Source organism: Musca autumnalis, unplaced genomic scaffold, assembly GCF_047663935.1.
Source record: "Musca autumnalis isolate F117 unplaced genomic scaffold, ASM4766393v1 scaffold_2, whole genome shotgun sequence".
Classification (NCBI taxonomy): Eukaryota; Metazoa; Arthropoda; class Insecta; order Diptera; family Muscidae; genus Musca; species Musca autumnalis.
The window spans coordinates 20932464-21076642 of NW_027411755.1; positions in this window are offsets into that span (position 1 = coordinate 20932464).

The window sequence follows — 144179 nt, forward strand, 5'->3', positions numbered from 1 at the left end:
TATATGGGGGCTATACCAAAACATGGACCTATGTTCACGATGTTTGGTGGAGATATTTCATGACCACTGAGAACCTCAAATGGCAAATTACAGCTAGTTCGGTTAAAAATTGTAGCTAAAATTCTCAAAATACCGAAAATCGGGAGGTACGGTTATAAGGGGGCCATACCAAAACATGGACCTATGTTGACGATGTTTCGTGGAGATGTTTCATGACCACTGAGAACCTCAAATGTCAAATTGCAGATAGTTCGGTTAAAAATTGTGGCTAAAATTATCAAAATACCGAAAATCGGGAGGTGCCGTTATATGGGGACTATACCAAAACATGGACCTATGCCCATATCCTTTGGGATATAAGTTTGTTGATCACTAGGAACCCTAAGTGCCAAATTATAGCTAATTCGGTCTGCAAATGTGGCGAAGAACGTCAAAATACCTCAAATCCGGAGGTACCGTTATATGGGAGCTACACCAAAGAGTGGACCGATATAGCCCATCTTTGAACTTGACCTGCCTATAAAAAAACAAGTGAGCAAAGGCTATAGTCGGGACGGAGCCGACCATGTGATACCCTACACCACTACCCCTGTGCATAAGCTTTTCACTGGTAAACATTTCTTTTAGGGAATATAATCCACCAAAAATAATATGCCTCTTTCTCTCTGGGACCCCCATAAGCAACCAAAATTACGTGACCATCCGATCAAAATTACGACCTGTAGCTTGATTGCAAAAAATGGAAGAATTGGATGCATTACCGACTATTGTGGTATCTCCCTTGTTTGACCACCTTCGCCAACCTGCTTTACACCAATGTGAAGGTAATATTTTCTTCTTCCATAGACAGGCTTTGCCGTTGGTATACCCCTACTAGAAGCCGATATATTCACAAAGAAAAAAACTTTGAATTTGTCTCCAAATGAGTTTTTCCCCCTTCCGACCCCTAAATATTATCCGACTATCACCAAAATCAATAGGCTTCTTCCTCTGTGGGGCCCCCATCTACCCCCAAAAATTTTGTCACTATCCGATCAAAATTCCAACTTGTAGCGTGATTACAAAAAATGGAAATATTGGGTATATTACTGAATTTTGCAATATCTCGGTTTGCTCACTTACGCCAACATACTTTGCATCAATATAAACGAGATCTTTTCTTCTGCCTTTTGGAATACTCCAACCAGAAGCGGAGATATTCGCATAAAAAACGTTGACATTTCTCCACATAAGCTTTTCGCTTATTCCGACTCCTGAATATTATCCGACCATCACCAAACTAAATAGGCTTCTTCCTCTGTGGGACCCGCATCAACTCCCAAAAAATTCGTGACGATCCGATGAAAATTGCGACCGATTACAAAAAAACCGTGATTACAAAAAAATTGGAAAATAGGACGCATTATCGACTATTGCCATATCTCTGCTATTTGACCACCTACGACAACCTGCTTTACATCCTTGTAAAGGTGATATTTTCTACTTTCCTTGCCAGGTTTTGCTTTAGATGTACCTCTTAAATAAACAGAGATATTGGCTTTGAAATAAAACGTTGACCTTTCTCCAAATAAGTGTTTGCCCATTCCACCCCTGAATATTATCCGACCATCATCAAAATCAATAGGCTTCTTTCTCTTTGGGACCCCCATTAACCCCCAAAATTTCGTGACGATCCGATCAAAATTGCGACCTGTAGCGTGATTACAAGAAAATCGGAAAATGGGATGCATTATCGACTATTGCCATATCGCTGCTATTTGACCACCTACGACAACCTATTTTACATCGTTGTAAAGGTGATATTTTCTACTTTCCTTGCCAGGTTTTGCTTTTGATATACCTCTTAAAGAAACAGAGATATTGGTTTTAAAATAAAATGTTGACTTTTCTCCAAATAAGTGTTTGCCCATTCCGACCCCTAATTATTATCCGACCAACACCAAAATCAATAGGCTTCTTCATCTGTGAGACCCCCATTAACCCTTAAGTTTTCGTGACGATCCGATTAAAATTGCGACCTGTAGCGTGATTTCCAAAAAAAAATAGAAAAATGGGATGTATTACCGACTATTGCGATATCTCCGTTATTTGGTTACCTACGCCGACCTAGTTTGCATCACTGTGAAGACGGGATCTTCTACTTTCATAGTTAGACTTTGCTTTTGGAAAGTTTTCAACCAAAGCTGTGATATTCGTCAATATAGTTAAAATCGCAAAAATGAAAATTGGGGTTTTATTTGCTACTATTGTTATATCTTCGTTGTTTGATTACCTACGAGCACCTGCTTTACATAATTAGAAAGGTGATATTTTCTTCTTTCATTGTCAGGTTTTGCTTTTGGTATACCCCGTATAGAAGCTGAGATATTCGCTTTGGAAAAAAACGTTGTCATTTTATCCACCTAAGTTTTTTGCCCTTTCCGACCCCTAAATATTATCCGACCATCACCAAAATCAATAGGCTTCTTCCCCTCCGGGACCCCTATCAACATGCAAAATTTCGTGACGATCCGATCAAAATTGCGACCTGTAGCGTGATTACAAGGTTTAGATGGACAGACGGACAGACGGACGGACACACATAGCCAGATCGACTCAGCTCGTCGAGACATTCATTTTGATATATATATGTATGGGTCTACGACCATTATTTCGATGCGTTACAAACTTTTTGGCCAAAACCAACTTATAATACCCTCCCCACATAGTGGTGTAGGGTATAAAGACCCTCGGGTGCAAAATTTCAGCACTCTATCTCAATTATTGCGGACGCTAGAGTGATTACAACAGACGGACAGACGGACGGACGGACAGACGGACATGGCTAGATCGTCTTAGAATTTTATCCTGATCAAGAATATATATACTTTATAGGGTTGCAAATGATTAGTTCGATGTGTTACAAACGGAGTGACAAACTTAATATACCCTCCATACTATGGTGGAGGGTATAAAAATTGACGTGTATTGGCCTGATGTTTTATCAAAAAATATCCTTTATAAAATGTCGAGGATGTTAAAACATATATCTAAAATCCTGATTTTAAGAAAAAATATTCTTTAAAACAGTAATAAAACATATTTTTTGAACAAAATATATTTATTATTAATTTTCTCGTTTAGAGTTAAGCTTGATGACCGGAAATTATTTGCAAGTGAAAAAGGAAAACCAAGGACTCGAACCCACATATTCACCAAATTACGTTACCTGGTTTCACTGGTGGTAAAGCAGATCTTCAGACGTATCGACTATGTAATGGTTTCTCTGTCCTAGAACTTTTTGATTTTCAAATGCAAATGTTTTTTTTACATTAACGCGGATATTTGGCCGCTGAAATGTATTTCCTTCACGACAAACGCTTTTTTTGCGCCGTGACAACATTTTTTTGATATGTTTTTTAGGATGTGGGTTCAAATCCCAGCCGGGCTCAGCCTGTTTTTTATTTTTTCAAATATACGTCATAACTTCAAAGGCATCGCAAAAAAGCGTTTGTCGTGAAGAAAATAAATTTCTGTGGCCAAGTATCCGCGTAAATGTATAAAAAACACATTTTCATTTGAAAAACGAAAAGTTCTAGGACAGAGAAGCCATACGTCTGAAGATCTGCTTTACCACCAGTGAAACCAGGTAACGTAATTTGTTGACTATGTGGGTTCGAGTCCTTGGCTTTCCATTTTCACTTGCAAATAATTTCCGATCATCAAGCTTAACTCTAAACGAGAAAATTATGTTTTGTAGGACAATTTTTAATAAACTCAGATGAAGTCCGACTTTAACCCTAAAACGTGTTTTTCATTTTTAGAGATTCCTGGTGATTAGACAAGAGCTACAGATTTGGTGTATTCTGAGACCTATAGTAAAATTTTATGACGAACAATTTTGTAGAATATTTGGATTTTATACGATCACATTTTTAAGGACAAAAACGACCCCTTTGATGAACCGCATGAGGGTTAAAATTTTTAACAAGGATAATTCCCACACCCTCCTAAGTAAAGTTGTCAAAGACACTATATACCTAAAATGCAAGGATTCCAAGATATTTTAACTCGCCGATACACGTGTCTCATATTTTTGGCTCTACTTTCATAGTATGCTCGGTTGCCCATCATTTTGAAAAAAATTGAAATTTCTGCACAGTATAATAAGTCGACTTTGCGAAATACCCTTATCCTAGGACAGAACAAAAACACAATTGTTGTTCTTTGAAAAATATTCATAAAAAAGTCAACATTTGTTGTCCTTGAAAAAAATTCATTAAGTAATCCACTTTTTCCATCGTTGCAAAAATATTTTTTAAAAAATCCACGTTTGTTGAGAAAATATTTTTTAAAAAATCCACGTTTGTTGAGAAAATATTTTTTAAAAAATCCACGTTTGTTGAGAAAATATTTTTTAAAAAATCCACGTTTGTTGAGAAAATATTTTTTAAAAAATCCACGTTTGTTGAGAAAATATTTTTTAAAAAATCCACGTTTGTTGAGAAAATATTTTTTAAAAAATCCACGTTTGTTGAGAAAATATTTTTTAAAAAATCCACGTTTGTTGAGAAAATATTTTTTAAAAAATCCACGTTTGTTGAGAAAATATTTTTTAAAAAATCCACGTTTGTTGAGAAAATATTTTTTAAAAAATCCACGTTTGTTGAGAAAATATTTTTTAAAAAATCCACGTTTGTTGAGAAAATATTTTTTAAAAAATCCACGTTTGTTGAGAAAATATTTTTTAAAAAATCCACGTTTGTTGAGAAAATATTTTTTAAAAAATCCACGTTTGTTGAGAAAATATTTTTTAAAAAATCCACGTTTGTTGAGAAAATATTTTTTAAAAAATCCACGTTTGTTGAGAAAATATTTTTTAAAAAATCCACGTTTGTTGAGAAAATATTTTTTAAAAAATCCACGTTTGTTGAGAAAATATTTTTTAAAAAATCCACGTTTGTTGAGAAAATATTTTTTAAAAAATCCACGTTTGTTGAGAAAATATTTTTTAAAAAATCCACGTTTGTTGAGAAAATATTTTTTAAAAAATCCACGTTTGTTGAGAAAATATTTTTTAAAAAATCCACGTTTGTTGAGAAAATATTTTTTAAAAAATCCACGTTTGTTGAGAAAATATTTTTTAAAAAATCCACGTTTGTTGAGAAAATATTTTTTAAAAAATCCACGTTTGTTGAGAAAATATTTTTTAAAAAATCCACGTTTGTTGAGAAAATATTTTTTAAAAAATCCACGTTTGTTGAGAAAATATTTTTTAAAAAATCCACGTTTGTTGAGAAAATATTTTTTAAAAAATCCACGTTTGTTGAGAAAATATTTTTTAAAAAATCCACGTTTGTTGAGAAAATATTTTTTAAAAAATCCACGTTTGTTGAGAAAATATTTTTTAAAAAATCCACGTTTGTTGAGAAAATATTTTTTAAAAAATCCACGTTTGTTGAGAAAATATTTTTTAAAAAATCCACGTTTGTTGAGAAAATATTTTTTAAAAAATCCACGTTTGTTGAGAAAATATTTTTTAAAAAATCCACGTTTGTTGAGAAAATATTTTTTAAAAAATCCACGTTTGTTGAGAAAATATTTTTTAAAAAATCCACGTTTGTTGAGAAAATATTTTTTAAAAAATCCACGTTTGTTGAGAAAATATTTTTTAAAAAATCCACGTTTGTTGAGAAAATATTTTTTAAAAAATCCACGTTTGTTGAGAAAATATTTTTTAAAAAATCCACGTTTGTTGAGAAAATATTTTTTAAAAAATCCACGTTTGTTGAGAAAATATTTTTTAAAAAATCCACGTTTGTTGAGAAAATATTTTTTAAAAAATCCACGTTTGTTGAGAAAATATTTTTTAAAAAATCCACGTTTGTTGAGAAAATATTTTTTAAAAAATCCACGTTTGTTGAGAAAATATTTTTTAAAAAATCCACGTTTGTTGAGAAAATATTTTTTAAAAAATCCACGTTTGTTGAGAAAATATTTTTTAAAAAATCCACGTTTGTTGAGAAAATATTTTTTAAAAAATCCACGTTTGTTGAGAAAATATTTTTTAAAAAATCCACGTTTGTTGAGAAAATATTTTTTAAAAAATCCACGTTTGTTGAGAAAATATTTTTTAAAAAATCCACGTTTGTTGAGAAAATATTTTTTAAAAAATCCACGTTTGTTAAGAAAATATTTTTTAAAAAATCCACGTTTGTTGAGAAAATATTTTTTAAAAAATCCACGTTTGTTAAGAAAATATTTTTTAAAAAATCCACGTTTGTTGAGAAAATATTTTATAAAAAATCCACGTTTGTTGAGAAAATATTTTTTAAAAAATCCACGTTTGTTGAGAAAATATTTTTTAAAAAATCCACGTTTGTTGAGAAAATATTTTTTAAAAAATCCACGTTTGTTGAGAAAATATTTTATAAAAAATCCACGTTTGTTGAGAAAATATTTTATAAAAAATCCACGTTTGTTGAGAAAATATTTTTTAAAAAATCCACGTTTGTTGAGAAAATATTTTTTACAAAAATCCACGTTTAGTGGAAAATATTTTTTAAAAAATCCACGTTTAGTGGAAAATATTTTTTAAAAAATCCACGTTTAGTGGAAAATATTTTTTAAAAAATCCATCTTTAGTGGAAAATATTTTTTTAAAAAAAAATCACGTTTATTGGAAAATATTTTTTAAAAAATCCACGTTTAGTGGAAAATATTTTTTAAAAAATCCATGTTTATTGAGAAAATATTTTGTAAAAAATCCATGTTTATTGAGAAAATATTTTGTAAAAAATCCACGTTTGTTGAGAAAATATTTTTTAAAAAATCCACGTTTGTTGAGAAAATATTTTTTAAAAAAATCCACGTTTATTGGAAAATATTTTTTACAAAAATTCACGTTTATTTGAAAATATTTTTTTAAAAAATCCACGTTTGTTGAGAAAATATTTTTTTAAAAATCCACGTTTGTTGAGAACATATTTAGAAAATATTTTTTTAAAAATCCACGTTTGTTGAGAACATATTTAGAAAATATTTTTTTTAAAAATCCACGTTTGTTGAGAACATATTTAGAAAATATTTTTTAAAAAATCCACGCTTACTGGAAATATTTTTTAAAAAATCCACGTTTATTGGAAAATATTTTTTAAAAAATCCACGCTTACTGGAAATATTTTTTAAAAAATCCACGTTTATTGGAAAATATTTTTTAAAAAATCCACGTTTATTGGAAAATATTTTTTAAAAAATCCACGTTTATTGGAAAATATTTTTTAAAAAATCGACGTTTATTGGAAAATATTTTTTAAAAAATCGACGTTTATTGGAAAATATTTTTTAAAAAATCCACGTTTATTGGAAAATATTTTTTAAAAAATCCACGTTAATTAGAAAATGTTTTTTTTTAAATCCACGTTAATTAGAAAATATTTTTTTTTAAAAATCCACGTTAATAAGAAAATATTTTTTTATAAATCCACGCTTATGAAAAATATCTTTTAAAAAAAATAGAAAATATTTTTTAAAAAAATCCACGTTTATTGGAAAATATTTTTTACAAAAATTCACGTTTATTTGAAAATATTTTTTAAAAAATCCACGTTTGTTGAGAAAATATTTTTTTAAAAATCCACGTTTGTTGAGAACATATTTAGAAAATATTTTTTTAAAAATCCACGTTTGTTGAGAACATATTTAGAAAATATTTTTTTAAAAATCCACGTTTGTTGAGAAAATATTTTTTTAAAAATCCACGTTTGTTGAGAAAATATTTTTTTAAAAATCCACGTTTGTTGAGAAAATATTTTTTAAAAAATCCACGCTTACTGGAAATATTTTTTAAAAAATCCACGTTTATTGGAAAATATTTTTCAAAAAATCCACGTTTATTGGAAAATATTTTTTAAAAAATCCACGTTTATTGGAAAATATTTTTTAAAAAATCGACGTTTATTGGAAAATATTTTTTAAAAAATCCACGTTAATTAGAAAATATTTTATAAAACAATCCACGTTAATAAGAAAACTATTTTTTAAAAAAATCCTCCATAATTATAAAATATTTATACAAAATCCACCTTTATTGAAAAAAATATTTTTTTTAAATCCACTTTTTTAAAGAAAAAAAATTTAATTTCACGTTTGCTGAAAAAATATTGTTTTAAATATCCACCTTTACTGGAAAAATATTTGTTTAAAAAATCCACTTTATTTGTATTTTTTTAAATCACATTTATTGATAAAAAATATTTTTAAAAAACCCTCGTTTATTGAAAAATATATTTTAAAAAATCCACTTTCATCGAAAAAAATGTTTTAAATATCTACTTTTATTAAAAAAAAAAATTAAAAATCAATGTTTATTGAAAAAACATTTTTCAAAACATCCAATTCGGTAATTTAATTTGACCACTGTGTCCAAAAGGTTAGCTTCTCCTTTCCAAAAGTTTTGTGTGGCCTTTCCTTAGAAGATTATATTGTTTTTTTTCACATGTTGCTTTTTCACATTTTTCGTTTTAGACAATGTTTTCCTCTACTACTTTTCATCAGCCATCCCAAAGCGCCACATCTACCCCCCTCTTGGGAAACTTACACAGAATCCTCTCAAGATTGTAAAACCTATATATTCACATCACGTTTCGACAAATTGTAATCGAATCTAAAGTATGCAAGATTTAATCTACGCTCAATAAGCGTAAAGATACATTCACTTTACTATTTTTAGTATTCAACTACAATCAGACGCACACACATACATAAACAGTGATGCAGACACATCTACAAATAAAAGTCTTACTGGGCTTCCGTTTTCGTTAGATTGTATTTTTCTTTCGTTGTTTTTTTTTTTAGAGGATTTGTTACTGCGTTTCCTCTTTATGCGTTCCTCCTGCCGTCTTGTGAAGTGCGTTCGCCTGTCTTGTGTTACCCAAAGTGCGTTTTTGCCACTTGTTCTTCTTCTTCTTTACATCCACAAGCATATTGTTGTCATTCCAGAGCACACACAAGTAGGTTAACTGAACGTTAGTTAAACTCAAGAGGGAAATCCATATGTTTGGTGACTTCGAAACCAGTCCCCCCACCAGGATGGAACATGAAGGCTAGGAGGAAGGCAAAGAAATATGCATAGTTTGCATTGGAAGAGATCTATGGCGTTGTGTATTTTTGCATTCCATATCGTTTTACAAATCTCCTATTGGTATTGGAGGATTTGAGATTGGGAATTTGAAATGGAAATTACACGGGGAGAATTTGCTAGAGAATTTTTTCTATGTACGATGCGGCCCATTCAGACTGGGCTATAAATAGAGATCCCACATCATTGAGGTTAAAATAGGCTGTCCGTTAACACTTAACGATGCTTCTCCGCTTCCCCTGAAGTTGATATCTTATATATTTACCGGTTTCTTTTTCCCCGTGTACTTCCTCAGTACCTCTTGAAAGTAATACCCATAAAAGCAATAACATTAGCATGTGAGTACTTAAGCGAATCATTGTTTCTCTTAATTTCATGAAAGCAAAAAGTAAATGAAAACTAAACGATTACAATATGCAATAAATTTGAAAATTGCTATGGTATAAATGAACTCAATACAGAAAAAGTAATGATCTCCAGCAATAACTGGGGAGCTTAGTAACCGACAGCCCAAGAACTTATACTTCAACGGAACACAAGACACAACAAAAACTGCACCAAAAAAATTGTATCATAGTAAGAATATTTTTAGCAAAGTACCCTTCTCGAATACCCACTCTGAATATTCTTAAACGACTTGTAACCTGACTCCACTACGAAGATAGTGTTACAACAAAACACAAGTGCAATGAAATTGCAATTGATTTGTCATTAATTGATTTGATTTCATGAAAAGAGGGAAAAAAATAAAGAAAAGAGGAAACACAGCAACGAAGCAAAATCCCATTTTTCCATTTCCATTTTCCTTTCAAAACCCCTTTTCTTCGATTCCTAATAGCTGCAAATACTGCATTCATTCAACGAATACAAATTAAGTGTCTCTAGATATTTGCAATTGGAAAGTTTTGAGTGAATTTCAGCGAACATTCTTCATATGAGTGTGTGTAAGAGTCAAGTGACACACACCCGCACCCACCTACACAATTCACAACCAGACCAGCGGATGTTCCGTGGAAATGAACTGTTAGTTGTAATTCATTTCCTCGAGAAAATCGCTACCAACGACAACTACCCGTCGATTGCCATTTGCCAAAGTATATGAAATGTTCGTTAGTTAGTTTGTTAGTTTGACAAACAACGATTTCTAATGTTGACGGGAGAAATACATGGAGGAGACTTTTTTAAAAGTGAGGAAATTAGGTCAAATTCACGTCCGTATCACTTTAGATCTAACATGAAATAGAGTGATATTTGCGAGAAAAAAATCACAAATCAATTGAAAGTGAATATGGAAAAAGAATATGGACATTTTCTTCAAGCATAAGCAGAGTTGTTAAAGCGGATTTTGTAAAAAAAATAATTTTTAACGAATATTTTTCGATAACCTTTTCACAAAATAATGATTATTGCGGATGTTCCGTCCTTAAACATTAAAAACACTGTGATACAAAAGTGGACAAAATTTTTTTGCAGGATTTCTGATGCACAAATTCGGTTTTGTGGGAGTCCATAGAAGACGAAAATACCTTTGGTTTCTTTGGGTCACTTCGGGTTTTGATTTTATAACGGTAAATGTAGTGAAAAATGGGCTTTCTTGGATTTTCAAATTTAAACGGACATTACTTCTTTTTTTCCACATCCGATTTGCACACACTGTTTTTCATTATAAAGGGGAGAGTAATGCCTTTCGAACAAGATATAGATTTTTAAAATCGGTTAACAAATGGCTAAGTAGTAGTGGTTTAAGTGTGACAAAAACGCATTAAAAACAGTAAAATGTTTTTCCTTGTGCTCTATGCTGCGTAAACGACACCTAACGGTACAATTATTTACTGTTAGCAAGTAGGAAATTTAGTTGGCTTTCCAAAATGGGAAAAACCAACGAAATCGGCTGAAAAATTAATGGTTTATGGCATTTTTTGTGTTTCAACTTTTTGGTTTTTTTCATATTTTCCTTTATAAAAGATGGGTATCTTAGAATGTATGATTCTAATTGTGATTATCCTGCTTAACAATTACGCACAAGATATCAATGTTTTATAAAGGAAAATATGAAAAAAAAACCAAAAAGTTGAAACACAAAAAATGTCATAACGCATTCTTTTTCCAACGGATTTTGTTGGTTTTTCCCATTTTGGAAAGCCAACTAAATTTCCTACTGCTAACTGTAAATAATTGTACTGTTAGGTGTCATTTACGCAGCCTGGAGCACAAGGAAAAACATTTTACTGTTTTTTAATGCGTTTTTGTCACACTTAAACCACTATTAATTAGCCATTTGTTAACCAATTTTAAAAATCGATGGCTTGTTCGAAAGGCATTACTCTTCCCTTTATAATGAAAAACAGTGTGTGCAAATCGGTTGTGGAAAAAAGAAGTAATGTCCGTTTAAAGTAGAAAATTCAAGAAAGCCCATTTTTCACTACATTTACCGTTATAAAATGAAAAACCGAAGTGACCCAAAGAAACTAAAGGTATTTTCGTCTTCTGTGGACTCCCACAAAACCGAATTTATGCATTAGAACCCCTGCAAATTTTCACTGTAGCACAGTGAAATTAACGTTTATTTTTTAAAAAAGTTACTTTTATTTTCTAAAATGTCTTTGAAAAATAATTTAAAAAAATTTAAAATGTCCTTGAAAAATATGCTTTAAAAATGTTTTTAAAAAAAAAACACTTTTATTTTTTTTAAAGGTCCTGGAAAAATATTCTTTTACAAAATTCACGTTAATTTTTTAAAGGTCATTGAAAAATATTTTTAAAAAAAATCCACGTCTATTTTTTTTTAAATGTCCTTGAAAAATATTTTGTAAAAAATCCACCTTTATTTTTTTAAAGGTCCTTGAAAAATATTTTTTAAACATGCCACTTTTATTTTTTAAAGGTCCCTGAAAAATATTCTTTAAAAAATCCACGTTTATATTTTAAGGTCCTTGAAAAATATTTTTTAAACATGCCACTTTTATTTTTTAAAGGTCCTTGAAAAATATTCTTTAAAAAAATCCACGTTAATTTTTTAAATGACCTTGAAATATATTTTGTAAAAAATACACGGTTATTTTTTAAAAGTTCCTTAAAAATATTCTTTAAAAAATCTTCGTACTTGAACAATATTTTTTAAAAAATCCGCGTTTACTTTTTAAAGGGTCCTTAAAAATATTTTTTAAAAAGTCCACGTTTATTTTTAAAAGGCCCCAAAACAATATTTTTTAAAAAGTCCACGTTTAGTTTTTTACAAGGCCCTCAAACAATATTTAAAAAAAAAAAAATCCACGTTTATTTTATAAAAGGTCCTTGAAAAATATTCTTTAAAAAGTCCACGTTTATTGGTCCTTGCAAAATATTCGTTACACAATCCTCGCTTATTTTTTATGTTCTTGAAAAATATTCTTTAAAAATTCCACGTTTATTTTTTTATGTCCTTGAAAAATATTCTTTAAAAATTCCACGTTTAGTTTTTTATGTCCTTGAAAAATATTCTTTAAAAAATCTACGTTTATTTTTATAAAAGGTCCTCGAAAAATATTCTTTAAAAAATCCACGTTTATTTTTATAAAAGGTCCTCGAAAAATATTCTTTAAAAAATCCACTTTTTTTTTAAAACGTCCTCGAAACATATTCTTTAAAAAATCCACGTTTATTTTTTTAAAAGGTCCTCGAAAAATATTCTTTAAAAAATCCACGTTTATTTTTTTAAAAGGTCCTCGAAAAATATTCTTTAAAAAATCCACGTTTATTTTTTTAAAAGGTCCTCGAAAAATATTCTTTATAAAATCCACGTTTATTTTTTTAAAAGGTCCTCGAAAAATATTCTTTAAAAAATCCACGTTTATTTTTTTAAAAGGTCCTCGAAAAATATTCTTTAAAAAATCCAAGTTTATTTTTGTAAAAGGTCCTCGAAAAATATTCTTTAAAAAATCCACGTTTATTTTTTTAAAAGGTCCTTAAAAATATTATTTAAAAAATCCACGTTTATTTTTTAAAGGTCCTTAAAAAATATTATTTAAAAAATCCACGTTTATTTGTTAAAAAGTACCTTGAAAAATATTCTTTAAAAACTCCACTTTTATTTTTTAAAGGTCCTTAAAAATATTATTTAAAAAATCCACGTTTATTTTTTAAATGTACCTTAAAAAATATTATTTAAAAAATCCACGTTTATTTTTTAAATGTACCTTAAAAAATATTATTTAAAAAATCCACGTTTATTTTTTTAAAGGTCCTTAAAAAAATATTATTTAAAAAATCCAAGTTTATTTTTTTAAAGGTCCTTAAAAAATATTATTTAAAAAATCCACGTTTATTTTTTAAAGGTCCTTAAAAATATTATTTAAAAAATCCACGTTTATTTTTTAAATGTACCTTAAAAAATATTATTTAAAAAATCCATGTTTATTTTTTTATAAGGTCCTCGAAAAATATTCTTTAAAAAATCCACGTTTATTTTTTAAAAGGTCCTCGAAAAATATTCTTCAAAAAATCCACGTTTATTTTTTTAAAAGGTCCTCGAAAAATATTCTTTAAAAAATCCACGTTTATTTTTTTAAAAGGTCCTCGAAAAATATTCTATAAAAAATCCACGTTTATTTTTTTAAAAGGTCCTCGAAAAATATTCTATAAAAAATCCACGTTTATTTTTTTAAAAGGTCCTCGAAAAATATTCTTTAAAAAATCCACGTTTATTTTTTTAAAAGGTCCTCGAAAAATATTCTATAAAAAATCCACGTTTATTTTTTTAAAAGGTCCTCGAAAAATATTCTATAAAAAATCCACGTTTATTTTTTTAAAAGGTCCTCGAAAAATATTCTTTAGAAAATCCACGTTTATTTTTTTAAAAGGTCCTCGAAAAATATTCTTTAAAAAATCCACGTTTATTTTTTTAAAAAGTCCTCGAAAAATATTCTTTAAGAAATCCACGTTTATTTTTTTAAAAGGTCCTCGAAAAATATTCTTTAAAAAATCCACGTTTATTTTTTTAAAAGGTCCTCGAAAAATATTCTTTAAAAAATCCACGTTTATTTTTTTAAAAGGTCCTCGAAAAATATTCTTTAAAAAATCCACGTTTATTTTTTTAAAAGGTCCTCGAAAAATATTCTTTAAAAAATCCACGTTTATTTTTTTAAAAGGTCCTCGAAAAATATTCTTTAAAAAATCCAAGTTTATTTTTTTAAAAGGTCCTCGAAAAATATTCTTTAAAAAATCCACGTTTATTTTTTAAAAAGTCCTCGAAAAATATTCTTTAAAAAATCCACGTTTATTTTTTTAAAAGGTCCTCGAAAAATATTCTTTAAAAAATCCAAGTTCATTTTTTTAAAGGTCCTTAAAAAATATTATTTAAAAAATCCACGTTTATTTTTTAAAGGTCCTTAAAAATATTATTTAAAAAATCCACGTTTATTTTTTAAATGTACCTTGAAAAATATTCTTTAAAAAATCCACTTTTATTTTTTAAAGGTCCTTAAAAAATATTATTTAAAAAATCCACGTTGATTTTTTAAAGGTCCTTCAAAAATATTATTTAAAAAATCCACGTTTATTTTTTAAAGGTCCTTAAAAAATATTATTTAAAAAATTCACGTTTATTTTTTAAAGGTCCTTAAAAAATATTATTTAAAAAATCCACGTTAATGTTTTTAAATGGACCTTGAAAAATATTCTTTAAAAAATCCACTTTTATTTTTTAAAGGTCCTTAAAAAATATTATTTTAAAAATCCACGTTGATTTTTTAAAGGTCCTTAAAAAATATTATTTTAAAAATCCACGTTGATTTTTTAAAGGTCCTTAAAAAATATTCTTTAAAAAATCCACGTTTATTTTTTTAAAAGGTCCTCGAAAAATATTCTTTAAAAAATCCACGTTTATTTTTTTAAAAGGTCCTCGAAAAATATTCTTTAAAAAATCCACGTTTATTTTTTTAAAAGGTCCTCGAAAAATATTCTTTAAAAAATCCACGTTTATTTTTTTAAAAGGTCCTCGAAAAATATTCTTTAAAAAATCCACGTTTATTTTTTTAAAAGGTCCTCGAAAAATATTCTTTAAAAAATCCACGTTTATTTTTTTAAAAGGTCCTCGAAAAATATTCTTTAAAAAATCCACGTTTATTTTTTTAAAAGGTCCTCGAAAAATATTCTTTAAAAAATCCACGTTTATTTTTTTAAAAGGTCCTCGAAAAATATTCTTTAAAAAATCCACGTTTATTTTTTTAAAAGGTCCTCGAAAAATATTCTTTAAAAAATCCACGTTTATTGTTTTAAAAGGTCCTCGAAAAATATTCTTTAAAAAATCCACGTTTATTTTTTTAAAAGGTCCTCGAAAAATATTCTTTAAAAAATCCACGTTTATTTTTTTAAAAGGTCCTCGAAAAATATTCTTTAAAAAATCCACGTTTATTTTTTTAAAAGGTCCTCGAAAAATATTCTTTAAAAAATCCACGTTTATTTTTTTAAAAGGTCCTCGAAAAATATTCTTTAAAAAATCCACGTTTATTTTTTTAAAAGGTCCTCGAAAAATATTCTTTAAAAAATCCACGTTTATTTTTTTAAAAGGTCCTCGAAAAATATTCTTTAAAAAATCCACGTTTATTTTTTTAAAAGGTCCTCGAAAAATATTCTTTAAAAAATCCACGTTTATTTTTTTAAAAGGTCCTCGAAAAATATTCTTTAAAAAATCCACGTTTATTTTTTTAAAAGGTCCTCGAAAAATATTCTTTAAAAAATCCACGTTTATTTTTTTAAAAGGTCCTCGAAAAATATTCTTTAAAAAATCCACGTTTATTTTTTTAAAAGGTCCTCGAAAAATATTCTTTAAAAAATCCACGTTTATTTTTTTAAAAGGTCCTCGAAAAATATTCTTTAAAAAATCCACGTTTATTTTTCTAAAAGGTCCTCGAAAAATATTCTTTAAAAAATCCACGTTTATTTTTTTAAAAGGTCCTCGAAAAATATTCTTTAAAAAATCCACGTTTATTTTTTTAAAAGGTCCTCGAAAAATATTCTTTAAAGAATCCACGTTTATTTTTTTAAAAGGTCCTCGAAAAATATTCTTTAAAAAATCCACGTTTATTTTTTTAAAAGGTCCTCGAAAAATATTCTTTAAAAAATCCACGTTTATTTTTTTAAAAGGTCCTCGAAAAATATTCTTTAAAAAATCCACGTTTATTTTTTTAAAAGGTCCTCGAAAAATACTCTTTAAAAAATCCACGTTAATTTTTTAAAAAGGTCCTCGAAAAATATTCTTTAAAAAATCCACGTTTATTTTTTTAAAAGGTCCTCGAAAAATATTCTTTAAAAAATCCACGTTTATTTTTTTAAAAAGTCCTCGAAAAATATTCTTTAAAAAATCCACGTTTATTTTTTTAAAAGGTCCTCGAAAAATATTCTTTGAAAAAACGACGTTTATTTTTTTAAAAAGTCCTCGAAAAATATTCTTTAAAAAAATCCACGTTTATTTTTTTAAAAGGTCCTCGAAAAATATTCTTTAAAAAATCCACGTTTATTTTTTTAAAAGGTCCTCGAAAAATATTCTTTAAAAAATCCACGTTTATTTTTTTAAAAGGTCCTCGAAAAATATTCTTTAAAAAATCCACGTTTATTTTTTTAAAAGGTCCTCGAAAAATATTCTTTAAAAAATCCACGTTTATTTTTTTAAAAGGTCCTCGAAAAATATTCTTTAAAAAATCCACGTTTATTTTTTTAAAAGGTCCTCGAAAAATATTCTTTAAAAAATCCACGTTTATTTTTTTAAAAGGTCCTCGAAAAATATTCTTTAAAAAATCCACGTTTATTTTTTTAAAAGGTCCTCGAAAAATATTCTTTAAAAAATCCACGTTTATTTTTTTAAAAGGTCCTCGAAAAATATTCTTTAAAAAATCCACGTTTATTTTTGTAAAAGGTCCTCGAAAAATATTCTTTAAAAAATCCACGTTTATTTTTTTAAAAGGTCCTTAAAAATATTATTTAAAAAATCCACGTTTATTTTTTAAAGGTCCTTAAAAAATATTATTTAAAAAATCCACGTTTATTTGTTAAAAAGTACCTTGAAAAATATTCTTTAAAAACTCCACTTTTATTTTTTAAAGGTCCTTAAAAATATTATTTAAAAAATCCACGTTTATTTTTTAAATGTACCTTAAAAAATATTATTTAAAAAATCCACGTTTATTTTTTTAAAGGTCCTTAAAAAAATATTATTTAAAAAATCCAAGTTTATTTTTTTAAAGGTCCTTAAAAAATATTATTTAAAAAATCCACGTTTATTTTTTAAAGGTCCTTAAAAATATTATTTAAAAAATCCACGTTTATTTTTTAAATGTACCTTAAAAAATATTATTTAAAAAATCCATGTTTATTTTTTTATAAGGTCCTCGAAAAATATTCTTTAAAAAATCCACGTTTATTTTTTAAAAGGTCCTCGAAAAATATTCTTCAAAAAATCCACGTTTATTTTTTTAAAAGGTCCTCGAAAAATATTCTTTAAAAAATCCACGTTTATTTTTTTAAAAGGTCCTCGAAAAATATTCTATAAAAAATCCACGTTTATTTTTTTAAAAGGTCCTCGAAAAATATTCTATAAAAAATCCACGTTTATTTTTTTAAAAGGTCCTCGAAAAATATTCTTTAAAAAATCCACGTTTATTTTTTTAAAAGGTCCTCGAAAAATATTCTATAAAAAATCCACGTTTATTTTTTTAAAAGGTCCTCGAAAAATATTCTATAAAAAATCCACGTTTATTTTTTTAAAAGGTCCTCGAAAAATATTCTTTAGAAAATCCACGTTTATTTTTTTAAAAGGTCCTCGAAAAATATTCTTTAAAAAATCCACGTTTATTTTTTTAAAAAGTCCTCGAAAAATATTCTTTAAGAAATCCACGTTTATTTTTTTAAAAGGTCCTCGAAAAATATTCTTTAAAAAATCCACGTTTATTTTTTTAAAAGGTCCTCGAAAAATATTCTTTAAAAAATCCACGTTTATTTTTTTAAAAGGTCCTCGAAAAATATTCTTTAAAAAATCCACGTTTATTTTTTTAAAAGGTCCTCGAAAAATATTCTTTAAAAAATCCACGTTTATTTTTTTAAAAGGTCCTCGAAAAATATTCTTTAAAAAATCCAAGTTTATTTTTTTAAAAGGTCCTCGAAAAATATTCTTTAAAAAATCCACGTTTATTTTTTAAAAAGTCCTCGAAAAATATTCTTTAAAAAATCCACGTTTATTTTTTTAAAAGGTCCTCGAAAAATATTCTTTAAAAAATCCAAGTTCATTTTTTTAAAGGTCCTTAAAAAATATTATTTAAAAAATCCACGTTTATTTTTTAAAGGTCCTTAAAAATATTATTTAAAAAATCCACGTTTATTTTTTAAATGTACCTTGAAAAATATTCTTTAAAAAATCCACTTTTATTTTTTAAAGGTCCTTAAAAAATATTATTTAAAAAATCCACGTTGATTTTTTAAAGGTCCTTCAAAAATATTATTTAAAAAATCCACGTTTATTTTTTAAAGGTCCTTAAAAAATATTATTTAAAAAATCCACGTTAATGTTTTTAAATGGACCTTGAAAAATATTCTTTAAAAAATCCACTTTTATTTTTTAAAGGTCCTTAAAAAATATTATTTTAAAAATCCACGTTGATTTTTTAAAGGTCCTTAAAAAATATTATTTTAAAAATCCACGTTGATTTTTTAATGGTCCTTAAAAAATATTCTTTAAAAAATCCACGTTTATTTTTTTAAAAGGTCCTCGAAAAATATTCTTTAAAAAATCCACGTTTATTTTTTTAAAAGGTCCTCGAAAAATATTCTTTAAAAAATCCACGTTTATTTTTTTAAAAGGTCCTCGAAAAATATTCTTTAAAAAATCCACGTTTATTTTTTTAAAAGGTCCTCGAAAAATATTCTTTAAAAAATCCACGTTTATTTTTTTAAAAGGTCCTCGAAAAATATTCTTTAAAAAATCCACGTTTATTTTTTTAAAAGGTCCTCGAAAAATATTCTTTAAAAAATCCACGTTTATTTTTTTAAAAGGTCCTCGAAAAATATTCTTTAAAAAATCCACGTTTATTTTTTTAAAAGGTCCTCGAAAAATATTCTTTAAAAAATCCACGTTTATTGTTTTAAAAGGTCCTCGAAAAATATTCTTTAAAAAATCCACGTTTATTGTTTTAAAAGGTCCTCGAAAAATATTCTTTAAAAAATCCACGTTTATTTTTTTAAAAGGTCCTCGAAAAATATTCTTTAAAAAATCCACGTTTATTTTTTTAAAAGGTCCTCGAAAAATATTCTTTAAAAAATCCACGTTTATTTTTTTAAAAGGTCCTCGAAAAATATTCTTTAAAAAATCCACGTTTATTTTTTTAAAAGGTCCTCGAAAAATATTCTTTAAAAAATCCACGTTTATTTTTTTAAAAGGTCCTCGAAAAATATTCTTTAAAAAATCCACGTTTATTTTTTTAAAAGGTCCTCGAAAAATATTCTTTAAAAAATCCACGTTTATTTTTTTAAAAGGTCCTCGAAAAATATTCTTTAAAAAATCCACGTTTATTTTTTTAAAAGGTCCTCGAAAAATATTCTTTAAAAAATCCACGTTTATTTTTTTAAAAGGTCCTCGAAAAATATTCTTTAAAAAATCCACGTTTATTTTTCTAAAAGGTCCTCGAAAAATATTCTTTAAAAAATCCACGTTTATTTTTTTAAAAGGTCCTCGAAAAATATTCTTTAAAAAATCCACGTTTATTTTTTTAAAAGGTCCTCGAAAAATATTCTTTAAAGAATCCACGTTTATTTTTTTAAAAGGTCCTCGAAAAATATTCTTTAAAAAATCCACGTTTATTTTTTTAAAAGGTCCTCGAAAAATATTCTTTAAAAAATCCACGTTTATTTTTTTAAAAGGTCCTCGAAAAATATTCTTTAAAAAATCCACGTTTATTTTTTTAAAAGGTCCTCGAAAAATACTCTTTAAAAAATCCACGTTTTTGTAAAGGTCCTCGAATAATATTCTTTAAAAAATCCACGTTTATTTTTTTAAAAGGACCTCGAAAAATATTCTTTGAAAAATCCACGTTTATTTTTTTTAAAAGGTCCTCGAAAAATATTCTTTAAAAAATCCACGTTTATTTTTTTAAAAAGTCCTCGAAAAATATTCTTTAAAAAATCCACGTTTATTTTTTTAAAAGGTCCTCGAAAAATTTTCTTTGAAAAATCCACGTTTATTTTTTTAAAAGGTCCTCGAAAAATATTCTTTAAAAAATCAAGGTTTATTTTTTTAAAAAATCCAGGTTTATTTTTTTAAATGTCCTTGAAAAATATTCTTTAAAAAATCCACGTTTATTTTTTTAAATATTCTTGAACAATATTTTTTTAAAAAAATCCACGTTTGGTTTTTAAAATGTCCTTGAAAAATTTTCCTTAGAAAAAGTCCACGTTTATTTTTTTAAAATGTCCTTAAACATTATTTAAAAAAAATATTTTTTTTTTTTTAACCATGTTTATTTTTTATAATGTCTCTAAAGAATATTTGTTTAAAAATACCACGTTTATTTTTTAAAATTTCCTCGACAATTTTTTTAAATCCACGTTTTATTTGTCCTTAAAAAATATTCTTTAGAAGAAATCCAGCTTTATTTTTTTTATTATTTTTTAAAAAATACTACATATTTAAAAAATCCAAGTTTTTTTAAATATCCTTTAAAAAATCCTCGTTTATATTTTTAGAGGTCTTTGAAAAATATTCTTAGAAATCCACGTTCATTATTTATAAGTTCTTTGAAAAATATTCTTAAAAATCCACGTTCATAATTTTACAGTTCTTTAAAAATATTTTTTTAAAAAATCCACGTTTATTTTTTTAAACGTCATTAAAAATATTTTTTTGGAAATCAACGTTTATTGAAAAAATATTCTTAAAAAATCATGTTTAATAAACATAATCGTTTAAATATATTTTGATGTGTTTTGTAACCAGTTAACTTTTTAAATATTGTCCTTCAATGCCTGACCTATTCTCTTAAATAAAATAATAATTTCACATAATTACTTTTTATCTTTCAATTGTTAATTGAGTTGTTTCTTGTGCAAATAAGCATCCATCCGCACACACAAAAAAAGTAAAAGTAGTTTTGTCCCTAGTTTTAATTCGATTTTTTTTTTTATTCAGTTATTCTATTACAATTTCAATTTATTATTTGTTGTATTTAGTTGGTTCGTTTGTTTTTTCTTGCCTCTGGTTTTTAATTAAAATTTAATATGCCATCATAGATAAATTTTAATAATATACTTTGCATGTGTTTTTATTGAATTTCGTTTGTTCTCTTTCTACTGTTTCTTTAGCTGGTTTGCCTGGGTCTGCATTGGGTCTAGTTACTATAGCTTTGGGAACAACGAGCATATGCTATGGCTACATGGCCATAGATGGATAATTTGCATATTAATTAAAAGCGTTTTTTTCGCCTTAGATAGCAACTTCAGCAGCCATACTCTACGAACCACCATCAGAAGAATACAAATGATTACAAACTAGGTTAGTGTAACTAAAGCGTATAACAAAATCGTGAACTACAGAGCGAGAGATGGAGAGAATGGCGAAACCAATTATAAAATCTCTAGTTTTTCAAGCTAAATGGGCAGGTATCAATCAACTTGAAGTTGTTAGATAGGATATTGAGAAAAAAACATTGAAAATGCATTTTCTTATCTTCGAAATCAGTGATTTGTTAGAGGATACTTTGTAAGCTTAACATATCCAACACATACATTAACGCTTGTAGTTACACAATTGAACCACAATTGACATTTTGTAAAACGAACAAAAAAACTGTAGCCTTGATAACATATAATTTACTTCCTTATTTAATAACTAATTGCATTATTTAATACCACTACCATCACAAACACATTCTTACCTCGAATATTAAACATATTTATCAATGTTCAGGTAATAAAATAAAAACAGTTGCTAAGCATTTACGTATCGGCATAATTGAATTTCCATGAAAAATAAACAAAGCTATGATGTTGAGTATTAAATATCATTTAATTTAAACATAAATAATAATTATAACAACTGGCCATGATGATGATGCTGCTGCTGATGGTCATGTTGTTGTTGATGATGATGAAGATGAAGTGTAATGATAAATAATACCATAATCCATATAAAATAAATACCTTCTTTATGAAATGTGATAAACTCATGTTTCGAAATAATCGCTAAAAAGGAAATTGAAAACACATCAGCACAACACAAACAACAACAATTTACAATAACATTAACAATAATAACAACAGCATCAATACGAGTATTACTATGCATATAATTAAATTATACATTTATATGCATCTACATACATATGCACTTTCACAGAAATGTATAATTGTCGAAACGATATCAAATGAAAGGAAAATTGAAAAATTATTTTCCAATATGTTCAATTCTATGGAAATTAATTTATATTCTTTTTTGTCACTGTCGTAGTATATTAGCGTGTGTGTGTGAGAGAGTTTTTTACATTGTTCGCTGCTTAGTCCCATATTGTATAGTGTGTTATTATATCATTATTATATTTCCATAAAACATCATTAAATATTGTAAAAATATTAAAGTATTAATATAATAAAAAAACAAACATATTTCTCTTATAACAATAAAATAGTACATGTATGTATCATAGTACATTACATAAGGGTTTTTGTTTATGTGGGATATACCACAATGATAGCTGCAATGTCCATTTATTTATTTTAAAGAATATTTATCAAGTATTCAGCCTAAGCCACAGTGTGCTATAGGCTATAAATAGATAAATAGACATGGATTTTAAAAGATTTTTTGTTTGTTTTGTTTTTGTTGAAGTTTCAATATCATTTGATTGTTTTTTAGTCTGGAGTGTTACCCCAAATGGCTTAAAGTTCATCATTACTCTCGATTACAGAGAGTAATGTTTTTCAAAACGAACTGACAGTGTTGCAAAATTTTACTGATCGCTACCAATATCATGATTTCATCCCGGCGAAGGGAATTATCAATTGGCTTCTCAGTTTTTGAAATGATGCCTTTTTAGGATGGGGGTATATTAAGTTTGTCACTACGTTTGTAACTACTCGAAATAATCATTGTAGACCCCACAAAGTATATATATTCTTGATCAGCGTGCAATTCTACATCGATATAGCCATGTCCGTCTGTCTGTCTGTCCGTCTGTCCGTCTGTGGAAATCACTCTAGCGTCCGAACGGATTGACGTAGGTTGATGAAATTTTGGGAAAATATGTTATACTAGCTGACCCGGTCCGCGTTGCTGGCCCGTTGTTTGGGTTCTCCGTGTAAACTTTAGTTATCTATCCAGTATTGATACACCCATAATTAGGCATCCCTCTAGAAACTTCAAAATATAAATCAATGTTTTGACATAAATTCCATATAATGGTATCCCCCAAATTTAAGATATAAAATCTCTTTTATTATACCCTTCACCATAAATCGACAGTTTAAAGCACTTTGTGACCCACATATAATGGTCGGTGCACGTCAATTAACATTGCTATATATTGGATTGTTGGTCTCGGTTGGGGTCGTAATTATTACTGCAAAGAATTGTTGGTATAGGTCCACGTTTTGATATAGCTCCCATAGAACGGTACCGGCTGATTTTCGCTATTTTTGAGGACTTAACATCATAATCACACCGAAATGGCTGAAATCTGGTTTTAATATATTTTAAAGAGGAGAGCATAAATATTCGTATCGACCGAAAGACACGCCTTTTTATTTGCGCTCGGTATGTAACAGTAATAGGTTCACGTTTTGATATAGCTCCCATAAAACAGTACCTCCCGATTTTCGATAGTTCAGAGATATACCCACTGTTCAGTATACGTCCTCGTTTTGATATAGCTCCCATAGAACGGTGGCGCCTGATTTTCGCTATTTTTGGTGGATTTAACCTCATTCAGGCCGATCGAACGTAACGTTTTTTTTCTTCGCGCTCTATATGCAATAGTGGTAAAATACCCCTCAGCGAAATGTATGTTCCTTCGGGATATGTGTGGCAACATTTATATAATTCATAAAAAAAAATTACTTCTATAAATTGTAGTTGTTATTATCGAGATTTTTCTGTATTTAAAAAATGTATCTTTACCTAGCTATTCCAAGGACTGAAATCAATGCTCATGAAGTTTCACTTCCCACATTTTGAGATTTTATCCGTAATTATAATATTTTCAAAAATCGAACACGATCGCGGTATTCTGATTCCAATGATGATATTGTATTGTATATCAATAACTTTGTCTGATTTCCAATGGATCTTTCTGGAATTTCGATCTTGTGACATCTCAAGTTATCCGTATTTTACTGTATTCCAAAATTAGTGTTCAGCGTTTATAGCGTTTTTAGGCACGCTTACAAAATTATGTATATTATCTGAAATAATAAATGTATGCAAATTTTGTGATGACCGCGATATTTCACTTTTCGCGATATTTCACTTCCGCGAAGACCATTCAGGGTCAAGACAGTAATTACAGTAGTATTGCAAACAATCTGTAAACAATACGTTCAAAAATATCTTGGACTTCAGATTTAAAAAAAAAAAAATTGAAGGAGAACCTCCGGTCACTACACTTAGCCGTATTAAAATAGCTCACGACCGCGCTATCCCACTTGTTCAAGCTAGTGTTTACATAATTTTTGTGTCACGCTTACTAAAATTATGTATATTAATTGAAATAATACATTTTTGAAAACTTTGTGGTGACCGCGATCATTCAGGGAAACAATCTGTAAACAATACGTTCAAAAATATCAAAGATTTCAGATTTTCTTAAAAACATTGTGAGGGAGGACCGCCGGTCACTACTCCTAGCCGTATAAAAACAGCTTACGACAGTTCTAATTAATTGAAATAATAAATTTTTGAAAATTTTGGGATGACCGCGATTTTCACTTCCGCGACGACCATTCAGGGTCAAGACTGTAATTACCATAGCATTGCAAACAATTTGTAAACAATATATTAAAACATATCTTGAATTTCGCGGTTTTCTTAAAAAAATTGTGGGGAGGACCACCGGTCACTACACTTAGCGGGATAAAAAAATAGATTACGCCCTATTCTCAGACCTAAAAAGTCCACATACAAAATTTCATAAGATTTCCCAATCGATTTTTCGGAATTTCTATATAGTGACATCTCAAGTCATCGGGATTTTACTGTATTCCAAAATATGGCGTTGACCGCGTTATCCCACATATTGAAGCCAGTGTTTTAGCGGTTTTGTAGACACGCATACTAAAATTAGGTATATTATCTGAAATAATACATTTTTGAATAATTTGGGATGACCGCGATATTTCACTTCCGCGACGACCATTCAAAAAAATATATAGCCTATTTTCACCACCGGTGTTCCCTGTACATTATCTGAAATTTTCAAGAAAATCTATTCAGCCGTTTTTGAGTCTATTCGGAACATACAAACATACTAACATACACACATTGCCTTTTATATATTAGATTTACGTAGGACTTTTGGTATTGAAAGCGGGCTATGTAGGTCCACGCTTTCGTATAGCCCCCATACAAAATGACGCGTGACGCGTCGTCGTTTTAAGGAATTTTTAAGATATTTGGCCCATTTTACCACCGAATTGGTTGTAATTTGGTACTTTGTGTCTCCAGAGGCCAAAAAATATTCCTACCAAAGTTGGGTTATATAGGTCCACGTTTTGGTATAGCCCCCATATAAGGCCCCATAAAAAGTACGCGTCATTTTAATATATTTTGAATGTATTAGACCCATTTGACCACAGAATTGGTTGTAATTTGGTATTTTGTGTCTTCAGAGGCCAGAAAACATTCCTACCAAAGTTGGGTTATATAGGTCCACGTTTTGGTATAGTCCCCACATAAAACCCCTTATAAAGTACGCGTCATTTTAATATATTTTGAATGTATTAGACCCATTTGACCAAAGAATCAGTTGTAACTTTGTATTTTGTGTTTCCAGAGGCTAAGAAACATTTCTGTCATAAAATGTTTATATAGGTCCACGTGTTGATATAGCCCCCATAATACAATATCTCCCGATTTTCGATATTTTGAACGTTTTAGCCTCATTATCACACCGATATGGCTGAATTTGAATTTGAATTTGGTATTTAGTCTTCTTTAGGCGTATAAAACTTTCCCCCAGAAATTTGTAGGTATAGGTCCACGCCACCATATAGCCCCCATAGAACGGTACCTTCCGAATTTCGGTATTTTGAAGGTTGTGGCCACATTAATCCAACGAAATGGCTGAAATTTGTGGTGGAGGGTATAAAAAGTTCGGCCCGACCGAACTTAACGCTTTTCTTACTTGTTTTTAATAAAAGTGGACCTACAAATTCTTTTAAAGTCTGTTGATTTTCAATTATTTGTTTAAAAACTTAAAAAAACAAATTTTTTATGATTTATTTTTTATCAAAAATTTATTAAAAAAAAATGTACAAAAATGTATATTTAAGAAATTTTTCAACAAAACTGCATTCTGATAGAAATAGAAGAATAGATAGAAACAAATATTATATATTTTTTAATATTTTCCCACAGATCATGAATTTTTTAAAGCATTTTTAAAGAAATTTGCAAACAATTTTTGAAAACAAAATTCCAAACCTGAATATTTTAAAAAAGAAAAAAACATGAATTTTTTATAAAAAAACCAGTAGGAAAAGACCAAAGTCGGGCGGGGCCGACTATTTAATACCCTACACCAGTCGAAATATGTAAAAATGGAATAATTAGTTTTTAATTAATATGGAAGCTATACCAAAATTCGGGGCTATATCAAAACGTGGACATATGCATGTCCATAATTCTTGGTGGAGAAGTTTTTAATAACCCAAAACAAACATTAAAGTAAACTTTTTGAACTCATTAAACTCCAAATGGCAAATTGGAGCCATATTTGGGGAAAATCGTTAAAATACCTAAAATCGGGAGGTACCGTTATATGGGGGCTACAAAAAAACATGGACCTATCTTAACAATTTCAAGTGGCGAAATTTCGTGGCCACTGGGAACCACATATGTAAAATTTCAGCTAGTTCAAGCAAAAAATGTGGCTAAGATCCCTAAAATACCTTAAATCGGGAGGTATCGTAATATGGGGACTATACCGAACCGTAGACCTATCTTGACAATTTTTAGTGGAGCAATTTCGCGGCCATTGGGAACCTCAAATGTAAAATTTATGCTTCATTCGGGAGGCCCTTTTTTATGGTGCCTATATCTAACTATGTATGTTGACAATTTTTGGTGGGCTAGAAATTGGGAGGTACTGTTATATAGGGGTTATAATAAAACATGGGCCTATGTTGACAGTTTTTGATGGGAGCCTTTAATGTCAAATAACTCCTAATTCGGTTAAAAAATTTAGCTAGAATCTTCAAAATATCGAAAATCGGTACATAACGTGGGAACTTCAAATGTCATTAACAGCTAGTTCGGAGGTATCTGGGCGATACGAAAATATGAACTTTAATGGGCCGTTATATGGGGGCTATACCAAAACCTGGACCTATGTCCACAAGTTTTGTCATATAAGTTTATTGACATTTAAGAACTTTAAATGTCAAATTATAGCTATATCGGTCTGAAAATGTAGCTACAAACGTCAAAACACCGCAAATCGGACGTACCGTTATATGGGGGCTATACCAAAACGTGGACCTATGTCCACAAGTTTTGTTATATAAGTTTATTGACACTTAAGAACCCTAAGTGTCAAAATATAGCTAAATCGGTCTGAAAATGTAGCTAAAACTGTCAAAATACCGTGAATCGGGGGTACCGTTATATGGGGGCTATACCGAAACGTGGACCTATGTCCACAACTTTTGTTATATAAGTTTATTGACATTTCAGAACCCTAAATGTCAAATTATAGCTACATCGGTCTGAAAATGTAGCTAAAATCGTCAAAATACCGCAAATCGGAGGGTACCGTTATATGGGGGCTATACCAAAATGTGGACCTATGTCCACAACTTTTGTTATATAAGTTTATTGACACTTAAGAACCCTAAATGTCAAATTATAGCTATATCGGTCTGAAAATGTAGCTAAAAACATCAAAACACCGTAAATAGGGGTGCACCGTTATATGGGGGCTATACCAAAACGGGGACCTATGTCCACAACTATTGTTATATAAGTTTATTGACACTTTAGAACCCTAAATGTTAAATTATAGGTACATCGGTCTGAAAATGTAGCTAAAAACGTCAAAATACCGCAAATCGGAGGGTACCGTTATATGGGGGCTATACCAAAACGTGGACCTATGTCCACAACTTTTGTTATATAAGTTTATTGATACTTACGAACCCTAAATGTCAAGTTATAGCTAAATCGGTCTGAAAATGTAGCTAAAAACGTCAAAATACCGCAAATCGGGGGGTGCCGTTATATGGGGGCTATACTAAAACGTGGACCTATGCCCACAAGTTTTGTTATATATGTTTATTGACACTTAAGAACCCTAAATGTCAAATTATAGCCAAATCGGTCTGAAAATGTAGCTGAAAACGTCAAAATACCGTAAATCGGGGGGTACCGTTATATGGGGGCTATACCAAAACGTGGACCGATATATCCCATCTTCGAACTTGATCTTCCGACGGCTAAAAAAATGGTATTCCCCAATTTTCAGCGAAATCGGTCAACAAATGCGACCTGTATGTTGCGAACGGACGGACGGACGGACGGACGGACGGACGGACATGCATAAATCGACTCAGAAAGTGATTCTATGTATATCCCTAGAAGGAACTATGGGTCTATCTCGCTTCCTTTTGTATGTTACATACAAATGCACTAACACATAATACCCCTTACCACATAGTGGTGTAGGGTATAATTAAAAGGTAGTTTAAAATAGAGGAAATGTTTTTTTCAAAGTTGGATTTTAAATATTTTTTAAATGGTAAATATAAAAATAAAAGCTCAATTAATTCAATCCAAAATAAATAATGTTTTTACACAGCTTTTTTCAAACGTAGTTTTTTTAAATGATTCGAACGGGGATTTTTTAAATGTTCAAACTTGAGGTTTTAGGTTTTACCAACAATAAGTTTTAACAAAAATAAATATAAACAAGTAAAAAGTCGTTAAGATCGGCCGGGCCGAATTTTTTATACCCTCCACCATAAAATAGTCTTAATTAAAATGGAATAATTAGGGTCCTTTCACAATTTTAGGTGGAACAACTTTTCGACAATGGATAGACTCCTACTGCCTCCAACTATTGCTTAAATTACACTGCGAACACAAATGTTGAGGCAGAGACAATTCCTTTTGAAGATGAAAGCCCTTATGGCGTGATGAAGTTTTTGCAAGAGACCCTGCAAATTACAGCTAGTTCGGTTAAATATTGTATCTAAAATGCTCATAATACCGAAAATCGGGAGGTACGGTTATAAGGGGGCCATACCAAAGCATGGACCTATGTTGACGATGTTTGGTGGAGATATTTCATGACCACTGAGAACCTCAAATGGCAAATTACAGCTAGTTCGGTTAAAAATTGTAGCTAAAATTCTCAAAATACCGAAAATCGGGAGGTACCGATATATGGGGGCTATACCAAAACATGGACCTATGTTGACGATGTTTGGTGGAGATATTTCATGACCACTGAGAACCTCAAATGGCAAATTACAGCTAGTTCGGTTAAAAATTGTAGCTAAAATTTTCAAAATACCGAAAATCGGGAGGTACCGATATATGGGGGCTATACCAAAACATGGACCTATATTGACGATGTGTCGTTGGAGATGTTTTATGACCACTGAGAACTTCAAATGTCAAATTACAGCTATTTCGGTTAAAAACTGTAGCTAAAATTCTCAAAATGCCGAAAATTGGGAGGTACCGTTATATGGGGCCTATACCAAAACATGGACCTATGTTGACGATGTTTGGTGGAGATGTTTCATGACCACTGAGAACCTCAAATGGCAAATTACAGCTAGTTCGGTTAAATATTGTAACTAAAATGCTCAAAATACCGAATATCGGGAGGTACGGTTATAAGGGGGCTATACTAAAAAACGTGGACCTACATTGACGATGTTTGGTGGAGATATTTCATGACCACTGAGAACCTCAAATGGCAAATTACAGCTAGTTCGGTTAAATATTGTAACTAAAATGCTCAAAATACCGAAAATCGGGAGATACCGTTATATGGGGGCTATACTAAAACATGGACCTATGTTGACGATGTTTCGTTGGAGATATTTTATGACCACTGAGAACTTCAAATGTCAAATTGCAGACAGTTCGGTTAAAAATTGCAGCTAAAATTCTCAAAATACCGAAAATCGGGAGATACCGTTATATGGGGGCTATACCAAAACATGGACCTATGTTGACGATGTTTCGTTGGAGATGTTTTATTACCACTGAGAACTTCAAATGTCAAATTACAACTATTTCGGTTAAAAACTGTAGCAAAAATTTCAAAATACCGAAAATTGGGAGGTACCGTTATATGGGACCTATACCAAAACATGGACCTATGTTGACGATGTTTGGTGGAGATGTTTCATGACCACTGAGAACCTCAAATGGCAAATTACAGCTAGTTCGGTTAAATATTGTAACTAAAATGCTCAAAATACCGAATATCGGGAGGTACGGTTATAAGGGGGCTATACCAAAACATGGAACTATATTGACGATGTTCGGTGGAGATGTTTCATGACCACTAATAACCTCAAATGTCAAATTACAGCTAGTTCGGTTAAAAATTGTAACTAAAATGCTCAAAATACCGAAAATCGGGAGGTACGGTTATAAGGGGGCCATACCAAAACATGGACCTATGTTGACGATGATTGGTGGAGATGTTTCATGACCACTGAGAACCTCAAATGTCAAATTGCAGATAGTTCGGTTACAAAGTGTGGCTAAAATTCTCAAAATACCGAAAATCGGGAGGTACCGTTATATGGGGGCTATACCAAAACATGGACCTATGTTGACGATGTTTGGTGGAGATATTTCATGACCACTGAGAACCTCAAATGGCAAATTACAGCTAGTTCGGTTAAAAATTGTAGCTAAAATTCTCAAAATACCGAAAATCGGGAGGTACCGATATATGGGGGCTATTCCAAAATATGGACCTATGTTGACGATGTTTCGTGGAGATGTTTCATGACCCCTGAGAACCTCAAATGTCAAATTGCAGGTAGTTCGGTTAAAAATTGTGGCTAAAATTCTCAAAATACCGAAAATCGGGAAGTACCGTTATATGGGGACTATACCAAAACATGGACCTATGCCCATATCCTTTGGGATATAGGTTTGTTGATCACTAGGAACCCTACGTGCCAAATTATAGCTAATTCGGTCTGCAAATGTGGCGAAGAACGTCAAAATACCTCAAATCCGGAGGTACCGTTATATGGGGGCTATACCAAAGAGTGCACCGATATAGTCCATCTTCGAACTTGACCTGCCTATGGAAAAAAGACCTTCGGTTGCAAAATTTCAGCCCACTATCTCAATTATTGCGGACGCTAGAGTGATTACAACAGACGGACGGACAGACGGACATGGCTAGATCGTCTTAGAATTTTATCCTGATCAAGAATATATATACTTTATAGGGTCGCAAATGATTAGTTCGATGTGTTACAAACGGAATGACAAACTTAATATACCCTCCATACTATGGTGGAGGGTATAAAAATGTTGAGATTCAATCTTGAATTTATTTAATAATATTTATTCCATATCGTTTTTCAAAAGTGGACTTTTTAAAATACCTCTTCAAAAATGTTGTTCAAACCTGTTTTTTTTTAACTATCCCTGCAAGATATTTTTTAATCCTGATTTTATAACAATAAGGAGAATGTATTCGAGCTTGAAGTCAAAGTTTGACCTCAAGCTCGAATACATTGTTTTTATTAACACTCAAAAAGGTCGAACAAAAAACTAAGATAAAACGAGGATTTTTATACCCTCAGCCTTTAGGCTAAAGAGGGTATTTACACTTTGATACGGCCAAAAATGTGCCTCATCGAAATAATGGTTTTAGACCCCAAGTATGTTTGTACGATATCCGTTTCAGGCAATGTTGAGTCGATCTAGCAATGTCCGTCCGTCTGTCTGTATGTCTGTCCGTCTGTCTGTCTGGCTGGCTGGTGCGCACGATAACTCTCGAACGGATCAATCGATTCGGTTAAAATTTTGGGTATCGAAATATTTTGTCCAGATTTGATTTAAGTTCGAAGATGGGCCATATCGATCCACTCCTTCAGGTACCTCCCCCACAAAAGTTCAAAAATGTTCGGAAAAATTGTCCGCACGATAACTCTTGAAGAGAGTAACCGAATTAGTCCATACTTTGCACATCGTGACATTTCTACCAGACATAGATGAGGTTCCAATATGGACCCTATTGGTCCACTCTTTCGGGTACCTCCCACACAAAATTTTGTTTAAGTGCAGTTTAAGGCCTGCTCTCGAATCGCTTTGATTTTTGTTGCAGCCACTTGTATTCACTACCCCCGACGATATAATTTTTTTCAGGAGCAAGTCTATACTTCCTCAGAAATCAGCACGAAAACTGCAAACAACCCATATAATACCATGTGTCGTAGTTGGAGCTCACGATAACTCTCGAACGGATCAACATATTTGGTTCAAATTTTGGGTCTTTCAATATTTTGTCCAAACTTAGTTTAAGTTCGAAGATAGACCATATCGGTCCACTGCATCCGGTACCTCCCCCACAAAGGTTAAAAATTTTTCGCCAAGATAGTGGGCATGACAACTCTATTAGGGAGTAACCGAATTGAGCCAAACTTTGCTATTGGTAATATTACTTTCAGGCATAGATCGGGTTCTAATATCGACACCTCCAAATAATAGTATGCTAAGTCTAAAAAGTGAGTTTTGCAAGAGAAGCTCTCAAAGATTGGAATTTTTTTTGAACTTCAGTACTATGCTAAGTAAATATTTGTTTATAACTTCTGTTCGGATTGTCCGATCATTACCAAAATTTGACAGAATTTAAGTTAAAGGACGTTCGAGACCTCCAAATAATAGTTTGCTAATTCTGAAAAGCGAGTTTTGCAGGACAAGCTCTAAAAGTTTGGAAATTTCTTTGACCTTCAGTACTATGCTAAGTAAATATTTGTTTATAACTTCTGTTCGGATTGTCCGATCATTACCAAAATTTGACAGAATTTAAGTTAAAGGACGTTAAATATAAAAATGTAAAGAACTTGAAAACATGCTAAGTCGACTTAGCGTACTATTGTTTGGAGGCGTCGATATGGACTATATCGTTCCACTCATTTGGGTACTTCCCACACAAAATTTGGAAAAAGTATAATTTAACAACTCCTCTCTGATCTTATTAATTTGTGATGCAGCAGGTTGCACTTGCGGCCCTTGTTACGACGTTGTAATTTTTTTCGTGGGCAAGTCCATACTTCCTGAGATAATGACTCAAAAAGGTCCAGAAAATCCTACCGGCACCACCTAAACGGGGCTAATGTGTAGAATAACCCATTAAGAGAGAAATCGATTTAGCTCAAACTTTGTAAATTGAAAAGTAAAATTGTGATATATTTAAATTCAGAAAATTTAGTACAACATTTTTAATTATATAGTCTGTAAGGAAAATATCCATAGACTAATAAAGAAAAAAATTATTTCCTACAGATTTGTATTAGGTCCGAATATGTACTACATCGGATCACTCCTACGGGTACACCCTACCCAAAGTTTGGAAAAAATGCACTCATCTTGGATCATTCTGAATTTTGTTGCAACATGTAGTTTTTTGCGGTCCTTTCCATTCTGGAAAATTTTCCCAACACCTAAAAAACCTACAGAAGTATTGTGTTAACTTTTTTTCTTCGGGTACGTGGCTGAGGGTATATCTTTGTCGGCTCAGCTAACTGATACTTTCTTACTTGTTAAGCTGGTTTTAAGATTCACACGCGGCGTTTTAACAAATATTATTTCAAGATTCATACACAATTTTTTAATATTTTTTCAAGATCCTTTTACTAACGTGGATTTTTATTTAAATATTTTAAATATAGCCTTACAAACGTAGTTTTTTCAACATTTTTTCAAGATTTAAACATAGTTTTTTTATTTTTTTCAAGATCTTTTTTAAACGTAGATTTTTTTAAATATTTTTTAATTTTTGATTTTCATCGTAGACATAAAGTCTAGTGGACTTTTTTTGCTCTGTACAATCCCAGGAATCAGAAAAACGATAATGTGTTTCTGCTTCCATATGATCTTGATCAGGGTAAAATTCTAAGTCAATATAACCATGTCCGTGGGTCCGTCCGTCTGTTGCAATCAAGTTACAGCCCGCAATTTTTAAGATAGAGCTTTGTAATTTGGTATAAAAGTTTCTATTAATCCTAGGATGTTTGGTATTGCAAATGGACTATATCGGTTCACGTTTTGATATAGCCCCAATAGAACGGCAACAACCGATTTTGGGTATTTGAAAGGTTTTCGCTACATCATCACACCGAAATGGCTGAAATTAGTCTTCCTTGGGGGTATAAAACTTTCCCCCAGAAATTTGTCGGTAAAGGTTCACGCCTTCATATAGCCCCCATAGAACGGTACCTCCTGATTTTCGGTATATTGAAGGTTGTGGCCTCAATATTCATCTGAAGTGGCTGAAATTTGGTATTTATTTCTACATTTGAGGTACTAAACGTTCCATATGAAATTTGTGGGTATAGGTCAACGGCTTCAGGTATCCCCCATAGAACGTACCTCCCAATTTTAGGTGTTTTGAAGGGTGTGGCCTCAATATTTTTCAGAAGTGGCTGGAATTTGGTATTTAGTCTTTGTAGGGGTATAAAATGTTTCCTCATAAACTTGTCGGTATAGGTCCCCGCCTTAGTATAGCCCCCATAGAACGGTACCTCCCTGTTTCCGGTATTTTGATGGCCTTAATAATCCACCGAAATGGCTGACATTTGGCATTTGGCCTTCATTTGGGGTACTAAACCTTCTATATGAAATTTGTCAGTATAGGTCCACGCCTTCAAATAGCCCCCATAGGACGAACCTCCCGATTTTCGGTATTTTCAAGGTTGTGAACTCAATACTTCTCAGAAATGGCTGAAATTTGGTATTTAGTCTTCGTGAGGGTATACAAATTTCCCCCAGAAACCTGTCGGTATAGGTCCGCGCCTTAGTATAGCTTCCATAGAACGGTACGTCCCTAGTTCCGGTATTTTGAAGGATGTGAACTCAATATTACACCTCAACCTTAAACGTTCCACATGAAATCTGTCGGTATAGGTCCACGCCGTAATATAGCCCCCATAGAACGGTACCTCCCTATTTCCGGTATTTTATAGGTTGTGGCCTCAATATTCCACCGAAACTGCTGAAATTTAGTATTTGGTCTTCATTTGGGATTCCAAACGTTCCATATGAAATTTGTCGGTATAAGTCCATGCCTTCATATAGCCCCATAGAACGGTACCACCCGATTTTCGGTATTTTAAAGGTTTTAGCCTCATTATGAAATTGGTACTTTCTCCATGTTTTGATATAGCCCCCATAGAACGGTACCTCCCGATTTTCCTAGATCTGATGGTTTTGACGTCAATATCCCACCGAAAGACTTAAATTCGTTATTTAGTCTTCCATGGGGTTATCAAATATTCCAGAAGAGAATTATTGGTATAGGTCCGCGGGTTCCTATATCCATAGAAGCGTAACTCTTTATTTTCGGTATTTTGAAGGTTTTACCGGAATATCGGAGGTTTCGTGTTTAGTCATCTTTGAGTCTAAAAACTTCCCGCCAGAAATTTGTAGGTATAGACCGACATTTTGATATTGCCCCAAGGAACGGTACCTCCCGAATATCGGTATTTTGAAGGTTAGCCACATTGTTTTACCGAACTTGCTGAAAATTTGTATTTTGTCTTCTTCATAAACGAAAGGAAACTAATTGTTCCATTTTACTTCAATACTACTCAGGGTGCAGGGTATAACAACGCCGCACAGAGTTGCCGCGTGGACAAAAATTAAAAATATGATGTTAACTTTTACATATGTTTATGTTTTTTTTACAGTAAAAACATCCGATACAACGAATCTGAAAGAATTTTATCGATACGTGCATCCATAATGAAGTTATAGCTCTTTAAATATGAGAAATATTTCCCAGGTAATCTAAAGCGATAACACTGTGCAACACGAAAAATATTAACCATATTCTGACACCGCAGTGTGATAGAACACCAAAAATGAGAAGACACGTGTCTCGCCGTTTTCCCTATCTCATCAACTTTCGCGGTTATAGGCCTCCAAAGGTTTGAGGCTTTGATGTAGAAAGGGTGATTTAGTCAGGACTATATCTTCCAAACCGTTAGGAAATTTGAATTTATTTCGGAGGCAAAGTTGTAGCTCTTGTCTTATAGAACAAAAATTGTGAACACATATAATCCATAAAGCTTCACCTGCAAGGTCAAAATCGCCATGGTCAAATTTCTTTTAAAATTTTTTCTAAAGTTTTGTTATACAGCTTTCAAACCGATCAAATTTGAAGCAAACAACCAACTACAAAAATGTACCTCAGATCTCAATAAACATCTTTCTAGAATATACGAAATCTAGAAAGAATCTTAATGGAACGGATCTTAATGGTCAAAATAGCAAAATAATTGCGGTTTTTATCCTCTTTTCTAGGATTCTGCTCCATAGATATTAAACCGTTCAAAATTCAAGTAAACAATCAATAACAATAGCGTAGCAAAGGCATCAATAAACAACATTCTGGAATATGCGAAATGTCTATGAACGGTTCTTAATGGTAAAAATAGCTAAAATCTTTTGAAAATATCCAATTTTTATACTTTTTGCTCCGACTCTGGTCCAAAGATACGCAACCGCCCAAAAATTAAGGATACAGTCAACTACAAAAATGTACCTTAACAAGTTTCTAGAACAAATGAAAAATGTAGGAACGATTCTTCAAGCTCAAAATTCGATTATTTTAGATCATTCTTTCCTGTTCAGGTCCGTAAATAACAAACCTTTCAAATTTCCTTGAGTTTTTAACAGTTTGTTATTTCCAAACCTGAGCAGGGGCAATGTTGAAAAAAATTTAATTGTTCGTGAATTTCAGCCCTAAGAATCATTCCTATGTTCTAAAAAGTTGTTTATTGAAATCTTAGGTAAATTTTTGTGATTGACGGTATCGTTAATTTTTGGGCGGTAGCGTATCTTTGGACCAGAGTCGGAGAAAAAAGTATAAAAATTGGATATTTTCAAAATATTTTTGCTATTTTTACCATTAAGAACAGTTCATAGACATTTCGCATATTCCACAAAGTTGTTTATTGAAGCCTTTGCTACGCTATTGTGGGTGATTGTTTTATTGAATTTTGAACGGTTTAATATCTATGGAGCAGAAGCCGAGAAAAGAGGATAAAAATCGCAATTGTTTTGCTATTTTGACCATTAAGACCTGTTCCTTTAGGGTTCGTATATTCTAGAAAGATGTTTATTGAGATCTGAGGTACATTTTTGTAGTTGGTTGTTTGCTTCAAATTTGATTGGTTTGAAAGCTCTATAACAAAACTTGAGAAAAATGTTAAAAGAAAATTTGACGATGGCGATTTTGACCTTGCAGATGAAGTTTGACGGGTTATATGTGTTCACAATTTTTGTTCTTTAAGGCAAGGGCTACAACTTTGCCTCTGAGATATATTCAAATTTCCTAACAGTTTGGAAGATATAGTCCTGACTATATGACCCTTTTTACATCAAAGCCTCAAACTTTTGGAGGCCTATAACCGCTAAAGTTGATGAGATAGGGAGAAACGACGAGACACGTGTCTTCTCATTTTTGGTGTTCTATCACACTGTGGAGTCAGAATATGGTTAATAAAACATGACTCAAAAAATTACACACAGTGTAATCATATGAAATAACATTTTCTGAAAATTTTGTTGATAATATTAAAAGTTTTGGATGGGGATTTGATGGGTGGGCTATAAATATAAAATTTTAGTACAAAAAGTTGACATCAACTGCACATGGGCAAAGTACCGTTATCAAGAATTAAAAATTTAAATTTGATTAAAAAATATAAATTCTTAATATTTCGTAGAGTATATCTTTTGATTGCCACCTATTGCCGTCTTGGCTCTTCATTTCCGTTAATTGGACATCTCTTCCGAAGCAAAATGTGTAAAAACATTCTGCACATCCCTGCAACCTTCTAAGATATATCGGTTCAAATTGTATATAGCCCCCATATATATATTTTCCCGATTTTGCTACAACTTGTTCAATTTTGATCGAATAGCCTTCAAATTTAATATGTGTTATTTTCTTAGGTCCCCGAATAGCAACACCGATTTTCACAGAAATCGGTTCAGATTTGGATATAGCCCGCATATATATCTATCCCCGATTTTGCTATAACTGTGTTAATTTTAATCGAATAGCCTTTCAATTTTATATGTGATATTTTCTTAGGCCCATGAATAGATTCACCCATCTTCGTAAAAATCGGTTCAGATTTGGATATAGCCCCCATATATATCTTCCCCCGATTTTGAGCGAATTATAGCTCAATTTTTGATGAATAGCCTGCAAATTTACCGTTGACCTAGGTTGATGAATGTTTGCACAAGTACTTTTGAGGGCACAGGAGTGAAAAAATATCAACTTTGTTCCACATCTGTTCAGGTTTGAATATGGCTTACATATATAATTTCGCCCGATGTCACACAATTACGGATAACTACTTCATATTTTCCTAATTTAATCAATATCTCACATACATTGCTTGTTTAGTGCATCGAGTACATAAAATCGGGCGAAAATATGAGAGCTATATCCAAGTCTAAGTTGAATAAAGGCTTAAGAAAACATCCCATGTTAAATTTAAAGGCTATTTTCAAAAAAAAAAAAAAAAAAAAAAATACCGATTTATAGCAAAATCGGTGAATGATATTTATGAAGGCTATATACAAATCTGTATGGATTTTTGCGAAATCAAATCAAAATCGGTAAAACTGAAGAGGGAGCTGAGGAAACATCCCATGTTAAATTTGAAGGCTATTCATCAAAAATTGAGCGATTTATAGCAAAATCGGGGAAAGGTATTTATGGGAGCTATATCCAAATCTGAACCGATTTTTACGAAAATCGACGAAACCACTTCAGGGGCCTAAGAAAATACCACATATAAAATTTGAAGGCTATTCGATTAAAATTGACCGAGTTATAGCAAAATCGGGGAAAGATATATATGGGGGCTATATCCAAATCTGAACCGATATGGACCAAAGTTGAAGTTTTTCATTCCTATGCCCCTATAAGAACTTGTGCAAAAATTAATTAACCTAGGACTACACCTTCTATTTTTGTCCACTTTTGTATGGATGCGGCAACACTGTGCGCCGTTCTTATTTGTTTATAATGATTTTTTTCGTTATTAATTTTTTAACTCGGATTTTTCACATTTTTTAAATATCAATTTCCAAACGTGGATTTTTAACGTATAGTTTCTAATGTTTTTGTCACGTGGATTTGTTAACATTTATTTTTCAATATCAATTTTCAAACGTGGATTTTTAACATTTATTTTTTCAATATGTATATTTAAAGATGGATTTTTAACTATGTTGGTCAACAAAAAACAAAAATTACATCAAATATTAAAACACGGAAGGCTCGCCGAGGAAACACAACAAATCAACACGTGGATTTTTAACATATATTTTTTCAATATCATTTTTTAAACGTGGATTTTTATACCATCCACCATAATAAGGAGGGTATAATTATATTTGTCATCCCGTTGCGTAAAGTTCTAAGTCGATATAATTATGTCCGTCGTCCGTCCGTCTGTCTGTTGAAATCAAGATACAGCTCGCAATATTTAAGATAGAGATTTATAATTTGGTACAGAAATGTATATTACTTCTAGGATATTTGGTATTAAGAATTGCCTATATCGGCCCACGTTTTTATATAGCCCATCCGTGAGATGGTATCTCCCGATTTTCGGTATTTTGAAGGTTGTGGCCTCAACAAATGGCTGTAATTTGGTATATAGTCTTCGTTAGAGGTATACATCATTCCAACTAAAATTTCTCGGTATAAGCTCACGTCTTCATATAGCCCCATAAGAACGTCTTTATGTATTTTGAAGCTTGTGGTCTCAGTATCCATTCGAAATGGCTGAAATTTGGTAATTTATCTTCAGTGGAGGTGTAAAACTTTCCAACTGAAATTTGTCTACATTGGTCAATGTGTTTATATAGACCCCATAGAACGGCATTTCCCGACTTTCGGTTTTTAAAAGGTTGTGTCCTTCGTAACAATCGATTATTTGCAAGATGTAAAAATCTGAGAATCAATTGGCTCAGTTACACAAATGACGTTGAATATATTAAATGAGCTTAGGAACGTTTGGTACAACTTCCTAGTACACCACATCCATTGAATATCTCACATGAACCGACACTTATGTGTACATATATTGTATTATTGAATGTATATTAAGCTGATTATTAATAATAATTTTTGTTTATATTTTCACAATTGTGCTGTCGACGATGACGATGTTTCAATGGCGTTTTTGTTTTCAAACAAACAAAAAACACTTTATAAATTATTCTTGTTGTTGAACGCATTTTTTCCCTCTGTCTGAATAGTTGGTATTGTAGCAGAAATTGAAGAGTTTATAAATGTGACGACGATGATGATGATGATCACTATCAGTATGTATGTAAATGATTTCACATTAAGCACTTTGAGAGTAATAACAACAGAAGCAACAACAACAAAAACAAATCACATTGATGAAATAAATGGATAATATTGGCAGTATTATTTTATTAACAAGGACGACAAAACTATTACCATTGTCCCTGGGTCATGCTGTCAAAGAATGAAAAGAGAGTGAGAGGGAAAGCGAAAAAGTATATGAAATATTAATGTTTGCGTAATTTGATAACTATTTATTTTGATGCCAATATTTTGGAGAATGGTGTGAAAATACATCGTAATATTATGTTGCCAGTATTAATAATTTGAATATTTATTTACAACAAAAAAGTGTTCATATCTCAGGTTGCAATTAAAGTTAAACATTTAATATTTGGAAGCGAAAAAAAAACTGAAATGGATGAGAAAATATTCTTTAAAAAATCCACGTTTATTGTTGGAATGGTGGGTGAAAAATTAATCTTTAAAAAATCCACGTTTATTGTTGTGATGGTGGGTGAAAAATTAATCTTTAAAAAATCCACGTTTATTGTTGTGATGGTGGGTAAAAAATTAATCTTTAAAAAATCCACGTTTATTGTTGTGATGGTGGGTGAAAAATTAATCTTTAAAAAATCCACGTTTATTGTTGTGATGGTGGGTGAAAAATTAATCTTTAAAAAATCCACGTTTATTGTTGTGATGGTGGGTGAAAAATTAATCTTTAAAAAAATCCACGTTTATTGTTGTGATGGTGGGTGAAAAATTAATCTTTAAAAAATCCACGTTTATTGTTGTGATGGTGGGTGAAAAATTAATCTTTAAAAAATCCACGTTTATTGTTGTGATGGTGGGTGAAAAATTAATCTTTAAAAAATCCACGTTTATTGTTGTGATGGTGGGTGAAAAATTAATCTTTAAAAAATCCACGTTTATTGTTGTGATGGTGGGTGAAAAATTAATCTTTAAAAAATCCACGTTTATTGTTGTGATGGTGGGTGAAAAATTAATCTTTAAAAAATCCACGTTTATTGTTGTGATGGTGGGTGAAAAATTAATCTTTAAAAAATCCACGTTTATTGTTGTGATGGTGGGTGAAAAATTAATCTTTAAAAAATCCACGTTTATTGTTGTGATGGTGGGTGAAAAATTAATCTTTAAAAAATCCACGTATATTGTTGTGATGGCGGGTGAAAAATTAATCTTTAAAAAATCCACGTATATTGTTGTGATGGTGGGTGAAAAATTAATCTTTAAAAAATCCACGTATATTGTTGTGATGGTTGGTGAAAAATGTATCTTTAAAAAATCCACGTTTATTGTTGTGATGGTGGGTGAGAAATTAATCTTTAAAAAATCCACGTTTATTGTTGTGATGGTGGGTGAAAAATTAATCTTTAAAAAATACACGTTTATTGTTGTGATGGTGGGTGAAAAATTAATCTTTAAAAAATACACGTTTATTGTTGTGATGGTGGGTGAAAAATTAATCTTTAAAAAATCCACGTTTATTGTTATGATGGTGGGTGAAAAATTAATCTTTAAAAAATACACGTTTATTGTTGTGATGGTGGGTGAAAAATTAATCTTTAAAAAATCCACGTTTATTGTTGTGATGGTGGGTGAAAAATTAATCTTTAAAAAAATCCACGTTTATTGTTGTGATGGTGGGTGAAAAATTAATCTTTAAAAAAATCCACGTTTATTGTTGTGATGGTGGGTGAAAAATTAATCTTTAAAAAATCCACGTTTATTGTTGTGATGGTGGGTGAAAAATTAATCTTTAAAAAATCCACGTTTATTGTTGTGATGGTGGGTGAAAAATTAATCTTTAAAAAATCCACGTATATTGTTGTGATGGCGGGTGAAAAATTAATCTTTAAAAAATCCACGTATATTGTTGTGATGGTGGGTGAAAAATTAATCTTTAAAAAATCCACGTATATTGTTGTGATGGTTGGTGAAAAATTTATCTTTAAAAAATCCACGTTTATTGTTGTGATGGTGGGTGAAAAATTAATCTTTAAAAAATCCACGTATATTGTTGTGATGGTTGGTGAAAAATTTATCTTTAAAAAATCCACGTTTATTGTTGTGATGGTGGGTGAAAAATTAATCTTTAAAAAATCCACGTATATTGTTGTGATGGTTGGTGAAAAATTTATCTTTAAAAAATCCACGTTTATTGTTGTGATGGTGGGTGAAAAATTAATCTTTAAAAAATCCACGTATATTGTTGTGATGGTGGGCGAAAAATTAATCTTAAAAAATCCACGTTTATTGTTGTGATGGTGGGTGAAAAATTAATCTTTAAAAAATCCACGTTTATTGTTGTGATGGTGGGTGAAAAAAATATTCTTTAAAAAATCCACGTTTATTGTAGCGATGGTGGGTAAAAAAATATTCTTTAAAAAATCCACGTTTATTGTAGCGATGGTGGGTAAAAAAATATTCTTTAAAAAATCCACGTTTATTGTTGTGATGGTGGGTAAAAAAATATTCTTTAAAAAATCCACGTTTATTGTTGTGATGGCGGGTGAAAAATTAATCTTTAAAAAATCCACGTATATTGTTGTGATGGTGGGTGAAAAATTAATCTTTAAAAAATCCACGTATATTGTTGTGATGGTTGGTGAAAAATTTATCTTTAAAAAATCCACGTTTATTGTTGTGATGGTGGGTGAAAAAAATATTCTTTAAAAAATCCACGTTTATTGTAGCGATGGTGGGTAAAAAAATATTCTTTAAAAAATCCACGTTTATTGTTGTGATGGTGGGTAAAAAAATATTCTTTAAAAAATCCACGTTTATTGTAGCGATGGTGGGTAAAAAAATATTCTTTAAAAAATCCACGTTTATTGTTGTGATGGTGGGTAAAAAAATATTCTTTAAAAAATCCACGTTTATTGTTGTGATGGTGGGTAAAAAAATATTCTTTAAAAAATCCACGTTTATTGTAGCGATGGTGGGTAAAAAAATATTCTTTAAAAAATCCACGTTTATTGTTGTGATGGTGGGTAAAAAAATATTCTTTAAAAAATCCACGTTTATTGTTGTGATGGTGGGTGAAAAATTAATCTTTAAAAAATCCACGTATATTGTTGTGATGGTGTGTGAAAAATTAATCTTTAAAAAAATCCACGTTTATTGTTGTGATGGTGGGTGAAAAATTAATCTTTAAAAAATCCACGTTTATTGTTGTGATGGTGGGTGAAAAATTAATCTTTAAAAAATCCACGTTTGTTGTTGTGATGGTGGGTGAAAAATTAATCTTTAAAAAATCCACGTTTATTGTTGTGATGGTGGGTGAAAAATAAATCTTTAAAAAATCCACGTTTATTGTTGTGATGGTGGGTGAAAAATTAATCTTTAAAAAATCCACGTTTATTGTTGTGATGGTGGGTGAAAAATTAATCTTTAAAAAATCCACGTTTATATTTGTGATGGTGGGTGAAAAATTAATCTTTAAAAAATACACGTTTTTTGTTGTGATAATGGGTGAAAAAATATTCTTTAAAAAATGGGATGGTGGGTGACAAAATATTCTTTAAATGATTCAATGCCTTGCAATTTTTTTCCTTAAACATCTTTGACTGATATCTGATATTTAGTCCTTCCATTTAAATACAAAGAAGGAAGTAATTCGTTTTCTTTTTTATTCTGTTAACATCCATGTTTGTTTTAATTAAAATGAGAAAATTGAATTAGAATATGTTGTAATATTAGACTGGTATTTGTTATTACATGCAATACTAAAGGGAACAATACAAAATACAAGGACAAAGGATAATATTTTCAAATGATAATTGAATTAAAAAAGTATGTAAGTAAAACAATTTCAATTAGGAAAAAATAATTGATTGAGTTTTTTTTGCATTTGAAATGTAAAGATAGCAGCATCTTGTCTTTGATAGACATAAATTACAACACTAAAAATCCTTAAATAAAGTGAGCATTAGACTCGGTTATGTGACCATTATGAGAATCTAATCTGGCAGGTTTCAAATGTTTTGCTAAATAAAAAAACCTATAAAAAAGCATGCGGAACTAACACTTCTTCCAAAAACGGCAACTCTAAGTAAATCATCAAAAAGGACATAAAGGACACTGCACCAACAATACTCCCCACATTATTTAAAACACACAACCATACACACGTGACATTATTAAAGAGAAGAAAAAAACACAGGCGTTAAATTGATTCGTTACTAAACAGATGTTCCGATATTTTAAATCTCCACTTCTATCACAGGGACGATAGCCGAAACCTGCATTACAATCAGAAATAAAAATTTGTCATGCAGTATTGCAAGTTTTGATTGCAAAGAGAAAAACAACAACAATTTTTTCATATTTATGGAATATTCAATCAACGATTTCTTTCTTTGTTTTGCGGAACGGAAATCGCACATTGATACATGGCTAATTAATGCGATTTTAACACAATCTTCTTTGTCATGGCCCCATAAATTTATGGATATTTCCTCAAAACAAAAACAAAATTCTAATTTTGTTCGCAGCATTATTACCAGCAACCGACCAACTAACAATTCATTATTGTACATTAAACAAATCATCCCTCTGACTGGCCCATCAATAACTCACTCAACAAAATCAGCTGTTTGTAGCTGGTACACACATACATGCATAACAGCGCCCCAATGACCTGATCCCTAAATGTGCATTTGGTGCTGATTCAATTAATTCGGAAATTGTCACATTTCAGCAACAACAAAAAATGTAGGGATGCAGTAGGGCAAAAATATGGATTTTTTGAAAAATACTTTTTCTAGGAGGCGGATTAATTATTTAAAGAATAGTTTTCCCATAAATGTAAATATTTTAAAGAATGTTTTTAAGGACGAGGATTTTATAAAAATATTTTTTCAAGGACGTGGATAAAAAAGGATGTGTATTTTTTAAAAAAAATAAAGTTGTGGTTTTATAATAGTTTTTTCAAGGGTTTTTTAAAAATATTTTTTCAAGGACGTGGATTTTTAAGCAAGACATAAGGATGTGGATTTAAAAAAAAATAAGTGTGTGGATGTTTTTTAAATATGCCTTTTCAAGGACTTGGATTTTTTAAAAATATTTTTTTAAGAATGTGTTTTTTTAAAAAAATTCTTTTCAAGGACTTAGATTTTTTAAAGATTTTTTTTTTTTCAAGGTTTGAAGAACATGTTTTCAAAGACTTGGTTTTTTGAACAAGTTTTCAAAACCGCTTTTAAATCATTTTTTCAAGGTCGTGGATTTTTTAAAAACATTTTTAAGGTCGTGGATTTAAAAAAAAATATTTTTTAATGTCGTGGATTTTTGAAAAATATTTTATAAGGTCGTGGATTTTTGAAAAATATTTTTTAAGGTCGTGGATTTTTTTCAAAAAAAATATTTTTTTTTAATGTCGTGAATTTTTTTTTTTAAAAAATATTTTTTTAATGTCGTGAATTTTTTTAAAAAAATATTTTTTTAATGTCGTGGAATTTTTGCAAATATTTTTTTCAAGGTCGTGGATTTTTTGCAAATATTTTTTCAAGGTCGTGGATTTTTTGCAAATATTTTTTCAAGGTCGTGGATTTTTTGCAAATATTTTTTCAAGGTCGTGGATTTTTTGCAAATATTTTTTCAAGGAGTAACATGGACGATAAATTTTTAAATTTTTTTCAAGGATGGTTGGTTTACTTGGTGGCTATATCATTCATAGCCTCACTTAGCATGTTACATATACAGTTTTGAAAACCACACCACTCGGGTAGAGATTGTTATTCCGTTTTAGTATGTTGGTAAATTTTATCCAGCCTGATGAATTCAAAAACCTCAGAAGGTCTCCCAGACCTAGTTCAGTAGTCTCAGCAAGATCGTGTAGGAACGTTCGTCCTAAAGTTTTCAATCTTCTTTGCAATTGTGCTGGGCAGGAGCAGAGGATATATGTATATAACAAAAATATATTTTCATGGAATAAACGGGAAAAGTTTTTTTTTTTTTTAATTTTTCAAAGAATAACAGGGAAGTGGATTTTTTAAAAGTATTTTTCAAAGAAAAAATGGAGCGTGGATTTTTTAAAAATATTTTTTCGAGGAATAAAGAGGATTTGGATTTTTTAAAAATAATTTCTTCAAGGAATAAAAGGGGCGTGCATTTTTTAAAAATATTTTTTCCAAGGAATAAAAGGAACGTGCATTTTTTAAAAATATATATTTTTTTTTTCAATGAATAAAAGGGAACGTTGATTTTTTTAAAAATAGTTTTTCAAGGATTTTTTCGTGGACTTTTTAAAAATATATTTTCAAGAAATATCGGGGACGTGGATTTTTTAGAAATGGTTTCACAAGGGCGAGAATTTTTTAAAAATATTTTTTCAAGGGCGTGGATTTTTTAAAAATACTTTTTTCAATGTCGTGGCTTTTCAAAAATATTGTTTCAAGGAATAATAATTTACGTCACTGTAAATTTTTTAAAAATATTTTTTAAGGAATAATAGTGAAACGGATTTTCTTAAAATATTTTTTAAGGATATATAACAAAAACATTTTTCAAGGATAACAAGGAGGAGGATATTTTTTTAATATTTTTTCATGGAATAACATGGTCGTGGATTTTTTATTACTCAAGGAATAAGAGGGACGTGGATTTTTTAAAAATATTTTTCAAGGCAAATATGGTACGTGGATTTTTTAAAAATATTTTTTTCAAGGAATAAATTGTACGTGGAGATTTGAATTTTTTTTAAGGAATAAACGGTGGATTTTATAAAAATATTTTTTCAAGGAGGTGGATTTTTTTTAAACAAATATTCAAGTACCTGGATTTTTTGTTAAAAAAAATTTCAAGTACTTTGATTTTTTTTTTTAAATTTCAAGTACTTGGATTTTTTAAAGAATATCTTTTCAAGGACGTACATTTTTGAAGATTATTTTTCCAAGGACTTGGATTTTTTAAAGAAAATGTTTTCAAGGACTTGGATTAAAAAAAATATATATATTTTAAAGGACGTAGATTCTTTAAATAATATTTTTTCTAGGACATGGATTTTTTAAGAATATGTTGCTACGGGTGGATTTTTTTAAAGAATATTTTTTAAGTTCGTGGATTTTTTAAATAAAATTTTTTTAAGGTAATGGATTTTTTAAAGAATATTTTTTAAGGTCGTTGATTTTTTAAAGAATATTTTTTATAGGTAGTTGGTTTTTTAAGAACATTTTTTAAGGTTGGGATGTTTTAAAGAATATTTTTTCAAGATAGTGGATATTTTAAAGAATATTTGTTTAAGGTCGTGGATTTTTAAATTTTTAAGGCAGTGTATTTTTAAAAGAATATTTTTTAAGTTCGTGGATTTTTTTAAAGAATATTTTTTCGAGGTAGTGGATTTTTAAGAATATTTTTTAAGGTCGTGGATTATTTAAATAATATTTTTTAAAGGGCATGGCTTTTTTAAAGAATATTTTTTCAAGGACCTGGATTTTTTAAATAATATTTTTTCAAGTACTTAGATTTTGCAAATAAAATATTTTTAAGGTCGTGGATTCTTTAAATAATATTTTTTTAAGGGCATGGCTTTTTTAAAGAATATTTTTTCAAGGACCTGGATTTTTTAAAAGAATATTTTTTGAAGGTCGTGAATGTTTTAAAGAATATTTATTCAAAGCCGTGGTCCTTTTAAAGAATTATTTTCAAGGTCGTGCATTTTTTAAAGAATATTTTTCAATATTTTTTATATAATCCCAGCAAAATTTGAAGGAAGGGGTTCCATGCGATGACGTGATTTCATGGCATCTTTTGCATTGGTTCAAACAAAGTCGTGAAAGATCCGATCTTTTCATCTGCATTTGAACCCATGCAATGGAAGTCGTGAAAGATCCGATCTTTTCATCAGCATTTGAACCCATTCCATCGATCCAATAGAGATGAATTTTGTGTTTTTATTTATACAAATTTTTCTAAATATATAAGATTAATTATTTACAATAGGCTTGATGTGTCGCAGACTAGAAATCACAACCAATGTTGTTAAAACTCTCGTCGTAATAATAATGTCATTGCAAAGGGTTGGTGAAAATGACATGCAAAGGCATTGGTGGAAATGACATGCCAAAGCATTGGTGACAATGACATGTCAAAGCATTGGTGTAAATGACATGCTTTGGTTCCAAAAACGAATAGCATCTTTTGATGATGCTAGACATGCCAGATCACTTGCACCCATGATTGCATGGCATCTTTGGCATCGAACATTTTGCTGGGATATTATTTCAAGGTAGTGTAATTAAAAACAAATTTTTAAGTTCTAGGATTTTTTAAAAGACATTTTTTCAAGGTAGTGGATTTTTTAAAGAATATTCTTAAGAGTCGTGTTTTATTATTATTATTATTTTTTTTTTTTGAAAAAATTATCAATGTCGTGGATTTAAAAAAAAAAAATTTGAAGGTCGTAAATTTTTTAAAAATATTTTTTAAGGGCGTAGATTTTCTAAAGACAATTTTTCAAGGTCGTGAATTTTTAAAAATATTTTTTTAAGGTCTTGAATTTTAAAAAAAATTTTCCAAGATCTTGAATTTTAAAAAAGATTTTTCCAAGGTCTTGAATTTAAAAATATTTTTCCAAGGTCGTAAATTTTTAGAAGAACATATTTTCAAGGAATAGAAGGGACGAGGATTATTTGTTAACAATTTTTTTTGCAAAGAATGGACTATTTAAAATAAATTTTTTCAAGAAATAACTGGTTCTTGTTTTTTTATACCCTCCACCATAGTATGGAGGGTATATTAAGTTTGTCATTCCGTTTGTAACACATCGAACTAATCATTTGCGACCCTATAAAGTATATATATTCTTGATCAGGATAAAATTCTAAGACGATCTAGCCATGTCCGTCTGTCCGTCTGTCTGTCCGTCTGTCCGTCTGTTGTAATCACTCTAGCGTCCGCAATAATTGAGATAGAGTGCTGAAATTTTGCACCCGAGGGTCTTTTTTCCATAGGCAGGTCAAGTTCGAAGATGGGCTATATCGGTCCACTCTTTGGTATAGCCCCCATATAACGGTACCTCCGGATTTGAGGTATTTTGACGTTCTTCGCCACATTTGCAGACCGAATTAGCTATAATTTGGCACTTAGGGTTTCTAGTGATCAACAAACTTATATCCCAAAGGATATGGGCATAGGTCCATGTTTTGGTATAGTCCCCATATAACGGCACCTCCCGATTTTCGGTATTTTGAGAATTTTAGCTACAATTTTTAACCGAACTAGCTGTAATTTGCCATTTGAGGTTCTCAGTGGTCATGAAACATCTCCACGAAACATCGTCAACATAGGTCCATGTTTTGGTATAGCCCCCATATATCGGTACCTCCCGATTTTCGGCATTTTGAGAATTTTAGCTACAATTTTTAACCGAACTAGCTGTAATTTGCCATTTGAGGTTCTCAGTGGTCATGAAATATCTCCCCCAAACATAGGTCCATGTTTTGGTATAGCCCCCATATAACGGTACCTCTCGATTTTCGGTATTTCGAGAATTTTAGCCACAATTTGTAACCGAACTATCTGCAATTTGACATTTGAGGTTCTCAGTGGTCATGAAAAAATCTCCACCAAACATCGTCAACATAGGTCCATGTTTTGGTATGGCCCCCTTATAACCGTACCTCCCGATATTCGGTATTTTGAGCATTTTAGTTACAATATTTAACCGAACTAGCTGTAATTTGCCATTTGAGGTTCTCAGTGGTCATGAAACATCTCCACCAAACATCGTCAACATAGGTCCATGTTTTGGTATAGCCCCGATATAACGGTACCTCCCAATTTTCGGTATTTTGAGAATTTAAGCTACAGTTTTTAACGGAAATAGCTGTAATTTGACATTTGAAGTTCTCAGTGGTCATAAAACATCTCCAACGAATCATCGTCAATATAGGTCCATGTTTTGGTATATCCCCCCCCCTCGATTTTCGGTAATTTTCAGTGGTCACGAAATTTCTTCACTAAAATTCGTCAACATGGGTCCATTTTTGAGGGTCTACATTGTTTTGATGAAACTACCCTCAATTTGACTCTTTAAGTTCCCTGCAGCTATAAAACTTTTCCGCTTAAAAATTTAAAGACAAGTTGACTCTTTGATATAGCCCCGTAGGTGTTACCTTTCACCTAGCTGAACACATTTTTGTAGATTAGATTAGATTAGATAACACTGTGGAACAAAATGGAAGTGAAAGTCTGGGGCACGGAAAATTCCTCTTTGGGAAGAAAGGCCTTGGTGAGTATATTATGAACCCCGAAGGACAGATCCGCCGTGAGTCGAACTTGCGCGTTATGGCGTGATGAAATTTTTGTTAGAGACCCTGTGGGCCATCAGGAATTAGCGTTGTATCTTTGTTCACTGTTGCTTAAGTGCTCTACAAAAACAACAAACAAAGATATAATGCTAATTCATGAAGGCTTACAGGGTCTCTTGCAAAAACTTCATCACGCCATAACGCGGAAGTTCGACTCACGGCGCATCTGTCTTTCGGGGTTTTTTATATACACACACCAAGGGCTTTCATCTCCAAAAGGAATTATCTCTGCCCCAACATTTGTGTTCACAGGGGAATTTAAGCAATAGTGGGAGGCAGTAGGAGTCTATCCATTGTCGAAAAGTTGTTCCACTTAAAATTGTGAAAGGACCCTAATTATTCCATTTTAATTAAGACTATTTTATGGTGGAGGGTATAAAAAGTTCGGCCCGGCCGAACTTAACGACTTTTTACTTGTTTAAAAATTAATTGGATTTTATAAAGATATTTTTTTCAAGGAAAACGAGAGCCGTGATTTTTTTTTAAATATTTGATTTAAAGAATAACAGGGACGTGGATTTTTTAAGGAATATATGTTCAATGAATAACAGTTGCATGCATTTTTTAGAAAAAAATTTTTTAAGGCATATCGGGGACGTAGGTTTTTAAAGAATATTTGTTTCAAGGAATAACAGAGACATGGATTTTTTAAAGGACATTTTTGCTATGGATATCAGGGACGAGGATTTTTCAAAGTATACATTTTCAAAGAATAACAGTAGATTAATAAATAATAATTTTGTTTTTTCAAAATAGTCTGGCTTAATCCCATTGTTGTTGTTTTAATATTTTAAAACAACTATTTTATTAGTGGAAAAGATTTGGCATTGTTCGCCAAGGGGTAAGGCAGGGAATACTATAGTTGCGATCCACGCCACTGGATCTCATCAGTTCCCTTGTTTCTTGTTTGTGGATATTCTCCACCGAAGTTATTTTTCAATAACTTCTTCAACAAGAAACTTTTTATAACCAAACATCAATCGTCAGCTCGAAGTATAAAGGTAAGCAAAGAAAAAAGTTCAATGAGAAGTTTTTCCTTGGCAACCTCACACAACTCCGACGAAAGGGTCTGCGAAAACAATTCAAACCTTTTCCACTAGTATGTGTCGTCGAATTTCAACGAATGCACACACCAAAATTTGGTTGGTCTGCTTTACAGCAAAAACAACACACGTCGTGCCAGTGTCTTCAATTAGAAGCATTTTGTTTTGAAAAAACAAAATTGCAAACGCTATCCCAATAAAAAAACGACACAATGCTTCTAATAAATAATAGATTAAAAAAAGTCTCATGGAATATCAGGGACGTGAAGTTTTTACAGAACAGATTTTCAAAGAATATCAGGGACGAGGATTTTTAAAGGAATATTTTTTTTTAAGGAAGTCGCTTTTTTAAAGAGTACCTTTAATGGAAATCAGGGAAATAATTTTTTTAAAGAATGTTTTTCATATTCCTTGAATATATGTGAATTGTTTAACGAAAATTTTTTCCAGGAATGTGAATTTTGTTTTAAATATTTTTTCAAGGAATATAAGAGATGTAAATTTTTTTTAAAATATTTTGTTGAGATACCTGGATTATTTTGGGAATATATTTTCAAGGGCCAACTGAGAAGTTGATTTTTAAGAAAAACTTTTCCACCATCATCTGGTTTATAGGCGAGTTTTTGTATAAACCATTTATAAAATTACACCTTTTTCACAAAACCTAACAATCCATTCATAAAATTTCCAACCCCAACACTTTTTCACAATGAATTGTTATCCCTAGAAATGTAGCTGATTCATCAGATCACCCATCAATATTGCTGTGTGCCGAAAAACTATTTATTGTCATTTAAACAATTAATTTCATGTGATTTTTTCCTAAATGTAGGAGTGTGTGTCAGCAATGTTTCAGGTTTTTGTTGTCATTTTTGGCTGACTGGTTGACAATTTACGCATGTTTTCATACATTCCAATCAGTCGTCTGTCGGCCTGCTTGCCTGCCTGCCGCCTGTCTGCACATCAAGGCAAAGTGTTTTTCAACGCTTCAACGGAAAAACATCACAAAATGATTTTTGTCGATGCCGAAAAAATGTTTTCAATAGTTTTTGTTGTTGTTGACAAATCGATGTTCTTCAAAATGATTAACGACATTTGAAACAATTACCACCGCAGACTAAAAATGGTCAATACACTCAAACAGAGACACATGCAAACATATGTTTGTTGCAAAAATTGCATTATTTGTGTAAATTGGTAAACGCTACAGCGCAATTTTATTGGGACATAATTGCTGGGAAATTAGTGGGACATTAACAGCACGTTTTTGTAATTTTTTTCAGATATAGCAATATATTTGTATAGTTTAAAGGCAGTCCGGCACATTACTCAAAATTGGGGAAAGATGGTAACTTTAATAAGTTAAGCATCGGAAACGAAGGATTGATGTTGATGACAAGACAATATTTTGGTAAACGCTTTGTTAGAAGTTGAATATCTTTACTACCATGGATAAGATAAATCGCAGAAGTCAAGGGCGTGGATTTAAAAAATTTATATACATATAATTTTTTCAGAAAATTAAATTTCAACGGCGCAGATTTTTTAAAAGTATTTTCACAATGGCGTGATTTTTTTAAAGTATTTTTTTTTTGTTAAAAAATTTCAAGGGCGTGAATTTGTTTAAAAATATTTTTTCAAGGGCGTAGATTTTTGAAAATATTTGTTCACGAACGTACATTTTTTAAATGTTTTTTTTATGGTCGTACAGTTTTTAAATATTTTCTTAGAGCTTGGATTTTTCTAAATATTTTGTTCAAACGCGTGGGTTTTTAAATATTTTTTAAGGGCTTGAGTTTTTAGAAAATTTTTTCAAGGGTGTGAGTTTTCAGAAAATTTTTTCAAGGGCGTGGATTTTTTAAAAATATTATTCGAAGGGCTCGACATTTTTAAAAATATTTTTTAAAAGATAGGATTTTTTAAAAATATTTTTCCATGGACGTGGGTTTTTTAAAAATATTTGTCCAAGGGATTTTTTAATTTTGTTTTTTTTTTCAAATGAGTGGATTTTTTAAAAATATTTTTCGAAGGGCATGGATTTTTTAACATATTTTTTCAAGGTCGGGAATTTTTTAAATATATTATTAAGGTCGTGGATTTTTTTTAAATATTTTTTCAAAACGTGGGTTTTAAATTAAATTTTTGATTTTTTTAAAAATATTTTTTCAAGGGGTGGAGTTTTTAAGGAATATATTTTCAAGTGGTGGATTTTTTAAAAATATTTTTCATATTTTCCTAAAGCGTAGATTTGTTTAAAAAAAAGCACAGGCTTGGGTTTTTGAAAAAAATTTTCCACACAAGTGTGTACATTTTTGTTAAACATTTCTTCAAGCGCGTGGATTTTTTAAAATAAGTTTTATGACGTGGATTTTTTAAAAACATTTTTTGAAAGGGTGTGGATTTTTTTAAATAAGTTTTCTAGGTCATGGATTTAAAATTTAAAAAATATTTTTGCAAGGTCGTGGATTTTTCAGGGGCTTGAATGTTTTTAAACCATTTGTTAAAGGGCGTGAATTTAAAAAAAATCTTCAAAGGCGTTGACTTTAAAAAAATTTTTTCAAGGGCGTGAATTTTTAATTTTTTTTTAAATATTTGTTCAAAGAAGTTGATTTTTAAGTATTTTCTCAACGGCGTGGATTTTTAAATAATTTTTCAATAGCGTGTATTTTTTAAAAACATTTATTCAAGGGCGTTGATTTTTTTAAAATATTTTTTCAGAGGCATGAATTTTTTGAAAATATTTTTTCAGAGGCGTGAATTTTTTGAAAATATTTTTTCAGAGGCGTGAATTTTTTGAAAATATTTTTTCAGAGTCGTGGATTTTTTAAAATATGTCGTCCGCCTTGCACTCAGAAGGTCTGCGGTTCGAATCCCAGGCCAAGCAACATCAAATTTTCAACGGTGGCAAAATTCCCCCTTAGTAATGCTGGCGACATTTCCTGAGTATTTAAGCCATGAAAAACTTCTCTACAAGTGGTATCGTAAGACACGCCGTTCGGACTCGACAATAAAAAGTAGGTCCCATATCATTGAGTCAATATGAATCGGCGTGCACTCATTGCTATGAGAGAAGTCTCCCTTGTCCCTTCGGGGATGTTGTGGGAACATATATATGTATGTATGTTGTTAAAGTTGTGGAATTTTTAAAAATATTTTTTCAAGTTAGTGGATTTTTTTTAAAATATTTTTTTAAGGGCTTGGATTTTTCAAATTTATTCAGTGGCGTGGATTTTTTTTAAACCATTGACTTTAAAAATATTTTTTCAAGGGCGTGAATTTTAAAATTTTTTTTTTTAAATATTTCTTCAAAGGCGAGGACTTTTAAAAAATTTTTTTCAAGATAGTGGATAGTGGATTGAATAAATTTGTTCAAGGTTGTGAATTTTTCTAATTATTTTTGAAGCGACCACATTTTTTAAACATTTTTTTAAGATCGTAAATTTTTTTAAATATTTTTCAAGGTCGTACATTTTTTTTAAAGGCTTGGATGTTTCTAAAAAAATTTTCAAGGGCGTGGGTTTTTAAAATATTTTTTTTTAAAGGCGTGTGTTTTCATAATATTTTTTTCAAGGGCGTGGATTTTTAAAAAAACATTTTTTCAGTGGTGGGATTTTTTAAAAATATTTTCCAAAAGCGTGGATTTGTTTAAAAAAAAAAACTGCAGTCATGGATTTAAAAAAAAATATATTTTTTCACACAATTGTGTGCATTTTTGATAAATATCTCTTCGAGCGCATGTATTTTTTTTAAATAAGTTTTCAATGGCGTAGAGTTTTTAAATTTTTTTTCAATGCGCGTGGATTTTTAAAATAAGTTTTATTGGGCGCGGATTATTTTAAAAATATTTGTGCAAGGTCGGGGATTTTTCTAAATTATTTTTCAATGGCGTAGATTTTTCTACAATATATTTTCGAGGGGCGTGGATTTTTTAAACGTATTTTTAAGAGAACCTTGATTTTTTCAAAATATTTGTTCAAGGGCGAGGATTTTTTGAAAATATTTTTTCAAAGGGCATGAATATTTTTTCAAAGAGCGTGGATTTTTTAAAAATATGTTTTCAAGGGCGTAGATTTTTTAAAAATATATTTTTGACTGCCAACATTTTCTAAAAATACGTTTCGAATACCAGGATTTTTTAAAAATATTTTTTTAAGAGCATCGCTTTAAATATTTTTCAAGGCCGTGGATTTTTTAAAAATATTTTATAAAGGGCGTCGATTAAAAAAAAATTCAAGAACGTAGTTTTTTTCAACAGTTTTTTTAAGGGCACGGATTTTTTAAAGTATTTTTTCAAGGGCGTGTATTTTGTTAATTTTTTTTAAATATTTTATATTTTTCCAATGGCGTGGTTTTTTAAAAAGTGGATTTTTTTAAGCGTCGATTTTTTAAAAAAGGTTTTAAATGGCGCCGATTTTTTAATTTTTAAAAAAATTTCAAGGGCGTGGATTTTTTAAAAATTATTTTTTAAAAAGCGTCGATTTTTTAAAAAAGGTTTTAAATGGCGCCGATTTTTTAATTTTTAAAAAAATTTCAAGGGCGTGGATTTTTTAAAAATAATTTTTCAAAAGGCGTCGATTTTTTTAAAAAAATTTCAAAATAATTTTTTAAAAAGCGTCGATTTTTTAAAAAAAATTCAAAATATTTTTCATGGTCTTGGATTTTTTTATTTTTTTATGGGAGTGAATTTTTTAAATTATTTTATCAGCTTAAGAGAGGGCGTGTATTTTGTTAAAATTTTTTTAAATATTTTATAATTTTATAATTTTTAAAAATAAATTTTCAAGGTCGTGGATTTTTACTATGTTTTATTTAACTTGCTTCGTTGTCTGTTTAGTTCAAATCTGGTAACTCATTTTTCACACAGTTGCGGTTGACCAATCCAACTAAAACTTTGTACACTTTTCAGATTTGGATGACAATACATGAATATGAAACCAAAACCAATATGGGTCAATTTTTTCCTATAGCCCCCTTTAGCAGCAACACACAATTTCAGGTATTTTGAGGATTTTATATCAATTTTTAGCCCGAATTGGCTGTAACATGGCATTTGGAGTCCCCAATGGCACAGAAACTTCCCCACCAAATATGTTGGTCATAGGTCAAGGTTTTGGTATAGCCCCCATATAGCGGTGACATTAGATTTCTAGCATTTTAATGTTTGTATTCACATTTTCGCCCTAAATTGGCTGTAATTTGGTTATGGGGTTCCGTTGAAAGTGAAAAGGCCATGTTGAGAGGGGGAAGTTCGGAGGAGGGATATTCGGAAGAGGTTGTTCGGGGGAGGTTGTTGGAAGTTTGGAGAAAGGACGTTTGGTGGAGGTTGTTCCCATACGCATTGTGGTATGGGATGGTCGTATTTTCTTCCAAAACTCGTACACCTCAAACAATCGTACTCCCAAGAACAAAATACACATAAACATGAAATATGTCTTATTTGTTTTGTTTGTCAAATTGAAACGTGTCGGTAATTGCAATAGTTTATTGAATTGATTTATTCGAATAAGTGAATTAAAACGCCATTGTTTGGAGGACAATAACTGAACATGAAACAAAAAGCAAACCAAACCAAAAAAAATGCAACTGCTACTCAACGGAAACGAAAACTACAAAAGGCAAGAGAAGTATATCAAGAGAAACGACTGAATGAAACTGAGGAAGACAAAGTTGTGAGATCTGTTAAAAGGAGTAAGTATTTAGAAAATGAAACAAGAGAGCAACGTAATGCAAGATTGGATAAATGTCGTGCAAATATGGAGCATTTGAGGAGGACCAAATCATACGAGCAACGTAACGCTACACTAAGGCAAGATTCATTACGCCATGCATCACAAAGGCAAATGGAAACATCCGAAGAGCACGCATATAGATTAATAGATAATCTATCTAGAACCTCAGCAAAGAGTGCATCAAAATTAGGCTTTGAAAACTCTATAAACGTTTTCAGTAATCAAGTTTGTGACGTATGTAAAAAATCTTGCTATCCGAATCAAGTTTCGACAATGCAGTGTACCAAGTCATATTTTCCAGCTGAATTGTCTCATAAGCAATCACTTACCCTATGCTGTCGATGTCGCAAACATTTATCTAATAAGAAGAAAACGACCCCTCCATCAAAAGCATACTGGAATAATTTGGAGCCTGGTGATATTCCTGAAGAAATACGAATTCTATCTCAAACAGAACAAAGGCTTCTTTCAAGAATAATACCGTTCATAAAGATCATTAAATTCAATGGCATGTTTGGACAATATGGTTTCCGTGGGCAAGCAGTTCTCTTTGCCCAGGATATATTTGAAGTTACCGATAAACTACCAAATATGTTACCAAGATCGACTGATGAAACAGGTATTGTAATTGTAACGGAACATCTCGAGAATATAAACATAACACGTGAGTTCACAATATCTCGTGAACGAGTTTTCAATGCTCTAAGGTGGTTAATTGCTAATAACCCTCTTTACAAAGATGTAACGGTTAATGAATGTGTAAATTTAAACGAACAAGATGTAATCCAATTAGTCAACCAAAATAGAATTGAGCCAATCGAAAATCAATCTGAAGTAGTTGATGCCTACATACCAATAAATGATAATGCAAGAATACTTCGAGCATCTTGGCATCAGGGGAACACTGACGTGTTTGTAGACTTTGCAGGTGTTCAATGTACAGCAATGACTGTAGCTAATATAGTGAGATCAACTATTATTCACCCAAACAGATGGTCTACTATGATACTGGATACAAATTTGTTAGAAGGTGATAAACTTTACAGAACTATACGTCAAATCACACCTACCGATCAAATACCGATTAATGGCTACTTGGAAATACAGAACTTTCATTGTGTCAAGAGTAATATCGTAATGTTCAATAGAACATTCCAAATAGATTATGATGCAAATACACTTCTATTTGGTAGTTTAAAAGACAGCGTGAATAGAGGCAATATTGGTAAAACGTTGCATGAATCCCTTGTAGAACTATTCAGATCATCGGCAGCAGGAATTTTAACAGCAGCATCAAGATCTGTAGGAGTAATACATTCTGAAAGTAAATATTACTTTGCAGATTCTCATTCTTGTGGTCCAAAAGGAGCTAGTGCAGCTAGCGGAAGAGCATGTATAATCGAATGTGATAGTATAGAAGAACTTCATCGTATATGTAAGCGGTCAACTGGGTCAAATAACACTCAGTATATTATCACCTACGTTGATGTCTATTCATTAAGTCAAGATAATCACAACGTATCTAATACAACTGAAATTCAACAATTAGCGCAGATAGGCAATGAACAACATACCCAAATTCAAACATCAGTAATAATTCCTATTGATGATCATACAAACGTATCTAATACAACTGAAATGCAACAATTAGCTCATATAGGCCAAGTACAACATACCCAAATTCAAACATCAGTAATGATCCCTATTGATTGTGTACAGCCAGATGTTGAAGATGAAATTGAGGTATCAGATAATGCGAATGAAATAAGACGCAAGACGAAGGATAATATTGTTAATCAAGCATACGAACTGAAAGCTGAAGAGTTTGCTTGGTATTATCTGTTCCCATATGGTATAAATGGATTGAAAGAAAGTAGACCTGTTAAAATTACACCATTGGATTATTATCAGTTCAGAATATTAGGTAATGATAAACAATTTCAGCGGAATGATTATCTTTTCTATGCTTTGTCTATGTTTGAGTATTATCGTGTAAAATCTAATATAGCTGCATGTGGAAGAAAGATTGAAGGTCAACATGGTACCAAAGTAGAAGATGTACACCTCTATATAAAGAACCTTAGAGGCTCATCTGCATATTGGCGCACCGCATTGAATGATCTCATAGCACAAATAAGGTGTCTTGGCCCACCAACCTACTTCCTGACTTTCAGTTGTAATGATCTTCATTGGCTTGATATGCGTAAAGCGCTACTAATAGCTGATGGAAGACCAAATGAAGATCCAATGAACATTGCTATCAATGAAATACAACGGCTCGTTGAACTCCATCCGGTAGTTGTAAGTCGCCACTTCATGGTACGAGTAAAAGCCCTAATGAAATTTTTGAAGAACAACAACGAAGTACTAGGAGGTAGACTTATCGACTACTGGTGGCGTATCGAATTTCAGAATCGTGGAAGTCCACATTTGCACATGGTAGTATGGATCGAAGGGCATCCAGCGATTGAAACACCTGCTGGAATTGATCTTATCGATAAAATATGTTCATGTGAAATGCCAACTGAAGGAACTGAATTGTATGAAATAGTAAAGAAGTGTTAGGTTCATCATCATACACATACGTGTAAAAAAAATCATACGACTTCTTCAGTATGTCGATTCAACATGCCAAGACCAGTTTGCTCACAAACGCACATAGTAGATGCTTCAACCGATGAATTCATACAAAACGGTGGTCGGATATGCCTGTTAAAACGAAGAGCTGATGATCGATGGATTAACAACTATAATCCAACTTTACTTGAGCTTTGGAAGGCTAATATGGATATTCAACCATGTGGATCGAACGAATCAATCGCATACTATGTTGCAAAATATATAACCAAATCAGAGCCAACAGATTTGGACGCTGGCATAAGAGAAGCAATACAACAAATTAGACGAGACGAAACCAGTGTTTCAACGAAAATGTTCAAAATTTGTATGAGATTAATGAAGGAGCGACAAGTATCAGCATGTGAATGTGTCTTTCGACTGTGTCATCTCAATTTACGAGAAAGCTCTAGAAAAACGGTGTTCCTGAATTCTCGTAAACCGGAGCAGCGATATAAAGTGATTAAATTCGATGAAACAGGTCAAGCTAATGGATACTTTGCAAATGTATTTGAGAGATATGAAAAGCGCCCTACTGAACATTTAGAATTCAACTTTACAGACATGAGCCTTATGGAGTTTGCAATTCGCTTCGAACCATACTATACGAAGCCAGTAGGCAACGATGATGAGAATATTGATGAAGATGCCTATGAACAAGATGAACCAATGAGAAAGATAATAATCAAGTTATCCGACAACACAAGAATTTTTGCAAGAAAAACACTAGCTGTAATCCGAGTGCCTTACTTCGTAGCAGCTACTGATCCAGAGAACTACTACTACAGCCTCCTACTACAATATTTACCATATCGTAATGAGGAAGAGCTGCTGCTAGGTTTCGACAGTGCCCAGGAAGCATTTTTAGCACGAGAACAAACATTGAAAGAGATAAATGAACATATGGAGTTATTGCGTCAACGAGATAGACAACTTGAAAACGCCTTTCATCAAGTGCATGCTTTCCAGATTTTGGAAGAAGCAGATCCTCTCGAAATTGACGAAGAAGAAGAAGGACCACTTCAGCCTATAAATGAGAACGAGTTTCAGGCAGCACAGCGTGCAATGAATTCTGGACAACGAGAAATATTCTCTCACATTACTCGAAGTATTCAATCACAGTCGACAGGCAATATAGAAAGACTGAAAATATTCTTTACAGGTGGAGCTGGTGTAGGCAAAACGTTTTTATTAAACTTGTTACGTTATCAAATTAATAGATGCTATGCAAAAAATGCAGTTAAAGTATGTGCATTAACAGGAGTTGCAGCTCGCTTAATCAGTGGCTCAACGATCCACACTACGCTAAAGCTGCCTGTTCAAAAAGATGGTAGAATTACGGGATTGTCACCACTAACTGGAAACTATCTAAGAATTATGCGACAGCAATGGAGAGATATAGAGTTTATCATAATAGATGAAATATCTATGGTATCTTACCAAATGCTTTGTATGATAGATTTTCGATTAAGGCAGTTGAAAAATAAGGATGACGAGTTTTTTGGTGGTGTAAATATTCTTCTCTTTGGAGATTTAATGCAGTTACCGCCTATCAAGAGGTCAGGTAATCCCGTGTATAAACAACCTCAACATCTAGAGCCAGCAACAAATCTGTGGCACCTCTTTACGCTCTGTGAACTCACAGAAAACATGAGGCAACAAGGGGATAATACATTTGCAGAGCTACTAAATGCACTACGCATTGGAGAAATGAAAGCAGAACATTTCGAAATATTGTCAGAAAAAATTTTAAAAGAAGCAACGGAAGAATTTGCAATTGAAAAGGCGTTAAGAGTATATCCAACAAATAAGCAAGTTGAAGATCACAACACAGCTGTACTGCAATACTTCAAAAACCAAAATGTTAAAATATATACAATCGAAGCACAAGATCGATTAGTAGACGCAACACGCCAATTGGAAAACAGAGATTTGAATGAAGTCATACCCACTGACATCAATAAGACCGCCGGATTACCAAAAACTTTGGAAATTTTTGTTGGAGCAAAAGTGATGCTCCGATCCAACATAGATCAAACAAAGGGATTAGTTAATGGAGCAATAGGATATATAACGGATATAATTTGGCCTCACTACCGCAGAGAACAAATGTACTTAACAGATATACCATCAGTAAGGGTTGACTTTGATAGAGTTGGTACTCATATAATACAACCAAAAACAATACAATTTTCGGCTAAGTTCAGTTACGGAACTGCTGAAAGAAGAATGCTTCCACTGATATTATCATGGGCCTCAACTGTCCATAAATTACAAGGGTCAACCGTAGACTACGCAATGGTGTATCTGGGATCAAAGCTTTTCGAAAAAGGGCAGGCATATGTGGCATTGAGTCGCGTAAGATCGCTGGATGGATTGAGAATAGAAGAATTAGATTGCTCAAAGCTAACTGGAAAGAAGCCATGCAATAACGAAGCGTTAACAGAAATTAATAGGATGAGAAACTACCAACCTAAATAAATGTTTATTAACATTATAAATATAAACTCTTCATTAAATATCTGTTATAATTTCATGTATGTACAATAAAAACTTAAGATCTCAAAAATTTGTTAACTAAAAACTTAAAAATAAAATATAATTTAAAAAAAATTAAGTTACAATGTTTTATTTATAAGTGCACCAAAAAATTATAAAATAATTGTTCGCGTAGCCTTAGTAAGTATATTCTTCTTCATGATGGAATCTCTCAAATAAAACACTTGCCTTCAAATTAAAAATGGGAACAAAATTAAACGGCAAGTGTTTTATTTGAGAGATTCCACCATGAAGAAGAATATACTTACTAAGGCTACGCGAACAATTATTTTATAATTTTTTGGTGCACTTATAAATAAAACATTGTAACTTAATTTTTTTTAAATTATATTTAATTTTTAAATGCTTTTCTAAGTGCTTGGATTTTATAAAAATACTTTTTCAAGACGTGGATTTTTTTAAAAAATATTTTTAAGGGCGTGGATTTTTTAAATATACTCTTTCAAGGGCTGGATTTTTAAAAATATTTTTTAAGGGTGGGGAATTTTAACAATATTTTTTAAGGGTGGGGAATTTTAAAAATATTTGTTAAGGGTGGGGAATTTTAAAAATATTTTTTCAAGGTCGTGGATTGTTGTAAATTTTTTTTCACTGTCGCGGTTTTTTTAAATATTTTTTCAAAATTGTGGATTTTTTTAAATATTTTTTCAAGGTCGTGGATTTTTATTAATATTTTTTCAAGGTCGTGGATTTTTGTTCAACGTTTTGGATGTTTTCAATAATTTTTCAAGGTCGTGGACTTTTTTAAATATTTTTCAAGGTCGTGGACTTTTTCACTATTTTTTCAAGGTCGTGGGCTTCTTTAATATTTGTTCAAGGTCGTGGATTTTGTTCAATATTTCTCAAGAGCGTACATTCTTCAAAACGTTTAAACAGTGGCGTGGAACAATCACATGTACGTGAAGGCCAATATTCTGAACCTACTAATATTTTGCTGTGATGTTAAATAGTCTTCCTATATTTAAGGTGACACCTATACCGCTCTCTTGATTTGAGTTAAAAAAATAAGTACTGTATTGAATGAACTTAATATTTCCAGGCAACACATATTGAAAGAAGCTTTGAAAAGGCTTTTAATTTTTGTCATGGCTTAAATTCCACTCTCCCCCTCCCAACACTTCATTGTAAAAACGAATCAATTATAACGATTTGTTGTACATTTTCACCTTGAATGCTTGCCGTTCTGTAACCAGGCATGACAAATACATGCCTTGCAACCAAGAAAAAAGGATGACGGCAAAAGCACAGAAACACATTCGTCACATTGCCTGACAGCCAATAAAGTCTACGTGTACGTCTAAGTGAAGAAAATTGGCCAGAAATTCAATACAGGCCAATAAATTTTCGTATCAAATTAGAAATGAGAAATAACGGCAGCAACAACAACAACAGCAACATCACCAACTAAACTATACAAGGACATAAATTGAATTTGCCACAGTAAAGACATATCACTATAACACTTTTTAACACAATAGGTGAAGGTGGAATACACGGAGAAAAATTGTGTAGTGAGGAGATATAAATATTAAAACGTTAAAACAGGGTAAGGTAGATGGGTCCATAAAAGAAAACCCCGGAGAGTAACACCTGAAAGTGCGTTTACTCCCATTGTGAAATGCATCTGATGCCGTGAATGAGTACAATTCAGGACATTTTCAGCCTTGAACTACATGAGGAAGTAATGGGGATTATATTGCATGGTGCTGCGACATCTTTATTTACACTGTCATTATGAGACTCTCCCACAATCTCCCCAACAACAGGACCTACAGTTTACCAATGATCGTAGTAGGATTTATAAGTCGGAGATGGATGAACATCACATTCAGACTTCAGAACTTTGATGGATGCAATGGACTGCGCTTGAATCGTAAGAGAAGTGGACGTGCTGCAAGCATATTGCAGAAGTCTTTCCGAAAGATAGAACTGCTGAATATGTATAATAATAGCTGTGTTCCGATTTATTCGCCTGACATTAGGCCTCTGGAGGTTGGCGATAACCGACTGGCCCTAGGAGATTTTAATTTGCATTTAAACCTAGGAAATGAGCTGAAAACATTGCGCTGGCTGAGCAAATAACTTATGAACGCCGTAATTTTCCTTACCATGGGAATTCCAATTGCCAAGATTTAAGAAAATTCATCATCCAATGTTCGGAAAACAGAAAAGAATTTCCAAGGTATCATCACTGCTGCAGCTACTCGCCGTATTCCGGTTGATCGAACACCTGAAATGAAACCTAATTTCCCAGTGGAGGCGAAGGGATTAGCGAATGGACGTGAGAGTCAAAGAGATGGCATTATAAATCAGTAAAATAGTCGGTGAGCTCAAACGTTCTGCCACATTGGAACAGGTGCTTCTGCTTCTTCACTGCAACATAACGATTAACGATTAAGATGTTATCGAACCCTGGGTAAAGGGGTGGTCAGACATTTGTCACGTTTAATGGCGTGATTGTGATAGATTCGAAAAGGTGCGCGGATTATTTTAGCTAACAATTTATTGAGCACCCGATAACGATCGGGCGAAGAGAACCGTTTTAAGTAGTTTGCGACATCTTCCTCTGGTGGGGAAAGTTGCAAATGTTATTCGAGATTCAAAATCATCCATGGCGCATGGTCCTGACAGAATTTCAATGGTGATGCTAAATCAGATGGATGAACCAGGAATCGATTATATGAGCAAAGTCCTCAACTTATCGTTAGTCACCCTAATTGTTCCTGAAGCATGGAAAAAGGGCTGTGTGGTTCCGCAGCCCGGCATGGATACTGACAAAGATGAATCATGCAGGACGATTTCATTATTGTCGCCAGCAGCAAAGATACTTGAGGCGTTATTCCTCTCCAGCATCAGAGAGTGCTATCCAGTGGTGGATAACCAACAAGGGTTCCGGCTGCAAAATAATAACACAATAGCATTGTATGCCATTTCCAAACACATTGGCCGGGTCTCAACAAGAACAGGCTGTGCCAAAGAACAGTGATGGTAGCATTGTACCAGACTAAATCACTTGATACGGTTCAGTCATGCTAAGCTGTTTGAGAATGCCGAAAATGCTAACCTCCAGTCTTGTTTGACGCGTTGGACAATATAAGCAGCAGGAAGAATGTCCTCAAGCATCTAGCCGGTATCCTATGGGGAGCAGTTAAGGCAAGCTTGTTAACCACATACAACGAGATATGTCGGTCTGTGGTAAACTGGGGCAACGTACGAGCTTATAAACATTTCAGAATACAGCTTTGAGAGCTGCGGGGTGTCTACTGATTAGGAGGCTAAGATCTTGCTCGTACTTCGTCACAACAAGATGTTGTAGATGTAATATCTGCTTGAGTGCTTGGGAAAGATCTTTATGATCTAAATCAACAGACATATAAAGCTGGTTTCAGGCATGCAATAATACTGATGCAGTCGCGAAGGCTATAAGAGCCTTCCACCATCCGTAACATCGTAAAAACAATTCCTTATGCCTCAATTCCTAATGGCCCAGGATTATTTCTGCTTAAGTGGAGACTAATCCATTCAGATGGTGTCCATTTCGAGCATGGATTTAAGGGATCTCCGAGGATATTGTCTAAGCTTTCACCGAAGTTACTCTTTGTGGTCCAATTTACAACTATATGGTGTATTTAGTCAGCAAGTCCATCTATGTATAATCTGAGAGTATGCGATAGGGAAATACGGCCACCTACCAAAAAAGGGTAAGCGAGGAGGTGGTAGACCTCACTCTTACAAATATAGGAGATACGTCTATATCGGGCTGGTGGGTTTCGAAGGAGTGCTCCTTTTCGGACCACAGGGCAATACACTTTTAAGTCCCTTATAGATGTAATAAGCAACCGGCTCATAGGAACCCGAAAAGGAACAACTGGGATGAGTTTAACTTTCTAGCTTCTTCTAGACTATGTGAAATTCCAGATCCAGATTCACTCAGGGAGCGAAGGTGACAGGCAAGTTTAACAAATCACGAGTGTTCTTCGCGATTGCTACGAGGGCTTTTCTTGAACCAATTCACAAGAGCTTTTTTTTTTGAGCGATTGTCGAATTTTGCTGGATCTAACGAGAAAAATCCATTTTTGCGGCCAGGTGTTTATGCAATATCAAATATTAGTTGGTGGAGGAAATGCACAAAGATGCCTCTATCTCACGGTATATAACTCGGCGATATCGCATTATCCGTTCACGCACTGCATATTTCTTTTCTGGCGCAACGGTCGATTTTGGGCGACCCTGGCGACCTTCGTTTTTTGGCGAGGGCCGGCCATCCTATATGATGGTCCTTTATCGACATACAAAGAATTAATTTGATCGATGCATTCTTGTCGTGATTATCCACGTCGAAAGTTGTGAAAAATTTTTGGACGAAAATGTTAAATTTTTTTGCAAAGTGATTTTTTCAAGTCATTGTAAACAACACATCACATGGTCGTACGACAGACTGTCCTGAGTAAGACTAGGCTAAAAACTGTCAAACTATCCAAAAAAAAATTTCAAATAGCGCCTGACAACAGGCGGTGTTGCCTAGGCCAGATATTTTTCGTGCAGCCCTCGTATGAGAAGTCATCTCCAGATAGGAGAACTCAATCACCACCATAGTATGGAGGGTATATTAAGTTTGTCATTCCGTTTGTAACACTTCGAACTAATCATTTGCGACCCTATAAAGTATATACATTCTTGATCAGGATAAAATTCTAAGACGATCTAACCATGTCCGTCTGTCCGTCTGTTGTAATCACTCTAGCGTCCGCAATAATTGAGATAGAGTGCTGAAAGTTTGCACCCGTGGGTCGTTTTTGCATAGGCAGGTCAAGTTCGAAGATGGGCTATATCGGTCCACTCTTTGGTATAGCCCCCATATAACGGTACCTCCGGATTTGAGGTTCCTAGTGATCAACAAACTTATACCCCAAAGGATATGGGCATAGGTCCATGTTTTAGTATAGCCCCCATATATCGGTACCTCCCGATTTTCGGTATTTTGAGAATTTTAGCTACAATTTTTAACCGAACTAGTTGTAATTTGTCCTTTGAGGTTCTCAGTGGTCATGAAATATCTCCACCAAACATCGTCATCATAGGTCCATGTTTTGGTGTAGCCCCCATATAAGGGTACCTCCCGATTTTCTGTATTTTGAGCATTTTAGTTACAGTATTTAACCGAACTAGCTGTAATTTGCCATTTGAGGTTCTCAGTGGTCATGAAATATCTCCACCAAACATCGTCAACATAGGGCCATGTTTTGGTATAGCCCCCATATAACGGTACCTCCCAATTTTCGGTATTTTGAGAATTTTAGCTACAGTTTTTAACCGAAATAGCTGTAATTTGACATTTGAAGTTCTCAGTGGTCATAAAACATCTCCAACGAAACATCGTCATCATAGGTCCATGTTTTGGTGTAGCCCCCATATAAGGGTACCTCCCGATTTTCGGTATTTTGAGCATTTTAGTTACAGTATTTAACCGAACTAGCTGTAATTTGCTATTTGAGGTTCTCAGTGGTCATGAAACATCTCCACCAAACATCGTCAACATAGGTCCATGTTTTGGTATGGCCTCCTTATAACCGTACCTCCCGATTTTCGGTATTTTGAGCATTTTAGTTACAATATTTAACCGAACTAGCTGTAATTTGCCATTTGAGGTTCTCAGTGGTCATGAAATATCTCCACCAAACATCGTCAACATAGGGCCATGTTTTGGTATAGCCCCCATATAACGGTACCTCCCGATTTTCGGGAATTTTCATAGGTCACGAAATTTCTTCACTAAAATTCGTCAACATGGGTCCATTTTTGAGGGTCTACATTGTTTTGATGAAACTACCCTCAATTTGACTCTTGAAGTTCCCTGCAGCTATAAAACTTTTCCGCTTAAAAATTTAAAGATAAGTTGACTCTTTGATATAGCCCCGTAGGTGGGACCTTTCACCTAGCTGAACACATTTTTTTAGATTAGATTAGTTAACACTGTGCAACAAAATTGAGGTGAAAGTCTGGGGCTCGGAAAATTCCTCTTGGGGAAAAAAGGCCTTGGTGAGTATTTTATGAACCCCGAAGGACAGATACGCCGTGAGTCAAACTTCCGCGTTATGGCGTGATGAAATTTTTGTTAGAGACCCTGTGGGCCATCAGGAATTAGCGTTGTATCTTTGTTCACTGTTGCTTAAGTGCTCTACAAAAACAACAAACAAAGATATAATGCTAATTCATGATGGCTTACAGGGTCTCTTGCAAAAACTTCATCACGCCATAACGCGGAAGTTTGACTCACGGCGCATCTGTCTTTCGGGGTTTTTTAACATACACACACCAAGGGCTTTCATCTCCGAAAGGAATTATCTCTGCCCCAACATTTGTGTTCACAGTGTAATTTAAGCAATAGTGGGAGGCAGTAGGAGTCTATCCATTGTCGAAAAGTGGTTCCACCTAAAATTGTGAAAGGACCCTAATTATTCCATTTTAATTATGTTTGGACGAAATCCGTTTAAGACAATTTGGAGTAGATTTAGCAATGTCCATCCGTCTGCCTGATAGGATGGCTGGAGACCAGGAAAACTTTCGAACATATTAGCCGATTCGGTCCAAAATTTGGCATACGTAATATTTTGTCCAAACTTAGTGTAAGTTGGACCATTTTGGTCCACTCCTTCCGGTACCTCGCCCATAAATTTCTATTTTTATACCTTCCATCATAATATGGAGGGTATAATTATATTAGCCATTCTGTTTGGAAATATATTTATTCTTGATCAGCATAAAATTGTATGCCGATATAACCATGTCCGTCTGTCCGTTGAAATCAAGATACATCTCGCAATTTTTAAGAAAAATTTGGTATATTACTCCTAGGATGTTTGGGCTAAATCGGTCCACGTTTTTACAAAACCCCGTATAAGGATACCTCCCGATTTTCGGTATTTTAAGGTTTTAACCTCATTATCAAACAGAAAAGACTGAAATTTTGTATTAAGTCTTCTCTAGGGGTTTAAACCCAGGAAAAATCCTCATTACAAACCTCCTTTCCCACCCATTATTTTAACAGGGGCATGTCGCGCGAAATGTCTGGTTATTTTGTAACCACTGAAATAAGTAGATACTGAGTAGATTCTGACTACTTATTTCAGTGGTTACAAAATAACCAGACATTTCGCGCTACATGCCCTTGTTAAAATAATGGGTGGGAAAGGAGGTTTGTAATGAGGATTTTTGCTGGGAAACTGTTCACCTGAAATTTGTCGGTATAAGTCAATAACCCACCGAAATGGATCAAATTTGTTATTTAGTCTTTAATAGGGGTATACATTTTTCCACCGGTCTTCCATAGAGGTATAAAATATGTGCGATGAGAATTATCAGTAAAGGTCTACGTCTTCATATAGCCCACAAAAACGGTACCTCCCTATTTTCCGTATTTTGAAGGTTGTGGCCTCAATATCCAAGTGAAATGGCTGAAATTTGGTACTTGATCTTCGTTTGGGGCATACAACTTTCCATATGAAATTTGTCGGTATAGGTCCACGGCTTCATATAGCCCCCATAGAACAATACCTCCCGATTTTCGGTATTTTAGAGGTTGTGGCCTCAATATTCCTCCGAAATGACTGAAATGAGGTACTTAGTCTTCGTTGTGAGTATAACACTTTCTCCTAAAATTTTGTCGGTAAAGGTCCACGCCTTCAAATAGCCCCCAGAGAACATGATCTCCCGATTTTCGGTATTTTGAAGTTTGTGTTCAAAATAATCCACCGAATTTCCTTATGAAATTTGTCGGTACAGGCCCACGCCTTCATATTTTCCCTTAAAGAATGGTACAATCCGATTTTCGGTATTTTGAAGGTTGGATTCCCCGGCCAGGCAACATCAAAAAATTTCAACGGTGGCAAAATACCCCTCAGTAATGTTGGCGAAATTTTCTGAGTATTTCAGCCATGTAAAGCTTCTCTGATTTTCGGTATTATTTCATCGAAATATCGAACCTTACCGAAATATCGGATGGTTGGTATTTAGTCTTCTTTGAGTCTAAAAACTTTCCGCCAGAAAGTTGTAGGTATAGATCGAAGTTTTGATATAGCCCCCATAGAACGGTACCACCCGAATTTCTGTATTTTGAAGGTTAGCCACATTGTTTTACGGGACTGAAATTTGGTATTTAGTCTTCTTCATAAACGAAAGGAAACTAATTGCCGAACTTAAAGCCGTTCTTACTTGTTAGCCACGGAAAAAGTTTTTCAGGAGTAATTCCACAATGGCCGGAAAACTGTAAAAAAACCCTACGGCCACCACTCTCGAGCTGATCAACTGTTTCGGTCCAAAATTTGCCATTCGTAATAAATTGCCTATACTTAGTTTATGTTCGAAGATGGGCAATATAGGTCCAAGCCTTCCGGTACCTCCACGCAAAAAAATCTACTTAAATGGTACGCGCTATATCTCTAGAAAGGATCAACGCATTTGTTTTAAACTTTGGATATTCTAATATTTTGTCCAATTGTAGTTTAACTTCAAAAATGGTCCATATCGGCTTCTCACATCAGTTCAACATTTTTGTTTAAGTGCAGTTTAGGGTGTGTTTGAAGATTCTTTGGAAATTTATATCGATGCTATTTTACAGCGATATTATGGTTTTCGTGGACAAGTCCATGCTTCGTAACATAGTAGTCCAAAAGCTCTAATTTATACGGTGTCCAACTGAAATGACTGGTGGGCGCGATATCTATCGAAAAGAAATGATACCCAAAATAAGATCCACTTCCAAAATGTACTATGTCGATCCATACCTTCAAGTACCTGCTGAGCAATACTTTTGAGCTTTACTGCTAATCCGCATGTTTGTCGACAAGTTTAAATATTCATGAAGGGCCACAATTTTTTGAAACCCCCTAAATACATAATTTTGGGGAATAGAATTTTGATTGTGTAGCCCGTATTCGATCTGTCCGTAGATGAAACATTCAATTCTCTGTAGACAAAGCTGGCTGTTACTTTTTTAATGTTTATTATTATTTTTTTCAGTGTATTTCTTTTCTTGCAAAAACACACATGCCATACCAAACTGGCAACAATGCCTAGAAAAATAGATCATGTGTAACTTTTGCAGGTATTATACAAACAATTTGACATTAAATAGATTTAATTAAAATTGATTTACTGTGTGCTGCTGTAGCTCACAACTGCTACACAGTGAGAGGGAAAGGGAATGAATGAATGGCTATTCATGTAGGGAGGTGAATGTGATATATTGTTGTGGCACAGGATGAAAGTAGGGTAGGTAGGATGATGCAAAATTGTACCTTTATTCATGTACATCGCCTAGGCAAGGTCATATAGAAAACATGTGTTATATGGACACGCATTTGCTAGACATCTCGTTAAATAGAACAACAATTTGACATACTTGATTTGTGACCCAATAGACAAACACAAACACATTGACACACATAATAAGGACATTAGCAGTTAGTAGACCGGCAATCAATGTCAATTTCAATGATACCAATGTATGTGACACCCCAACTAGTTTCTAGGGCTATAAATATTAAAGTCATCTCCAGGAAATTAAAGCAAAAGAATAGCGTAATGACCAATGGGTAGAATTTGTAACGAAATATTTGACAGTACCCAAAGTTTGATGTTAAAAAATATTCTTTAAAAAATCCACGTTTGGTGGTCTAGCGGTCCATGAAAAAATATTCTTTAAAAAATCCACGTCTGGTGGTCTAGTGGTCCATGAAAAAATATTCTTTAAAAAATCCACGTTTGGTGGTCTAGTGGTCCATGAAAACATATTCTTTAAAAAATCCACGTTTGGTGGTCTAGTGGTCCATGAAAAAATATTCTTTAAAAAATCCACGTTTGGCGGTCTAGTGGTCCATGAAAAAATATTCTTTAAAAAATCCACGTTTGGTGGTCTAGTGGTCCATGAAAAAATATTCTTTAAAAAATCCACGTTTGGTGGTCTAGTGGTCCATGAAAAAATATTCTTTAAAAAATCCAAGTTTGGTGGTCTAGTGGTCCATGAAAAAATATTCTTTAAAAAATCCAAGTTTGGTGGTCTAGTGGTCCATGAAAAAATATTCTTTGAAAAATCCACGTTTGTTTGTCTAGCGGTCGGTCAATGAAAAAATATTTTTTTAAAGTATCCAGGTTTGGAACTCCGCCAAAGACGGTCCCAAGCCCGGTTGCAAAAGGAGGAGGGAATTGTCACGAGCCCAGAGGGTGGACTGATTTATCCACAGTTCACCTTGGGACTAGCGACATATATACAAACACTTTTAAGATCAAGGTAGTGGGAGTTGTGCTGAGGATCTGAATGGCCGACAAGTGTCTAAAGAAGTCTGGTCGCTAGCAATTCCCCCTCGACGCCAGGGCACGGGTCGAGCTGTACTTATTAATAGCCTAGTCTGCGCACGCCGTCACTGCGTACGATGGTCCATCCCCTTACGGCACACTCGTGGGATCAATACATGGAGAAAAATACAAAAACAAACAAACACCAAAACAAAACTCCTCGGTTGCAGCCTGGCAACTCCTCCGAGGATGAACTCTTAGCATCCAGCCAGGAGCTGGTAGCTAGCCAACTAAGTGTAGTCAGCTCTGCAAACAGCTGTGACTCACTTCAACAACAAAATACCAACAAAACAGCGAATCTGTCCGTCAAGAAAGATGGACAAACTACTGAACCCAACCTAAAAAAGAAAAGTCCGTCCGACGTTCGGAAATCCCTGTACCAAAAGGCGAAGTTTATTCTCGGCAAGATAGCCAAGAATGCTGCTAACGGTACAGTGGATGAACGGGATGAGGCGGACAAGCTCAAATATACACAAATTGTTGAGGAGTATGAGAAAGCCAAAATCTCACATATCAACGATCGCCAATCTTCTTCCAAGCGAGAGCGTTCCCGGACGGAGGACACAAAGCCCGCAAAGCGAAAGAAGCTCAAACACAACACCACTACATCATCTACAACAAAACGCCCCTTCAATGAAGTTGTTAAGGACAACATGCTGGTTGCCATAGCTAACGAAAAGGAGGGTAAGCTGTCCCCTATCACCACGGCGGAATGGGGTACTGTAGAAACCAAATTGTCGGAACTGGTTATGGAACACGTTCTGGCAAACGAGGATTCTCCTGTACCCCATTTCGACTCCAGCGATGTACATCGTGGTTACAGGGTGATCAAATGTATGGATGAGTACTCAAAGGAGTTTCTGGAAAAAAGCATAGCTAAGCTTAGCAATGCTTGGGACGACATCAGCCTGAAGCTGATCCCGGCCCAAGAAATCCCGATGAGACCTCGTGCCAGAGTTTGGTTGCCCAAGATAGAGTGCGACGGGCCAAAGCTGCTGAAATGTCTGGCGAAAATGAACAAGGATGTTCCGATGGACGAGTGGTCCGTAATCGCCACTGAGCCACCTAATAATAACAGCATGAGCTTAGTTCTCTCAATTACTGAGGCCGGAGTAGAGGCTCTCGAAAGATTGGGGAACAAGTTGTTCTTTGGCATAAGGGAAGCCAAAGTCAAAATACTACGCCCACATGGCCCGACTGGAGAAGACGATGAAGCTGACATCGACGATGCCGGTATGCTGCTCGACAATATGCAGCTAGAGGGGCCACCCACATCTTCACCCAATAAAAATGATGTTTAAGGTCGTGCAGATCAATCTGAAGCACTCGAGAATTGCTTCAGATAACCTGCGGATCCTTCTAGTTGAGGAGGATCTTGACATAGGCATCATACAGGAGCCCTACGTTTACGAAAACGAAGTAAAAGGCTTGGATAACAGAGGTTACAAGACGATATACATGAAGGATAATGGTAAGCCTAGATCATGTCTAATTGTCAAAAACACCATAAACGCTTTCTTATGTCCCCAGTTTGGCACAGCAGACTTTACCGTTGCAAGAGTGGAACTGGAAAACGGTAAGCAGTTCCTTATTGCCTCTTGCTACATGGCCCATTCCAGAGAAGCTCCACCAAGCGAGGTCTCGAGCTTTATGGGGGCCACTCTACCACATGACACCATAATCATTGGCTGTGACGCTAACGCAAGACATTCCCTGTGGGGCAGCTCTGAAACAAACGACAGAGGTGAGTCAGTTTTAGATTTCATAAATACTAACAACCTCACTATATGCAACAAAGGTACTAACCCAACTTTTGTATTTCCAAGCTCGGAGAACTTTAGGGGATGGCAGGAGGTCATCGACCTCACGCTAGTATCAGATAGACGGCAAATTGAAATAGACAACTGGATAGTATCCGATAAGAGGTCCTTTTCAGATCACAATTGGATACTATTCAACATATCTGAAAAGGCAACGCCCACTAATTGTTTTCGCAATCCTAAGAGAACGAACTGGGAAAAGTTCAATAGGGTTCTGAAGGACAAACTTCCAAATATTCCACATACAGATGAAACTACAGCAGGCATAGAAAAGGCTGTATCCATTCTAGAGAAATCCATAGATACAGCCTTTAAAGTGTCATGCCCATTGACTCGCTCAAAGAAACGTTATCCACCATGGTGGACGTCCGAGCTCTCAAAGTTAAGAAAACAATCACGAAAAGCTTTCAACGTCAGCTACCAAAGCGGATCCTGGCAGCCATACAAGGATAAGCTTAGGGAATATAAAAAAGCAATATCCAAAGCAAAAAAGCAATCCTGGATTGAATTCTGCGGATCTCTCGACAGCACCAAAGATACTGCCAGACTAAGCAAAGTTATGGCAAAGGGTCACTCAAATCCCACCTACATAAAGAGAAATGACGGTACCTGGTCAGAAAACTCGGCCGAATCTCTTGAAATTCTTCTTGCAACGCACTTCCCCGGTTGCACGAATAGTACTAACGAAGAGCAAGCCAATACAGCTATAAATACAGACAACACTGAAGCCGGAAAGATTATAAGTCCGAGTAAAGTTACATGGGCTATCAATAGCTTCTCTCCCTACAAATCTCCGGGGCCAGATGGTATTATACCAAAAATGCTTCAAAGCGCGGAGAGCTTAATTAACCCTTGGTTAGTACACATCTACAGTAGATGTCTTTCCCTAAACTACGTTGCTACGAGTTGGAGACAGGTAAAAGTTGTTTTCATACCGAAAGCTGGAAAACGTAGTCACGAAAATGCTAAAGACTTTAGACCCATAAGTCTCTCATCATTTCTGCTTAAAACACTCGAAAGGCTCATTGACGTGTATATTCGAGAAAAGATGGAGAACTCAAACAACATATCTTCAAGTCAACACGCTTACCTTAAAGGACGCTCGACAGATACAGCCCTTCACGAAGTCGTTAGGACTATTGAGATGTCCTTGGAGCACAAACAATACACCTTAGCCGCCTTTTTAGACATAGAGGGCGCCTTCAACAACGTTAGCACCTCAGCAATAGAACAAGCTCTATATAACTTTGGCGTGGAACCATTCATCAGTGGTTGGATAACCACCATGCTGCAGAGTAGAGTCATTAATGCCACACTGGGAAACAGCACGCTGTCAAAGCACGTAAATCGAGGAACTCCACAGGGAGGGTTGATCTCGCCACTGCTTTGGCTCCTTGTGATTAATGAAATCCTAAGCAAACTTGACCAAATGGGGATTAAGGTGGTTGCTTATGCGGACGATGTGGTAATTCTCGTCTCCGGTTTATTTCCGTCCGTGATGAGTGACATCATGAGCGGAGCCCTGAAATCACTGGATACTTGGGCCACAAGAAGTGGTCTGGGAGTGAATCCAGGGAAAACTGAGATGGTGATATTTACTACAAAAACCAAATATGCTTTCACCAATCTTCCACGACTACGAGGTCAAGAAATAGCCTTATCAGATCACGCCAAATACCTAGGCGTTATCCTTGATTCAAAACTATCATGGAAACGTAATATGGAACATCGTGCTCATAAAGCAACCGTTGCATACTACACATGTCGCAAAATGTTTGGGAGCCGCTGGGGCCTCAAACCCAAAATGGTGTTATGGATGTACACCAGCATAATAAGACCAATACTCACATATGGAGCACTAGTTTGGTGGCCAACAGTGGGAAAGAAAACAATTCAGAGAAAACTATACAGTATTCAAAGATCCGCATGCATCGGGGTGACAGGGGCAATGAGAACTTGTCCGGCTGAAGCCCTCAATACAATGATGCATATACTGCCAATAGATCTACACATCAAAGCAACTGCGGCCTCCAATGCTGCAAGGCTACGTGCTCTAGGCATGTGTAGAGATAGAGCCTACGGACATGCCTGCGTGCTTCTCAAACTACCAAGAAAAATAGCAACCAACTCTGATTACTGTACTCCTGCAATAACCTTTGATCAGCCCTTTAAAGTTCAATTTCCAAGCAGGAAAGAATGGAACAATAGTACACCACTGAAGGGGTACGACATCAATGTATACACGGACGGCTCTAAGATGAACTGTGGAGTCGGCTCTGGTGTCTACTCGGAAGAAGCAAATATATCTACATCAATAAAGCTACCAGAAGATTGCAGTGTTTTTCAGGCAGAGATACTGGCTATTAAGGAAGCTTGCAAAATACTTCTACAGCATCACTCACCAAACTCAATAGGAATTTTTGTCGACAGTCAAGCGGCGCTCCTAGCATTGAGTTCAAATATCGTCACATCAAAGCTGGTGAAGGAATGTAAAGAAGAACTCGCTGAGCTAGGACGTCTGACCAGAGTAGTTCTCATTTGGATCCCAGGTCATAGGGGTCTTGAAGGTAACGAAAAAGCAGACGAACTAGCTAGAGCGGGATCTGCCTCTAACGAACTCTCAAGGGCGTCAGTCGCAACACCATAGGGAGTAGTTAAAGGGGATATCTTCAAATACTATCTTTCACAAGCTGAGATCAGATGGGACAAGACTGAAACTTGTAAAATATCAAAATCTACATGGCCACACTACAACATCAAACGTACAAAGTTCCTGATCAGCCAAAATCGACGGAACCTGGCAAGGCTAATTGCGGTACTAACAGGTCACTTGGCCATTGGTAATCACGCAAAGCGTCTACATATTCCATACAATGACTACTGTCGCAGCTGCGGAAACGAAGAAGAGGAAGAAACGGTTGAACACCTCCTCTGCTCCTGCCCTGCACAACTGCAAAAAAGACTGAAAACCCTGGGACGGCCGTTCCTGCACGATCTTACCGAGATAACCGAACTAGATCTGGGAGACCTTCTGAGGTTTCTCACTTCATCAGGCTGGATATAAATTATCAACACAACAAACATAATAACAGTCTCTACACGAGTGGTGTGGTTTTCAAAACGGTATATTTAAAATACTAATTGAGGCTATGAAGGCTATAGCCACCACGTAAACCAACCAACCAACCATCCAGGTTTGGTGGTCTAGTGTTCCATGAAAAAATATTCTTTAAAAAATCCACGTTTGGTGGTCTAGTGTTCCATGAAGAACTATTCTTTAAAAAATCCACGTTTGGTGGTCTAGTGGTCCATGAAAAAATATTCTTTAAAAAATCCACGTTTGGTGGACTAGTGGTCCATGAAAAAATATTCTTTAAAAAATCCACGTTTGGTGGTCTAGTGGTCCATGAAAAAATATTCTTTAAAAAATCCACGTATGGTGGTCTAGTGGTCCATGAAAAAATATTCTTGGTGGTCTAGTGGTCCATGAAAAAATATTCTTTAAAAAATCCACGTTTGGTGGTCTAGTGGTCCATGAAAAAATATTCTTTAAAAAATCCACGTTTGGTGGTCTAGTGGTCCATGAAAAAAATATTCTTTAAAAAATCCATATTTGGTGGTCTAGTGGTCCATGAAAAAAATATACTTTAAAAAATCAACGTTTGGTGGTGTAGTGGTCCATGAAAAAAATATTCTTTAAAAAATCCACGTTTGGTGGTCTAGTGGTCCATGAAAAAATATTCTTTAAAAAATCCACGTATGGTGGTCTAGTGGTCCATGAAAAAATATTCTTGGTGGTCTAGTGGTCCATGAAAAAATATTCTTTAAAAAATCCACGTTTGGTGGTCTAGTGGTCCATGAAAAAATATTCTTTAAAAAATCCACGTTTGGTGGTCTAGTGGTCCATGAAAAAAATATTCTTTAAAAAATCCATATTTGGTGGTCTAGTGGTCCATGAAAAAATATTCTTGGTGGTGTAGTGGTCCATGAAAAAAATATTCTTTAAAAAATCCACGTTTGGTGGTCTAGTGGTCCATGAAAAAATATTCTTTAAAAAATCTACGTTTGGTGGTCTAGTGGTCCATGAAAAAATATTCTTTAAGAAATTCATGTTGGTGGTGGTCTATGAAAAATATATATTGTTGCGAAAAGATCTGAACCGAAGTACCCAAATATCTTTAAAAAAACAACTATCTTTAGCCAATACCAAGATCCCATCATAAATATGTATATCGAATTTTTCATCTGCCCAGCTGCCAACCTCATAATTTTCGTTTTACAAATTTCCCTTATCACACTTCGCATTAATTCACCACCCATCGCAACATCTGTTCCAATGCGTTTTTTCATTAAATTCAATTAAATAACAATTAAAAAATATATTGAAAAAATCCTCCTTCTGGGGTTTTTTCCAAATGTAGGGAATACTTGATTCACATTCTTCACGCTACCGCCCTCCATAACCCTTCTTTCTGATCGAAACAAAAAACATTGAATTCAAATTACTATGATTGTAATGTATTGTTGTTGTTGTTGTTGCATGTACATTGTCCTCTCTCTCGTTCGATGACGACAACAGCAAATTGCCACTTTTTTATCCATCAACATCCTGAATTGAAATTCTGAAAACAAAAAACTGAAATAAAGTAGGAGGAAACAAAGACAACAAAATAGAAATTGGGAGAAAAAACTCAATTGGTTGCTGCCTTAATGCGTCTGTGCAACATGATGTAAAAATGATTGACAGTTGCTGTCAATAACACCAACAGCTAAAGCGGCAACGGCAGCAGCACCACCAAACGGCAGTGTTAGTAAACTATGAAATTGTTACAAATGTCAATGTGTGATGAAAGTAAATTGCATGGCAATGGGTGCAAAAAATAACAGTTGCGGAATTAAAGGGGAATGTGAGAAAGGGGTTTGGGAAATTATGAGTTAAAACAAATCGCCATATGCCAATAAAGTAGGCCAATGTGTATAAAAATTTCGTGCTGAGAAAAACGTCTATAGCTCATCAAACTGGGTTTATAAAAAGATGAGACGATGTAGCATGTAAGTGGCCGTATATATGTAGGTCGCAGTCAATGGTCTCCTTTAAGGCTGGCAGATCACTGCAATGACCTTCTTTAAATAAATGGACAATCCAAATGTCTTGTGTAGATGGAAGATCTCTCTTATGAGCTTTTATTAGCAGAATACCTTTCAAACATTCAAATTACCTTTTATAGATTTTCTAAAAATACGTCACACAAACTTTCAAACTTGGAATGTTTTTTTCTCAGAATATAAGACGTAAGCAGTCGGCTGGGTGACAATCAAGTGGTTGTTTGGCTCTGAAGTATTCGGGTGCTGTTGGTATAGAGTTCGATTAATGGCAACTGGCTACACAGAAAAAAATACGGCGATAACAAAAATTTGCATATTGACGAAATTCGATAAAATTATTTGATCACAAAGTAAAAATACAACTGATAAAATATTTCACATATTGACAAAAATGTGTATCAAAATATTCCAAATTTTGTATCAGCATTCACTGGTTGTTGGAATAGCTACCAATAAACATTAGGGTTACATTTTTTTTTGCAATTTTTACAAATACACAGAAAAAAAGCCACCCTTAAAATTTTGATTAAAAGCTTTATCACCATATTTTTGTCGAATGGTGATAAAATATTACGAATATATAGGGAAAATGTTTATCAAACATGAAAATGTTACTAGAAAGCGATCGATAACCGATTTCAAACAAAAAATTTATTGAAATTTGTTTATGGTTATTAATGAATTTCTGTTGTTAAAATGGGTTTCAACGTTTGTCGCATGTTCTCGCTCTCAAGAGCAAGAGAAAAAAACTTGTTTACGGCATAGAGAGAGCGCGCGCTACAACAATGTGCTGTGTTTTTTCATGAGATGTGAGTGTCGTTGCTATGTTTATGGGCATTTTTGCGGAATGGAGGAATGATGCGTTTGTTTGGCATTTGGTTTGTTTATCTACTTGTGCTCGGCTGAAGGCTTGTATGTATACAATAAGTTTCTTACTGTTTTTTATGAACCTAACAAACGAAGAGGGAAGGAAAAAATGGTACGAGTTCTCATGTTTTGTTCTGTTTGGTGGTTAAGTTAGGCAGATAATGTTTTTCAACCGTCAGTTTGGTTAATTTTGGCAGTCTCTTTAAAGCAGTAGTTGTGTGTGGATCGGTAGCGCAGAAATAAATCAGTGGTTCTGTGGTTTCTTTAAGTAAAGGTGCCTTTCAAGTAAATTAAATTCCCAATACATTTTATAATTGAATTCACGTATCTGAAAACGGAGAATAAGAATATTTTATTGGACAAATAAGCAACCGCATGTGATATTGGTAATAACGTCAATACATTTTATATATTTGTAATTACAGATATTCATTTTTCCGCTGATGATTTTCAATGTGGCAGAAGAATGTGTTTTATTTCACAACTAACGAGAAGCGTTCAACGATGTTCCCTGTATTTTATATTAAAAAGTGATTTTTGTTTGTTTTCTTTTATTAAAATTGAAGTGTGGCACCAAATAATTATTTACTTCTGTTATTTATTATTCCATTCCGTTTTTCTTTCTTCCATCTATTATTTCTTGTATGTATCTGTTATTTTTATGTAATTATGTGTGTGCTGTTGCTTTTTGTTTGGCATTTTTATGCGTTTTAATTAAATAAATAACCACCACCACCATTTATAAATGTGTGTATGTATCTTTTTTGTGGCTTTTGCGTTTGTATTTAACAAAAAAAAAAAAAAAACAACGAAATAATTGTAAATATGAAAATTTTTAATCGATTGAAAAAAATGCATTCAACAATTTTTTTAATCAAGAAAATATTTTGTTTTTATCAAGCAAAATGTGGAATATTTTGATAAATATTGTTGTCAATATGTGAACTATTTTATCAGTTCAAGATAAACAAATTCGATCATATTTTAGTCAATATTACAATTTTTTTTATCAAACTGTATTTTTACTTTGTGATCTAATAATTTTATCGAATTTTGTCAATATGAAAATTTTTTTTATTGCCGGAAAATCGATAAATTTTTGGTTGAATCTTTGAATTTCTTTATCAAATGGCTACAATTATTTTCTGTGTATCAAAAATACCACCGCATAGCCGCGTAGAGCACGAAAATCTTCTATGAAACACGGTGTAATTTTTTCTCTATCGCGAAAAAAGTTTCCACACAGAATGCATTGAAGTTCAGTAATGCATTATTTAATTTTATTTGTTAAAATGACATATACGCTTTCCGTAATAATAATTATTAATAGTTTTAATCTAATTTAAAATCAATATCGAACCATTCTCGACCAATTAGGATTTTGGGGTTGTATTTAATAAAAACAGGTAAGAAAAGCGTTATGTTCGGTCGGGCCGAACTTTTTATACCCTCCACCACAAATTTCAGCCATTTCGGTGGATTAATGTGGCCACAACCTTCAAAATACCCGAAATTCGGAAGGTACCGTTCTATGGGGGCTATATGATGGCTTGGACCTATACCTACAAATTTCTGGGGGAAAGTTTTATACGCCAAAAGAAGACTAAATACCAAATTTCAGCCATCTCGGTGTGATAATGAGGCTAAAACGTTCAAAATATCGAAAATCGGGAGATATTGTATTATGGGGGCTATATCAACACGTGGACCTATATAAACATTTTATGGTAGAAATGTTTCTTAGCCTCTGGAAACACAAAATACCAAATTACAACCAATTCTGTGGTCAAATGGGTATAATACATTCAAAATATATTAAAATGACGCGTACTTTATATGGGGCCTTATATGGGGGCTATACCAAAACGTGGACCTATATAACCCAACTTTGGTAGGAATATTTTTTGGCCTCTGGAGACACAAAGTACCAAATTAAAACCAATTCGGTGGTAAAATGGGCCAAATATCTTAAAAATTCCTTAAAACGACGACGCGTCATTTTGTATGGGGGCTATACGAAAGCGTGGACCTACATAGCCCGCTTTCAATACCAAAAGTCCTACGTAAATATAACATATTTTCCCAAAAGTCTACAATGATTATTTCGAGTAGTTACAAACGTAGTGACAAACTTAATATACCCCCATCCTATGGTGGAGGGTATAAAAAAAAACAAAGTAATAGTAAATATGAACATTTTTTTTTATCGATTGAAAAAAATGTATTCAACAATGTTTTTATCAAGAAAATATTTTTTATTTTTGCCTTATTAAGGCGAAGATCATTTATAGTGATATTTAATTAATTATCTTTCGAATTGAGCTTATTAGACCTATTATATACATTGAAAAATTAGGAGTCGACCGAAGTCCCACGCATTCAACCATTACGCTACGTTTCACGGGTGGTTAAGCCGATTAAGCCGAAACATAGCGTAATGGTTGAATGCGTGGGACTTCGGTAGACTCCTAATTTTTCAATGTATATAATAGGTCTAATAAGCTCAACTCGAAAGAGAATTAATTAAGAAAATATTTTGTTTTATCAAGTACAATATGGAATATTTTGATAAATATTTTTGTCAATATGTGAAATATTTTATCAGTTGTATTTTTACTTTGTCATCAAATAATTTTATCGAGTTTTGTCAATATGACAATTTTTTATCGCCGGAAAATCGATAACTTTTTGATTGAATCTTTGAATTTTTTTTTTATCAAATGGCTAAAATTTTTTTCTGTGTATGAGCGTCGAGCTGAAGCGTGCTAAGCGCCAGAAGCTTGCTAAGAGATTGGAGCATATTAGGTGAGGTGTGCTTCCTAGGAACCTGGGGCGTAACATGCGAGGCGATAGGATCTTGCCAAAACATGGAGCGCACAGAGCGCACGGAGCTTACTAGGATGTGGAAGTGCGCTAAGTGTAGGATTGTAGATTTGCCTAACTAGTATCAGTAACCAAGACTGCAGACGAGGCACTCATTTTTTACTCGTAATTTATTTCTTTATTTCATACATTACAGTCTATGGAACATTACTCCTTACAGACTGTGGTAAAAATTACATAAAATACCTTATATTTATTCTAAATATATTATTTGGGATATCTCCTTAAACATTCTTGCAGAGACTGTCTTGTTGCACTGAATTCAACCATTGTATAATTCATAAGGGATCTTTTAATAGGTCTATTACACTATGCAACACTCAAAATGCAAACAACATCTAGTGTGGATTTTTTGAAAGTACATATTTAGACTACAAAAACCCTAGTTGGGTTTTGTCCTGTCAGATTTTATGGCCTCATCTCAACCGGGCTAAAACTACACTTTTTTGCATTTATGGCCTTGCTGTCCTTAGCAATATTGTAGCCCTAATCTAGTAGAACTTATCTGTTGAACAGACTATATCGACGCCTCCAAAGAATAGTATGCTAAGCCGACTTAGCATGTTTTCAACTTCTTTACATTTTTATATTTAACGTCCTTTAACTTAAATTCTGTCAAATTTTGGTAATGATCGGACAATCCGAACAAAAGTTATAAACAAATATTTACTTAGCATAGTACTGAAGGTCAAAGAAATTTCCAAACTTTTAGAGCTTGTCCTGCAAAACCCGCTTTTCAGAATTAGCAAACTATTATTTGGAGGTGTCGAACGTCCTTCAACTTAAATTCTGTCTAATTTTGGTAATGATCGGTCAATCCGAACAGAAGTTATAAACAAATATTGACTTAGCATAGTACTGAAGTTCAAAAAAATGTCCAAACTTTGAGAGCTTCTCCTGCAAAACTCACTTTTTAGACTTAGCATACTATTTTTTGGAGGTGTCGATATAAGAAAAACTTCATCTAGGGCATCAAAATCGATAAAATATAGAACATTTTACACAATTTCTGGAATTCTGGTCGGTATCAGCTAAACTATTAAGAGTTGAACCAAGTAGCCTTTTGCAAAAATTTTCCAAATAAAGTTCTCAACAATTTTTCAGAACATTCTGAAACTCTAAAATGCTTATTTCATGTTGTTTCGGCGGTATTTGGTATCAGATATTTTACAACATCTATTTCAAACACAGTTGGTGTGAAACCAACAGATTATTCTCGCATCTCGGAATTCACTACATTAGTGACATATTTAGTAAATCGTCGTTGAAAAATATAGTGAAAACAACGTGATAGAGGCATTTTACAACAATAGCACCTTCTGAAGAGTTGTGTATTACATTTTATAAAAGAAACATTAAGAAAAAATTAACAGTTTTGGAGATATGGTGCGAAATGTATACAAATTATGGGATTTTTAGAGATATTTTGAAATTTGAGGCAATAAATGTAGTTTTTCCAGTTCATTATTTCTCCAAATATTTTATTCTTGTCCTTATCTACAAATTTGCTTCAGAGGTCAGAAGAAGATTCGCATTGGTTTCAAAGATATAGCCCCAAATTTCTTTAAAAACTCAATATTTAACCATATTTAGATGGGGCCATAAAATCCGAGCTGGGTCTGACACAAAAAAAACCCAACTAGGGTTTTTTGTCGTTTGGGTCTGTACTTTCAAAAGATCTTCAGTTCAAATTGTTTGCACAAGATTGTCTTAAAAATGTTGCACAGTGTTATTTAAATAATTACTCCTATAACAATCGAGATGTTTAACAGTTATCAGATGTCTACTTGGTACATTAAAAGAGATTTTTCCAAAAAGATATGGGCTTTCAATATTTCCATTGATCAAATCAAAGATAAACAACATTTTTCTTCTCCACTCTAAGGTTTCCAGACTAATTAATAGTTATCGAGATTCGTAGCTAGGTACTGGCTGAGAAAAATTTAAATACGATGATGTATACTTAATAAATTTCTTTTGAATACTTTCAATTCTACTAACATGGTCTCCATATAAATGAAATATATTCAAGTTTTGATCTCACATACGAGGTATAGAGCAGATTTAAAGCGTAAGGATCATCAAAATCAACACAGTTGCGTTTTATAAAAGCTAACATAGCGTAGGCTTTTGGAACGATTTTTTCAATGTGATGAACAAATGTAAGTTATTTAGCTTGAATGACAGTTGCAAGGGATTTTTTAGGCGGTTAAATTAAAGGTGGAAACATTTTTCTAAATTGAGTTTTAAATTATTTCTAATACACCATGATTCTAAATTATTTAAATCCAATCTTAATTTTACTGAATCCGATGTGGAATTTACTTTTAAAAAGATTTTCAAATCATCTGCATACATTAAAAACTGTGAATGTGATTGAAACAATGATATATGTCATTTATAAAAATGTTGAACAGCAAAGGCCCCAGATTACTTCCTTGGGGAACGCCAGATGTTTGATAGAAGGCATTCGATTCAAATTCACCAATTTTTACAACACATTTTGTATTATGCGAATATGATTTTACCCATTTTAGAAAACTGGAATGAATACCATAATAAGATATCTTATTTAATAATACATTATGTGAAATCGAATCAAATGAATTAGAAAACTCTGTCTGCGGTATTCGACAATGTCTGTAATATATTCTGGCAGTGACACGAAGTGAATGCGAATAATTTCCCAAACCTAAGGTATGCTCCAAGACGGTTGGACAATGATGAGTTTAGGAAAGATTGATTGAATTAATGGTATTCAATGAGGACCTTATATTAGTATGTGTACTACTGCGGCTCGAGGAGATGTATTTTATGCAACGGTCACGTTACATCCTTTTAAACGTCTATGTATAACTTTTATCGAAATAATGGGTCCATCTCTTCTATTGGTGGTCTAACTTTTTTGTGTGACATTGATAGATCTTAATACCTTTTGCTGGTGGTGAAATTTACCTCTTTTATTATACTGACAATGAGCTAAACGACAATGAACGTTAAACACACAACTCTCGGTTTTGTAGTCGGACACACACGCTCTGTGCCACCGTACTCATTACTAAGTAATGGGTATAGTAAAAAGGTTTGTAAATTTTGAAGAAATAACCCATTGGTTTTCAGCCTACTGAAAATGCAGAAAATAGCTTGTTTACGTTATTTTGTAATGGGTTCTTCGGCTCATGGGGCTCTCAAATTATTGCTGGTTATCGCCTTTGGAATTGACAATGTAAATCGTAACATTTTTTCCAAACTTACATGAAGTTTGTAGTCGGACACACACGCACTATGCCACCGTACTCATTACTTAGTAATGGGTATAGTAAATAGGTTTGTAAATTTTGAAATAACCCATTAGTTTTCAGCCTACTGATAATGCAGAAAATGGCTTGTTTACATTACTTTGTAATGGGTTATTCGGCTCATGGGACTCTCAAATTTTTGTTGGGTATAACCTTTTGATTAAACAGTGCAAATCGTAACATTTCTTCCAAACTTACATGAAGTTCCAAAAATGTTTAAGTCGGACGACTCCTTTAGACTCCTTCGAGTAAGTGCAGTTTAAGGGTTGTTCGGGGAAAATTTCACAGAAGGCAAAATCTTGTGGCCTCGTTTACAATGATATTTATCATAGGCAAGTCCATCTTGCCATAACGGCCTAAAGACTGAAAAATTAAACAAGTAAAAAGTCGTTAAGTTCGGCCGGGCCGAACTTTTTATACCCTCCACCATAAAATAGTCTTAATTAATATGGAATAATTAGGGTCCTTTCGACAATGGTTAGACTCCTACTGCCTCCCACTATTGCTTAAATTACACTGTGAACACAAATGTTGGGGCAGGGATAATTCCTTTTGGAGATGAAAGCCCTTGGTGTGTGTATATTAAAAACCCCGAAGGACAGATGCGCCGTGATTCGAACTTCCGCGTTATGGCGTGATGAAGTTTTTGCAAGAGACCCTGTAAGCCATCATGAATTAGCATTATATCGTTGTTTGTTGTTTTTGTAGAGCACTTAAGCAACAGTGAACAAAGATATAACGCTAATTCCTGATGGCCCACAGGGTCTCTAACAAAAATTTCATCACGCCATAACGCGGAAGTTCGACTCACGGCGGATCTGTCCTTCAGGGTTCATAATATACTCACCAAGGCCTTTCTTCCCCAAGAGGAATTTTCCGTGCCCCAGACTTTCACCTCCATTTTGCTGCACAGTGTTATCTAATCTAATCTAAAAAATGTGTTCAGCTAGGTGAAAGGTACCACCTACGGAGCTATATCAAAGAGTCAACCTATCTTTAAATTTTTTGGCGGAAAAGTTTTATAGCTGCAGGGAACTTCAAGAGTCAAATTGAGGGTAGTTTCATCAAAACAATGTAGACCCTCAAAAATGGACCCATGTTGACGAATTTTAGTGAAGAAATTTCGTGACCACTGAAAATTCCCGAAAATCGGGAGGTACAGTTATATGGGGGGATATACCAAAACATGGGCCTATATTGACGATTATTTTTGAATAGACAAAATTGTAGCTAAAATTCTCAAAATACCGATCATTACAGCTAGTTCGGTTAAAAATTGCAGCTAAAATTCTCAAAATACCGAAAATCGGGAGATACCGTTATATGGGGGCTATACCAAAACATGGACCTATGTTGACGATGTTTCGTTGGAGATGTTTTATGACCACTGAGAACCTCAAATGGCAAATTACAGCTAGTTCGCTTAAAATTTGTAGCTAAAATTCTCAAAATACCGAAAATCGGGAGGTACCGTTATATGGGGGCTATACCAAAACATGGACCTATGTTGACGATGTTTGGTGGAGATATTTCATGACCACTGAGAACCTCAAATGGCAAATTACAGATAGTTCGGTTAAAAATTGTAGCTAAAATTCTCAATATACCGAAAATCGGGAGGTACCGATATATGGGGGCTATACCAAAACATGGACCTATGTTGACGATGTTTCGTGGAGATGTTTCATGACCACTGAGAACCTCAAATGTCAAATTGCAGATAGTTCGGTTAAAAATTGTGGCTAAAATTCTTAAAATACCGAAAATCGGGAGGTACCGTTATATGGGGACTATACCAAAACATGGACCTATGACCATATCCTTTGGGATATAAGTTTGATGATCACTAGGAACCCTAAGTGCCAAATTATAGCTAATTCGGTCTGCAAATGTGGCGAAGAACGTCAAAATACCTCAAATCCGGAGGTACCGTTATATGGGGGCTATACCAAAGAGTGGAGCGATATAGCCCATCTTCGAACTTGACCTGCTTATGGAAAAAAGACCCTCGAGTGCAAAATTTCAGCACTCTATCTCAATTATTGCGGACGCTAGAGTGATTACAACAGACGGACGGACGGACAGACGGACATGGCTAGATCGTCTTAGAATTTTATCCTGATCAAAAATATATATACTTTATAGGGTCGCAAATGATTAGTTCGATGTGTTACAAACGGAATGAAAACTTAATATACCCTCCATACTATGGTGGAGGGTATAAAAACGGCGGAGCGTTTTTAAATAAATCGCGATTCAAGTTCACATTTTTAGGTTTTTTTTAGGTTTTGACGATTTTGCTTGGAAACCGCAAGTTCTATCGAAAGCTATGAAAATTCTCTACAAGATTGACTTTTATGATATTTTCGTAGGTTCTACCGTTATTGAGAAATTTAAATTCAAATTGGGACAATGCATTGACTGTACCTCCCGATTTTCGGTATTTTGATGGTTTGAGCCTCAATATCCACAAAAAAGACTATAAGTAACAAAAAAACTTTCCATCTGAAGTTGGTAGGTATGGGTACACGCCTTAATGTAGCCCCCACAGAACGGTACCTCCGAATTTTCGGTATTTTGAAGATTGTGGCCTCAATATCCCACCGAAATACCTAAAATTAGTTATTTAGGAAGTATCAAACTTTTCATCTAAAATTGTCGGTATAGGTCCACGGATTCCTATAGCCCCAAAAACGATATCTCCCGATTTCCGGTATTTTGAAGATTGTGGCCTCAATATTCCACCGAAATGGCTGAAATTTGGTATTTAGTCTTCGTTGGGGGTATACAACTTTCCACCTGAAATTTGTTAGTATAGGTCCACGCCTTCATATAGACCCCATAGACCCGATTACAGGTGTTTCGAAGGTTGTGGCCTCAATAATTCTCCGAAATGGCTGAAATTTGTTATTTAGTGGTCTACGGGTATAAAACTGTCCACCTGAAATTTGTCGATATAGCCCTCATAGCCACATTGTTCAACCGAAATGGCTGAAATTTGATATTTAGTCTTCGTTGGCGGAACAAAACTTTTCTCCAGAGATTTCTGTACTCCCGATTTTGTTATTTTGAAAGTTTTAATCACATTATTCAAGTCTTTGCTAAATATAGAAAACATTATTACAGGTACAAATGATTCCTTGCAAAAATCAGATAGTATAGGTCCACGTTTTGGTATATAGCCTCTATATAAGGGTAGACCCATTCAAGATTTTTTAAAGATATCCGTCACATTTTTCTATCGAATTGATTGTTAATTTAAATTTCGTGTTCCCAGAACTTACCCGCAAAAAAACTATCCATATGCATATATACGACGGCAGCTCGATAACTTTCTGGGCTAGACAACAGTGTGTGTTGCCAGGCGCCATTTCAAATTGTTTTTGAAAACTTTGACAGTTTTTAGCCTAAACGTAGTCAGGACAGTTTAACATACCACCATGTGTTGCGTTGTTTACAGTGAATTGAAAACAAATCACTTTAAAAAAAATGGACTTTGACAAATGAAAATGAACATTTTCGTCTTACCATTTTCCACAATTTTCGGCGTAGATTATCACGACAAGAGATCGATCAAATTAAATATTTGTATTTTGATAAAGGACCATCCTATAATAATTGTTGCACAAATAGCCCATAAGAGACAAGGGATACTTCTCTCATATCAATGAGTGCACCCCGATTCATTTTAGCTCAATGATATGGGACCTACAGTTTATCGCCGAGTCCGAACGGTGTGTCTAAGACACCACTTATGTAGAGAAATTTTACATGGCTCAAATACTCAGGAAATGTCGCCAACATTATTGAGGGGTATTTTGCCACCGTTGAAAAGTGTTTTGATGTTGCCTGGCCGAGGAATCGAACCCATGACCTTATGTGTGCAAGGCGGGCGTGCATACCATTACACCACGGTGGCACCCAATACCATCCTATAGCACTATGAAAAACTGGTTTAATGAATACAATCGTGGCCGACACTTGCTAAGAAGCGAAGGTCGTGAGGGTCCTTCAAAAACGGCCGTCGGCCAGAAGAAAATTAAGCCGTGTGTGAACGGATAATGCAAGATCGCCATGTTATATACCGTGAGACAGGGACGAATCATGGATCCATGCGTATAAGCCTAAAAGGAAACAGCACAGAACTTCGAAAAACCAACAAGAGAAGACTAATCGTTGTGTACGATGACAATGTGAGCTCTCATATATCGATTCAAACCAGCGCACACTGGTCGAAATCACTGATCTAGCGGTGCGAAATGAATAACTCGCAACCGAATTGAAATATGTTTCCTTACTTTATTACCATATTAGTTGTAATTCGGTACTCGTGGTTCCTAGTGGTGACTAAACTTTTCCACCAAAAATTATAAATATAGGTCCACGTTTGGGTGTAGCCCCCATATAACGATACCTCCAGATATTCGGTATTTTGAGGAATTTATCCATATTTTCAGACCATATAAGCTGAATTTTGACATTGGAGGTTCTAGGCCATACATCTTCTCCACCAAAAAATTAATCACGTAGGTCTAAGATTTTTGGTATTTTGAGGATTTAAGTTATATTTTCAGACCATTTATAAGCCAGTTTAAGTTGAAGATGATGCTGTAAAAGCGTTTTCTCACAAGAGTATGCAGTCGATACTGTTTTAGCTTATATGTCGCTTACTTACCCTTTGTACAACTGCTTAAAGCTCACATCCTTGACATACCAAATAACAACGAACAAATTAAACTCAACATCAATATAAAAACCAATATAAAACCATAGCAAAATTGGAAGCCTTAAAATAACCGGAAAATGTTCCCAAAAACTGACACATTTTCCGGTATTTTCTTCTGCTGTCATTGTACTTTAATGAAAACGAAAAAAAAAACTAAGCACAAAAAGTTGCCAATAATCGTAACAAAAAACCCTAAATTGAAATCCTTAACTGACATTGACAGCGGTTGTAATTTTGTGTTCATGTCCTACTTCACCTTGTGCTACCGTACATGGTGGCATATAGGACATTTATTTTAAGGATTTCCTAGAGATTATGAGATTACACAGCTAACCAAGGAGCAAAAAACGATGTCAATAAGGGTTCCAAAGCGTCACACAAACAAAAAATGCCAAATGTTCCAATGACCAACAATGAGATTTACTTTTGTTACCAATGACTTTTGTGTGTGCTCAAATACAAAAATGTGTGCAAAAAATTTCATAATTGACATTACTGTCAAAAATGTTGCTGTGAAAAAAAAAACAATACGAAATCTATGAGTGATCGAATGGAAATGTTATGGAGGGAGTTGGCAACAACAATAGCCGGAAATGTACATATGCATGACATTGACGTTTGCCAGTCAAGTTAATTACATGTGTGCCGAATTAGCCGATCAAGGGGATCAATAACAAATGACATTCGTATGGGATTAAGACGACAATATGGACATCAGGATTAGGAAGAGGGGTGGATGAAACTGGAATATTGATTTTTTGTTACTACACTTCAGTTTAAAAAAGGCGTGAAAGTAAAAAAGGTGTGAAGTTATAAAAATATGTTTAACAATTCCACGCCTATGAAGGTAATATGGAAAAATATTTTTAAAAAATCCACTCCACCGAAGTTAAAATGGAAAAAATATTTTTAAAAAATCCATCCCTATGAAGGTAAAACGGAAAAAAATATTTTTTTAAAAAATTAACGCCTATGAAGGTAAAATAATAAAAAAAAATCCACGCCTCTGAAGGTAAAATGGAAAAAATATGTTTTAAAAAATCCACGCCTCTGAAGGTAAAATGGAAAAAATATTTTTTTAAAAAATCCACGCCTCTGAAGGTAAAATGGAAAAAATATTTTTTAAAAAATCCACGCCTCTGAAGGTAAAATGAAGGTAAGTTGAAGGTAAAATGGAAAAAATATTTTTTAAAAAATCCACGCCTCTGAAGGTAAAATGGAAAAAATATTTTTTAAAAAATCCACGCCTCTGAAGGTAAAATGTAAAAAATATTTTTTAAAAAATCCACGCCTCTGAAGGTAAAATGTAAAAAATATTTTTTAAAAAATCCACGCCTCTGAAGGTAAAATGGAAAAAATATTTTTTAAAAAATCCACGCCTCTGAAGGTAAAATGGAAAAAATATTTTTTAAAAAATCCACGCCTATGAAGGTAAAATGGAAAAAATAGTTTTTAAAAAATCCACGCCTATGAACGTAAAATCGAAAAAATACTTTTTAAAAAATCCACACCTATGAAGGTAAAATGGAAAAAAACACTTTTTAAAAAATCCACGCCTATGAAAATAAAATGGAAAAAATACTTTTAAAAAAATCCACGCCTATGAAAATAAAATGGAAAAAATATTTTTTAAAAAATCCACGCCTCTGAAGGTAAAATGGAAAAAATATTTTTTAAAAAATCCACGCCTATGAACGTAAAATCGAAAAAAATATTTTTTAAAAAATCCACGCCCCTGAAGGTAAAATGGAAAAAAATATTTTTTAAAAAATCCACGCCTCTGAAGGTAAAATGGAAAAAATATTTTTTAAAAAATCCACGCCTCTGAAGGTAAAATGGAAAAAATATTTTTTAAAAAATCCACGCCTCTGAAGGTAAAATGGAAAAAATATTTTTTAAAAAATCCACGCCTCTGAAGGTAAAATGGAAAAAATATTTTTTAAAAAATCCACGCCTCTGAAGGTAAAATGGAAAAAATATTTTTTAAAAAATCCACGCCTCTGAAGGTAAAATGGAAAAAATATTTTTTAAAAAATCCACGCCTCTGAAGGTAAAATGGAAAAAATATTTTTTAAAAAATCCACGCCTCTGAAGGTAAAATGGAAAAAATATTTTTTAAAAAATCCACGCCTCTGAAGGTAAAATGGAAAAAAAAATTTTTTAAAAAATCCACGCCTCTGAAGGTAAAATGGAAAAAATATTTTTTAAAAAATCCACGCCTCTGAAGGTAAAATGGAAAAAATATTTTTTAAAAAATCCACGCCAATGAAGGTAAAATGGAAAAAATACTTTTTAAAAAATCCACGCCTATGAAGGTAAAATGGAAAAATACTTTTTAAAAAATCCACACCTATGAAGGTAAAATGGAAAAAATACTTTTTAAAAAATCCACGCCTATGAAAATAAAATGGAAAAAATACTTTTTAAAAAATCCACGCCTATGAAAATAAAATGGAAAAATACTTTTTAAAAAATCCACGCCTATGAAGGTAAAATGGACAAAATAGTTTTTAAAAAATCCACACCTATGAAGGTAAAATGGAAAAAACACTTTTTAAAAAATCCACACCTATGAAGGTAAAATGGAAAAAACACTTTTTAAAAAATCCACGCCTATGAAAATAAAATGGAAAAATACTTTTAAAAAAATCCACGCCTATGAAAATAAAATGGAAAAAATATTTTTTAAAAATCCACGCCAATGAAAATAAAATGGAAAAAATACTTTTAAAAAAATCCACGCCAATGAAAATAAAATGGAAAAAATACTTTTAAAAAAATCCACGCCAATGAAAATAAAATGGAAAAAATTTTTTTTTAAAAATCCACGCCTATGAAGGTAAAATGGAAAAATACTTTTTAAAAAATCCACACCTATGAAGGTAAAATGGAAAAAATACTTTTTAAAAAATCCACGCCTATGAAAATAAAATGGAAAAAATACTTTTTAAAAAATCCACGCCTATGAAAATAAAATGGAAAAAATACTTTTTAAAAAATCCACGCCTATGAAGGTAAAATGGAAAAATACTTTTTAAAAACTCCACACCTATGAAGGTAAAATGGAAAAAATACTTTTTAAAAAATCCACGCCTATGAAAATAAAATGGAAAAAATACTTTTTAAAAAATCCACGCCTATGAAGGTAAAATGGAAAAAATATTTTTTAAAAAATCCCGGCCTCTGAAGGTAAAATGGAAAAAATATTTTTTAAAAAATCCACGCCTATGAAGGTAAAATGGAAAAAATACTTTTTAAAAAATCCACACCTATGAAGGTAAAATGGAAAAAATACTTTTTAAAAATCCACGCCTATGAAAATAAAATGGAAAAAATACTTTTTAAAAAATCCACGCCTATGAAGGTAAAATGGAAAAAATAGTTTTTAAAAAGTCCACGCCTCTGAAGGTAAAATGGAAAAAATATTTTTTTAAAAATTCCACGCCTATGAACGTAAAATCAAAAAAATATTTTTTTAAAAATTCCACGCCTATGAACGTAAAATCAAAAAAATTTTTTAAAAATTCCACGCCTATGAACGTAAAATCGAAAAAATATTTTTTAAAAATTCCACGCCTATGAACGTAAAATCGAAAAAATATTTTTTATAAAATCCAAGCCTCTGAAGGAAGAATGGAAAATGGAAAAATTTTTTTTAAAAAATCCACGCCTCTGAAGGTAAAATGGAAAAAATATTTTTTAAAAAATTTACGCCTCAGAAAGTAAAATGGAAAAATATTTGTTAAACAAGTAAAAAAGTGTCAGTCGGATTTGCCGACAGAGATATACCCTCAGCCAAAGTGAAGTGAAACTTTCATCTACGGACAGATCGAATGTATTTAGGGTCACTTTAGAACTTTGTGGCCCCTTTTTAACATTTGAACTTGCCGACAAAAATGTGGATTAGGAATTAACTGCACTAAGACACAAATGTTGAACTTTTGTGGGGTGGTACCCTTAGGGACGACCGATATGTCCATTTGAGAAGTTAAACTAAATTTTGACGAAATATTAGGAGATCCAAAGTTTGGACCAAATTGGTTGCCCCATTCAAGTGATATCGTCCTAGCATTTTAGTGACATTTTTTAAAGATTTGGGAGAAGCACCGGAAGTTGTGTAGGTATTGCCCCATGAAACTAAGTTTGGATAAAATATGACGAAGACCAAATGTTGGACCAAATCGGTTGAACAGTTCGAGAGTTATCGTGGCCGCCACATGTGATGACATAGGGTTTTTTACACCTTTCGGGCTGTTTTCCGAAGAAAAAACTATTACCGTCGCAATGGAGGTAGCGAATGCAAATCGCTTCAACAAAAATCAAAGAGATTCGAGAGCAGGTCTTAAAGTGAACTTATCCGAAATTTTGTGTGGGAGGTACCAGAAGAAGTAGACAAATATAGTCTATATTCGAACCTGATCTATATCTGGTAGATATATTAGGATGTGCAGAGTATGGATTACATCGGTCACTCTCTTCAAGAGTTATCGTGCGCACAATTTATCCGAACATTTTTAAACTTTTGTGAGGGAGGTACTTCGAACTTAAACTATGTTTGGACAAAATATTGCGGAGGCTAAATGTTGGACCGAATTGGCAGATCCGTTCGAGATTTATCTTGCGCTCCAACCACTACACACGGTGTCATAGGGTTTTTTTGCAATTTTCAGCCTATTTCTCAGGAAGTGTGGACTTCCCCCTGATGAAACTTGTATGGGAGACAGTGAATACAAGTTGTTACAACAAAAATCAAAGCGATTCAAGAGCAGGTACTAAACTGAACTTTTCCGAAATTTTGGACTGATTGAAGGAGTGCACTGATCGAGTCCATATTGGAACCTCATTTAAATCTGGTAGAAATTTCAAGATGTGCAAACTTTGGACCAAATCGGTTACACCCTTCAAGAGTTATGTTGCGCACAAATTTTCCGAACATTTTCGAACTTTTGTGGGGGAGGTAACGGAAGGAGTGGACCGATATAACCCATCTTCGAACTTAAACTAAGTTTGGACAAAATATTGCGAATGTCAAATTTTGGACCAAATCGGTTCATCCGTTCGAGAGTTATCAGGCGCACCAGCCAGCCAGACGGACGGACATTGCTAAATCGACTCCAAATTGTCTGAAACACATTTCGTCCATACATACTTGGGGTCTAAAACCATTATTTCGATGAGGAACATTTTGCCCATATGAAAGTGTATATCGCATGAAAGTGTGTATCGTTAGCATAAATGCTGAGGGTATAAAAATCCACGTCTCTGAAAATAAAATGGAAAAAATATTTTTTAAAAAAAAACCACGCCTCTGAACGTGAAATGGAAAAATATTTTTTAAAAAATCCACATTTAATAAAAAATCCACGGCACTGAAGGTTAGTTGGAAAAATATTTTTGGAAAAAATCCACGCTCTGAACGTTAGTTGGAAAAGTATTTCTTAAAATATCCGAGTCACCTTTGGTTATACGAAAAATATTTAATAAAAACTCCACGACCCGAAGGCATAGGTAAACGCCCCCATAGAACCCCCCGATTTTTGGTGTTTTGAAGGTTGTGCCTAAATATCTCACCGAAATGGCTAAAATTTGTTATTTAGTCTTCGTTAGAGGTATTAAACTCTCTACCGGCAATTTGTCTGTATTGATCCACCTCTCTATCTCGATGGCTTCAGATAGCCCTCATGTAACGTTCCGTTCCAATTTTCCGTATTATGAAGATTTCCGCGTCATTATCAAGCCGAAATAAATTTGGTCTTCGTTGGGGGTATAAAATATTGCTGAATGTAATTTTTAGAACAGGTTCACTTTTTAATACAGTCCCCATACATATTTCGATATTTTGAATTTTTAAGCGACGTTGTTTAATGGAAATGAATGAATTTTGTTATTCAGTCTTCGTTGCATTTACAAAACGTTCTTACAGAAAATTTCTTATTTCGTGGGATTTGTGTCAAATTTTCGAACCGAGGTTGCTGTAACTTGGTATTTTGTGTTGTCAGAGGATACAAAATGTTGGTCCATTTTGTGGAAAGAACAGCGATAATGCCCCCTATGAGCTCTATTGAAGGTAGTATTATCAGTTAAAATATTCTTCTCCTGCAAGGAATAAGAGGAAGATGATAGCGCTTTCAGTTTAAGAAAAGGTGTGAAAATAAAAGCAGATTTAGAAATCTTTTAATCTCCATTCTCTTGGTTTTTGAGTTGCATAATGCAGGACCTGAGTAAATGTGCTTCATTTCCAATTCCCTTTGTAATTGTAACATTTGTCGCTTTAAATTCCATTGCCGCCACTTTAAATGAACTGTCAAAAATATATATGAATGAAATGTAAATCTGTCATCTGTGTAGGCCCAAACAACAACAAGAAAAAACAGAATCCGCCAAGTGACAATTCCCCATTCCATGGCTCAACATCATCCGTCATTCATTTACTTGACTTTGTCGTCATTGCACTTGTTAAAGAGAATTAACAACAAATTAAAGACATACCAGGAAAAAACATAAACGGGAATGGGGTGAGCATAACAACAACAAAACAAGAAAAAGGGAACTGCATCACTAAACCGCTATTATTGTTGTTGTTACTTTTTAATTACATGTAAAAAAATTTGAAGCAACATAAACAGCAAAATGTGTTGCATATTGACACTTTTCAGCTTGATTGACAAGTCCAGTACCGCTTACTTGTTGTTCTGCTATGCCTTGATGCAAGATATCTCAAGCATCGTATGGCACCCACCCAAAAACCATGCAGCCGCAACAAGCGAAACAAGTCAGCCTGGCGGTCATAAAACAATTCTCTTTTTTAGTGTGCCTGGCTGCAACAACCAGCAAGTCGGCTATGTGAAATGGAAACTGTGCAACTTTTGTCGCCTTCTTCTATATTTCATATCAGAGATCAGACAAAATGTCTACGGTTTTTGGACCCATGTCACATAAGAGCTTAAGATTTGTGGTCACCACAACCAACAAAAACTTAAACACACATACATACTCTAACAAACTGATGCTTAGATCTAAACAACAAAATCTATTTTGAAAATGTTAGATTTCTTTGTTTTTTGTGGTGGGATTAAAAATAACAACAACAGAAAACTACAAATTTCAAAGAGTTAAAGATGAAATTAAATGTAAAAGTATCAAATTTCTTTGTAACAAAAAATTACAAAAAAAAAAAAAAATATTTATATCTGTACCTTTTTTGTTATTTAAACACCCTTAATAGATATATCATATTACATAGTCGTAACATATTTTTTTTTCATAACGGACCTGGTGTTGTTCCTATGAAAATTATGTGGGTCACCGGGAGTAGAGTGGATTCTCCCATGTTACGTTTTTGACAAGGTAACCTAAAAAAATTTATGGAATTTATGTGAGCTTGTTATCATTAGTTTATGACTTACCAATTGCAGGCCACAATTTGAACGATATTAAACACATAAATTCTTCTTCTATATAATCTCTAGATCAGTCTTTTAGTGGAATTTAGAATTGTACTAATAATGATTATTTAATGTGTATGATGGTTAGACGTTAACTTTATTAGTTGTTTCAGCTGATGATTGAAAGGTCATAAGGGCCGGTTTTTTTTTCAATGATTGTCAGATCTATGAACATAGTTTGTTTTACAATCCCCCGGCGGAGGGTTATTCGATTCTGAAGCACCCGGAACCACACAACATCGGTGTTCCGGCCAGCGGCTGCCACCTCAGTGTACATTAGGGTTATGGCTTTTTCACATTTTTTCTCAAAATTGATTTCCTGTAGTGAGAATGAATGAACTTTTGCCTGTTAATGCCTAAAACAAGTAAGGAAGTATTAGTCAGCTGTGCTGACGGAGTTATGCCCTTGAAAAGTTTTAGAGTTATCTTGCACAATAGCCATTTTAGATGTGCCGGGAGGGTTTTGGTTCTTGGGCCATTATCTCAGAAAGTATTGACTTACTCCGGAAAAAGATTGTACCGTTGAAAATGAGGCCGCTAGAACAACCTACTGAAAAAAGAATCAAAACGATGCGAGAGGAGCTCTTAAACTTCACTTTTTTCGAAGTTTGTGTCGGAAGTACCCGAAGGAGTGGACCGATATGGCCCATATTCCAACCTGATACATGACTGGATGAAATAATATGATGTGCAAAGTCTGCACCAATCAGAAACTGCTGCAAGAATTATCTTTCGGATTTGCAATTTTGGTTGGTGCCGTCAGGGTTCTTTGAACACTAAGGCCAATATCTCAGGAAGTATGGACTTGGGCGTGTGGGAGGTACCCGAAGAAGTAGAACGATATAGTCCATATTCCAACCTGATACATGACTGGATGAAATAATATTATGTGCAAAGTCTGCACCAATCAGAAACTCCGTGGGAGAATTACTTGCAGAAAAAAATACTGTCGTAAAGGGAGCCGAAAGGACAAATAACTGAAACAAATGTCAAAACGATCCGAGAGGAGCTAAACTTTACTTTAACTGAATTTGTGTGGGAGGTACCCGAAGGAGTAGACCAATATACTCTGTATTAGAACCCCATCTATATCTAGAAGGAATAATACGATGTGCAAAGTTTGGACCAAATCAATTGATCCCTTCGAGATTTATCGTTCACAAAATTTTACAGACCAAGTTTGAACTTTTGTGGGGAAGGTACCCGAAGGAGTGGACCGATATGGCCCATCTTCAAACTTAAACTAAGTCTGGACAAAATATTACAATACCCAAAATTTGGTTCGAATTAGTTGATCCGTTCGAGAGTAATCGTGCGCACCAGCCAAACAGACGGACAGACAGACGGACGGACATGGCTAAATCGACTCCACACTGTCTGAAACGAATTTCGTCCAAACATACTTGTGGTCTAAAACCGTTATTTCGATGAGGCATATTTTTGGTCGTATTATAGTGTATACAGCCTTTATATCCTAAAGGCTGAGGGTATAATAACGTTGAATCAATTTTATTATAAAACAAGTAAAAAAGTGTCGGTCGGCTTTGCCGACAGATATATACCCTCAGCCAATGTGAAGTGAAACTTTCACCTACGGACATATCGAATGTATTTACGGTCTCTTCAGAATGTTGTGGCCCTTTTTGTACATTTGAACTTGCCGACAAAAATGTGGATTAGTATTCAAAAGTGTTGCGGAGGAGGTACTTAAAAGAATGGACCGACATAGTAAATTACGAGTATGGAAGTGGTTCTTATTTTAGAGTCATATATTTTTGATAGATATCGTGCTCACTAGTCATTTCAGTGGGTCATCGTATAATTTTTGGAAGCATGGATTTGTCCACGGAAAACATAATATTCCTGTAAACTGGACCACAACGAACAGCATCGGTATATATTTCCAAAGGACCCTAAACTGTACTTAGACACAAATGTTGAATTAGGTACCCTAATTAGAGGACCGATATGGGCCATTTTGGAAGTTAATCTAAATTTGGACAAAATATTAGGAGATCCAAAGTTTGGACCAAATTGCCCCGTTCAAGGGATATCGTGCAAACCATTTTAGTGACATTTTTTACATATTGGGGGGCGGAGGGAAGTGCCGCAAGTTGTGGACCGGTAATACCCATCATCGAAAGGAAACTAAGTTTGGTCAATATGACTAAGGCCAAATTTTGGGCCCAATCGGTTGATAAGTTCGAGAGTAATCGTGCTCTCCAGCCACTACATATGGTGCCATAGGGGGTTTTTACACCTTTCGGGCGGTTTTCATACGAAGTATGGACTTGCCCATAAAACAACTTTTACCGTCGAAATTGAGGCAGCGAATGCAAGTTGCTTCAAAAAATCTAAGTGATTCGAGATCAGGTCTTAAAGTGAACTTATCCGTAATTTTGTGTGATAGGTACCCAAAGGAGTGGAGAAACATAGTCCATATTCGAACCTAATTTATATCTGGTAGGTATATTCGGATATGTAAAGTATGGACCAAATCGGTAACTCCCTTCAAGAGTTATCGTGCGAACAATTTTTCCGAACATTTTTGAACTTTTGTGGGGGGCGGTACCTGAACGATAGAACCGATGTGGCTTATGTTCGAACTTAAACTATGTTTGGACAAAATATTACGAAGGCCAAATTTTGGACCAAATCGGTTAATCCGTTCGAGAGTTGTCTTGCGCTCCAACCACTACACACGGTGTCATAGGGGTTTTTGTTTGCATCTTTCAGGCTATTTTCTCAGGAAGTATGGACTTGTCTCTAATGAGACGTGTTCCGTCGTAAGCGGGGCTCTGTATACAAGTTTCTACAACAAAAATCAAAGAGATTCGAGAACAAGTCCTAAACTGAACTTTTCCGAAATTTTGTGTGGGAGGTACCCGAAGGGGTGGATGGATTGAGTCGACACTAGAACCTCTTCTAAGTCTGGTAGAAACTTCACGATTTGCAAAGTATGGACCAAATCGGTTACTCCCTTCAAGAGTTATCGTACGCACAAATTTTCCGAACATTTTCAAACTTTTGTGGGGGAGGTACCTGAAGGAGTGGACCGATATAGCCCATCTTCGAACTTAAACTAAGTTTGGACAAAATATTACGAACGCCAAATTTTGGACCAAATCGGCTTATCCCTTCGATAGTTATCGTGCGCACCAGCCAGACAGACGGACGGACATTGCTAAATCGACTCCAAATTGTCTGAAACACATTTCGTCCAAACATACTTGGGGTCTAAAACCGTTATTTCGATGAGGCACATTTTGCCCGTATGAAAGTGTATATATCCTCGTTAGCGTAAATGCTGAGGGTATAAAAATGTGTTCAGCTAGGTGAAATGTACAACCTACGCGGCTATATCAAAGAGTCATTCTATCTTTATAATTTTTGGTGGAAAAGATTTATAACTGCAGGGAACCTCATAAGTCGCAGGGTAGTTCCATCAAACAATGTGGACACTACCGAAAATCGGCAGGTACCGTATATACGATCTATACGAAAACATGGAGCTATGTTGACGAATTTTAGTGAAGAAATTTCGTGACCACTGAAAATTCAAATGTCAAATTACAGCTAGTTCGGTAAAATTCTTAGCTAAAACCCGCAAAATGACGAAAATCGGGAGCTACCGTTATATGGGGGCTATACCAAAACATGAACCTATGTTGACGATTTTTGTTGAGCAGATTTCGTGACTGCTGAGAACCTCAAATGTCAAACTGCAGCTAGTTCAATTCAAAATTGCAGCTGAAATTCTCAAAATATAGAAAATTGGTTGATATCATTATATGGGGGCTATACCAAAACATGAACCTATGTTGACGATTTTTGTTGAGTAGATTTCTTGACCGCTGAGAACCTCAAATGTCAAATTACAGCTAGTTCCGTTAAAAACTGTAGCCAAAATTCTCAAAATACCGAAAATAGGGAGATACCTTTATATGAGGGCTATACCAAAACATGGACCTATGTTGACGATTTTTGGTGCAGAAGTTGTATGACCATTGAGAACTTCTAATGTCACATTGCAGCTACTTCGATTCAAAATTGCAGCTAAAATTCTCAAAATACCGAAAATCGGGAGATACCCTTATATGGGGGCTATACCAAAACATGAACCTATGTTGACGATTTTCGTTGAGTAGATTTCGTGACCGCTGAGGACCTCAAATGTCAAATTGCTGCTAGTTCGGTTCAAAATTGCAGCTATAATTCTCAAAATACTGAAAATCGGGAGATAACGTTATATAGGGGCTATACCAAAACATGAACCTATTCCATATCCTTTGGAATATAAGTTTATTAATCACTTGGAACCCTATATGTCAAATTATAGCTGATTCGGTCTAAAAATGTGACTAAAAACGTCAAAATACCGGAAATCGGGGGGTACCGTTATATGGGGACTACACCAAAACGTGGACCGATATAGCCCATCATCGAATTTTTCCAAAATTTCAGTATCCTATCTCCATTTTTGTGGATACTAGAGTGATTACCGCAGACGGACGGAGAACGGACATGCATAGATCGACTCAGAATCTTACCCTGATCAAGAATATATATGAGGAAAAGTCAAAATTTTTTAGTTTCCATGAAGCCAAGGTTTGCACTATTATAATATGCGAACTATTGTAGTTTGCCAGTAACTATGACTATTGCTGGATTAATTTAGATGTTTTTGTACAAAGCTCAAAAATTTAGCAAAAAAAATTAATTTACGTGGTAGTTACGACCGCGTAAAGGAAAAACCATAGGTAAAAACACGTTGAATCTAAACAGGGTTTTTACATTGCTATTCGATTTCTGATTAAACCATTCAAATGACGGACATCTGTCCAAAGTAAAAGTAGGAGAATACAAAATGAAGATTACACTTCTAATGTGTCACTTTCCAAAATTTCCACTGCATCCACCTTTTATGGATGCTGACATTTTGAAGCCGGATTTCAGGTGTTTTTTGTATTTTTTATGTAACTGGGACGCGGATTTTTCGAAAAACCAATTATAGGGCTAAAGAACTCGCGATTTCGCATAATCTGATATGTATATTAAGTATGTAGCCCACACAGCAGCAGAGTAATCTACGGCTAAAGGCCAAAATTTAGTGCGATATTTTTTCTAAAAAACCTATTTTTTGGGTACAGTATTTACAATATCGTTTTGAGTGTGCTGGTACCCCGCGATATTTTAGTTTTTCGACGATCCGGATCATATGAATCACAGATCGTAAAAATCCATTTACTAGAACGGCGGAAGTGGCTACTGCAAAAATTGAAAAATTTGCAAAAAATGTTTTTCAAAATATCGCTGACTAATTCGCGTTTTATGTGGATCGTTTCCATTTCAATGAAGAAAGTGAATCATCACTCGCGTTTGTGCGAAAACAGCGGTTTGAAAAATTTAGTGGCATGGGAGCTGTATCCGATTTATCCAAAAAATACTGTGTGATGCTACATCCACGGTTCTTGATGGATTTTATTGAAATATGTTTAGATCGATGTATTTTTTCACGGTTGATAGTGAAATCGGATGCGCATAAAAAGTGTATGCACTTTGTGCAAAATATAAGCGTAATATAGTTTGTTGCACACTAAACTGCAGACGATGCTACATCTTAGCGGCCAAAGTAAATCCTGGCAAATGTGTACAAATTAAAAGAGAAGAATTCGCTGTATTGGTAAACCGCATGCGCATCAAGTGATTTTGAGGATTTCGCGATTTACACGCATTTTAAAATGAACATTACCCGATACAGTTTTATTTCAAGATTATAGCCCATTCAAAGAAACCCAACATTTATTTGAAAGATATCCATATCTTCTGCTAGATGTTAGCGTGTTTTCGAGAAGTGATTAGAATAAAAAATGTTATTTATTGCGTGGAATTTAATTAAAATAGAAGAAAAACTCCGTCCTATTTTTCTTACATTTTGTTCAACTAACTCACAAAATAAATTTTAATAAATATTTTCTCTTACAAAAATTTTATAAATTTTCTCAATATATTTTTTGTTTTTTGCTATAATATGCAAACCGCTAAACGGATTTTTATAGTTTTGGTTTCATTTGAATATTCGCGATGTTTAGATTACGTACATATTTTTTATATATTTTTCAGATGCATAAACAGCTTAAATTTTATTAGAACAAGTTGTAAACTACCAATTGTTTTGAATGCTTTCCTAATTTCCGCGAAAATTTACAACTTTTTCACTAAAGTTATGGGACCTCAGTAACCATATAGTATGTAGGGAGCCCCTAATTAAGAGAGTTTCTCAATATAATAATTAGAGTCTTTTAAAGATTTTTTTCTTTTTATCAGAATTGAAACCGCCATAACTTTTGCGCGCAACAACCAAAATTAGTATCTCGAACAGATTTAAGAATGGGATTTTTTTTCCCAATGCATGTACCAAAAATCATTCATGTAGCTTAAAAAAAAATTTTAATTTTTTTTTTTTTTGTGGAAAACTAAAAAAATTTGTCTTTTCTTCATATACTTTATATGGTCGCAAATGAATATTTCAATGCCTTTCCAACCGAAAGACAAACTGTATATGAGTGAATATCAAAAAAATTTAGTTTCCACGAAGCCAAGGTTTGCACTATTATAATACGCGAACTATTGCAATTTACCAGTAACTATGACCATGGCTAGATCAATTCAATTGTTTTTGAACAAAGCTCAAAAATTTGGCAAAATAATTTAATTTGCGTGGAAGTTATGACCGCGTAAATGAATAAAAATAGGAAAAAAAACGTTGAAGCTAACGAGGTTTTTTACGTTACTCTCTGATTGCTGATTAAGCCGTTCAAATGACGGAAAGTGTCCAAAGTAAAAGTAGAAAAATGCAAAATGAAGATTACACTTCTAATGTATCACTTTTCGAAATTTCCACTGCTTCCACCTTTTATGGATGCTGACATTTTGAAGCCGGATTTTAGGTGTTTTTCGTATTTTTAGTTTAACTAGGATGCGCATTCGAGTATTTCAAAAAACAATTAATAGGATTAAAGTACTCGCAATTACGCATAATTTTATATGTATATTGGCTATGTAGCCCACACAGTAGCAGAGTAAACTACTGCCAAATGCCAAAATGTAGTGCGATATTTTTTCTAAAAAACATATTTTTTGGGTACAGTATTTACAATATCCTTTTGAGTGTGCTGGTACCCGCGATATTTTAGTTTTTCGGCGGTCCGGATCATATAAATCATAGATCGTGAAAATCCATCCCCTAGAACGGCGAAAACAGCAACTGCAAAAACCGAAAAATGTGCGAAAAATGTGTTTGAAAATATCGCGGATTTAGTCGCATTTTCTGTGGATCGTTTTCTTGTCAATGAAAAAACTGACAGATTACCCACGGTTTTGCGAAAACAGCGGCTTAAAAAATTTAGTGGCATGGGAGCTTTATCCGATTTATCCCAAAAATAGTGTGTGATGCTACATCCACGGTTCTTGATGGATTTGATCGAAATAGGATTAGATCGATGTATTTTTCCACGGTTGGTAGTGAAATCGGATGCGCATAAAAAGTGTATGCATTTTGTGCAAATTATAAGCGTTATACAGATTATTACACACAAAACTGCAGACGACGCTACATCTTAGCGGCCAAAGTAAATCCTGGCAAATGTGTACAAATTAAAAGAGAATAATTCGCCGTATTGCTAAACCGCATGCGCATCAAGCGATTTTGAGGATTTCGCGATTTACACGCATATCAAATGATACAGTTTTATTTGAAGTTTATACCGCATTCAAAGGAACCCCACATTTATTTGAACGTTACCCATATCTTCCGCTAGTTGTTAGCGTGTACTCGAGAAGTGATTAGAATAAAAAACATGATTTTTTGCGTGAAATTTAACTTAAATAGAAGAATAACGCCGACCTTATTTTCTTAAATTTTCTTCAACTAACTCACAAAAAAATTTGAAAAATATTTTCTCTTACAAGAATTTTATAACTTCCCTCAATATATTTTTTTTTTTTTTTGTTTTTGCTAAAATGTGCAAACCGCTAAACAGATTTCTATATTTTTGGTTCAATTTGAATCGTCGCGATGTTTAGATTACGTACATATTTTTAAAATATTTTTCCGATGCATAAACAGCTTAAATTTTAATAAAACAAGTTACAAGTAAGCAATTTTTTTAATTCTTTCTTAATTTCCGCGAAAATTTACAACTTTTTCACTAATGTTATGGGACCTCAGTAATCATATAGTACGTAGGAAACCCTTAATTGACAATGTTTCGCAATATAATGAGTAGCGTTGTTTTAAGATTTATTTCTTATTATAAGAATTAAAACCGCCATAACTTTTGCGCGCAACAACCAAAATTAGTATCTCGAACAGATTTGAGCATCGGAATTTTTTCCCAAAACTAAAAAATTTTGATATTTCCTCATATACCCTCCATACTATGGTGGAGGGTATAAAAATGGAGTTTACTTCTGAACATTTTCATCCTATAATTTTTCACAATTTTCGACATGGATAATCACGGCAAGAGTGCATCGATCAAATTAAATCTTTGTATAGGGCCATCCTATATCACTATGAAAAACTTGTTTGACGAATTCAATCGTGGCCGACACTAGGAAAAAACGAAGGTAGTGAGGGTCGCCCAAAATCGGCCGTTGTGCCAGAAAAAATTAGGCCGTGCGTGAACGGATAATGCAAGATCACCATGTTATATACCGTGAGATAGAGGCATCCTTGGGCATTTCTTTCATCAACTTGCATTTGATATTACATGAACACCTAGCCGGAAAAATGGATTTTTATCTTCAACTGTGAAACGACATTTATAAGATCGTCACAGATGACAAATTTTTGATATATGCTTAGTAGCCCAAAACAAAACAGGAATCGAACGTTTGGGTTGTTCATGGAAGAAGGCCTTCGAAGCAAATGGTCCCCTGTTTTTTCGGCAAAACTGACCGTGTGGCGACTATACAGCTTCATAAATGTAGGACGGTTAATTCTGAGTGTTACACTACAACTTGTACTGCATCATGACAATGCGAGCTCTCACACATCGATTCAAACCAGCACCTGTTTGACCAGACAAAACGTGGAATTGATGGGTCATGCACCGTACTGCCCTGCCTGGGGATCCAATGACTTCATTTAATTGCAGCACATCAAGAAAAAAAGGAAGATGTTGTAAAAGCGTTCAAACACCATGTTTTGGAGTTGTCTTAATCAAGCCACTGAAAACAACCCAACACATGGCCGCATGTCAAACTGTCAAACTTAAAAAAAAAATCGGTGCCCCTCGTATGCCTTCTGGTCAAATACACTAAATAAGACCAAATTTCCCAACAGAGACGACAGGACCAGCAAATGAGAGTGATGGCTTCTTAGGGAAAGGGAAATCAGTTTAGAAGTTAACAGGCTGGTAGGCGAACATAGGAGGACAAAGTGACTAAAGCACCTAAAACAATGCAACATTGGTACAGGATTAAGTAAATTGTGAGCAACGGTTAAATCACTTTCGAACCCGGGATAGAAAGGCTGTCACAGCGAGACAGTGATAGATCCCAAGAGGTGTGCGTGTTATTTTAACCGACAGTTTATATATCACCCCGACAGTAATAGGGTGAAGAGGAGTGTGCTACGCCGAATAACAAGAATTCTCCCAGCCGGGGAGGTACCCCCACAATATACGAGAAGCCATGTTGCGAAATCATTCGAAGCGTTGGGTCCCCCCGGAATCTCAACGGTAAGACTTAAGCAACTGTATGAACCCGGGGTTGAGTATTTAATATATGTCCTCAATCTATCATTAGCCAGCTATATTGTATCAGAAGCTTGGAAAGTTGGCAGGTTGGTCCCACTACTGAAGCCAGCCAAGGAAACGTTGAAGCCGATCTCCCTCTTGTCGCCTATAGCGATGATTCTAGAGGCACTACCCCTCTCCATGACTAGAAGCAGTTTCACAGTTGCCCAACATCAGCATGAATTCCGGAAAATACACTGCACAGACTTAAGCAACTGTAGGAACCCGGGGTTGAGTATTTAATATATGCCCTCAATCTATCGTTAGCCAACTATATTGTATCAGAAACTTGGAAAGTTGGCAGGTTGGTCCCACTACAGAAGCCAGCCAGCTAAAATTCTGAAAATACCGAAAATCGGGAGATATCGTTATATTGGGGCTATATCAAAACTTCAACCTATGTTCACGATTTCTGTTGAGTAGATTTCGTGACCGCTGTGAACCTCAAATGTCAAATTGCAGCTAGTTCGGTTAAAAATTTTAGCTAAAATTCCCAATATACCCAAAATGGGGAGGTACCGTTTTATGGCGGCTATACCAAAACATGGACCTATCTTGACGATGTTTGATGGAGAAGTTTCATGACCATTGAGATCCTCAAATGTTAAATTACACCTCGGTTAAAAATTGTAACTAAAATGCTCAAAATACCGAAAATCGGGAGGTACGGTTATAAGGGGGCCAGACCAAAACACTACCCCTCTCCATGACTAGAAGCAGTTTCACAGTTGCCCAACATCAGCATGAATTCCGGAAAATACACTGCACAGACTTAAGCAACTGTAGGAACCCGGGGTTGAGTATTTAATATATGCCCTCAATCTATCGTTAGCCAACTATATTGTATCAGAAACTTGGAAAGTTGGCAGGTTGGTCCCACTACAGAAGCCAGCCAATGAAACGTTCAAGCCGATCTCCCTTTTGTCGCCTATAGCGAAGATTCTAGAGGCACTACCCCTCTCCATGATTAGAAGCAGTTTCACAGTTGCCCAACATCAGCATGACTTCCGAAAAATACACTGCACCACAAGAGCATTACACGACATACCCACACATATTAGTCGAGAACTGGACCAGAAAAGGCCGATCGAAGAAACTGTTATGATGGATCTTGACCTATCGAAGGCATTCTATACAGTCGACCATGCCAACCTCTTCAAGGATATAGAGAAGACTTCCCTCCAGCCGAGTTTGAAACGTTCACTATATGCTTGGACGTCAGACGTTTGTAGACTTCAGAAATAAGAAGATCAAGACACGTAGTATGTAACAGGGAGTTCACTAAGATGATATATCCGGAACGGTTTAACCTCTACCTTTCTGAAAATCCACACCCTCCAGGAGGCAGATCGTAATGTATGCGGATGATTGCACGATCTTGGCGTCGAGTCCTATCGTCGATGACATACGTGGTAGGTTAAATATCTACATAGCTTATTTAATGCAATTCTTCCATCTAACGAATATGAAAATATCCGCCTTTAAATCAACTGCCACACTATTCACCACCTGGACTGCTGAAATGAGGCTCACTTGTACATATTGGGTTTTAAGAATGAACTCAGAGTTCTGAAAACCACCTTATACATGAATGTGATATCGGTCTACTTTTGACCACAGCCTCCTTATAGGGCTACCATCCATTTGTCGGTACTTTATAAGATTTAATCACCCTTTATTGCACAAATACCTGCGATAACGTATTTTAGGTTCTCAGTGCTGGGAAAATGTCCATGTTTTGGCGTGTTGCAACATAGGGGTGTCCCAAACAAAAAAAATGTTTATCAAAGTGTATACCCGCAAAACCTTTTAGTTTTCTTTTACGAGTTTTCAATGCGGCTCCAAGTTGCCATAATCAAAGAAATGACTAAAAGCACAAAAAACATTATATTGAACATAAATGTAAGAAAGGATATAAAATTGCTTAAAAATATTCCAAAAAATATAAATTCAGCATATAAACACTTTTTCGACACAGTCGCATTTTTGGGGACATTTGTAAGCTTTTTTCTCCTTTAAAACCGCGAAAATGAAATTGAGTTTCGAAATCTTTGAAATGTTTAGAATCGATTTGCATCTTTAAATTTTTAAAATGGTCACATGAATTTTTTGATTTTTGTCGTTGGGCGCATCGACTGTGAGTTGCCCCCGACAGAAAGGCATATGAATACAAGCCATTTGACGGTATACGTGCCAAGGGAAGGCCAAAACTCCAATGGAAAGACCAAAGTTGAAGCTGATATCACAATATTCCTGTGAGAGCATCGTCTTGTACAAATAAAAAAATGAACAAATCAACAACAACCGTCGCTCTGCATCTACACTCTACGGACTCCGCAGAGGGAACTTGCAGAGATTAGCTGTCGAGCTGTCAATCAACATCGGTGACCGACTGGGATCGGGAAGTTGAAGGCCAACGTATCTAACTTATAAGTCAGGTTTTTATTTCCCGTTGTCTTTGCGGTCTCTACTGCAACCCTATAAACTAATTCTCCATACTTCTCGCGATAATGGAAGTTCCAAAAATCCTGCCCAAGTGGTGTTGATGCAGTATATGAAGATAGTCTATAAAAGATTTCCTTGATTTCCAGCAACTACGATTTGAAAATAAAATTTAAATCAAATGCATATTCGGTAATCAGAAGTAATCTAAACCTCTGTAACCTTTAAAATTCGAAACTATTCAATTTTATGACTTTTCCAAACAATATAATTTGTTGTTGTTGGCTGTTTGTGGTGGTCTTAAATGAAGTTTCTTCTTTTTATTGCAGTTGTAGTTGTTGTTCTCGTCGTTTGTTTAAACGTTTTATTATCCCTTTAAATTTCCTGTAACATACGTTATTTACTTTTAAATGTAGTTTTCGTTGTTGTTGTAAAAGTTTGGGATTTAGTTTTTTGGTAAGGTTCTGTGGTATAATTAAATTAAACGCTGATATTGTATTATTTGATGTTGTGGATGTTGTTGCTGCTATTCTGTTTACAACAAAACCATTTTATTTGTTCATTTAAGGTCTCATAAATGTTTTTTGTTGTTGATTTTTATTTGCCGTTTTCTGAACTTTTGTCTGTTGATTCGTAGATGATGTTGGCCGTGTGATCCGCATGGGTGAGTGTGTGTGCGTGTGTCCGTGGGTCTGTGAGTGCGTGTGATTTTTCTGTCGACCAACCATTATTTAATGGTTTTCCCAACTTAAATAATGTGATTTGGTTGAGAGATAAGGAACAGACTGACGAACTAACTGACAATAATGACCACCACAAAGGAGAAAGGGGTAACATCAGCACATCAGCAGAAGAAAGAAGTGGTAACCAAATAAACAAGTAGTTTATGGCTTTTGTTAATCGTCTCATGAAATCATTTGAAATAGTCAATTTGCTGAGCTATAAAATGTGAAAACTAGAAGGATTTGTCGATTTAAAGTCAATTGATGCTGTTGATTGACATCAAATGTTGATTCTAAAATGTTAAATGTTTATGACATGGATGGAGGGGCCTACCTAATCTTACTAAACAAATTTATTGCTATATTGTGTGTCAATAGTTGTGTTGATTTTCCCGGAAGAGTGCACTTAACTAATTAAAATCACCTTTATCAGGTGGAATTTAGATTTCAAAGACTACGCGTGTTATCTAAGAACATTTTGTGGATTCTTAAAGATATTGTAATCGACGACTTTTTTCACCCACCATCACAGCAATAAACGTGGATTTTTTAAACAATATTTTTTCACCAACCATCACAGCAATAAACCTGGATTTCTAAAAGAATATTTTTTTACCCACCATCACAGCAATACACGTGAATTTTTTAAACACTATTTTTTTAACCACAGTCACAGCAATAACGTGGATTTCTTAAACAACATTTTTTCACCCAACATCACAGCAACAAACGTGGATTTTTTAAAGAATATTTTTTCACCCACCGTCACTACAAAAACGTGGTCTTTTTAAAGAATATTTTTTCACCCACCGTCACTGCAAAAACGTGGTCTTTTTAACGAATATTTTTTTAATCACAGCCATAAACGTGGATTTTTCAAAGAATATTTTTTTAATCACAGCAATAAACGTGGATTTTTCAAAGAATATTTTTTAATCACAGCAATAAACGTGGATTTTTCAAAGAATATTTTTTTAATCACAGCAATAAACGTGGATTTTTCAAAGAATATTTTTTTAATCACAGCAATAAACGTGGATTTTTCAAAGAATATTTTTTAATCACAGCAATAAACGTGGATTTTTCAAAGAATATTTTTTTAATCACAGCAATAAACGTGGATTTTTCAAAGAATATTTTTTTAATCACAGCAATAAACGTGGATTTTTCAAAGAATATTTTTTTAATCACAGCAATAAACGTGGATTTTTCAAAGAATATTTTTTTAATCACAGCAATAAACGTGGATTTTTCAAAGAATATTTTTTTAATCACAGCAATAAACGTGGATTTTTCAAAGAATATTTTTTAATCACAGCAATAAACGTGGATTTTTCAAAGAATATTTTTTTAATCACAGCAATAAACGTGGATTTTTCAAAGAATATTTTTTAATCACAGCAATAAACGTGGATTTTTCAAAGAATATTTTTTCAATCACAGCAATAAACGTGGATTTTTTAAAGAAAATGTTTCACCCACCATCACACCAATAAACGTGGATTTTTTAAAGAATATTTTTCACCCACCATCGCAGCAATAAACGTGTATTTTTTAAAGAATATTTTTTACCCACCATCTCAGCAATAAACGTGGATTTTTTAAACAATATTTTTCACCCACCATCGCAGCAATAAACGTGGATTTTTTAAACAATATTTTTTACCCACCATCGCAGCAATAAACGTGGATTTTTTAAACAATATTTTTTACCCACCATCGCAGCAATAAACGTGGATTTTTTAAACAATATTTTTTACCCACCATCGCAGCAATAAACGTGGATTTTTTAAACAATATTTTTTACCCACCATCGCAGCAATAAACGTGGATTTTGCAAAGAATATTTTTTGATCACAGCAATAAACGTGGATTTTTCAAAGAATATTTTTTTAATCACAGCAATAAACGTGGATTTTTCAAAGAATATTTTTTCAATCACAGCAATAAACGTGGATTTTTTAAGAATATTTTTTCACGCACCTCACAGTAATAAACGTGGATTTTTTAAAGAATATTTTTCACCCACCATCACAGCAATAAACTTGGATTTTTTAAAGAATATTTTTCACCCACCATCACAGCAATAAACGTGGATTTTTTTAAAGAATATTTTTCACCCACCATCACAGCAATAAACGTGGATTTTTTAAAGAAAAATTTTCACCCACCATCACACCAATAAACGTGGATTTTTTAAAGAAAATTTTTCACCCATCATCGCAGCAATAAACGTGGATTTTTTAAAGAATATTTTTTACCCACCATCCCAGCAATAAACGTGGATTTTTTAAAGAATATTTTTTCACCCACCATCACAGCAATAAACTTGGATTTTTTAAACAATATTTTTTCACCCACCATCACAGCAATAAACGTGGATTTTTTAAACAATATTTTTTCACCCACCATCACAGCAATAAACGTGGATTTTTTAAACAATATTTTTTCACCCACCATCACAGCAATAAACGTGGATTTTTTAAACAATATTTTTTCACCCACCATCACAGCAATAAACGTGGATTTTTTAAACAATATTTTTTCACCCACCATCACAGCAATAAACGTGGATTTTTTAAACAATATTTTTTCACCCACCATCACAGCAATAAACGTGGATTTTTTAAACAATATTTTTTCACCCACCATCACAGCAATAAACGTGGATTTTTTAAAGAATATTTTTTCACCCACCATCACAGCAATAAACGTGGATTTTTTAAACAATATTTTTTCACCCACCATCACAGCAATAAACGTGGATTTTTTAAACAATATTTTTTCACCCACCATCACAGCAATAAACGTGGATTTTTTAAACAATATTTTTTCACCCACCATCACAGCAATAAACGTGGATTTTTTAAACAATATTTTTTCACCCACCATCACAGCAATAAACGTGGATTTTTTAAACAATATTTTTTCACCCACCATCACAGCAATAAACGTGGATTTTTTAAACAATATTTTTCCACCCATCATCACAGCAATAAACGTGGATTTTTTAAACAATATTTTTTCACCCACCATCACAGCAATAAACGTGGATTTTTTAAACAATATTTTTTCACCCACCATCACAGCAATAAACGTGGATTTTTTAAACAATATTTTTTCACCCACCATCACAGCAATAAACGTGGATTTTTTAAACAATATTTTTTCATCCACCATCACAGCAATAAACGTGGATTTTTTAAACAATATTTTTTCACCCACCATCACAGCAATAAACGTGGATTTTTTAAACAATATTTTTTCACCCACCATCACAGCAATAAACGTGGATTTTTTAAACAATATTTTTTCACCCACCATCACAGCAATAAACGTGGATTTTTTAAACAATATTTTTTCACCCACCATCACAGCAATAAACGTGGATTTTTTAAAGAATATTTTTTCACCCACCATCACAGCAAATAAACGTTGATTTTTTAAAGAATATTTTTTCACCCACCATCACAGCAAATAAACGTTGATTTTTTAAAGAATATTTTTTCACCCACCATCACAGCAATAAACGTGGATTTTTTAAAAAATATTTTTCACCTACCATCACAGCAATAAACGTGGATTTTTTAAAGAATATTTTTTCACCCACCATCACAGAAATAAACGTGGATTTTTTAAACAATATTTTTTCACCCACCATCACAGCAATAAACGTGGATTTTTTAAACAATATTTTTTCACCCACCATCACAGCAATAAACGTGGATTTTTTAAACAATATTTTTTCATCCACCATCACAGCAATAAACGTGGATTTTTTAAACAATATTTTTTCATCCACCATCACAGCAATAAACGTGGATTTTTTACACAATATTTTTTCACCCACCATAACAGCAATAAACGTGGATTTTTTAAAGAATATTTCTTCACCCACCATCACAGCAATAAACGTGGATTTTTTTAACAATATTTTCTCACGCACCATCACAGCAATAAACGTGGATCTTTTTAACAATATTTTTTCACCGACCATCACTGCAATAAACGTGGATCTTTTTAAGAATATTTTTTCACCCACCATCACAACAACTAACGTGGATTTTTTCAAGAATATTTTTTCACCCACCATCACAACAACTAACGTGGATTTTTTAAAGAATATTTTTTCACCCACCATCACAGCAATAAACGTGGATTTTTTAAAGAATATTTTTTCACCCACCATCACAGCAGTAAACGTGGATTTTTTAAAGAATATTTTTTCACCCACCATCACAGCAATAAACGTGGATTTTTTAAAGAATATTTTTTCACCCACCATCACAGCAATAAACGTGGATTTTTTAAAGAATATTTTTTCACCCAACATCACAGCAATAAACGTGGATTTTTCAAAGAATATTTTTTCACCCACCATCACAGCAATAAACGTGGATTTTTTATAGAATATTTTTTCACCCACCATCACAGCAATAAACGTGGATTTTTTAAAGAATATTTTTTCACCCACCATCACAGCAATAAACATGGATTTTTTAAAGAATATTTTTCCACCCACCATCACAGCAATAAACGTGGATGTTTTAAAGAATATTTCTTCACCCACCATCACAGCAATAAACGTGGATTTTTTAAAGAATATTTTTTCACCCACCATCACAGCAATAAACGTGGATTTTTTAAAGAATATTTTTTCACCCACCATCACAGAAATAAACGTGGATTTTTTAAAGAATATTTTTTCAACCACCACCCCAGCAATAAACGTGGATTTTTTAAAGAATATTTTTTCACCCACCATCACAGCAATAAACGTGGATTTTTTAAAGAATATTTTTTCACCCACCATCACAGCAATAAACGTGGATTTTTTAAAGAATATTTTTTCACCCACCATCACAGCAATAAACGTGGATTTTTTATAGAATATTTTTTCACCCACCATCACAGCAATAAACGTGGATTTTTTAAAGAATATTTTTTCACCCACCATCACAGCAATAAACGTGGATTTTTTAAAGAATATTTTTTCACCCACCATCACAGCAATAAACGTGGATGTTTTAAAGAATATTTCTTCACCCACCATCACAGCAATAAACGTGGATTTTTTAAAGAATATTTTTTCACCCACCATCACAGCAATAAACGTGGATTTTTTAAAGAATATTTTTTCACCCACCATCACAGAAATAAACGTGGATTTTTTAAAGAATATTTTTTCAACCACCACCCCAGCAATAAACGTGGATTTTTTAAAGAATATTTTTTCACCCACCATCACAGCAATAAACGTGGATTTTTTAAAGAATATTTTTTCACCCACCATCACAGCAATAAACGTGGATTTTTTAAAGAATATTTTTTCACCCACCATCACAGCAATAAACGTGGATTTTTTAAAGAATATTTTTTCACCCACCATCACAGCAATAAACGTGGATTTTTTAAAGAATATTTTTTCACCCACCATCACAGCAATAAACGTGGATTTTTTAAAGAATATTTTTTCACCCACCATCACAGCAATAAACGTGGATTTTTTATAGAATATTTTTTCACCCACCATCACAGCAATAAACGTGGATTTTTTAAAGAATATTTTTTCACCCACCATCACAGCAATAAACGTGGATTTTTTAAAGAATATTTTTTCACCCACCATCACAGCAATAAACGTGGATGTTTTAAAGAATATTTCTTCACCCACCATCACAGCAATAAACGTGGATTTTTTAAAGAATATTTTTTCACCCACCATCACAGCAATAAACGTGGATTTTTTAAAGAATATTTTTTCACCCACCATCACAGAAATAAACGTGGATTTTTTAAAGAATATTTTTTCAACCACCACCCCAGCAATAAACGTGGATTTTTTAAAGAATATTTTTTCACCCACCATCACAGCAATAAACGTGGATTTTTTAAAGAATATTTTTTCACCCACCATCACAGCAATAAACGTGGATTTTTTAAAGAATATTTTTTCACCCACCATCACAGCAATAAACGTGGATTTTTTATAGAATATTTTTTCACCCACCATCACAGCAATAAACGTGGATTTTTTAAAGAATATTTTTTCACCCACCATCACAGCAATAAACGTGGATTTTTTAAAGAATATTTTTTCACCCACCATCACAGCAATAAACGTGGATGTTTTAAAGAATATTTCTTCACCCACCATCACAGCAATAAACGTGGATTTTTTAAAGAATATTTTTTCACCCACCATCACAGCAATAAACGTGGATTTTTTAAAGAATATTTTTTCACCCACCATCACAGAAATAAACGTGGATTTTTTAAAGAATATTTTTTCAACCACCACCCCAGCAATAAACGTGGATTTTTTAAAGAATATTTTTTCACCCACCATCACAGCAATAAACGTGGATTTTTTAAAGAATATTTTTTCACCCACCATCACAGCAATAAACGTGGATTTTTTAAAGAATATTTTTTCACCCACCATCACAGCAATAAACGTGGATTTTTTATAGAATATTTTTTCACCCACCATCACAGCAATAAACGTGGATTTTTTAAAGAATATTTTTTCACCCACCATCACAGCAATAAACGTGGATTTTTTAAAGAATATTTTTTCACCCACCATCACAGCAATAAACGTGGATGTTTTAAAGAATATTTCTTCACCCACCATCACAGCAATAAACGTGGATTTTTTAAAGAATATTTTTTCACCCACCATCACAGCAATAAACGTGGATTTTTTAAAGAATATTTTTTCACCCACCATCACAGAAATAAACGTGGATTTTTTAAAGAATATTTTTTCAACCACCACCCCAGCAATAAACGTGGATTTTTTAAAGAATATTTTTTCACCCACCATCACAGCAATAAACGTGGATTTTTTAAAGAATATTTTTTCACCCACCATCACAGCAATAAACGTGGATTTTTTAAAGAATATTTTTTCACCCACCATCACAGCAATAAACGTGGATTTTTTAAAGAATATTTCTTCACCCACCATCACAGCAATAAACGTGGATTTTTTAAAGAATATTTCTTCACCCACCATCACAGCAATAAACGTGGATTTTTTAAAGAATATTTTTTCATTCACCATCACAGCAATTAACGTGGATTTTTTAAAGAATATTTTTTCATTCACCATCACAGCAATTAACGTGGATTTTTTAAAGAATATTTTTTCATTCACCATCACAGCAATTAACGTGGATTTTTTAAAGAATATTTTTTCATTCACCATCACAGCAATTAACGTGGATTTTTTAAAGAATATTTTTTCATTCACCATCACAGCAATTAACGCGGATTTTTTAAAGAACATTTTTCATTCACCATCACAGCAATTAACGTGGATTTTTTAAAGAATATTTTTTCATTCACCATCACAGCAATTAACGTGGATTTTTTAAAGAATATTTTTTCATTCACCATCACAGCAATTAACGTGGATTTTTTAAGGAATATTTTTTCATTCACCATCACAGCAATTAACGTGGATTTTTTAAAGAATATTTTTTCATTCACCATCACAGCAATTAACGCGGATTTTTTAAAGAATATTTTTTCATTCACCATCACAGCAATTAACGTGGATTTTTTAAAGAATATTTTTTCATTCACCATCACAGCAATTAACGTGGATTTCAACCACCATCACAGCAAATAACGTGGATTTTTTAAAGACGTTTTTTTGTAGTGAAGCCGTTGCTGAATATTCAAATGAGGGAATTGGTACATCTTCAATTCCCGATCTTTCTCATATAACAATGACCTCCACCCAGGAAATCAAAACTATTTAATTTAAATATTGTTGAATTTTCCATAATTAAATGAACTGCTGACATAAATTGTGCGGCAGTTCACTTTCATTGTGGCCCTGCGTGGTAACAATTTACGATGCAATTAAGAATTTAAATGACCTCTTTGAGAAAACAAACGGTTCCGTAAACCAAATTGCTTGCATTTCCCTTTCAAAGAAATTTCAAAATGTTTTTCAAAAAACAATTTAGGCTATTAATTAAAAACAAAATAAATATTTAATTTAATGAAAAACATATCTATATGAAAATCAACAAATACAATTTGACAAGACTTCATTGACCTACAGACTTCAACTAACCCCCCGTTGTGGCATTTAATTTTTGAATTTAGATTACAATATTATTTTCACAAAATACTCATCGAATATACAAAATCGAAAAATCAAATGACATAATGTGACATGCAACCGACAAGAAGAAAAGAACGTAACATAAACTGCATGTTTTTGTTTAGTTTTCATGTTTCTGATTTAGTTAGCATATCCCCCACCCTGCCCTTGAGGCATGAGAAATCGAAAGAAAAGAAACTTGCTACACTTTGACACACAGAAGAAACCAACCTACCAACCATCATTTATGTTAATTAAGGGCCTCAATGATGTTGTTGATTCAATCAACTATAAAAGTGAAATAAAAAGGGTGCATTTCAAAATTTGATATTCACAGAAAATTTGAAATTCAAATTTTCTTCAACTGTAGAAAACTTAACACAAATAAATATAGGCGGTCGGTCTAACCTTTTCCCTTGTCATGTCATTTTACCTTGAAAACAGTTTGAATTGCAATATAAATTTAATCGTTTTATTGTAGGTAGATGCAGAGAGAGACAATCATCATAATGTATTGAATATTCTGGGGGCTTCTTTTGTTATGACCTGTCTCATTTAGTACAATATTCACATAATTGTCGTATTTATAATATTAAATCTAATATAATAGGGTATATCGAAAGTTGGAAAACTCTTGAAAAAAATCATGAATTGGTCTGAAAAAATTTTCGTTTATTTACCTGATGAGCCATGAAAAAATATTCTTTAAAAAATCCACCTGATGAGCCATGAAAAAAATATTCTTTAAAAAATCCACGTTCATTCACCTGATGAGCCATTAAAAAATATTCTTTAAAAAATCCACGTTCATTCACCTGATGAGCCATGAAAAAATATTCTTTAAAAAAATCCAGGTTCATTCACCTGATGAGCCATTAAAAAATATTCCTTAAAAAATCCACGTTCATTCACCTGATGAGCCATGACAAAATATTCGTTAAAAAATCCACGTTTATTCACCTGGTGAGCCATGAAAAATATTCTTTAAAAAATCCACGTTCATTCACCTGATAAGCCATTAAAAAATATTCTTTAAAAAATCAACGTTCATTCACCTGATAAGCCATTAAAAAATATTCTTTACAAAATCCACGTTCATTCACCTGATGAGCCATGAAAAAATATTCTTTAAAAAATCCACGTTCATTCACCTGATGAGCCATGAAAAAATATTCTTTAAAAAATCCACGTTCATTCACCTGATAAGCCATTAACAAATATTCTTTAAAAAATCAACGTTCATTCACCTGATAAGCCATTAAAAAATATTCTTTAAAAAATCCACGTTCATTCACCTGATGAGCCATGAAAAATTATTCTTTAAAAAATCCACGTTCATTCACCTGATGAGCCATGAAAAAATATTCTTTAAAAAATCCACGTTCATTCACCTGATAAGCCATTAAAAAATATTCTTTAAAAAATCAACGTTCATTCACCTGATAAGCCATTAAAAAATATTCTTTAAAAAATCCACGTTCATTCACCTGATGAGCCATGAAAAAATAATCTTTAAAAAATCCACGTTCATTAACCTGATGAGAAATGACAAAATATTCTTTAAAAAATCCACGTTCATTCACCTGATGAGCCATGAAAAAATATTCTTTAAGAAATCCACGTTCATTAACCTGATGAGAAATGACAAAATATTCTTTAAAAAATCCACGTTCATTCACCTGATGAGCCATGAATAAATATTCTTTAAGAAATCCACGTTCATTAACCTGATGAGAAATGACAAAATATTCTTTAAAAAATCCACGTTCATTCACCTGATGAGCCATTAAAAAATATTCTTTAAAAAATCCACGTTCATTCACCTGATGAGCCATTAAAAAATATTCTTTAAAAAATCCACGTTCATTCACCTGATGAGTCATCAAAAAATATTCATTAAAAAATCCACGTTCATTCACCTGATGAGCCATGAAAAAATATTCATTAAAAAATCAACGTTCATTCACCTGATGAGCCATGAAAAAATATTCATTAAAAAATCCACGTTCATTCACCTGATGAGCCATGAAAAAATATTCTTTAAAAAATCCACGTTCATTCACCTGATGAGCCATGAAAAAATATTCTTTAAAAAATCCACGTTCATTCACCTGATGAGCCATGAAAAAATATTCTTTAAAAAATCCACGTTCATTCACCTGATGAGCCATGAAAAAATATTCTTTAAAAAATCCACGTTCATTCACCTGATGAGCCATGAAAAAATATTCTTTAAAAAATCCACGTTCATTCACCTGATGAGCCATGAAAAAATATTCTTTAAAACATCCACGTTCATTCACCTGATGAGCCATGAAAAAATATTCTTTAAAAAATCCACGTTCATTCACCTGATGAGCCATGAAAAAATATTCTTTAAAACTTCCACGTTAATTCACCTGATGAGCCATGAAAAAATATTCTTTAAAAAATCAACGTTCATTCACCTGATGAGCCATGAAAAAATATTCATTAAAAAATCCACGTTCATTCACCTGATGAGCCATGAAAAAATATTCTTTAAAAAATCCACGTTCATTCACCTGATGAGCCATGAAAAAATATTCTTTAAAAAATCCACGTTCATTCACCTGATGAGCCATGAAAAAATATTCATTAAAAAATCCACGTTCATTCACCTGATGAGCCATGAAAAAATATTCTTTAAAAAATCCACGTTCATTCACCTGATGAGCCATGAAAAAATATTCTTTAAAAAATCCACGTTCATTCACCTGATGAGCCTTGAAAAAATATTCTTTAAAACATCCACGTTCATTCACCTGATGAGCCATGAAAAAATATTCATTAAAAAATCCACGTTCATTCACCTGATGAGCCATGAAAAAATATTCTTTAAAAAATCCACGTTCATTCAACTGATGAGCCATGAAAAAATATTCTTTAAAAAATCCACGTTCATTCAACTGATGAGCCATGAAAATATATTCTTTAAAAAATCCACGTTCATTCACCTGATGAGCCATGAAAAAATATTCTTTAAAAAATCCACGTTCATTCACCTGATGAGCCATGAAAAAATATTCTTTAAGAAATCCACGTTCATTAACCTGATGAGCCATGAAAAAATATTCATTAAAAAATCCACGTTCATTCACCTGATGAGCCATGAAAAAATCTGCATTAAAAAATCCACGTTCATTCACCTAATGGGCCATGAAAAAACATTCTTTAAAAAATCCACGTTCATTCAACTGATGAGCCATGAAAAAATATTCTTTAAAAAATCCACGTTCATTCAACTGATGAGCCATGAAAAAATATTCTTTAAAAAATCCACGTTCATTCACCTGATGAGCCATGAAAAAATATTCTTTAAAAAATCCACGTTCATTCACCTGATGAGCCATGAAAAAATATTCTTTAAAAAATCCACGTTCATTCACCTGATGAGCCATGAAAAAATATTCTTTAAAAAATCCACGTTCATTCACCTGATGATCCATGAAAAAATATTCTTTAAAAAATCCACGTTCATTCACCTGATGATCCATGAAAAAATATTCTTTATAAAATCCACGTTCATTCACCTGATGAGCCATGAAAAAATATTCTTTAAAAAATCCACGTTCATTCACCTGATGAGCCATGAAAAAATATTCTTTAAAAAATCCACGTTCATTCACCTGATGAGCCATGAAAAAATATTCTTTAAAAAATCCACATTCATTCACCTGATGAGCCATGAACAAATATTCTTTAAAAAATCCACGTTCATTCACCTGATGAGCCATGAAAAAATATTCTTTATAAAATCCACGTTCATTCACCTGATGAGCCATGAAAAAATATTCTTTAAAAAATCCACATTCATTCACCTGATGAGCCATGAAAAAATATTCTTTAAAAAATCCACGTTCATTCACCTGATGAGCCACGAAAAAATATTCTTTAAAAAATCCACGTTCATTCACCTGATGAGCCATGAAAAAATATTTTTTTAAAAAATCCACGTTCATTCACCTGATGAGCCATGAAAAAATATTCTTTAAAAAATCCACGTTCATTCACCTGATGAGCCACGAAAAAATATTCTTTAAAAGATCCACGTTCATTCAGCTGATGAGCCATGGCAAAATCTTCTTTAAAAATCCACGTTCATTAACCTGATGAGCCATGAAAAAATATTCTTTGAAAAATTCACGTTTATTGACCTGATGATCTATGAAAAAATACTCATTAAAAAATCCACGTTTATTCACCTGATGAGCCATGAAAAAATATTCTTTAAAAAATCCACATTCATTCACCTGATGAGCCATGAAAAAATATTCTTTAAAAAATCCACGTTCATTCACCTGATGAGCCATGAAAAAATATTCTTTAAAAAATCCACATTCATTCACCTGATGAGCCACGAAAAAATATTTTTTAAAAAATCCACGTTCATTCACCTGATGAGCCATGAAAAAATATTCTTTAAAAAATCCACGTTCATTCAGCTGATGAGCCATGAAAAAATATTCTTTAAAAAATCCACGTTCATTCAGCTGATGGGCCATGAAAAAATATTCTTTAAAAAATCCACGTTCATTCAGCTGATGGCCATGAAAAAATATTCTTTAAAAAATCCACGTTCATTCAGCTGATGAGCCATGAAAAAATATTCTTTAAGAAATCCACGTTCATTAACCTGATGAGCCATGAAAAAATATTCTTTAAAAAATCCACGTTCATTTACCTGATGAACCATGGAAAAATATTCGTTAAAAAAATCCGCGTTCATCCACCTGATGAGCCATGAAAAATATTCTTTAAAAAATCCACGTTCAGTCACCTGATGAGCCATGAAAAAATATTCTTTAAAAAATCCACGTTCATTCACCTGATGGGCCATGAAAAAATATTCTTTAAAAATTCCACGTTCATTCACCTGATGGGCCATGAAAAAATATTCTTTAAAAAATCCACGTTCATTCACCTGATGAGCCATGAAAAAATATTGTTTAAAAAATCCACGTTCATTCACCTGATGGGACATGAAAAAATATTCTTTAAAAAATCCACGTTCATGCACCTTATGAGCCATGAAAAAATAGTCTTTAAAAAATCCACGTTCATTCACCTGATGAGCCTTTAACAAATATTCATTAAAAAATCCACGTTTATTCACCTGATAAGCTATGAAAAATATTCGTTAAAAAGTCCACGTTTATTCACCCGATGAGCCATGAAAAAATATTCTTAAAAACCCCGCTTTCATTCACCTGATGAACCATGGAAAAATATTCGTTAAAAATCCACGCTTATAAACCTGATGAGCCATGAAAAAAATTTTCGTTAAACAAAAATTTTTTTAGCTCGATTAATCCAATTAATTAAAAAATTTTTTTCGTTCACCTGATTGAACTGACGTCCCTTCAAAAATTATTCCTTAAAAAATCCACGTTTTTTGGTCCATTAAAAATGTTCTTTAATAATCCACTTTCATTCATCTGATGGCCCATGAAATATTTCTTTAAAAGCCCACCTTCATTGGTCGGATGATGGATGGAAAAACCATTCTTTATTATTTGACCTATTAAATTTCTGCCGTTCGCAAACATATCACTTACCGTTCAATACTTTTAGCCCTTTGTGAAATTGAAACCTTCTCATTATGTTATACTTAATTAACCGTAAGTACAAAAAGCTTTTAACAAAAATAACCACAATAATAACATCGTACAGATATCTACATTATTTACATAAAATGTCCATTGGAATGTTGATGACTTCTTATCTGAGAAAAATTCACTTAACATGAATATCAAACGAATGCAAAAACAACACAAATGAAGAATTTAATTAGTGAATTCAGAGTAGCAACTCAAAAACAAAGACCAACAACAATATTATTAATAACAAGAACAAAGTGAATCAACTCCACTCAACAACAAAACCAACAACTGTTAAGTCACATTTTAAGCCTTTTTCCTTACAAATTTCCGTTTAAATGATTATTCATGTAATAAAAGCATTTCGAATGTTGCATGCATGTCTTCCCCTTTTTGAAGCTTTTTGTTGTTGTGGTTTCTCTTGTTGTTGTTGCCGTTGCACAAAACCATATTACAGCCGACAATCGCAGGCATGCAACAAACCAACAAAAAAAGTACATCCTTCATTAATAAATACACAAACGAACCGAAAGTTAAATCCTTTAGCTACCAAACTCCACCAACTCCACAACCACCAAACCACAACTCAAAACGATGAAGAAGCCATAAAAAACGAAAATCGATTCATAACAACAACAGTAAAAACTTTAACAACAAAATGCAACATAAACGCAACAAGTAGGGATGTCGATTTTAGGCACCCAAGAAAACAAGGAAACAAAGAAAACCCCAACAAAAGGAGGACTTAAAAAACATTTTTCAAGCACCCAAAAAACGTGGATTTTTTATAAAATATTTTTTCAAGCAGCCAAACAAAACATGGATTTTTTAAAAAATATTTTTTTCTGGAACGGTTTTAGGCAACCTAAAAAACAAGGAGTTTTTTAAAAATATTTTTTTTTTAAATATTTTTTTCGAGCACCCCAACAATACGAGGATTTAAAAAATATTTTTTCAAGCACCCAAACAAAACGTTGATTTTTTAAAAAATATTTTTTCAAGCACCCAAACGAAACGTGGATTTTTTAAAAAATATTTTCAAGCACCCAAACAAAACGTGAATTTTTTAAAAAATATTTTCAAGCACCCAGAACAAAACGTGGATTTTTTAAAAAATATATTTTCAAGCACCCAAACAAAACGTGGATTTTTTAAAAAATATTTTTTCAAGCACCCAAACAAAACGTGGATTTTTAAAAAAAAAAATTTCAAGCACCCAAACAAAACGTTGATTTTTTAAAAAATATTTTTTCATGCACCCAAACAAATCTTGGAGTTTTCAAACAAAATTTTTTCAAGCAACCAAAAAAAAATGTGGATTTTGTAAAAAATATTTTTCAAGCAACCAAACAAAACGTGGATTTTTTAAAAAATATTTTTCAAGCATCCAAACAAAACGTGGATTTTTTAAAAAATATTTTTCAAGCATCCAAACAAAACGTGGATTTTTTAAAAAATATTTTTCAATCATCCAAACAAAACGTGGATTTTTTAAAAAATATTTTTCAAGCATCCAAACAAAACGTGGATTTTTTTAAAAATATTTTTCAAGCATCCAAACAAAACGTGGATTTTTTAAAAAATATTTTTCAAGCATCCAAACAAAACGTGGATTTTTTAAAAAATATTTTTCAAGCATCCAAAAAAAACGTGGATTTTTTAAAAAATATTTTTCAAGCATCCAAACGAAACGTGGATTTTTTAAAAAATATTTTTCAAGCATCCAAACAAAACGTGGATTTTTTAAAAAATATTTTTTCAAGCACCCAAACAGAACGTGGATTTTTTAAAAAATATTTTTTCAAGCACCCAAACAAAACGTGGATTTTTTAAAAAATATTTTTTCAAGCACCGAAACAAAACGTGGATTTTTTAAAAAATATTTTTTCAAGCACCCAAACAAAACGTGGATTTTTTAAAAAATATTTTTTCAAGCACCCAAACAAAACGTGGATTGTTTAAAAAATATTTTTTCAAGCTCCCAAACAAAACGTGGAGTTTTTTAAAACATATTTTTAAGCACCCAAACAAAAGGATGATTTTTTTAAAAATATTTTTTCAAGCACCCAAACAAAACGTGGATTGTTTAAAAAATATTTTTTTCAAGCTCCCAAACAAAACGTGGAGTTTTTTAAAACATATTTTTAAGCACCCAAACAAAAGGATGATTTTTTTAAAAATATTTTTTCAAGCACCCAAACAAAAGGATGATTTTTTTAAAAATATTTTTTCAGGCACCCAAAAAAGGATGATTTTTTTAAAAATATTTTTTCAAGCACCCAAACAAAAGGATGATTTTTTTAAAAATATTTTTTCAGGCACCCAAAAAAGGATGATTTTTTAAAAAATATTTGTTCAAGCACCCAAAAAAAAATGATTTTTTAAAAGCACACAAGCAAAACATTGATTTTTTAAAATATAATTTTTTCAGCACCCAAGCAGAGCGTGAATTTTTTAAAAATACTTTATCCAGAACCCAAGCAAAACATGGATTTTTCAACAAATATTTTTCAAGCAACCAAACAAAACGTGGGTTTTTACGCAACATAGTGATTAGGGTGGCTCGCGCGGTAACACTCGAGAAAGTACTGCAACGAGAGGACTGGGGAAATGTGGTCAACAACGTTTTATGTGGTCAACAAGGTTTCTTTGTCTGCACCTCAAGTGCTGCCGGCTAGGGACTTGAGGACAGTGTTCCTATATCTCAGCTTGTCGTAGATAGCTGTGGCAATCGCGGACGACGTGTAGGTGTTGTCAAATTTTGGGTAGTTTCGTAGTTTAGTTTAGTCGAAATTCTGCTACCATTGACCATGACATTTAACTCGGTGTTGACCTCCGCAGTCCATGTGTTAAACAGAGTGACAGGAGATTTAGTGGCCGAGATTTGCATATTCCTCGCGTGGAAAAGGTGGTAAGATCCGTGAAATAGGAGTTCAGCCTTTCACAAATAACATCAGGAAAGGTACCTGCCGCCAGCATAGTACAATCATCCGCATATGTTACGATCTCAATGCCATCTGGAGGGGGTGGAATGCAGGAGAGGTAGAGGTCAAGCAGTTTCGGAGATATCTCCCAACCTTGAAGAACTCCCTATTTCACTCTTTGTTCCCGAACTCCACGTACGACTGGCGTTTACACATATAATTGATTATCCAACGTTCCTAACTTGGGAGGAGGTTAGTCTGCTCAATGTCCTCGAACAGGGTGGGGTGATTAAGAGTATCAAAAGCTTTTGATAAGACGAGCGCCACCATCACTGTTCTATATAACGGCTTGCTCTGGCTGAGTCCTTGACTAATATGTGTGGAGAAGGAATGCAGGCCTGTTGTCGTATTGGGGGCCCATGCTATTTCTGACGCTGGGGGATTTAAGCCTCAAGGGTCTTTGTTATGGGCGACAAAAGCGAAATTGGTCTGTACGATTCACCTTTGCTGGCATCATTGCCTGGCTTCTGTAGCAGGATCACCCTGTCCAGCAGGATCACCCTGACATGTTGAGAACTTTGATCAAATACTCGACACACGCCTCATCCAGCTGTTTCAGCATTACCATTTCATTAGGGCCCAACGTTTATAATGATTTAGCGTTCCTAATGGCGTTCGCAACATCATCCATTGCAAATTGTGGTAGTTCATGCCAGGCAGGAAAAGGTCTAAAGTGACGTAATATTCTTCTCTTCTCCCTGTCAATCCCAGGGTGCTCGACAAACTGTCGATTAAAATAACTTGCGCATCTCTCACCGGGTCAGTCAGCGTAACGAAGTGTTGGAAAGATCTCTGAAGCGGCGATATGTGAACTCTCTGAAACCAGGCTAATTAGCTTTCCCATGATTGACGAATGTGCGGCATTCAGATGTGATGAAATCGGACGGTCTGCTTGTAGAGGCAATCATGGGGAAATGGTCTGATCCAAGATAAAAGACGCGTTGTCAGGTAACGTCATTTGTCAGACCAGGTGACACAATGGTTATGTCAGGCGAACTGTTACACTATCCGCTAATTTTGGTAGAGGCGTCCTCATTGGCCGAAGAGCTATCAATCTGATCAGCCAGTACCATACCTCTCCGGTCATTTCCGAGGACAGAATGCCACAACTCGGGATGAACATTAAAGTCCCCCAAGACCAGGCGGCTTAATATTCCAAAAACGGGCTACTGTCGGGAGTATAAACTGGAGTGCAGCTATTTATCGCGGGATACGTTTGGCAACTCTACCTCGACAGTTCCACTCATGGCTGTTAGGAAGGTTCGCAACAGAAGTTGTGGTGGGGACTAGCTTTTCCATTGCACCATTCTGTTCAATGCAGACCTATCTCGCTTAAGCCTGATTCTAATGACGCGTACAAAGAATGAATGGGAGCATTCCTTGTACGCGTCATTAGAATCAGGCTTAAGCGAGATAGGTCTGCATTGAACAGAATGGTGCAATGGGAAAGCTAGTCCCCACCACAACTTCTGTTGCGAACCTTCCTCAGTACGTCGTAACCATTACAACGTTGTAAGCTGCAGTTACGCCTGTCGTAGTCCATCACATGGACGAGTCCAGAGCAACACCTGAGATTCACCCATTCCCGGCGTCTATTAAATCTATCAGAAAATTGAGTGTGACAAACTAACCACATCCACATTGGTCCTGGTGGGTCATCAAACCAAAAAACGTGGATTTTTAAAGAATATTTCTTCAGTGCCCATCAGAGCAACAAAAGTGGATTTCTTAAAGAATACTTTTCCAGTGCCCATCAGAGCAAAAAACGTGGATTTTTTAAAGAGAGCAACAAACGTGGATTTTTCAGTGGCCATCAGAGCAACAACCGTGGATTTTTTAAAGAATATTTTTTCAGTGCCCATCAGAGCAACAATCGTGGATTTTTTAAAGAATATTTTTTCAGTGCCCATCAGAGCAACAAACGTGGATTTTTTAAAGAATATTTTTTCAGTGCCCATCAGAGCAACAAACGTGGATTTTTTAAAGAATACTTTTTCAGTGCCCATCAGAGCAACAAACGTGGAGTTTTTAAAGAATATTTTATCAGTGCCCATCAGAGCAACAAACGTGGATTTTTTAAAGAATATTTTTTCAGTGCCCATTAGAGCAACAAACGTGGATTTTTTAAAGAATATTTTTTCAGTGCCCATCAGAGCAACAAACGTGGATTTTTTAAAGAATATCTTTTCAGTGCCCATCAGAGCAACAAACGTGGATTTTTTAAAGAATATTTTTTCAGTGCCCATCAGAGCAACAAACGTGGATTTTTTAAACAATATTTTTTCACTGCCCATCAGAGCAACAAACGTGGATTTTTTAAACAATATTTTTTCACTGCCCATCAGAGCAACAAACGTGGATTTTTTAAACAATATTTTTTCACTGCCCATCAGAGCAACAAGCGTGTATTTTTATACCCTCCACCATAGTATGGAGGTTATATTAAGTTTGTCATTCCGTTTGTAACACATCGAACTAATCATTTGCGACCCTATAAAGTATATATATTCTTGATCAGGATAAAATTCTAAGACCATCTAGCCATGTCCGTCTGTCCGTCTGTCCGTCTGTCCGTCTGTCCGTCTGTTGTAATCACTCTAGCGTCCGCAATAATTGAGATAGCGTGCTGAAATTTTGCACCTGAGGGTCTTTTTTTCATAGGCAAGTCAAGTTCGAAGATGGGCTATATCGGTCAACTCTTTGGTATAGCCCCCATATAACGGTACCTCCGGATTTGAGGTATTTTGACGATCTTCGCCACATTTGCAGACCGAATTAGCTATAATTTGGCACTTAGGGTTCCTAGTGATCAACAAACTTATATCCCAAAGAATATGGGCATAGGTCCATGTTTGGGTATAGTCCCCATATAACGGCACCTCCCGATTTTCGGTATTTTGAGAATTTTAGCCACAATTTTTAACCGAACTATCTGCAATTTAACATTTGAGGTTCTCAGTGGTCATGAAATATCTCCACGAAACATCGTCAACATAGGTTCATGTTTTGGTATGGCCCCCTTATAACCGTACCTCCCGATATTCGGTATTTGGAGCATTTTAGTTACAATATTTAACCGAACTAGCTGTAATTTGCCATTTGAGGTTCTCAGTGGTCATGAAACATCTCCACCAAACATCGTCAACATAGGTCCATGTTTTGGTATAGCCCCCATATATCGGTACCTCCCGATTTTCGGTATTTTGAGAATTTTAGCTACATATTTTAACCGAACTAGCTGTAATTTGCCATTTGAGGTTCTCAGTGGTCATGAAATATCTCCACCAAACATCGTCAACATAGGTCCATGTTTTGGTATAGCCCCCATATAACGGTACCTCTCGATTTTCGGTATTTTGAGAATTTTAGCCACAATTTGTAACCGAACTATCTGCAATTTGACATTTGAGGTTCTCAGTGGTCATGAAACATCTCCACCAAACATCGTCAACATAGGTCCATGTTTTGGTATGGCCCCCTTATAACCGTACCTCCCGATATTCGGTATTTTGAGCATTTTAGTTACAATATTTAACCGAACTAGCTGTAATTTGCCATTTGAGGTTCTCAGTGGTCATGAAACATCTCCACCAAACATCGTCAACATAGGTCCATGTTTTGGTATAGCCCCCATACAACGGTACCTCCCAATTTTCGGTATTTTGAGAATTTTAGCTACAGTTTTTAACCGAAATAGCTGTAATTTGACATTTGAAGTTCCCAGTGGTCATAAAACATCTCCAACGAAACATCGTCAACATAGTTCCATGTTTTGGTATATCCCCCCCTCGATTTTCGGTAATTTTCAGTGGTCACGAAATTTCTTCACTAAAATTCGTCAACATGGGCCCATTTTTGAGGGTCTACATTGTTTTGATGAAACTACCCTCAATTTGACTCTTGAAGTTCCCTGCAGCTATAAAACTTTTCCGCTTAAAAATTTAAAGATAAGTTGACTCTTTGATATAGACCCGTAGGTGGTACCTTTCACCTAGCTCAACACATTTTTTAGATTAGATTAGATAACACTGTGGAACAAAATGGAGGTGAAAGTCTGGGGCACGGAAAATTCCTCTTGGGGAAGAAAGGCCTTGGTGAGTATATTATGAACCCCGAAGGACAGATCCGCCGTGAGTCGAACTTCCGCGTTATGGCGTGATAAAATTTTTGTTAGAGACCCTGTGGGCCATCAGGAATTAGCGTTGTATCTTTGTTTACTGTTGCTTAAGTGCTCTACAAAAACAACAAATAAAGATATAATGCTAATTCATGAAGGCTTACAGGGTCTCTTGCAAAAAATTCATCACGCCATAATGCGGAAGTTCGACTCACGGCGCATCTGTCCTTCGGGGTTTTTTATATACACACACCAAGGGCTTTCATCTCCAAAAGGAATTATCTCTGCCCCAACATTTGTGTTCACAGTGGAATTTAAGCAATAGTGGGAGGGAGTAGGAGTCTATCCATTGTCGAAAAGTTGTTCCACCTAAAATTGTGAAAGGACCCTAATTATTACATTTTAATTAAGACTATTTTATGGTGGAGGGTATAAAAAGGTTCGGCCCGGCCGAACTTAACGACTTTTTACTTGTTTAAACAATATTTTTTCACTGCCCATCAGAGCAACAAACGTGGATTTTTTAAACAATATTTTTTCACTGCCCATCAGAGCAACAAACGTGGATTTTTTAAAGAATAGTTTTTCATCCACCATCAGACCACCAAACGTGGATTTTTTAAAGAATAGTTTTTAATCCACCATCAGACCACCAAACGTGGATTTTTTAAAGAATAGTTTTTAATCCACCATCAGACCACCAAACGTGGATTTTTTAAAGAATAGTTTTTCATCCACCATCGGACCACCAAACGTGGATTTTTTAAAGAATAGTTTTTCATCCACCATCGGACCCCCAAACGTGGATTTTTTAAAGAATAGTTTTTCATCCACCAACATAACACCAAACGTGGATTTTTTAAAGAATAGTTTTTCATCCACCAACATACCACCAAACGTGGAATTTTTAAAGAATAGTTTTTCATCCAGACCACCAAACGTGGATTTTTTAAAGAATAGTTTTTCATCCACCATCAGACCACCAAACGTGGATTTTTTAAAGAATAGATTTTCATCCACCTTTATTAGAAAATACATTCTTTAAACATGCATGTTGCAGGCTCCATTCGGTCCTTTATAAGTATTCTTTAAGTAAAAACTCCCTATTGGACGACTCCTTTGGTCCTTATAAAACGCCTGAATGGCCAACTCAGACTACACAATTCTCTCTAGATGAGCATCCCTATAAACACAAATTGCGAATGTTTGGGTTGGGTCGAAACAAAAAAACCTTAAACAGTCACTAACACGCATTGTTAAAAACAAATTTTATTTTAATATTGAAATAAAAAAGCGCAAGCAAAAGTAAATCAATAAATAAGAAATGTGGCCCAATAACAACAGCAAACGACATCAGCAATCCTATGATTTTCGATGTGGAAATTTTGCACGCGATTTCACATGTTTCTTCGCTTTACACGATGCCAGATTCAAAACCGGGAGTAAAAACGCGATAGAATTGAATTGTGTTTCGTTTTTGTTTTCGGTATGGAATTGTTGTAAAATAAATGAAGATCATTATTATTATTATTTTAACAAGTAGGGAATGCGGTTACAGATGATTTTTTCTTATTTTAAACGAAGATAAGGACTACTGAATTTAATTTTCATTAAGATTTCTGAGGAATGTGTAAAGGATGCAACAAAATGGCTTAAAGTTATGGTCTTTTTAAGAGCCTAGGAATATTGTTTATGGGTTCAAAAAACACCTCAAGAAGTGTATATCGTCTCAAGGAAATACACTACTTGTGCATTCTCTAATATATAGTCCAGATTTTATTATAGTAATTGTATTATGCCCGTGTTGGAACCTCAGCAATTATTATAAAACAGGATAACTACCTCCATGTTTAATAGAATGTTTGACATGTTACAAGAATTTACATTTGCTGTTTAACATTGGCTATTGATGTTGCTGCTGTGATTTTTGTTGTGTTTTTCTGACATCACGTGACTGTTTAGATTTCATTCGATAGCATAGTTAGTATTTGACTGTTAGTTGCCACTGTGTTCGGCATTTTGGAATTAATGGTTTTTCATGAACAATTGTTTTAAGCAGAAAATTATTTCTAACAAACTATGTTGGCAAAGGTATCCAACCAGTTAGAGGAGAATAAGTTCCTTAAGCAGGAGTAAGGCAAACTACTAATAAGTGGGTGTAACCGTAGCTAAATGTGGAACATGCTTTTGTTAAAAGTTTTACCAGAAAACAAATGTACAACAAACTACTTTTTTTACAATAACGTGATCACTAACAATATGAATGACAAAAGAAATGGTTTTATAACAAGAATGTCATGTTGCATGGAATAGTTGAATATTTGATTGAAGTAAACTGGAATATGGTAACACAAAATAAAGTCCTAAAAGATTTTCTAAACAAAACCATTAAAGGCACAATCAGATGCGTTGTTTTTTTATGACCAGATTTAAGGCAAAAGGTTGATAATGTGTCTCATAGAAATAAGGGGTTTGAACCTCAATTTTGTTTGGACGAAATACGTTTCAAACAATTTAGAATCGATTTAGCCCTGTCTGTCCATCCGGCTGCCTGGTTCGCACTATTTATAATTCTCGAACAAATCAAATGATATTTTGTACATTTTGCTGTCTAAAATTAAATCAATATTGGTCCACTATTTTGCGTACCTTCCGTATAAATTCAAATAGTTTCGCGAAAGTGCAGTTTAAAGAAATGTTCGGATAGTTTCAATTCTTTTATATCCTCCCCCAAATATGGAGCGTATAATTTAATTTGTCATTCCGTTTGTAACACATCAAAATATTCATCGGAGACCTAATAAATATATCGCTCATTTACTCAAAGAGTGACACATTTCAAAAAAGCCAGTTTCGAGAAAAACGCGTTTTATGTTCGCAATTGAAATTTTACTTCCACTCTTAAAACGATAATTACACAAAAACTGAAAAAACTACTTGGACCATATTTTGCAAACAGCTAGCCAGATATCAGTGATAAATTTCTGTACAAGTTCAAGCATGTATTGAGTTATTTAAGTGCTTCATAAACTCAAAAAACTGTTGTGTTCAATCATGCGAAGCTCGTAGTAAATGAGCTGCAACTCGTTGAGTTTTAGAGATATCAGCATGAAAATTTGACACAAGATAAAATAGAAGTCGTAGAAAAAATAGAAATTGCTAACTCAGAAAACGCATTTTTTGAGTTATGTCACTCTTTGAGTAAATGAGCGATATATATATTTTAGATCAGGTAAAAATCTAAGTAAGGTAAAATTCTAAGCCGATGTAACCATATACGTCTGTCCGTCCGTCCATCCGTCTGTTAAAAGATACAAGACACATCTCGCATTTTTAAGATAGAGCTTTGTAATTTGGTATAGAAGTTTCTATTACTCCTAGGATGTTTGATGTTGCAAATGGTCTATACCCGAGGGTGTTTGTCACTTCTCCTACCGGGCGCGTCCCCACCGGCGGATAGGGGGGATGTGGACGATCGTATCACTCTACCCCAAACTAGGAAATCACTAGTGACTGTACTGTCTGAGGTAGAGTGGTACGATCACCTGCCTCTGGAAACTTCCAGTTTCCCGCGGACAAAAAACTGACTACGGGGGTGTTCCCCTAAAACAAAAAACAAATATGGATGTTGGAAATGAGACAAAAGTTACGGTGCAGGGCCTAAATAACCCAGTACCGGCGGGACCAGTGATCTGCCTGCGAGTCACACCTCGTCGTCATCAAGCGATCGTGAGCAAACATCTCCCACAGATGTGGGTGCCTTGGCATCTGTGATCGAAGGTACGGCTACAGGCACACAACCTAAAGGTAAAGTAGAGGAGGAGACAGGGAAGCCTAGGGATAGATTAAACTTGATACTCCCTCCACTTCCTCGGAAGCGGCGAAGAGGATAAGGTCTCCCGAGGAACAGAACACCGCTAAGCCGAGTAAGAAGAAAAAGAGCTTCCCACACTCGAATGCCCCGAGCAAACCAATTCAAAACCCACACGAAGGAGACTGCCCAAAGAACCCTTCGAAGGATGGCGAAGAAGTGAGCTCAGACATGAAGGGTGTGAGTGCGACTGCAGAATCTTCTGGAAGACCCGGTGACTCAATTAAGAAGTCCAAGACCTTCCAGAAGAGGAAGATGGTCGCAGAAAACGGAGCGGAGCCGCCAACTTCTTACTCCAAGGTAGCCAGGAAGTACTACAGGGACGAACAGTGCTATGCAGTGATCGACGCCAGTAGAGGGTCCGGCAGATTGCCATAAGAACACCAGGAGGCCATCGAAAAAACGATCGGCGACAACATATTGGATCACATCCTAAGAAGTGGCCCAATAAACATAATTAGCAGCGAGCTCAAGGGGGACTTCCTGTGGTTCTACTTGGGCCCAAAAGCAAAAACGAACCCATCAGCGCCTCCCAAGAAAACCGTCTACTGGACGACCAATGATTGAGGTCATCCAGATCAACCTCCATCGTAGCGAAACGGCAACTCATGCGCTGATGGAGAAAATGAACAAATGTAATATACATATAGGTCTAATCCAGGAACCTTGGACAGTGAAGAACAAGGTCTCTGGATTGAACCATATAAATTATGAACTTTTCTACGCTAGTACAGGTACCCGCCCGAGGACCTGTATTATAGTCCATAAAAATTTATGCTTTCTTTTCTCTCCAGAGTTGTCATCGTCGGACGCCACGGTATTAAAGCAAGGGAATGGTAATATATACCTAGCGTCTATATACCTAACGTTCGACTCCCCGACATTACCACCTACGTCGGAATTGCAGCAGCTGGTGAGGACAATCAAGCAAATAGTTAACGAAGTGCTAGTAGGTAGCGATGCTAACTCACACCACATTTCGTGGGTTAGTACTAACACTAACAAAAGGGGTCAAGCCCTTCTAGATTATTTGAATACTAAGGACTTAATAACTCTTAACGTAGGAAATAAACCTACTTTTGTTAACAGAATTAGGGAGGAAGTACTAGATATAACAATATGTTCAGAAAACCTAATAAACGATGTACATGACTGGAGGGTCTCAGAAGACCACTCCTTCTCCTAGGTTCAAAATATCAAGGCCACCGCCAAACCCGATTCCGTAACAAATCCAAAACAAACTGGACCAAGTTCGGAATTAAATTAAGGTACAGACTAGGGCAAGGAGAAGATGAGGAATGCCTAAGTAAAGAGGACATTGACAGTAAAGTCAACAAATTAGCCGAAGCCCTGGTAAAGTCTTTCGAGGATAGTTGTCCCCTACGAGAAAGGAAGTCTGCCTACGAAAAACCCTGGATGACAGGGGAAATTCGTAACAAAGGCAAAGAGGTCCGCAGACTTTACAATAGGACAAAACGAAAAAACTTAGCTGTGTTCTGGGACAACTACAAATCAAAACTAAAAGAATACAACAAACTGACAAGGAACGCCAAACGCAACTCCTGGAAACTTTTCTGCGAACAGGTAGATAGCGTAAACGACGTATCAAAAATTAAAAAGTTTCTATCCAAAACTCATACACAAGCCGAGCTAATGGTTGATGAAATGGGAAGGAAGATGGAAACAAGCGAGGAAACCTTAGGCCTTCTGATGAGAACACACTTCCCTTCAAGCACTGCGGCCCAAACAGTGCTTTTGACTGAAAATGTCCACACATCAGAAGAAGTACCAAAAATAGACAGCTCTATGGTTAAGCAAGCCATAATGAGCTTCTCACCAAAAAAAAAAGCAGCAGGACCTGACCAGATCTTCCCGGCCTTACTTCAAAGGGAAATGGACTACATTTCGTCCAAAATGGTCAGAATTTTCAACGCGTGCTTAAAATTTGCGTATACTCCCATAGCCTGGCAGAAGGCACGGGTGGTTTTTATACCCAAACCAGGTAAGGCAAGTTACGTAGTACCAAAATCTTATCGCCCGATAAGTTTAACATCTTTTTTACTCAAGACAATGGAACGGACAGTCGATACCATGATCAAGAGCAAAATCCCCAACGACATGTTGAAATATAAACAACATGCATACGTGAAAGGTAGATCAGTGGAAACCGCATTACATGAGGTAGTACACCACATAGAGAGGACAATCGAAATGAAGATGTACACACTCTCAGTTTGCATCGACATAGAAGGTGCTTTCAACAACGTCAGCACGGAAGCGCTGATCCACTCCTTAGACGAATTTCGTGTAGACAGAACGCTGAGGAACTGGATAAACGACATGCTAAGGAACAGATGGATAAGCTGCGCGCTACATGACGTAACAAGAAGATACAAAGTAGGGAAGGGAACGCCACAGGGGGGGATTTTATCGCCCCTTCTGTGGGTCACTACCATAAATAGTCTACTAAGGTCCTTAACCAAGGAAGGATTTGAACCAGTCTGTTATGCAGACGACGTTATAATACTTCTAAGGGGAAAAAATCCCGATCTACTTTGCAGGAGAGCCGAAGAGGCTCTAAATATAGCTCACAACTGGGCTAGACCAAGAGGTCTTAATGTTAACCCGGAAAAAACAGAGTTATGTCTTTTCACTAGGAAAACGAAATTGGGCTCCGTCGAGAAACCAGTTTTCCTGAATAAGACATTAACTATATCTCCAACAGTTAAATATCTGGGGGGTAATTCTAGATAGGAAACTCAGATGGAAAGACCATATTCAGGAAAAGACTGCCAAAGCACACAGATGTTGGTCAACTTGTAGAAGGGCTATAGACTCAAAATGGGGTTTTAATCCTAGAATGATACACTGGCTATACAGAAGCGTAATAAGACCGATTCTTACTTACGCATCTGTTGTATGGTAGACAGCTATGGACAAAAAGTACAATGTGGAAATATTGCAAAGAGTCCAAAGAATGTGCTGCCTAGGCATTAGCGGGGCGATAAGGACTACACCAACTAGGGCTTTAGAGACAATTCTACTTGTCCACCCGATAGAAATACAGGTAAGGTATGAAGCAGCCATCGCGGCTATAAGACAGAAAGCGATGAGCGAGTGGATCGAAAGAGACCACCAAATATACCACCAATGCATATTACGGTTCACAACGGGTGAATCTATAAATCAAATAGTATCGGACCGGATACCAGAATCAAGTGAAGTAGCTCTGTGTGAAGTTCTAATACCGGCTGGAAACTGCGGGTTTACGGACGGGGCTGTGTTAGGGGGGAGAACGGGACTTGGTCTTTATATCGTCGACACGGAAACGAGGATCTCCCTTCGTCTGCCGGATCATAACACGATCCTCCAGGCCGAAATCCGAGCGATCACAGAATGTCTGAACTGGTTTAAAACAAATACAAGGCCACTCACTGTTAACATCCTAACGGATAGTACAGCAGCAATTAGAGCTATAACAAGTGAGGCAACTATATCGAAAACTGTCTTAGAGTGTAAAAATTCAATTAACGACTATTCCCATTATGGCTCGGTAAACATTATATGGGTGCCAGGACACAGGGATTACGGGAAACGAAGTAGCAAACTCCTTAGCAAAACAAGCCAGGGAGCTACCTACAGTAAGTCTAGACAATGCCAAACCTTTAAAGGCGGCGCGTATAGAACTAAAAGCTTGGGCAAAGAATGCTCATGTATCCCTATGGAATAACCAGGAAAAGGGAAAAACTACAAAAATCCTATGGGGAAACCCAGACCAGGACAAAACAAGTGACCTCCTAGTGATGAGTAAAAAGGATATCAGTAGACTGATCGGTGTCCTCACAGGGCATCTAGGACTACAAGCGCATCTGCCCATAATAGGCTGTGCAGAGAATCGTGAATGCAGGGCATGTGGCGAGGACAACGAAACGTTGGAACACTATCTCTGCCACTGCCAGGCTTTCACAAACTTGAGAACTCAACTAATGGGAAACGACATAATTACAGGACTCGACCATATCAAGGACATCGGGTTCAAAAACTTGAGGGACTACGTCAATGGGACGGAACTCCTACACTAACAACAACTTCCAGGACACATAAAATTAGAGCGCACAACAGGCCTCTTCTGGCTTAAGTGTATGCCCTTTCTTTTTAAGGACATGTGGTGATCTTGAATCACCCCTCTTCTCAACCTAACCTAACCTAACCTAAATGGTCTACATCGGTCCATGTTTTGATATAGCCCCCATAGAACGGTACCACCCGATTTTCGGTATTTTGAAGGTTTTAGACTCATTATTAGACATCGGATTTTTGCATGTTTTTTATTTCTTATCCGATTGGACTCAAATTTTAGATCTGGGCGTTTAAGGGTAAATTTTTCGATATTTGGGGTCATATCAAATATACAAAAAATATGCCAAAAAAATATGCAAAATCTGCAAAAGATATGCAAAATATGCAAACAGTTTTTGGGCGAAACTCGCCATAAAAGTCGTAAAATTTACAATTAAAGTTGAAAAAAATCATCAAAAAAACTTTAAAGTGTCCTAAATTAAGACTGTTGGACATTTAACGTCGATTTTTTAGCAGATTATTATATTATTGATACCTCTTACGACAGTGTGGTGTAGGATATATGGTATTGTAATACTATTTTTTATTGTTACACTATGCAAAAATATAAAATTCGATAAAATATCAATCATTTTATGTAAATTCAATATTTTCTTTGTCTTAATTTGTAGCTTTAGGCTGGTTTTAACTCAAAGGGAAGAAATCGATGTCGGATTGTTTTGTTGTTCGTCCTTTGTAATTAATTGGTTGTAATCTTTGGTGAGCTCGACTGGGAGTTGATGTGACCTTTTTGATGAATTTCGAACAGTTGTTCTTTTGTAAGTTTGGGTCGAATATTTCCGGAGAAGTTTCCATCTTCGCTTTGTTAAGATTTTTGTCGCCATTTAACTCTTTACGGTGTTTTGCACTGTCGGATCAAACAATGCCAAGCCAACAAGTTCAGGACTAAGATACCACAGGTGATTTATCATTTTGCTATTTCCTTTATCTGTCTATGTTTTCGTATTTCAATAGATTTTCAATTAGGTCTAGGTCTTCTTTTGATACTAAACGCTTCGTAAAATCTGAAGAACCGTCTGTCCCGAAAATAATCAAGCGCGGCTTCAACAATAACTCCTAACCATGAAATTGTCATTGCTGCTGGACTCCTGTAAAGTGTCCTATAGGAACGTTAGTCGTATCATTTTATTTACAGTAGAAGCTCTCGGAGAGGACCCCACCAAATATAAGATCTTTGGAAGCTTTATCCGTTTATTCCGGAGAATAAACAGTGAAAAATACTCGCAACAACTTCAAGGAAGGGTTAAGATACCCCAAAAAGGTATTCCCAAAACAGAGCAGAAAGAATGGATTGCTGTTCTGGTATCATCTTGTATGGGGTAAAGAACAACTCCTGGGCGTTCCTGCAACTGACAGTAGCTCAGGGGAGAAACAAGACTTAGCGGTGTACGAATGCCTAGAATAATGGGGTCTTACCAGCTTGAGCAAATGTTAGGTCGAGAGCTTCTGTACCTACGTACAGACTTATTATCACGTGATTTCTATAAGAATAGTCTGCGATTGACAAATCCAAGTTAGATGTAGGCGAGAATGTTCTACAACTACTTCCCAGCTGACTTCCCAAGATCAAGAGGTCGTAGAAGCACTTTGTGTTTTCATCTTTCGAGCCTGGTTTAACGCGCCCAGGACTGAGTGTTATAAATTAGAGTGTGGGTTATTGATTTTACAAAACGTATAAGATAATGTTTATATAGATATAATATAGGATGTATAGGGTAAACATAATCAAGAGGTTGAAAAAGATGGAAAAACCCAAACTAACAAAAGAACAACTGCCGAAATTCGCAGAAAAAGTCTACCAGACGTAATTACAGGGGATACTTACTTGTTCTTCAAGAGATTAAGCATTAACTCCGAATTTCTTGAAAAAGATCCTGGAACTTGACCACAGAATATCAATTACCAGGAAGGGTTAAGGATGGTAAACAACTTGAAATTTGTGAACGACATAGCACACCAAGGAGTCGAGTTCATCACCAAGTAGTCATCTTTACCCAGATGGCTCCAAAATCACATTATGTCAGTCCCTTAAATATATTTAAATATAAAAAAAAATTTAAAAGACATTTGTTTTCATTCTCAAAAATTGATAATATGGGAAGAAATAAGAAATAATTAAAAAAATTAAGTTACAATGTTTTATTTATAAAAGCACTTAAAAGCACTTAATAATTTTTAATGATTGATTCTCTCAAAAAACGCTTGCCGTTTAATATTGCCATAATTTATAATTCAAATGCAAGAGTTTTATTTGAGAGATTTCATCATTAAAAATTATTTTCTAGTTTTAAGTGAATTTATAAATAAAACACTGTAACTTATTTTTTTAACTATTTTTTATTTTTAACTTTTCAGCATTTAATTTTTTTGACCACTGAGAACCTCATAACAAAATGTAGATAAAAACTTTAAAATACCTGAAATCGTGTTGTACCGTTATATAGATGCTATAACAAAACCTTGACCTGAGCCCAACATTTTAGGTGAGGAATTTTCTGTACCATTGGGAACCCCAAATGTCAAGTTATAGCCAATTCGGCCTAAAAATTAAAACAGAATCCTTAAAATACTTTAAATCGGGTGGTACCGCTATATGGGGGCTCTAAGAACAAACAAATGGATCCATATTGGTTTTGGTTTCATATTCATGTAGTGTCATCCAATTCGAAAAGTGTGCAAAGTTTTAG